The sequence below is a fragment of the Brassica napus genome, chromosome C9, assembly GCF_020379485.1.
Source record: "Brassica napus cultivar Da-Ae chromosome C9, Da-Ae, whole genome shotgun sequence".
Classification (NCBI taxonomy): Eukaryota; Viridiplantae; Streptophyta; class Magnoliopsida; order Brassicales; family Brassicaceae; genus Brassica; species Brassica napus.
In genome coordinates this window covers 5,051,816-5,177,349 of record NC_063452.1, presented here as the reverse complement: position 1 = coordinate 5,177,349, position 125,534 = coordinate 5,051,816, and the positions used below count along the sequence as shown (strand labels likewise).

General features: G+C 36.1%; 13 protein-coding genes, 4 long non-coding RNA genes and 1 pseudogene across 23 annotated transcripts; 10 read left to right on the top strand and 8 right to left on the bottom strand.

Moving 5' to 3' along the window:
* The first annotated feature begins 5,570 nt into the window (after window positions 1–5,570).
* On the top strand, window positions 5,571–7,234 carry LOC125593326. The gene is made up of 3 exons (XR_007329247.1): window positions 5,571–5,782; window positions 5,870–6,490; window positions 6,578–7,234. It is a non-coding gene; the product is annotated as an uncharacterized LOC125593326 (long non-coding RNA).
* A 6,229-nt stretch (window positions 7,235–13,463) lies between these two features.
* On the top strand, window positions 13,464–15,221 carry LOC125593325 (annotated as a pseudogene).
* A 2,619-nt stretch (window positions 15,222–17,840) lies between these two features.
* On the top strand, window positions 17,841–18,981 carry LOC125593324. The gene is made up of 3 exons (XR_007329245.1): window positions 17,841–18,240; window positions 18,377–18,495; window positions 18,588–18,981. It is a non-coding gene; the product is annotated as an uncharacterized LOC125593324 (long non-coding RNA).
* Window positions 18,982–22,950: 3,969 nt separating this feature from the next.
* LOC106398210 (nucleobase-ascorbate transporter 6-like) lies at window positions 22,951–25,551 on the bottom strand. Its single transcript, XM_048769810.1, has 6 exons — window positions 25,508–25,551; window positions 25,334–25,425; window positions 25,021–25,259; window positions 24,142–24,952; window positions 23,489–23,585; window positions 22,951–23,316 (listed from the first exon to the last, which is right to left on the bottom strand). The coding sequence occupies exons 2-4, from the start codon at window positions 25,353–25,355 to the stop codon at window positions 24,734–24,736; spliced, it is 480 nt and encodes a 159-aa protein (XP_048625767.1). The 5' UTR covers window positions 25,356–25,425; window positions 25,508–25,551; the 3' UTR covers window positions 22,951–23,316; window positions 23,489–23,585; window positions 24,142–24,733.
* A 1,691-nt stretch (window positions 25,552–27,242) lies between these two features.
* Window positions 27,243–32,089, top strand: LOC106397602 (putative F-box protein At1g32420). Its single transcript, XM_048769809.1, has 2 exons — window positions 27,243–28,640; window positions 31,876–32,089. Exon 1 carries the CDS (start codon window positions 27,248–27,250, stop codon window positions 28,472–28,474), a length of 1,227 nt encoding a protein of 408 aa, XP_048625766.1. The 5' UTR covers window positions 27,243–27,247; the 3' UTR covers window positions 28,475–28,640; window positions 31,876–32,089.
* On the top strand, window positions 29,970–30,855 carry LOC106383558 (glutathione S-transferase T3-like). Its single transcript, XM_048767595.1, has 2 exons — window positions 29,970–30,307; window positions 30,378–30,855. Exons 1-2 carry the CDS (start codon window positions 29,970–29,972, stop codon window positions 30,853–30,855), a joined length of 816 nt encoding a protein of 271 aa, XP_048623552.1.
* A 4,844-nt stretch (window positions 32,090–36,933) lies between the features above and the next one.
* LOC125593323 lies at window positions 36,934–39,609 on the top strand. The gene is made up of 2 exons (XR_007329244.1): window positions 36,934–37,185; window positions 39,107–39,609. It is a non-coding gene; the product is annotated as an uncharacterized LOC125593323 (long non-coding RNA).
* Window positions 39,610–41,137: 1,528 nt separating this feature from the next.
* On the bottom strand, window positions 41,138–44,682 carry LOC106401794 (nucleobase-ascorbate transporter 6). Of its 2 annotated transcripts, none has more exons than XM_048769807.1 (14): window positions 44,512–44,682; window positions 44,211–44,358; window positions 43,699–43,796; window positions 43,461–43,637; window positions 43,275–43,375; window positions 43,119–43,194; window positions 42,978–43,037; window positions 42,702–42,886; window positions 42,531–42,627; window positions 42,342–42,428; window positions 42,199–42,257; window positions 42,015–42,106; window positions 41,690–41,928; window positions 41,138–41,620 (listed from the first exon to the last, which is right to left on the bottom strand). In XM_048769807.1, the coding sequence occupies exons 2-14, from the start codon at window positions 44,317–44,319 to the stop codon at window positions 41,402–41,404; spliced, it is 1,599 nt and encodes a 532-aa protein (XP_048625764.1). In that variant the 5' UTR covers window positions 44,320–44,358; window positions 44,512–44,682; the 3' UTR covers window positions 41,138–41,401. The 2 variants fall into 2 exon arrangements, with proteins under 2 accessions (XP_048625764.1, XP_048625765.1); XM_048769808.1 differs by lacking the exon at window positions 44,512–44,682 and adding an exon at window positions 44,422–44,440.
* Window positions 44,683–56,614: 11,932 nt separating this feature from the next.
* Window positions 56,615–61,867, top strand: LOC111212184. Its single transcript, XM_022713626.2, has 5 exons — window positions 56,615–56,787; window positions 56,874–57,044; window positions 57,143–57,514; window positions 57,593–61,526; window positions 61,629–61,867. Exons 2-4 carry the CDS (start codon window positions 56,904–56,906, stop codon window positions 61,484–61,486), a joined length of 4,407 nt encoding a protein of 1,468 aa, XP_022569347.1. The 5' UTR covers window positions 56,615–56,787; window positions 56,874–56,903; the 3' UTR covers window positions 61,487–61,526; window positions 61,629–61,867.
* A 1,724-nt stretch (window positions 61,868–63,591) lies between these two features.
* On the top strand, window positions 63,592–69,002 carry LOC106399198. The gene is made up of 5 exons (XM_048769806.1): window positions 63,592–63,851; window positions 63,989–64,129; window positions 64,202–64,576; window positions 64,657–68,411; window positions 68,512–69,002. The coding sequence occupies exons 2-4, from the start codon at window positions 64,010–64,012 to the stop codon at window positions 68,353–68,355; spliced, it is 4,194 nt and encodes a 1,397-aa protein (XP_048625763.1). The 5' UTR covers window positions 63,592–63,851; window positions 63,989–64,009; the 3' UTR covers window positions 68,356–68,411; window positions 68,512–69,002.
* A 5-nt stretch (window positions 69,003–69,007) lies between these two features.
* LOC111212186 (rac-like GTP-binding protein ARAC10) lies at window positions 69,008–71,025 on the bottom strand. Its single transcript, XM_022713628.2, has 8 exons — window positions 70,783–71,025; window positions 70,193–70,280; window positions 69,997–70,106; window positions 69,836–69,899; window positions 69,689–69,753; window positions 69,560–69,625; window positions 69,362–69,477; window positions 69,008–69,272 (listed from the first exon to the last, which is right to left on the bottom strand). Exons 1-8 carry the CDS (start codon window positions 70,885–70,887, stop codon window positions 69,236–69,238), a joined length of 651 nt encoding a protein of 216 aa, XP_022569349.1. The 5' UTR covers window positions 70,888–71,025; the 3' UTR covers window positions 69,008–69,235.
* An 895-nt stretch (window positions 71,026–71,920) lies between these two features.
* LOC111206048 lies at window positions 71,921–73,579 on the bottom strand. The gene is made up of 2 exons (XR_002658327.2): window positions 72,379–73,579; window positions 71,921–72,279 (listed from the first exon to the last, which is right to left on the bottom strand). It is a non-coding gene; the product is annotated as an uncharacterized LOC111206048 (long non-coding RNA).
* A 4,655-nt stretch (window positions 73,580–78,234) lies between these two features.
* On the top strand, window positions 78,235–80,356 carry LOC106401542 (bidirectional sugar transporter SWEET5). The gene is made up of 6 exons (XM_013842075.2): window positions 78,235–78,512; window positions 78,647–78,683; window positions 78,784–79,000; window positions 79,240–79,401; window positions 79,673–79,792; window positions 79,880–80,356. Exons 1-6 carry the CDS (start codon window positions 78,470–78,472, stop codon window positions 80,021–80,023), a joined length of 723 nt encoding a protein of 240 aa, XP_013697529.1. The 5' UTR covers window positions 78,235–78,469; the 3' UTR covers window positions 80,024–80,356.
* A 33-nt stretch (window positions 80,357–80,389) lies between these two features.
* Window positions 80,390–83,558, bottom strand: LOC106406500 (peroxisomal membrane protein PEX14-like). 2 transcript variants are annotated; one of them, XM_013847180.3, is made up of 12 exons: window positions 83,304–83,558; window positions 82,982–83,196; window positions 82,859–82,898; window positions 82,611–82,783; window positions 82,137–82,326; window positions 81,947–82,036; window positions 81,688–81,767; window positions 81,424–81,469; window positions 81,268–81,338; window positions 81,141–81,185; window positions 80,993–81,061; window positions 80,390–80,903 (listed from the first exon to the last, which is right to left on the bottom strand). In XM_013847180.3, exons 1-12 carry the CDS (start codon window positions 83,377–83,379, stop codon window positions 80,484–80,486), a joined length of 1,515 nt encoding a protein of 504 aa, XP_013702634.2. In that variant the 5' UTR covers window positions 83,380–83,558; the 3' UTR covers window positions 80,390–80,483. The 2 variants fall into 2 exon arrangements, with proteins under 2 accessions (XP_013702634.2, XP_048625761.1); XM_048769804.1 differs by having other exon boundaries at window positions 82,611–82,780.
* Window positions 83,559–86,804: 3,246 nt separating this feature from the next.
* On the top strand, window positions 86,805–90,069 carry LOC106401597 (1-deoxy-D-xylulose 5-phosphate reductoisomerase, chloroplastic-like). The gene is made up of 12 exons (XM_013842133.3): window positions 86,805–87,106; window positions 87,425–87,606; window positions 87,840–87,926; window positions 88,096–88,221; window positions 88,286–88,348; window positions 88,448–88,597; window positions 88,741–88,808; window positions 88,889–89,000; window positions 89,073–89,177; window positions 89,267–89,388; window positions 89,558–89,704; window positions 89,775–90,069. Exons 1-12 carry the CDS (start codon window positions 87,010–87,012, stop codon window positions 89,941–89,943), a joined length of 1,428 nt encoding a protein of 475 aa, XP_013697587.2. The 5' UTR covers window positions 86,805–87,009; the 3' UTR covers window positions 89,944–90,069.
* Window positions 90,070–91,693: 1,624 nt separating this feature from the next.
* On the bottom strand, window positions 91,694–92,778 carry BNAC09G50940D. Its single transcript, XM_013842134.3, has one exon. The coding sequence runs from the start codon at window positions 92,687–92,689 to the stop codon at window positions 91,952–91,954; it is 738 nt and encodes a 245-aa protein (XP_013697588.2). The 5' UTR covers window positions 92,690–92,778; the 3' UTR covers window positions 91,694–91,951.
* A 14,907-nt stretch (window positions 92,779–107,685) lies between these two features.
* Window positions 107,686–119,555, bottom strand: LOC106404176. 4 transcript variants are annotated; one of them, XM_022713620.2, is made up of 6 exons: window positions 118,353–118,590; window positions 117,826–118,248; window positions 108,896–109,029; window positions 108,253–108,400; window positions 108,017–108,123; window positions 107,686–107,894 (listed from the first exon to the last, which is right to left on the bottom strand). In XM_022713620.2, the coding sequence occupies exons 2-6, from the start codon at window positions 118,157–118,159 to the stop codon at window positions 107,853–107,855; spliced, it is 765 nt and encodes a 254-aa protein (XP_022569341.2). In that variant the 5' UTR covers window positions 118,160–118,248; window positions 118,353–118,590; the 3' UTR covers window positions 107,686–107,852. The 4 variants fall into 4 exon arrangements, with proteins under 4 accessions (XP_022569341.2, XP_022569340.2, XP_048625760.1 ...); XM_022713619.2 differs by lacking the exon at window positions 118,353–118,590 and having other exon boundaries at window positions 117,826–118,318; XM_048769803.1 differs by lacking the exons at window positions 107,686–107,894; window positions 108,017–108,123; window positions 108,253–108,400; window positions 108,896–109,029 and adding an exon at window positions 112,324–116,811 and having other exon boundaries at window positions 118,349–119,555.
* A 209-nt stretch (window positions 119,556–119,764) lies between these two features.
* On the bottom strand, window positions 119,765–122,876 carry LOC106410822 (LRR receptor-like serine/threonine-protein kinase FEI 1). 2 transcript variants are annotated; one of them, XM_022709626.2, is made up of 12 exons: window positions 122,595–122,876; window positions 122,369–122,504; window positions 122,224–122,283; window positions 122,067–122,138; window positions 121,914–121,985; window positions 121,757–121,828; window positions 121,610–121,681; window positions 121,433–121,539; window positions 120,849–121,358; window positions 120,503–120,757; window positions 120,301–120,434; window positions 119,765–120,221 (listed from the first exon to the last, which is right to left on the bottom strand). In XM_022709626.2, the coding sequence occupies exons 1-12, from the start codon at window positions 122,674–122,676 to the stop codon at window positions 119,985–119,987; spliced, it is 1,809 nt and encodes a 602-aa protein (XP_022565347.1). In that variant the 5' UTR covers window positions 122,677–122,876; the 3' UTR covers window positions 119,765–119,984. The 2 variants fall into 2 exon arrangements, with proteins under 2 accessions (XP_022565347.1, XP_013706890.1); XM_013851436.3 differs by having other exon boundaries at window positions 122,212–122,283; window positions 122,595–122,875.
* Between the last annotated feature and the right edge of the window lie 2,658 nt (window positions 122,877–125,534).

The following is a 125,534-nucleotide window of genomic DNA, read 5'->3' as shown; positions in this document are numbered from 1 at the left end:
AATATTTACCTGCAAGTGCTTCATGTACATTTGTTGGAAGGAGCTCAGCAAAAGCGAATGGAAGTAGTCGTTGCATAAACACATGACAATCATGACTCTTCATTCCGGAAAACTTTTGACCACGTTCAACACATCTTGACAGATTTGAAACATAACCATCAGGGAACTTAACTTCTGATGAGACCCAATCAAACAAAGTTGTTTTCGCTGCTGATGACAACCGGAAGATGGGAACAGGAACACTGCCATTGCTTTTGATATGTAACTCACTTCTCCAGCAGATAGAAGGTAAGTCCATCCTTGACTTTTTGTTATCTTCTGTCTTTCATGGGACGTTCAATATTGTATTCATGATGTTGTCAAAAAAGTTTTTCTCTATGTGCATCACATCCAAGTTGTGGCGTAAAAGAAGATCCTTCCAGTAAGGCAGCTCCCAAAATATACTCTTCCTATGCCAATTGTGAGAGACTCCATACCCATCAGGCATATTTCCTTGAACATGCCAGTTTCCTCCACGTGGCACCGCTTCCAGAGCTCCATAATAATCAATTTCTGCTAGGATCTGTTGTCCGGTGAGATATGGAGGAGGACTATCTCTGACAACTTTTTTGTATCTAAACAATGTCTTATTTCTTCGGTACGGATGGGAGATGGGAAGAAATCGACGATGACAATCAAACCAACAACTCTTTCTACCATTCTTCAGTTGAAAAGCATCTGTCGATCCACGACAAATTGGACAAGATAATCTTCCATAAGTTGTCCACCCAGACAATATCCCATAAGCAGGAAAGTCACTAATCGTCCAACTCCGTATCTCGTAGATATTGCATCCATCAGCCATTTTTTTTAGTTGTGTTTTTCAGTTTTTCTTTTTTCTTAGATTTGTTGGTGTGTTTTTAGCATTGAGAAATGACATATATATAGAAGATTTTCGAGTTTGGTAGGTAAAGGTTTAACAAGTATTTTACAACGCAATGTATTACTACGGATTTACAACTTTTTTACAAGGATTTTACATCCACTTTACAAAGAATTTAGTTAGGTATAAAGCACACTTAATACACGTTTCGACCAAGTATAACGGTAACCCGATTCGTTGTAAAATACTTGTTAAATTACAACGACATTACGAGGAAATATAAGGAAATAGGATTCCTCGTAAAGTCCTTGTAACATTACAACGTCTTTACGAGGAAAGATAAGGAAACATGATTCGTCGTAAAGTCCTTGTTACATTACAAAGCGTTTACGTGGAATTTAATTTTCCACGTAAAAGCGTTGTAACTTTACAACGACTTTACGACGAAACAGTTTCATTGTAATATTACATCCGCTTTACGACGAAACTGCTTTTCGTCGTAACGTCGACGTAATCTACTTGTAAATTTACGAGGAATTATGTTCGTCGTAAAACTTCGTTGTAAAGCCAGTGTTTTCTTGTAGTGACACATTATATGGATAAAATTTATAGTTAACTTTTTTTGTTGTGAGTTGGTCATCATCATATATATGAGAGTGGCTCTTCACTCTTGTGTTGAGGTTTTTGTTCTATGTTCAATAAACTATAGACATTAAAGGCCACTTTCGTTTGTTATCTTAATTATGGACAAGCAAAAGTTAAGATTGTTTTGTTTTTGTATAAGGCAGATCGATTCATTACGTAATTAACTAAGTATTCGCAATAATTAACGCTTAATACGACACTGGCTTTCAGAGACCGATTTAAAGCGTACAGTATGTAAGCATGTGAATAAGGTTGATTGCACGAGGGAATATTATTACTTCATAGTATTTAGTTGTCATTTCCTTATTTCATTTTAATTAAAATAGTACTCATCATTGTTTATAAAATACTACTCTATTTGTTCTATAATATGTGATGTTTTAGGTGAAATAACAAATATTTAAAAATATTTGTGCCTAAAATATTATTAAAAGCTTAATTAGTTACACAGTTTAAATAAAATTAAAAAATTAACCAAATTTTTTGGAAACATATTATATTTCGAAACATAAAAAATTCTATTAAACAGATTTACGAAGTTGCTTGACATATACAAATTTCTTTATTATGCTAAGAAGATTAAATCTTCGATTATAAATTGTAAAGTTTGTATAAAGGAGTTGAAGAATCATTGATTTATTTCATTATCTAATGTTGGATTTAATTTATTTCTGTTGAACCTAACCTGAACTTTTTCTACGGTTAAGAATACTAGTAATTAATATCGTCATAGGTTGAAGTAAAGCTAAATCTATCTATCACAATACTAAAAGCAAGATATAGTGAGCAATTAAGCTATCCACGTCATCAAAAATAATCATCCAATCAAATATTGCTTTTGTGCCATGTCATTCATTCGCTCGATCACCGACTGAAGAGCTTCACCTTCATCTTTCTTAACGTCTCTGCAAATCGTCTTTAACATTTAATTCTCTTTAATACTCCTTGAAACAAATGTTTCGTTTGGACTCCCAATGTTTCTCTATTTATCAAAACTTCTTCGCCGAATCTAAGCTACGACCACGTTCCAAAAAAAAAAAGAAAATAAAATACACCAAATAATGGTGAAATCGATAAAATCCGCGTCAGTTCATTCAGGATACCTCTGATCGGGTTTGTCCTCTCCTTTTATATCATTCAGTTTTGTGAAAACGTTTGATATTCATCGATCATTCTTCATAGTGATTGGGTTTTGAGATTTTAATATGCATCGACAGAATGATTTCTCTGTTTCTTGCGTGAAAGTTTAGGAGATATTGGATTGAACCACTAAGATCCTAAACGAAATTCAACTTAATTGCTTTCATTATGTTTCTCAGAAAAATAGAAAGGCGATCCAGTGGAAGATAAGATCTAGAGGCTTGATCTTGAGCTCTGACGAACATATAAAAAGAAGACTCAATGTATGAGGGTTCTGAAGCATAAGAAAATGTAAGAATCGTTATACATTCATTCATTTATTAAATAATCTGATGAAACAACTAATTTTACTATAGAAACCACTGAATCATCATTGTTTACTGCTACTCTGTTGGTGGTTGATAAAAAGATTTGTAAGTGGATTCTAAATTAGTTGAGCTACCTATTTTGTTTGTTCTTGAGTGCAGAGTTGTGGACTTTTTGTCTCTAAATTTTCAGAATTTTTGAGCTACTTTTTATTGTCTAAGTTGTGGACTTCTTTTGGTATTTTAATCAAAATCTTTTTTTTGTAGTTCTTACAATTCCCTAGCTTTGTGCTTTAGTGATTTGGTTACAATTTCTAAAGCTCATTAGATTACAAACTTCATGAGCAAGGACTTAAATGATGTGTTAGAGAAAATAACAAAGAGAATTTACCGCAATTGTTCTAGCCATAGCACGTGCAGTAACATAAGCTACTGAAAAAAAACCATGTCTTTTTTTTTGTAACTTGAAAAAACCATGTTCTGCAATTACAGAGTGCTTACAGGTTTGAAATTAATGCGAAATGGAAGAGGTGATTTCTTTGTGTTGTTGAAAAAAATGCTTCTCATTCTTTTATATAGAGTGCAGTTGGTGACAACGCAGTTAACGCTTCAATAATCTGTTAATTCAAACCTTGAGGCAACAATAGCGGTCAACGTGTCTATTGAGAATAAGGAAGCTGCTGAGAAGATACATCAGCTTTATACTATAATTAGAGTTGCATAAGCTATTGATCTTGAACTCTGTGTTAGTTTTATCGTTCAGGATTGTGATCTCCTGTCTCTGCTTTATACTATAATTCAGGTTATAAATGGAGTTGCTACACTGTTGAGTGGACCACAGTACGTGCTCTTAAGAATTAAATGTATTCGATGGTTCAATCTCTCACGTGCAAGTGGTATATTCATTCTGATATATACTGGAATATAAATCCATAAATGACAGCGAAAAGCAAGTAAAGCAGCTTGGAGCTGTCTCAACCATAAAGCTGCCTAAGAATTGGTTGAAGTCTCAGAATTTCCAAGAACAGTGTATCTTTTCTGTGATTGAGCACCTTGCTGTCCACTTTGCTCAATGGAGCTTCCATATGTCTTTTCCGGAGCTTGCTATTATTCCCATTATGAGGCTCAACAAATTTGACGAGAGAACCACTCTGGAAGGGTTAAAGCTGGTGGTCAAACGCTTCATCAAGCAGGGGGAGTTGAATATTGAGTTTTTTTTTTGGTAAAAGTTGAATATTGAGTTCGTACCTAATACTATCAAAGCATCATAGACAAAAGTCGTAGAACAAAAAAGAAGTGAGGCAAGTGTGAGAATAATAATAATGTAATTCGTTGGTTTGCCACTCAGATTGTAGGGCAGGATCAAACCGTAGCAGTTAGAATTATCAAATTCTTAAACCATTTTTGTTTCATAAATTATTTTCATAAACACACACAACGTCTATGCAATGCGTGTAATCAGATTTAAGTTAAGTGTTCTTCAGAAAAAAAATGTCTTACAAACAAAAGCTAAACAAATAGTAACCTAATTTTAGACCGTTGACGGTGATAATTTTCTTATATATCTACCATTTATAAATTTTGGGTTTGAAGTCCTTACTCATACCTGTTTTCGCGAGATCATGAGACTCATGAGCATGTAGACTAGGCCTTGAAAAAAGGATGACCCAGCACACAAACACTACATAACAAACAAACAAAAAAGCTCGAACATAAAATAATAGTATTAATATTTACAATATTTCCATAGTAAAATCTAATTACTTAAATTATTAAAAGAAGAAACTGCAAAATTAGTATTAAATCAACTGTAAGAAAGAAAACCTTCTATACCTTTACAACTAAAAATATTTCAAATCAGGAAACAAAATTTATTTCCATCACAAAACAAACTAAACAAAAACATAAATTAAATAGCAAACAATAAATGATAAATTTAAATTTTGACTAAAGCAGTAAACTGAAGAAGAAGAAAAAACCCGTTTACAAGTAGGTTGGTACTTTAGTTTGAGCTTATTTGCCGAATAACCAAAACAAAATAGAAATAAAATATTTAGAGAGAATGAAGAAAGATAAGAAGAGAAAGTATAGAAATGATGAGATTTTGGATATTTAGTGAAATTATGTTTTTTGTATGGTTAATAGGCCTATTTTCCGTATTTTTAAAGACAAGGTATAAAAATGAAAACTTAATAATTGTAAAACCAAACAAACTTTATACAGTATTAGTTATAATTTTTACAATTGTCTTACATAAAATAAATAACAAAGATAAATAATATATATCTAAAATAATAAGTTAGTTAATTTTTTCTTAGTCTTACTAATCTCCTATATAAAATTCCAATAAAACACAACAAATAATAGTTTTATATTTTTTTTATTTTTTTATATAATTCTATAACCAGTTCCCGTATATATCATATTTTTTGGTAAAAGTATTTATCATATTTTTTATACAAATTAAATTAAACGAATATTATAAGAAAAAATCCGGTTATGTGAGAGTGCCACGTTACTATTTCGTTAATCCTATGAGCGACACCTGTCTGCTTTAATGAAACGATGTGCATTAACAGAAACAACATAAAAATGGGCCGTGTTATGTGTGTGGGGCTTAAGCCTCCCAGCCCGTATGTGCTCTGATTTTAGGGTTGATCGTGCTCTTTCTTCTCTGCCATCTGAAAGCTTGGGATGCTGTAGTCGACGTGACGATTTCGTTTGTAGGGTTTCGATCAATTGAAACAAAGCCAGTTACAGATTCATCGCATTAAACATCTTCTCAACTCCTTCAGCCACGATCTATTTTTCATTTTCTCGATATAAAAAGGTAAGCCTTCTTCCTCGATCTGTTGAACCAAGAAAGTAAACTTATTTTCTGAGAAATGGCTAACTCAAAAGTTCTTCTTTCTGATAGGTTGCTGCGGACTTGTAAAGCAAATCTGAAACCGAAGAAGATGAAGAATCGAGACATAAGATCTTTTTCAGATCTTGCAATTGTTTTTCATTGGTATTTTCTCACAGTTGGTCAATTCTCTTTTGAGCTTCTAATATAAGATGGAAGGTGACGGAGCAAGCGGCGTAGGAGAAAGAGCATGAGAAATGCAGCACTCGGCGGAGAGAAACAAAGAAAGCTGCGGAGAGCGACGGAGAAAGTAGTGGAAGAGCAACAGAGCAATGAACAAGCGGCGTTGAGATGGAGCAAGTGACTGAAATAGTGAGATGGACAGCCATGAAACAAGCGACGGATAGTGTGACAAGAGATAGCAGATGCAATTGCTGCAGTTCAATCTGGCACAAGGGAGGTTGATAGGCTCTCGGACAGGGTTACTATCTCGAATTTCCTTTTCCGTTGACGTTTACAGTCTACTGCTTAACACGCTAACTTCCACTGTTCCTAACTAAGTTAGAGAACAGAACCTTCACTTTCCAACTGAAGCTCACTGAGTTCAACTTCACTTCCAAGCATCAGTCATTCACCATCTCCCACATATTTGAAAAGCATCAGCGTCCACCACTACCAAGCTTCGCTGAACAAGTAAGCACAATTACAGACATTAATTCAACTGTACTGAACAGACATTTCTTTCCTGATAACTACTTCACTTTTTTTTTGCTTCTCCAGAGAAGTAACAATCAACCTGGTGAAGACATGCCACGAGCTGGTGCGAGTGATCGTCTTGGGATTGTTGAAGGAGGTGATGTTGATCCACCAATCCAATCTGATGAAGCTGTTTTTGTTGACTCCACCACTACCAATGAACCACCCACGGATGATTTGTGTGAAGGGAAAATGCCACGCATAGCTTAGCGTCCTAACTTCAGCATGAGTTGTTGATGTTTCAGTCGTCATCCTCGCCTCTATCTTTTCTCTGTTTTTTTCCTGGTTTTAGTATTTTAGTACCCAGAGTTACTTCTCAGATGAAACCTATTTTATGTTTTGTTTTAGATCCGACGTATTAGTTTTCCTTACCATCTTGGACATAAACATGATATATGTAAAAGGTTATGAGTGGTAGACGACAGCTCCATGTTAGAGTGCATGTGCATGTTAGACGAGCCGTACAACCTGCCCGCACTGCGGTTTTGCAGCGTAAGAAACCAACCTCAAGTGCTGAAGATGATATAACAGGTGGATCAAGATTGACTTCTCAGACTGTTCTGAGGCAAGCAGTACCAACTGCAACCTCTAAAAGTTACACCTTCAAAACAATATGGTCATGTAGTTTTCATTTTTTTTTTCTCTTTCTGTTTTACAGTATAAAGACACTTGTTTAACTAATCATGTGTCACTCGGTATATCAGAAATTTGATCTCTAAAGTACGAGAAGCGAGTCCCAACATGTTATTATAGATTATATTTGGCACTTGAAAAGAACTAATGCTTCATAACTTGAAGAAGAAAAATATTTAATTGAGCATCATGTATATGAATTCAACTCATGGTTAGATTAGTCCAAGTGCGTATATATATATAGCAGATTCCAAGGAAGGGATACTTTTATTGTAGGCCTCAACCGAGAAAGCAACTGGACATGATTTCCCCAAATCAAAATGTCACTGAATATGAACTAAAATGGAAGATTTTATATTTACCATTTTCATAAACAAAGCCAAATAAAGAAAAGTGTAAAGTATAATAGAATAGATATATTATTGTGTTGTCTTCGATAAGAGAATACAATATGTATATATATTATGGTAACATTAACATAATGTTAACACTAGATAATGCTAATTTTCCTAAACACTTAATGTAAATATGCTAAGAATATCTTGACATTAATTTGTTCTTCAAGTTTTTCCTTTTAGTCTTGAGGGTTTTCATGGGTTTCACGGACTTCACAGACTTGGTCCGTAAGATACATATCTTCCGGCCCAATATATCTCTAATACTCCCCCGCACGACAAACGTGGGATGCAGCACACAAAACTACAATCAAAGCAGACCACGTATGTCGTGGACACTATGTCAAGGAAAACAAATCAGTAGGTTCCTCCGAGAATAAACTTCAACTTTAGACAAGGAGGGATGAAAAATTCAGCTCTTCTTTGGTCTTGACAATGGGAATACATCCCGTGGGCGCAAGTGCAGCTCCAAAAACAATCGTCCTATCTCGGACAGTCCCTAATGTGGACTAAACAGATTGAACTAAAAACATGAGCATAACTAAAACTCTCCGTAATGGTTAAACTATAACCAACTTATCCCAAACTATGAAATATAACACAAATCATCTTGAGAAATTCTAAACTATAGAATAATCTCTAACAAAAAACAAAAATTCCAAACTATGGAAAACAACACTTTGAGATATTCTAAACGATAGAATAAATCTCACACAAAATTAACCATCATGTAAACCATAAACCCTTAACCACCATTAACTCTCTCTCTAATTCTAGCACTCACCAAAACCAAACTAAAAAGGAAAAGAAGAAATCAAAGCACGTATTGCACGTACCCAAAATAAGGCCCACTAACATTAATTAAGCCAAACCCTAAATTTAGTTAGAGATCACGTCAATCATTACTTCAAGCGTAGGTTGCTTCACGTCATCATCATCTGGATCGTCTTCGGCACCATCGTCTCCTTCATCGTCAACACATCCGATGATAAGCATTATCAAAAGCTTCAAAAAAATTGTAATGCGGAAGTTTTAATTTCGATCTCAAAGAATCGTATGCTCTACTCTGATACCATGTAAATTATAATAGAATAGATATATTATTATGTTGTCTTTGATAAGAGTATACAATATGTATATATATAGTGGTAACATTAACATAATGTTAACATTAGATAATGCTAATTTTCCTAAACACTTAATGTAAATATGCTAAGAATATATTGACATTAATTTGTTCTTCAAGTTTTTTCTTTTAGTCTTGAGGGTCTTCATGGGTTTCACGGACTTCACAGACTTGGTCCGTAAGATACATATCTTCCGGCCCAATATATCTCTAATAAAAAGCAACCAGGTCCTCCATTTAACCATACAAGAGGGGATTCTTTTGATTTACTCTCAGATTTTATTTAGTAGAACAATTGATCTTCCTCTGCCTCACCAACACCAGTATATCTGATATGATTATAAAGGAAAGATGAAGAAGATAAAAAAAAAATTAAACGTGTTTCAAGCTCAAAAGGAAGAGGATCTTCAAAATCAATAAAGTAGATGATGATAGAACCTAAATTAACATGCTGAATCAACAAAGCAGAAGCACAGCAATTTGAGGGGGTGATTGGTTGAGACTGTAAGAACTGTGCACAGCTATTTTAATTTTTACATCCATTTTTTAAAGTAATCATGTTTTTATTTTAAAAATTGAATCTAAAGCCAAAACATTATAAAAGAAAATATGTTTACTTTAGAAAGCAATTTCTCTAGAGATATCCCCTATATATTAATTGAGAAGCATTTGAAAAATTAGAACCTTAATATAATACAATGTCTATGTATTTTCGGATCGGATCCGGATCAAATCTCTGATCGAATCCGGATCTCGGATAAAAGTCTCAGGCCTATATATATACATACATACTACAATGTCTCTGTATTTCATTTTTACTTCTCTTATTGAAGCAAATCAGTATTGTGTATGTTAAATTGAATAACAAGCATATGAATTGTAAGATGTTTGAAGTTGATTTATGAAAGGATATTGATCATATTAATGTTTGATTAACAGAGAAGTGTACATGAAAAGCAAAGAGAGATGATGAACACAATAGCTACTAATAAACTCAGAGCTTGGCAGCCTTCTCTTCAAAGCATATCAGAATCCACAAGCTAAAGATGCGCTTCATTTTTTTTACTTTTTTTACTTTGCCTTTTTGATCAGTTGATTTATCTTTGTATTGTTGTTTTTTCCCTATCAAATTGTAAAGGAAGAAAAGATAACTCATTTGATTGTGGCAGAAGAAGGAAGCTCCCTTGTGTATCCTTTCTAATGTAATAGTAACCAAAGAATATCATTAAAAGCAATCAAATTTGTAAACTAGAAATATATAAACTGCATCAAGTTGACCCTCAATTTACTAAATATATATTTATTTTTATTTTTTCGAACAAATAATTTGAAGGTTTTACACTATAAAATTAAATAAAACAAAAGAAAATATTTTTATTTTAATATTTTAATATTTACATAATTATATTTTTAATATTTAGTTACTAGTCAGCATATGAAAAAAAGAACAATTTTTTTGACCCCCAAAAATATATTTTTTACTCTAAGTGGATGTCACAGTTTCGTTGATCAGATGAACTTTGATTAGATGTAAAGTTTTTATTCTTGTTTTGAGATTGATCAACGAACTTTGATTAGATGTAAAGTTTTTATTCTTGTTTTGAGATTATTAACTTATAAAAAGTTCAAATACTAGCTAGCGATACATACACGCGTCCAATAAACAAGGGACCCGCATGACATTCCACGTGGTTTAAATAACAGAGCCGGTTTAAAGTTAAACCAAAAAGAACCGCCTATTCTTTTCTCTGCTTTTAAAAACAGAGGAAACAGAGGAAATATCAAGAAAACGCTCTCCAAACGATGTCTTCTACCATCTTCTCCAGCAAGAAACCACAAGAATGGTCAGAAACCATAAGAGAGAAGTGTCTTCCTCTCCTCCATCAAGCATCTTCGTCTTCTCTCCTCAAGGAAGCCATTGATGGTTTTGGTTCAAGAGATCATCTCTCACTTCACTAGGTGAAACAACAGCAGCTACGGAAGGAAGGAAGGAAAGATATTAAACAACAGCAATGATTAGCTGAAACGTTGCATGTCCCAACTCCATCGCTACTAACCATGGGGGCATAAATGCGAGTCAGGATCACCTCCCTTCCCTTGGGAGTACACAAACTAGGCAGTTGCGTCTCTAGTATTTCTCTTTGAACCTTTGCCTCTTCAACTCAGGCCTTCTCTATCTCTCTCCCCTGAAGGATTCTCGTTTGTTTTCAATGCAATACTCCAACTCCCGCCCCCCCCCCCCCTTTCTGCATCTCCATACCCACCAAGAGATGTTATCTCATTGAGAAAGCCTAGTAAGTAATATACCAACCCAGGTTGTGGTGGTACCTACATCCAAGTTTAGGATATTTGAAAAGAAGTAACCAATATAACAATCTCAAACAGTGAAAGCTCAAAAGATAGACAAAATCAAGACATTATTAAAACTACCAAAAGCAAAGCAAAAACGAATGGTCGTGTAATTCATATGAACTTATAACAACAAAACAAGTTAGTTCGGTTAGGTTTTATTGTGTTCTTGAGTACTACTACTCTCTAATTCAATTTCACACAAACGAAACCGTCTATCAAAATTCAAAATGGGAAGAGAATAATACTATGATGCAGCGGCGTAGAATACATTTAGCTTTTGACCGTGTGTACAGCTACTGTCATTATTTAGCAGTACTAAGAACGCTATGAATTTGATCTAAAGTGAACATCTTTTTGAAAACCCCCCAATTTTACTAAAGAGACAACGCAGAGCCTTTTCTTTTGAATTATTACATCTAACAATTGAGCTGTAATTTTGGTGAACAGAGAATATAGCAGAAAAGGGAAATGAAATTACCGCAGCAGAAAAATGAAAATGAGTTAGGTTCTCTCTTCTTTCTGATGATGATCCGAACGGAACAAGCTGCTCCCCTCGCCGCATCCTGTCTGTTCGTCGGAGAACAACATCATTGGGTGTTTCCTTTTAACAAACTAGTCAACGGGAAAGATTACTTATAACCGGCCCATTTAGGCCCAATTCTACCAATCCCGGAGCTTTGACCCCTAGGGCCCATCTCTCTGTTGAGAGACCTTCTTCCCTTTTTTTTCGCATTTGTTAAGTAAGATTCACATGTTAATGTAACAGTAAACATGAAATTTTGGAAAAAAATCTTTCAAACAAGTAACAACTTTGGAATTAAACCAATAAGAGTAATTATATAAATGAGTTTGATCTAAAATTTGTTTTACAAAAGTTGATAGAGTAAAATATAGTATACTTTTAGAATATATTTATTAATTTTGAAATTAAGTTGTTAAGAACAAAATTGTACCCGACATCTCGATGAAAGACATTTCATCTGCTGAGAGCTTGCTAAGAAAATAAAAGGGAATCAGGAAGAGAAAGCCACTGTGATGAGCTAATCTAGAGAGAGAAAGACATTGTGATGAAGCATGAAGAGAGCCTATATATGATGAAAACAACTCTAGCAGTAATGGTCTTTCTCCGCTTGTAAGCTATTCAAGTCTCTCTCTTTTGTGGTCATGTGAGCATGGAGTTCGTTGGCTGTTATTAGGATACTGCATGTTTTCAGTGTCTTTGTTTGTGCTAAAGGTTGTAGCTTTAATGGTGTTTGTTGTGAGGTGAACTTGATTGGAGAGTGCCCCTTTTTTGACGCATGTGAATCAAGCTCTCGATAGACAGAGTTACAGGATGATCGTAATAAGAGTCTGATGATGTTGGTGTCTTGTGTTTATATCAGAATTACCTTCCACCAGATGTGAAAACTTGCAAGGGAAGTGCTTTCTCGAGCTTTATGGGCTAAAAGGTATCATCAGACTGAGCTTTGTTATTATGTTAGCTTGTTTGAACTGTGATATTATTTGAACATCGGCTTGAATCTATGATATTGTTGATGAAGGACATCCATCGGCTTGAATCTGCTCTCACAAAAACTCTGCTAACAGGGTACATACATCTCTTTATTAGTTTCTCTGTGAGTTGTTTTTTTTTTCTTTTTCTTGAAGTGAACGTTTTTAGCTGACTGATTCATTTCCTCAATAATGCTCTGAGGAGTTTGAGTATTGTTTTTCTATAACACAGATTTTATCATGGAAAAACGCAGACTTCTGTTAACCGGGAGACAGAATAGTGTCTTCAAGAACTCTATGGTCATTGCTTAATTAATGCTCCTCCGTTTGCATGTTTAGTCTTACGGATGAAGAGGAGCTGTTGGTTATCCACCGTCTGCACTCTGCATCATGTTGGTTCTAAACCCTATTTTCTCCTTCACTATCTTACCAAATTCTGTATGCTGTGTTTCAATGTGATTCATTGTCACTTTCAGGAAAGAGAATTTTCTTCCTGGAAAGACACAGGTTGATATATATATATATATATATGTCAGCTTGGCAGAAGTAAGAGACATGGGCAGGGGTTAACAGGTTTTGTAGCTTAACTTTCTCTCTAAGTAAAGCTGATCCTAAATACTTGAAGTTTTTTTTCTCTACATTCTCCTAAATAATTTTGTTTTTTTTTTTGGGTCAAACAATAAATAAAATAATAAACGGATATATTTTCTAAAAGCAGATTGAAAGAGCGCGAAGTTTGATGGACACACGAATAAAAACTAATTTGCCGCAAAAAACATTATATCACAATCGCCAGTAAGGCTCTGCTCTGCTCTCCTCCTCCAAACTCTCTCTCTCGCGGGATCTACACGCTACTATTACTAGTTTTCCGATCACCGTCAAATTTTTCAGTCGGCACCGGCGGCGGGAGAAAATGCATCCCCTGTCAACCACCACCCGGCTTCAACAGTTGCAGGTTCCTTTGATTAGTTCGTTAACACAATTGAACACCAATTTCTTTTCTTTTTTTCACGCTTCTGGTCACAGTCTTTATAGAATCTTTTCGCCCCTTGCTTTGCTTTGTTATCATTTTCTTTGAATTGCTGAATCAAAATCTCATGCAGCTCATGTTTGATCAATGGGATCAAGAAACTGCATGTATGCTTCTTACTTGTGGGGTAAAATCAATCGGGCATATTCTTGATCAAGTACATATGATTGTTTTTAATTTCTGTAGAAAATGTGGGATGAAATTGGTGAAAGTTACAATGAAATAGACAATATACTGGAAGAAATTGAGCAGGAATGTCTGGATGTATACGATAGAAAGATTGCGGAAACTATCAAGTACAAAGCTGAGTTACAAGGATCACTAGCTCAAGCTGATGATGAAATTGTCAGCCTTATGTCTTCCCTTGGTGAACAAGTTACATATTCAAGGGTATGCATGCTTACACAAACTGTTTGCCTCTCGTAGATATCAATATCGATTCTTTCTCTTATGTATGTTTCTGTTTGAGAAGAAAGAAGAAGACACTTTGAAACAGCAGATATCCACTGTAAAGCCTGTACTGGACGAACTGCGGATGGAAACAAATCTCAGAGATTCTGACACGGATAACTGACATCTCTTCCAACATAGCGGGGAATGATGATCATGGTAGCAATAATGGTCCAGAAGATTTTGATGAAAGCGACTTAACAGAAACAGAGTTGGATCAGCTTAGAGCACGCCTGCAGGATCTATGCAAGGAAAAGGTGTTCTTATATTTTGTTTAAATACACAGTTTTGAGTATTTGTTTTACAAAGATCATTTTTCTTTCAGGATGTTCGTCTGCAGAAAGTCAACTCTTATATCAGTGCTATCCATGACTTGTCAGAGGCAATGGCATTTGATTTCTCAGAGGCCTTGAGTCATGTCCATAAAAGCCTGACCGACTCTTCAATGGCTGATACAAAAAGCATCTGTGATGATACTCTTGCTGGATTAGCAGAACTCACAGAGTCTCTGAAGAATGAGAAACTTCAGAAGCTGCTTAGGGTGATCATTGGTGACTTTGTTTGTAGCATTCAAATTATGAACTGCACTTTTTAGTTGGTAGCCTCCATTTTTCACATAAAATCAAATTTAAGAAATCCCATATTACAGGTACAAGATTTGGGAAGAACCTTGCAAGACCTGTGGAATCGAATGGAAACACCTATGGATGAGAGGAGGAGATTTGAAAATATCAGCAGTTTACTATCTGTCCAAGCTGATGATGCCTTACCAAAAGGATGCCTTGGTCACGACATTTTCCCGGAGGTAATGCCATCATATTTTTGATACATATCATATTCTGATTTGCCTGACTCAGCAAGTATCTTACCATAGGCTGAAGATGAAGTTAAAAGACTGAAGAAGTCCAGCAAAATGGAGGAACTGGTGCTGAAGAGGCGGTGTGAACTAGAAGAAGTATGCAGAGAGGGTCATATGGATGTCAATAGCGATGCTGCAAGACAGAGCCTTGTTGACCTCATTGATTCTGGTACCATACAAATTCTTCTTGCATAAGACGACTAATATTGATTAACTACTTCAGTTTGGCAGTGCATTTTGCGCTTTTACTTTCCAAAGATATAATGCTTGGACGCCTTAATAAGAGCATTATGGAAAGCTAATGCAAAATATTAGAAGTTAGGAGCTCAATCCAAAGCTTGGTTCTTACCTTCTGATTCCTTATAAGTTTTTTTTTTTCCTTTCAATCAAGACATTGACTTTCTAATACCAAATAAGAAATCTTATCCTATGCTGCTAGTTGTTACTCCTCTCTTTGACTGATGTTTAGCATGTTTTTATCGCAGCCTAGTGGAGGGGAAGCTGGTTTACAACCGTTTAATCTCGGGTTTAAAGCTCAAGTTTTGCATTTTTTTTGTTTTTTTAAGTGATGGCAAAACCGTAAATAAGTCTTCTTCTTCCTTTAGTTATCGACCAGAGTTTCTGCAAATTTCATCATCGTATTCAGTACAGATCTGTCACGATTCAATGAAATCTTGTGTTTTTCTTATAATTTTATCATTTTAACCTTTAATCTCACCTCTAGAAATCGATTCCAATCATTTAAATTATTTTCTCATTCTATCCCTGGCTGCTGTCGTTTCTCTCTATCTTCTCTCGTTTTTCTCTCTCTGTTTGTTGACGTCATTGTCATATCGTGAAAAATAGAGACAAACTCAGCCCTAATTTTAATTTGCCCCTAAATTGAATATTTTTTAAAAAAGTAATTTGGGTCGGGTGTTTATGGGTCGGGTCGGGTTTAAGTTAATGGGGAATCACAGTTCATAAAACGCAATTTACAAATCTATAATTTCGTTTTTGAATTTGGATTAGAGAGGGGGATCTATGCAGAATTAAAAAATAAGGGGGGAGTTGTAAAGAGATTTCATATCTCTAGGTGGTTTGGTAAAGAGCTAGATACTATAAGTGGAAATATATTGGGTGATGGTATTTACAGGGAGGTTTTTGGCAGTCATCCCAAAAAAAGGGAAGAAGGTCTCTCAACAGAGAGATGGGCCCTAGGGGTCAAAGCTCCGGGATTGGTAGAATTGGGCCTAAATGGGCGGGTTATAAGTAATCTTTCCCGTTGACTAGTTTGTTAAAAGGAAACACCCAATGATGTTGTTCTCCGACGAACAGACAGGATGCGGCGAGGGGGGCAGCTTGTTCCGTTCGGATCATCATCAGAAAGAAGAGAGAACCTAACTCATTTTCATTTTTCTGCTGCGGTAATTTCATTTCCCTTTTCTGCTATTCTCTGTTCACCAAAATTACAGCTCAATTGTTAGATGTAATAATTCAAAAAAAAAAAAAGGCTCTGCGTTGTCCCTTTAGTAAAATTGGGGGGGGGGGGGTTTTCAAAAAGATGTTCCCTTTAGATCAAATTCATAGCGTTCTTAGTACTGCTAAATAATGACAGTAGCTGTACACACGGTCAAAAGCTAAATGTATTCTACGCCGCTGCATCATAGTATTATTCTCTTCCCATTTTGAATTTTGATAGACGGTTTCGTTTGTGTGAAATTGAATTAGAGAGTATTAGTACTCAAGAACACAATAAAACCTAACCGAACTAACTTGTTTTGTTGTTATAAGTTCATATGAATTACACGACCATTCGTTTTTGCTTTGCTTTTGGTAGTTTTAATAATGTCTTGATTTTGTCTATCTTTTGAGCTTTGAGATTGTTATATTGGTTACTTCTTTTCAAATATCCTAAACTTGGATGTAGGTACCACCACAACCTGGGTTGGTATATTACTTACTAGGCTTTCTCAATGAGATAACATCTCTTGGTGGGTATTGAGATGCAGAAAGGGGGTGGTGGTGGGGGGAGTTGGAGTATTGCATTGAAAACAAACGAGAATCCTTCAGGGGAGAGAGATAGAGAAGGCTTGAGTTGAAGAGGCAAAGGTTCAAAGAGAAATACTAGAGACTCAACTGCCTAGTTTGTGTACTCCCAAGGGAAGGGAGGTGATCCTGACTCGCATTTATGCCCCCATGGTTAGTAGCGATGGAGTTGGGACATGCAACGTTTCAGCTAATCATTGCTGTTGTTTAAGACTGAGGCCTCAGCCTGCGGTGAGCACGTGTGTCGCTGTGGTGTCATTAGCTTAAATGTATTCTGGATACGTGTCATGAAGCTCACGTTTTGTATAATCCATATTTTGTGTACTCTACTTGGTTTTAATATAAAAAAGGTTACCTTGGGATAGACTCTTGTTTCGTCTTCTTTCTTAAATGTTTCCGTGGTTGCAATATCTCTTCTCATAGGCTTGTACCTTATCAGGTATATGATGTCTTCTCTTTCTATGCCTTTCTTGTCTCAGCTGAGTGTTAAGTTTATTTCTGTTTGACCAATCGGTTTGCATTGACGTTATTGCTTTCACTATTATATTGGGCAGTGATGAGGACTTCCTGTGGTCAAAATATGAAAGCAGCGGCAGAGATGTTGCTATCAGGTAGTAGCAAGGTCCCAAGAACCACCAGCTCTATCTTCATGTTCTGGTAACCACAGCTTCCTCCTCACCTGTGTCCCTTGTTTCTTGTACTCCTGCGCCTGTAATGGTTCAGATAAACTTAGATTAATTATAGTGGATGTTTCAGAGAGTTTTTAGCTATAAACAACCTGGGACCTAGTATACTACTAGTAATTGTTTTTTTTTGGCAGACCCATCATAATCAAAAGGATTAAAAAAAAAAAAAAAGCAAAGGAGAATGATTGGCTGTCTAAAGTGTGCAGAAAGACATAAAGAGAGAATGCAAATAGAAATTAACCTTGTTAATATTCTCCAACATTATGCTTTTAACTTCTGAAACTTGATTGAGCCTTGACTTTTATTAGTTTCTCAATCTCCTCTGCATGGTCAACAAATCAAATATATACTTGATGTAAAGTGTTCTTTCATCACAGGCCTGCAGTTTTCTCGAATTAAAATCTCTCACATCTATTCATTACAATGCCCCAAAAGTTTTAAGGTAGTAGGTGATAGGTAACTTGTTCAGGCTTTTGGCTATAGGTAACTTGTTCTTGGTTTATATTGTATTAAAACTAGTTATCAAGGCTCAGCTCATTCATCCTGTCTTCTGTGTGTGTTTAGACTATCGAAAGCAGTCCATATGGAAAGGGATATATGATGGAGAATATAATACGTTACCACCCTCTCTCAATTGGTAATTTACTAGACAGCTCATATTGATTCTGTGATTGTATATGAACTAGTTTTATGTTGCTGACAAGTGATTTCAGGTGCCGTCCTTATCTCTGACACTATGGTTCTCTCTATATCTGATTCTGGTTTCATTGCAGGACCTCTTTGCCCTCTAGTCCTTTAGCCACTTTCCCTCTCATTTCAGGACATTTGACTTTCTCATTCAGAAGAAGAGGAAGCTAGTGGTCTTTGTACATGCACTGCTTGGTTAATGCAAGTAAGTAGTCCCCACTTCAATGTGATGCTGTCTGAGGAAACAATACTTGTTTAAAATACATTGACTCAGTTCTCTTGTATGGCTTCATTCAGCTTATATGATTTCACAGCACCCGCTATGAGAAATGCTGGAAGAAGACCGTAGTTTTGGTTGCATAAACAGAAGCAGGAACGACTACAATGCAGCTTGCCAAGGAGCAAAAGTCTGCAAAAAGAGGTAGTCATTGGGAATTCAAATACACAGTAACTTTGGTTGCACAGACAGAAGCAGAAACGACTACAATGTTAGCTTGCTCCTGGCAAAGAAGAATCCATTGTTCTGGTGTTAGAGAAGGCAAATGTATTGCTCTTCAGAAAGAGGAGTGATGATAGATACTCAAAAAGGGGTTGGGGTTTTTTTTGAGTGTTAGATACTTGCATACATAACAATCACAAAGTCCATTGATCTCCAAAACCAAAGTTTTACAGTAATTGAAAAGACTTAACATTCCTTGGCTTGGTTTCTCTGTCTCAGGAAATGAAAAGACACATACTTACAGTTCTCTCTCTATCAGTAGTAATTGAAAAGACTAGACTCATATCCTATTACTATGCTAGTCTCAAAAAACATTACTTTGGACTCGCTCTCAAGCGGTGCACTATGTCAGAAAACCCCACATTGATGCTAATGGCAGCAACAATGATAAACCAGCGAATGGAACTTTTAATTAGTGACTTCTTCTCTTGCTTCTTCTTGCTGGATATTGCAACACCAACCACCATGGATGTCATTAAGATGCTCAGCCCCATCTTGACCCATCTATTTTTCACTAGGAGCCCCATACCCAATAGTACAACTCCTCCTAGGAAGAAACACAAAGATGCCCATGTTGCATCCTTTAGAGTCCTCCTCAAGCCCTTGCTCTTCATGCTTGACGACACAAATGTGGACCCAGCTGATCCAATGAATGCTGAAGCAAACATGCATGCTGTAATCTCCTTCTCCTTCTCCTTCTTTGACATGCTCCCCAATATAGATATGTAAGAAGGCACATTCATAAGCCCATTGATGAAGGTTGCCAAGAGAGCATTGTTGTCTCTCTTGTCTTCATCACACACCTGTGATATCAACCATACTATTAATGAAACAAACACAAACAAATTGCACATCAACAAGACATGATAAGAGAAACAAACCTTGTCTTTGAGTGCTAATAGCATTTGACATAAGCCTTGAAGAAACAACACTCTTTGATGATCATTTATAGCCTCCATTATGCTCAAGAGAACACTGATTCTCAGCATCTTTGCATACTTGAAGATGCTTTGAATCTCCTTCTTCAATTCTTCATCCTCAAGCTTCTTCTTCCTCTTTGCTCCACCTTCATTGATGGTGTCTTCTTGTACTTGTGTCAAGATGCTTCTTTGCACATGCTTGAACCTTGCAACCATATCATCACTCAACATCCTAACTCTTCTCTCTATCTTCTCAATTTTTTGCAGTAACTCATGTGAAGGTTCTCTCCAGGCTAGATGATGATCTTCAAGCATGTTGATGGAAACATGTTCTCCATCTTCTTTACTCTTAGGTTTTGGTTTTGGTTGGGCTAGATGGATGAAGATTCTAAGTAGATTGGTGAGTAGGAATGGGTGTATATCACCTATGAGGAGAAACGTTGTATCCATTGATTTGCATTCGGAAGCTGAGAGGAGATCTTCTATGGTTGAATCTTCCAAAGTGTTGAAGTGAGAGATGATCTCTTGAACCAAACCATCAATGGCTTCCTTGAGGAGAGAAGACGAAGATGCTTGATGGAGGAGAGGAAGACACTTCTCTCTTATGGTTTCTGACCATTCTTGTGGTTTCTTGCTGGAGAAGATGGTAGAAGACATCGTTTGGAGAGCGTTTTCTTGATATTTCCTCTGTTTCCTCTGTTTTTAAAAAGCAGAGAAAAGAATAGGCGGTTCTTTTTGGTTTAACTTTAAACCGGCTCTGTTATTTAAACCACGTGGAATGTCATGCGGGTCTCTTGTTTATTGGACGCGTGTATGTATCGCCGGTGTTGAGTCAAAGTTCATGATTAACGAAATTGTAACATCCACTTATATTTTTGGGGGTAAATTTTAGATTCTTTTGTCACATGCTAACTAGTATTAAATGTTAACAATATAATTCTGTAAATATTAAAATAAACATATTTTCTTTTATTTTGTTTAATTTTATAGTGTAAAACATACAAATTATTTGTTCTAGAAAATATAAAATATAAACATATTTTTGTAATTTGGGGGTCAACCGATTCATCAACTCGATGCAGTTTATTTATTTCAGCTTTAAAAAACTTTTTATTTTGAGTGAAACTTAATCCGACTAGGTATAATAAGTTCATGGTAGAACCTGACTTGAAACTCTGAAATAAAATTTGGATAATTATTTAATTTATTAAAACTGTGTAACTAATTAAATTTTTAATAATATTTTAGGCACAAATATTTTTTAAATATTTGTTATTTCACTTAAAACATCACATATTATAGAACAAATAGAGTAGTATTTTATAAACAATGATGAGTACTATTTTTAATTAAAATGAAATGAGGAAATGACAACTAAATATGAAGTAATAATATTCACTCGTGCAATCAACCTTATTCACATGCTTACTTACTGTAACACTTCAACTCGGTCTCTGAAAGCCAGTGTCGTATTAAGAGTTAATTATTGTGAATACTTAATTAATTACGTAATGAATCGATCTGCCTTACAAAAACAAAACGATCTTAACTTTTGATTGTCCATAATTAAGATAACAAACGAAAGTGGCCTTTAATGTCTATATTTATTGTGTTTACCATTTTCAAAATACTACTCCCTCCGTTCTGTTTTAAAAGACGTTTTGGAGAGAAAAATATGTTTCAATATACTTGTCGTATTTCAGAAAACAATGCAAATGATAGTGACAAAAGACTATGGTTACCCTATATTTATTCTATTTCAAGTGCTTTAGTATACAAAATAATCAATTGATGAAGGATAAGAAAGGAAATGTACTTAGTGCATTAATCTGTGTGAAAGTATCTATAACGACATATAAAAGAAAACAGAAGGAGTACTTTTTATCTTTACCATCATTAAAGAGATATTTTTAAAAGTAATTTCTTCATTAAGTAGTAAAAAACTCTTATATCTTTGTTATTTATATATATAATAAATTATTATTTAAATAAAAAATAAAATAAAAATAAATAAATAAGTAAAATATAAAAAAAATTATTTTTTTATGTTTTTGAATTATACTTTTCAAATTCGAAAATTTTATAATTTTTTTTTTGAATTTTTTTTTTGAATTTTTTATTTTTTTTAATTTCTTTTTGAAAGTCAAAAATTATGTTTGAAACTATTTTAAAAATTTTTATATATATATTTTAAGTATTTATTTATATATTTATTAGAATCCTAAATTTCACATTTCAAAAACCCTATCCTACCCTTCAACTCTAAACACTAAGTCTAGATTAGTTAATCGTAGGGGTATAAGTGTCTTTTACATTTCATTAAAAGTGAAGGTAAAAATAGTTAGTGTAAACATGAAAAGTGGTACTATGAATGTGCTATTTGTGGCAATTTCCCAAAAAAAATTAACTATAAATTTTATCCATATAATGTGTAAATATTCAATATTATTTTCTTATATATAATACGTAAATACATTCAATTTTGTTGAATTCATTCAACCAGTTACCTAGTTAATCTTTTGATTATGAAAGAAACCAAGGCAAAATCTTTTCTCTCTTTTTTTTGTGCACCGACCAAGGCAAAATCAAACTAAAGACTTAGAAACTAATCAAAAATCACAAAGTTGTGTACACTTAGATTTACAAAGTCAAAAGCATTAGAGAGGGTAAACAACAATGCTCTCAAGGTTCATAATCATTCTTGTAAATAAGACAGTGTTGTTCGTTTGGTTTCCGCGGCAATGTCGGCGTCGGCGGCTGCGTCAGTGTCGTTTGATTGTTGTCCGTTTTGCAGACGCCGACGCTGACGCCGACGCTGACGCCGACGCTGCCGCATATTGTTGTTCGTTTCGAAGTCGAAGGAAGTTGACGCCGACGCCGACGCAAGTTGTTCCTTTGACAGACGATGCGGTTATTTTCATTTATTCATATTTTATTTTTAAAAAATTGTAAAATTGTATTTTAAATAAATAAAATGTAGTTTAAATATATTTATATCCATAAAAATATTATGTTTACTTGGTAATAAATTTTTGGTCAAATATACAGATATAAAAATATTTTATCATGCTTTTCTTTTTAGATAAGATTTTAATAATTTAGTCAAAAATATTAGATTATAATAATATAACAAACAATAAATATCGATAATTTTTTTTTCTAAATATTATCTATTATTTCATTTTTTTATTTTTTTATAGATTTTGTATTTAATTACTTATTATACCTAATTGGAGGGAGATGATATTTATAAATTGTATTTTCAAATTTTAATTTAATAACAGAAATCTCTCATCTTGGTGTAATATTTTAAAACAGCTTTTATTGAAAACCCACATCAAAGATCAGCCTTTGTTTCTATAATCATTATAGAATGACGTATGAACAATGTTTGTAACATGGTCTTGTTGAAAGAGTAGCAGTCATCTTTTTCAGTAATGATAATGTTCCTGTGGAGAGGTTCACCATTAACCCGTCTTCTGCTACTGCTTCTGTAGAAGGGAATCAATTGGCTCTTAAAACTGCAAGTAATGATGGAAACATAGCTCCCAAAGAGTTCGTGAGCTTCTGTATCTTTATCACCAGGACAAAACAATTCGTCCTATAACTGCATCAACATAATGAAACAAAGTAATCAGATAACTGCATCAACAAACCAAACCAACAAGCAGACCATGGACTTAGAGCTTCAACAAAAACAAGCCATGAAGGGACTGGCATTCTGCAAACCGTGGGGCAGTTGCAGAGACAGATGACTTGTAATGCTTCTCGGATGTTACCTAAGAGTACTTGTAATGCTGTAAAACCATGGAGCAGTTGCAGACTTTCTTTCTTTGCAACGAACTCCAACACCTTCACTATATAGAAACAGAGAGCCTGCAAAAAAGGTTCAATGATACAAGATCATTTAACATAAAGACTTTCACTTCAAAGATTCACACAAACCCTATCAAGCATAAAGACTTACACTTCAAAGATTCACACAAACTCTTTCAACAACAAGCTACAAGGTAAAGAGTTATATCTTTCACAAAGCTTCCAGATGTTATGGAGAAGCCTGAGAGATCCTGAGACAAACGCCAGTAAGTAACCAACAAACACATCACATATACAAACATCACACATCACACATCACACATACAAACATCACACACGAAGGAAGCAAGCATAGAAGGCAAAGCTCTTACGATAGAGTGAGAGTGAAACACACATCGTTCAAGCAACAAAGCTAAACACACATCGTTCAAGTAACAACTAAACAAGAGCAGAATCTAATAGCTCATTTGGTTTTTTTCCAGACCATGATTCTTATAAACAAGGAAAGGTGAAGATAAAGCTGGAGCAAGATGACATGACAAGTTATACTCAGAAATCAGAAACTTTAAGGCTTTTGGATCCAAAACCCATTCTCAAAAACTCATATGATTGTTACCTCAACAATGCTTGAAACCCAAATCGGAGGAGATAAGAGAACTCGTGATAACCGTCAGAGATGAGAGAGCTCGTGATAAGCTTCAGAGATGAGAGAGCCCGTGATAAGCGTCAGAGATGAGATAGTTCGAGCCGGACATGAGAGATCTCGAGGTCTGCATCGGAGATGGAGATGAGAGAGCTCGAAGGTCGGAGATGGAGATGAGAAGAGCTGCGTCAATGGAGAAGAGCTGCTTCAATGGAGAAATTAGGATTTAGGTTTTTTTTGTAAATAATGAAATACAGTAAGGGCAAATGTGTAAAATAAACCTCCGAACGCAGTTTTTTAATCGAAGACGCTGATTTTTTCGGCGTCTGAAGCGAGAACGCCGCGTTTAGACGCAGACCAGTACCGGCATCAAGATTTTTTTAAAAAATTGACGCCGACGCAGGTACATGCGGCAACCAAACGAACAGCACTGATATCTGCACTGATATCTTTTAAAAGTTCCCAAAGTTTTGTGAAAGGAACAAAAACAAAAGAACTCAAGAGGCAACAATGGTGAAACTCTTGAGTAAACTCTTTTCCTCATCTCTCTCTCTCTCCTCCGTTTCTAGACACAAGGGAAGTATTTGTTGAGATTGAAAGGAAGAGAATAGAACTCCTCACTTCTTGTATCACCTTTGAAAGATCTAAACGTATCCCACCAATGCTTTCCTCTATCTTTCCTTATAGAAGAATCTTTCTTGTGCAATGTGTTGTCCAAGAAGAATGCCACCACGCCAGCAACAAAAGGCTCTGAACAGAACGGGACATTCACCATATCGTTGAACTGTCAAGTAAAGAGTTTCTTAGCTCATAGTCTGGATAGAAAAAGAGAGTTGGTTTACTACTACATACCCAACGAGCGCCTGTGTGGACAGGACCATAGCCTTTGATTGCGGTGTACTCATTGAAGTACTGAGGGATCGACAAGCCGAGGAAGACGGAGAAGCCTAAGATGAACTTGGTCCTGAAGCTGTTTAAGTTGCAGAACTGAAGAAAACTCAAACCTCCAGCTCCTACGTAGGCAAAGAAGAGACAGTACAAAGCAGCTATTATAGGTGCTGGGATTGACGCAAACACAGCTCCAAATTTTCCTGCATTAACAAGATAGATCATCAATAAAGATACAACTTTAAACAAAAGCCTTTTCTTTTACTTAAAACTTAACCGAGAATAGAGAAGAAGATCATGAAGCCTGCAGCTATCTGAACAACCCTTCTACTACCAACTCTTGTCAGTGCTAATAGTCCAGCATTTTCTCTTCACAAACAGAAAGAGAGAAAAAACTTTAAACCAATATATATCCGGAGAAAATAATCAAATCAGACTCAGAGATGCTTACATGGAGACAGATCGAGGATCCAGCACCAGTACCAAACAATCCTGATATCAGAATAGCAACTCCCTGATCCACATAACAAAACATAATCAGACTCAGAAACAACTGAGAAACATGAGGCAAGTACTGCAACAGAGAAACACCAGAACATTAAATCAAACGTAACAACACTACAAGAAAACAAGCCGAATTCCGACGGAGGTTCCGACGGACACCAATGTCGTCGGACCTTTGTGACGGATTACTGACAAATTTCCGACCAAATCCAAAAAAATGAAGTCGTCGGAATTCCGTCGGCCATTTCCGACAAAATTCCGACGAAATTCCGACGAAACAAGGTTCGTCGGAATTTTTCGACGACTTTTTGACGACATTCCGATAAAAAATGTAACCGTTGTAGTCGTTGGAAGTTCGTCGGTATATTCCGACGACTTTCCGACGACATTCCGATTAACAGTAAAGTCGTGGGAATTCCGTCGGTATTTTCCGACAAATTTCCGACCAACCATGTGACCGTTGCCGACAAATATATATGACCGTTGTATAGCCGTTTGAGATTGGACAATACCGACGGAATTCCGACGGACTGCTTTACATCCGTCGGAATTTCGTCGGCAAGTCGTCGGAGGTCCGTAAGCTACGTCGGAATACACCGAGGAACATGCTACGTCGGAATTGTCCGAGGAACGCTCTCCGTCGGTACATAGTTTTTCCGATGAACTCTGGTCTCGTGTGTCCGCATCGTAATATCGTCGGAAGTTCGTCAGAATGACGTTTTTCGGTATTCGTCAGAAAGTCGTCGGAAGTTCTGACGAAATTCCGACGAATTTTTTTTTTCCGACGAAACGATACCGACTGACAGGTTCGTCGGAAATCCGTTGGAATCAGTCTATTCCGACGAATTTCCGACGATTTCCGCCATCATAATCCCCCTGTTTTCTTGTAGTGCAATGACCAAAGAAAAAATTTAACAGATCTTTCAATCTAAAAGATGGGGGGGGGGGGTTCTTCTTACGTTGTTCTTTACGTTTTCGCTTACCTGTGACACTCCCAGAATGGTATTTTGCGCTGTTCGACTTGTTATCTTGGTTCTGTGGGGTATGTGCCCACTCAGGAACATCCTGCTCTTGCATCAGACAAACTGGTTCTGTAACTCTCCTTCCTTCGCCTGTTTATGTCTCTCTCGCTGGGGTCCTGGGGACATCATTCCCCAGTGAGCTTGTTCCTTTGCGCATAAAACCTACAGATTATTTGTTCTAGAAAATATAAAATATGAATATATTTTTGTAAATTGGGGATCAACTGATTAGTCAACTTGATGCAGTTTATTTATTTCAGCTTTAAAAACTTTTTATTTGATTGAAACTCAACCCGACTAGATATAAGTTCATGGTAGAACCTGTCTTAAAACTCTGAAATACATCTGTTACCGAAAGAAGTATGAGTTGTTCTCCTAGGACGACTGTAAATAACAGTCTGAGAACTTGAGACCGAGTAGAAATAGTGATTTAATCTACAGTTTTATTCTGCCTTTGACCTAACCTTTTGTAATTATAAAACGTCCTAAAGATTTGAATGATATCTGGTTGTTATTAATTACTAAAAAGAATACTACAAGACAATTTGGAAAATATAATATAAAATAATCTTGGATAAGGATGCAAATTAAACTTTATATTTAAAAAAAATATGCAGTTATATATACATTGTGCTTCCAAGCTTAGGGTTTCACAGACGTACATAATGAAGAGAGGAAGAGAATATTATCCAATATCGAGGTCCTCAGGCTCTTTTGTGAGCATAGCATTATCCTTTGTAAAATCAGTATTTGCATTCCTGATCGCATGGGCGACACAACGTCTTCTTCCAACTGAGCAAAGGCCCAGCGGTAGTGTCAATGTCCCTTTGGATCTAATGGTGGAGATTCTTAAAAAACTCCCTGCAAAGTCTCTCGTGAGGTTCCGATGCGTCTCGAAGCAATGGTCGTCAATTATCAGCAGCCGCAGAGACTTCCTTGACTCAATCGTGACACGTTCTTTGGCTCAGCCGCAGCGTATGCACTTCATCTTCCATCACTGTACGAGTAAACCATTCTTCATCTTCACGTCAACTTACCATAAGATGGCTGATAACCAATCAATATTCATCCCTGCACTAACGAGTTCCTGTATTTATAAATACGTCCGCGGTTTGATTCTTTGTTGCTCAAAGCGAGGTTTTAATATTGTTATATACAACCCTACCACGAGGCAGGCCCTTTGGTTACCGGACAAGCAACCTTTGATGCAGCTATACCAGTATACTTACTTCTTTGGATACGACCATCTCGAGAATCAATACAAAGTTTTGGGCCTACCACACCAAGATATGGAGAGAGCTTGTCTAGTTTTCACATTGACAGTTCCGACGGCTACCAAAAGCTGGAGATACGTAGAATCCATTGGACTTGGACATCACTATCCAATAAATCATGATATTTGCATCAACGGGGTTATCTATTACCAAGCAAGTACTACAGAATATGGTTCGACATATGTATTGATGAGTTTTGATGTTAGGTTTGAGAAATTTAATCAGGTCAATGCTCCTACGAATCACCCTTCGAGTCTGATAAACTACCAAGGCAAGTTAGGGATCATGTGTTGCAAGAAGGGCGTGGAAATTTGGGTTATGGAGCATACTGATGAGAAGACACAAGAATGGTCCAAGATTTTCTTTTACGAGGAGATGGTAAGTTTCAAAGATTGGTTCAGCAGCGGTGTTACTCGTGGTGGTGAGATAGTTTCTGTCCATATTCGGCCCGTGCATCACAATCGTGACGCGCTATGCGTCTCATATTACGATCCAGAGCGAAACAGCATGAGATATGAAGACATAGACGGCATTAGTACCAAGGAACTAAAGCATAAAGATATTTTGTTTAAAGGCGTTGTCACTGATCATGTCGAGAATACTATGTGTTTGTATTAAGTTAAGTCAAGAGAGTGGGTGATTTCTAATATGGATAAAAGCATATATATAGCTCATGTGGTAGGTTTTATATACTATATTGTTGGTTTATATAAAGCATATAAGCTAAAGATTTTAAAAGCAAAAAAAAAATGACAAAAGCATTAAGATATGTTGTTTATGGTAGGTTTTTTTCATCAAAAGCATTAAGAGCACCATTAACGCGGTTTGTTAGCATGAGTCTTTAGTGAATTTAGGATTAAAAATAAATAAAAATTAAGCATTAACGCTGCATACGTCGCTTAATTAGGAGGCAAAAGAAACGTATACACTGAGACACGTGTCACCCTTTAAACCATTTTTCTCTCTCCTTAGCAAGACGACTCGTCGTCTCTCTCTTGTCTCTTTCCCTCTACCTCGACGACTCCGCAACTATCACTGTCGAACTTCCCTCTCGCCCTCGTGATCTCTAGTCGACAAAGATGTTTCACCGACAGAATCAATCGATGATCCCTCGGGGAAGCCCATCAATCGGCATCTCTCTTGGTGGACTCCTCCTCGCCCTCGCTCTTCTCGACGAATCATCATCTCGGCGTCTCTCTTGGTGGACTCCTCTTCGCCCTCGCTAGTCTCGACGAATCATCGTCTCGGCATCTCTCTGGGTCTCCTACCAGAGTCTGTCGAGTATTCGGCGTCTCTATTGCTCTCACATCGAAGATGAGTCTCTCGACGGCGACCACTCTCTCCGGCCGGTGGCTCTCCTCGATGAATTCATTTCGAGGTAAAGCTATGTTCGATTGATTTTGATTCTTAATCCGGTCTCTGATTGATTTTGATTTTGTTATGTACGATTGTTTTTGATTATGTCTCTGTCCCTGAAAGATTTTGATTCAGCTATGTCCGGTTGATCTTGATTATGTCTCTGTCTCTGATTGATTTTAACAAACGTATTTTGAGTCTGTCTTTGATTGTTTTTAATCTGTCTCTGTGGTGACTATAACATTAGTTGAACGTGGTCTGATTAAATTTGATAATGTCTCTGTCTTTTTGCTTGGGATGGACGGATGAACAAACACATGAAATGACGTGAAAGAAGAGGACTTTGGTTTACAATACAGGTAAAACGTAACTCTCTGATCCGTAAAATTGATTGCACGTTTGAATAAAAGCTGTGGCTGAAGTCGTAGGTAGTTTATCCTTGTGTGAGATAGATGTTTGTAGGTTTATGGTTTGAACTGAACTGGTTGTGAATCTTGTTTCGTGTGAAATGGAATTACTGTGATATGGTTGTTAGTAATAAATGGATTTAATGGTGTTAGATAGAAAAGGATGTTCAAGTGTGATAAATGTGTGTTAGTAATAAATGGATTTAGCTATATGTCTTGTCCGATTGGTTGAGGGTGTGATGAAGGTGATAAAAAGTTCTTTCTTTCCTTCTTCTATAAAAATTACAGTCATCCTCTTCTTTCATCTATCAAACTTGGTCTCCTTTACTTTTTTATTCTCTTCTTCTGATATGGATTCCTATCCAAATCCAAATTTTAATTTTGTTGATCTTCTTCAAAGTCAACAAGAAAGTGGGTTCGGTTTAGAGTCTTCTTCTTTTCCTCTATTTGGCACTCAAGCTACCGAAGGTTCTAACTTCGAGCAAGATAGTCCAGCGGCTGCAGAGCGTAAGGAACGACGGACATGGACGCCTACTCATGATGCTGTTCTCATCAGCGCGTGGTTAAACACGAGCAAGCATCCGGTGGTAGGGAATGAGCAACACTCTGTTGCTTTCTGGAAGCGGATAGCTGCGTACTATTCCGCCAGTCCTAAGATCGCAGAGTGTGACAAAAGAGGCCTCAACATGTAAGCAAAGGTGGCATAAGATCAACGATCTAGTCTGCAAGTTCTGTGGTGCTTTCGAAGCTGCAAACAGAGCGAAATCTTCTGGTCAAAACGAGACTGATGTGCTCAAGCATGCCCACGAAATCTTCTTCAACAACCTTAAAAAAAAATTCACCCTCGACCATTGTTGGAAGGAGCTTCGTAATGACCAGAAGTGGTGTGAACTCTCAACCCCTAAACTCGACGGAAGCAGCAAAAGGAAGAAGGTCGACGACGGTTCTCATTCAGCAACCTCTCAGGCGTTTGAAACCGACACTGCTGTAGATGAGCAAGGCAGCAAGCGTCCCCCTGGTGTCAAGGCTGCAAAAGCTCGTGGGAAGAAGAAGATGGTTGATGGAAAGGATCTGTCTGAGTATCAGACAATGTGGGTCATCAGGCAGCAGGACATCGCATCCAAAGAAAGGCTCTCGAAGTTTAAGCTTCTCGAGAGTCTCGTTGCAAAACAAGAGCTTGCAGATTATGAAGAAGTTCTGAAGAAGAAACTCGTTGATGAGTTGATTTCTCCTTAGTTTAAGAATCTTGTTATGTTTTCAGTTTGTGTTGCTTGGCCGTTTGGGTTATTGTCATGGAGTTCTTGTGTTCTTGTGCTTGGTCTGTTATGTCATGGAGTTATGATTAATGTAAGCTTCTTTATCTATTAATAAGTGGTTCAAGAAAGGTGTTGTTGTTCTATTGTTCTTAGCGGTTTTTAATGTAAGCTTCTTTGTTCTGTATGTGGAGTAATATATTGTTGTCTTTTCCGTGTGTCACAGGCCATGTAAAGGAAGCAATAGAGGCTCTTAAGATGAATCACAGGCCATGTAAAAACAGAACTCATTGTACTCGTGTGTCACGGGTTGTTAGTGCTTCTGTCACATGTTGTTGTCTCGTTGTTGTGTGTTTTACTCTCCTGTCACGGGCCATGTAAAGACAGACCTTGTCTACTCTTTTATTTTGTAATATTATTTGTATTTGATCACGGGTCATGTAAAAACAAACCTTGTATAAGTGTATAAAAGAGACATCACAGACTTCGTAAAATCACCACAAGTTCTCTCTTTGAGCACACATTCCTTCTCTAGTTCTCTCATTGCAAAACAAGTTCGGTCTTCCTTTTCAACTCCTTTCTTCCATCTCAAGTTCTCTCGTTGATATCACATTCCATCTTCTTTGTTCCTTCTCTTTCTAATCACAAATGAAATTCTAATCACAAGTGATATTTTCTTCTCAACTTCTCGCGTTGATATCATATTACGATCCAGAGCGAAACATCATGAGATATGAAGACATTGACGGTATTAGTACCAAGGAACTAAAGCATAAAGATATTTTGTTTAAAGGCGTTGTCACTGATCATGTCGAGAATACTATGTGTTTGTATTAAGTTAACTCAAGAGAGTGGGTGATTTCTAATATGGATAAAAGCATATATATAGCTCATGTGGTAGGTTTTATATATTATATTGTTGGTTTATATAAAGCATATAAGCTAAAGATTTTAAAAGCAAAAAAAAAATGACAAAAGCATTAAGATATGTTGTTTATGGTAGGTTTTTTTCATCAAAAGCATTAAGATATAACTTATTCAAGAACAATCTAAAAGATGGGAATGTAATTTATAGTATTTTTTTTTGTGTAACTTATAATTTATAGTACTTTTGCCACCAACTAGTCGTTGTCTGGCAAATTATCACCTTTCCCCAAACCAAACATACACAACTGAGCTTAGAGGCAACTAGTCAATATATTTCAAATTTTATTTCACGTCATGAATCATTAGTAAATTATTCAAATAGTTAAATTACCTTTGGATATCTTTACTTATGAATTTTCTGCCAAAGCGTTTTCTAAATCGTATAAATGAGTCGAAAGTTGAATCTTTCCAAAATCCTAATAAGCTTTGAGTTGATTTTGTTCAAAACTTTATTATGCTTATCTGTGTTGTGTAGGGGTGTCAAAATGGGTCAAATGGGTCAACCCAACCCATAACCCAAATGGGTTGATTGTTAATGGGTCATGGGTCTATTAAATTAAATGGGTTAATGGTTGATCCATCAACCCAACATTTTTCTAATGAACTATTTTTAAGTTGAAAACCAACTTGATTAAACCAACATGAGTATTTTCATGAGTATAAGTATCAACCGTATAAGTATCAACCCAACATGAGTATTGTCATGATCAAAACAAGAGAATAAGTATCAACCCAACATCTTTATAATCTAGTCTTCGATAACTTCATCTCCTCGATTTCAAACTTGAGCATTGGATCACAAACCACTTTGTTACTCTTCCGTTTACCTGAGGATTCAAATTATGCCACAGGAATCAAAAACTAGCATGGAGGAGTAAGGAACACGAGAGATATGTGACGTACACGAGAGATATGTGACGTTTGAGCAAAGAAGTATCTTACCAGCTATATCAACTAATCAAGCTGCACCATAACTACAACACAATACACATAACTAAAACGAGTTATAGCTACATCTGTTTTCCTACCAAAAATCCTCAGGTAAACGTTGACCAGCGTACCATCTTTTGTTCCCGTTAATAAACCCGTAGCAAGATCAAACCTGGTTCAAAAGAGAGATAAAGAGTCATGTACTCATGTGCATCAGCTCTGCTTTTATGTAACAGGAGGAAAAATTAGCTTACTTGGGGAGAAGATGCCGTGGAAATTTCACAATAGCTTCTCAATGCTCAACAAGTAACCTTCTCAAGCTTTGCATTAGAATACTCTTGAAGATCAATAGCTTCCTGTCATATGGTTTATAAGCAAGTTGAAAACAGAGGCAGTGTTAGTACATTCCAGATTCTATCACCAAGAGAAAAAAAAATCACATGGGCAATAACAAGTTCTATAGAAGAATCTCAAAACAGAAACTTGACACAATCAGACTAACATTCTAAATACACGACATACAGACAAAACCCAAAATTCAGAAACCGAAACTATAGCAGAAAAGAGGATTGGATTGGGATGTGATGTAGTAATTGTGGAGGAGATAAAGAACCATTAACAAGGAAATCATAAACCCAAGTGAATCTATAGATCGAACCCAAGCAAAAACGAACACAATCATAAACCCAAGCAAAAACGAACCCAAGCGAGAGAGAGACGGCGAGATGAGAGACGGCGAGATGAGAGACGGCGAGATGAGAGACGGCGAGAGAGAGAGAGACGGTGAGAGAGAGAGAGACGGCGAGATGAGAGCTTCAAGCTCCTTTCATGGTGAGATGAGGGACGGCGAAAGAGAGAGATGGCGAGAGAGAGATACGTGAGTTTTTTTTTCTTTTGGGTTTTCTTAATTAAAAACTAAATGGGTCAGAGTTGACCCAACCCAATAAACCTATTTAACATGTTAACCCATTAATTTGTTAACCCATTAACCTATTAACTCATTAACCTATTAACCCATTAACCCTTTGGATCAAAAATAAACAGTTCATTTGAGTTAATGGGTCAATTTAGGTTGGGTTAACCCATGGGTCATGACTCATTTTGACACCCCTAGTGTTGTGATTTACATACATGATGATGTCTCTTAAATTTTATTTAGAATAAATAATTTAATTTGATAGGTTTTAATCAGAGTTGCTCAAAAAAAAAAAAGGTTTTAATCAGTGAATAAGTGAATAATTTGATAGGTTTTAATTTAAGATGCTCAAAAAAAAAAAAGTTTTAATCAGTGAATAATTTCATATATTGATAGCTTGAACTATTTTCGACATCAATGTTAGTGTGAAATTTGCTAATAAAATCAATCACTTAAGTTGATAGAAATGTTTCAAGTTGTATGTTTTATGTTTTATAATTATATACTCAATACTTCCACATGTAGATAGTTTCAACTCTTGTCGCTATATATTATTGTAAAATTCATTCGCTAAGTTGATTTTATGTTTTATAAATATAGATGTTGATAGATCGTCAAAAAATTTCTAAATCAACAAATCTAATGTAAAACTTCTTCCAAAAAATTATAGTTTTATAGATTTGTTCAAAAATACATACTCAACAAAATTTTATTTGATTGATTTTGTCAACAAAAGATCTTGTTCAAAACTTTTATTCTAATTGGTACGTGTTGTTTCAGTTTGATATATTTTAATCATTACATGATATCTGCTAAGTTTGTTTTGGATCTTTTCCATTTTGATAGTTTTTAATCATTGAATAATTTCGTAGGTGAATAGATAAATATTTCAGGGAATCACAAATAATATATTCAGATGAAACATTTGAGTAACCAAAATTAAGTTAAGATTTATTTATATATATACATTTTAGTGAAATTAAAACTCCAAAGTGTTGAAGTGAGAGATGATCTCTTGAACCAAACCATCAATGGCTTCCTTGAGGAGAGAAGACGAAGATGCTTGATGGAGGAGAGGAAGACACTTCTCTCTTATGGTTTCTGACCATTCTTGTGGTTTCTTGCTGGAGAAGATGGTAGAAGACATCGTTTGGAGAGCGTTTTCTTGATATTTCCTCTGTTTCCTCTGTTTTTAAAAGCAGAGAAAAGAATAGGCGGTTCTTTTTGGTTTAACTTTAAACCGGCTCTGTTATTTAAACCACGTGGAATGTCATGCGGGTCCCTTGTTTATTGGACGCGTGTATGTATCGCTAGCTAGTATTTGAACTTTTTATAAGTTAATAATCTCAAAACAAGAATAAAAACTTTACATCTAATCAAAGTTCATCTGATCAACGAAACTGTGACATCCACTTAGAGTAAAAAATATATTTTTGGGGGTAAAAAAAATTGTTCTTTTTTTCATATGCTGACTAGTAACTAAATATTAAAAATATAATTATGTAAATATTAAAATATTAAAATAAAAATATTTTCTTTTGTTTTATTTAATTTTATAGTGTAAAACCTTCAAATTATTTGTTCGAAAAAATAAAAATAAATAAATATATATTTAGTAAATTGAGGGTCAACTTGATGCAGTTTATATATTTCTAGTTTACAAATTTGATTGCTTTTAATGATATTCTTTGGTTACTATTACATTAGAAAGGATACACAAGGGATCTTCCTTCTTCTGCCACAATCAAATGAGTTCTCTTTTCTTCCTTTACAATTTGATAGGGAAAAAACAACGATACAAAGATAAATCAACTGATCAAAAAGGCAAAGTAAAAAAAGTAAAAAAATGAAGCGCATCTTTAGCATGTGGATTCTGATATGCTTTGAAGAGAAGGCTGCCAAGCTCTGAGTTTATTAGTAGCTATTGTGTTCATCATCTCTCTTTGCTTTTCATGTACACTTCTCTGTTAATCAAACATTAATATGATCAATATCCTTTCATAAATCAACTTCAAAAATCTTACAATTCATACACTGTTATTCAATTTAACATACACAATACTGATTGCTTCAATCAGAGAAGTAAAAATGAAATACAAAGATATTGTAGTATGTATGTATATATACCTGAATATCTTTATCAAAAGCAGATTCTTTTTTTTTTTTAGACAGTCAAAAGCAGATTCTGATCTTAGGGTTAGTGGATTAATCTCCTCTTGAGCAACAAAAAATTCGGGACATTTGGTAAAAACAACCTAAATATTCAAGTCAAACCTAAAAATGTACCCCACTTTCAGTCAAATGTAAAGCCAACCTAAAAGGATAGTGAAAGTACTATTTAACTCTTATGACCAAACAAAAAAACAGAAATATATTTTACGTTTTTATCCTTCGGAAGTCTACACGTAATAAAAGAAGTCTACATATATATAGACTTCCTACGAAATCTACCTTATAGACTTATTTTGGAGTCTACACTCTAATTTGATCTAATAATTTAATTTTGAAAATGTATAAAAATAATTATTGTGATATTTTTAACTAATCATCAATATAATGGATAATATGAAGTAAATAAATTAAAATTTCATATAATTGAACAATTTTGAAGAATATATACTAATTTGGTTACCATGTGTTGGACAATGTTCATAGTTTAGAAACAAAAGGTTCTAACATGTTATGTCTTTTAGTGGTTGATTTCATAGGGTTAGATTTTAGATTTTGTTTTGATTTTGTTTTATTAACTTAAATCTGCATATTAATGTTTAGTAGTTTATATTTTGTATAATTGAGACTTTTTGATTATCAAACAAAACATTTAGGGTTTGAAATTTGTGGTTTAGGGTATCGTAGACCTACAATAAAGTCTATTTATTTGAAGACGTCTTTTTAGTCTATATTTTTCAATTTTTTTACAAAAAATTATTATATTTAAACTAAGTTAATTTCCTTAAAAATAAAAAAATGAAATCATAAACTATAGCTATTAAAAAATCTAGAAATAAATTTAGTAAATCATATATTAAAATTATTAAAATAATAAAGAATAAGCAACAATAATGAAATTATTATAGTAGACTTCTAAAAAGGTCTACTATGTTATAGTAAAATATATTCCAAAATTTTAATTTTATTAGACTTCAAAAGAAGTCTACAGCATCGTAAATTTTAACCTAGTTACATTTTTGTCTCCCTATATAAACAAAATTAATATAGTCTCTCTCTAAAGTGGCTGCACAGGTTTTTAAAACTATCTCCATTCTCTCTAAAACTCTCTTCCTTCTCCCAAATATTCTCTCAATTCTTTCAAAAACTATCTCATTTCTCTTCTTTCTCTCTAAAATTTTCTCAAGCCTTTCTCACAATGTTATCTTGTCATTTTAGATATTATGATTCATGGTTTTCATCTTCTTCTTTAAAAAATGTAAGTTTTAGATCTATAGATTTTAAATGTGTATTTTATGTTATTTATTTCTAGCAATATTATCTTTTTTTGTGGGTATTGTCACTCATGGATTTCATTTCTCCTCTAAAAATGTAAGTTTTAGATTAATAGATTTTAAATATGTATTTATATGTTTATATTCAAATAAATTTATAGATCAAGCTCTGTGCATTAATTTGCTACTAGTTTATCTTATAAATTCTATTTTGAAAAGTATTTTCAGATTTAAAATTATTTTCAAATTTCAAAATGTATAAATTTTTTCAGATCTGAAAATTATCAGACAGTGTAGACTTCCAAAGAAGTTTACTAAAGCTAGTAGACTTCATATGAAGTTTACTAAACCACAAAATTTAAGCAGACTTCATTGGAAGCCTACAAAAATATGACTTTAATTCTTTTCTATGTTTTTTAACAATTTTATCTTGTTTCTATAGTTGAAAAAAAGCTGTGATTTTGTACATGTAGACTTTCATTTCAGTCTACAATTTAAAAATGTTAGTTTTTGCAATTGACCAGAATTCATCCAAGATTTGACTTTCAGAATCAGACTTCATATGCAGTCTACATGTTTGAATTTTTTTTAAAGAGGTTAGTTTTGCAATTGACCAAGTTTGACTTCCAATCAGTAGATTGAAATGAACGTCTACGGGTATGTAGACTTCTTGTGAAGTCTACTCTCAAATCCGACGGGTTGGTTTTGCATTTGACCAAAATAAAAAAAGTAGACTTTATATGCAGTCTACATTTTTTTTTCTAAGATAAGAAGACTGGATATGAAGTCTACAATTTAATAAATTTTTGATTGCTTTTTAAACTTTTTGGTCAAACACAAAACTAACATATTCAACGAAGTCAAATTTTTGGTCAAATGCAGAACTGACCTTTTATAGACTTTGTTGGTAGTCTACATTTTGTAAACTTCCGTTGAAGTCTATTTTGAAAAGTCAAAAGTTTGGTCAAATGAAAAACTAACCTCTTTTAGGTAGACGTCTTAGTAAGTCTACCGAAAGTTTTATTTTTGTTGTCAAAGGTAAAGACGGAGACTACTGGGGAAGTCTGCGTTAGAAAAAAAAATTGTTTAGTCAATTGCAAAACTAACTCGTGCGTTGACAAATAGACTGCATCGTAAGTCTCCACGGAGGCGTAGACATACAAAACAGTCTACCGTCGCGACACAGATCTGAAAAAGAACGAAAACCATGTAAATAGTTACATTTTTCCTGTGTAAAGCTCGTTTCCAACCTTTTCAACCGTCCAAACTCCAAATATGAGCAAAAAGAAACATCTTTGACTATTCACTAATGAAGAAACTCGAAAATATGAAGTTTGTGATTATGAAAATGAAAGTTATGAGAGTTTTTTAGATGAAAATGTAGAGGAGATGAGAGGAAATGAAGTTTTTTGGGTTAGAATGAGAGAAAAAAAGTGGTTGAAAATTGAATTCTTGAGCTTTAGAGCTCAAAAATGGTGGTTCATGGTGGTTGAAAAAATTGATGATGATGGCATTTTTGTAAATAAGAAGAAATGGTTAGGGTGTATTTGGTTTTTTGTTAATTTCGAAATTAATAAAAAATTAAATAAAAATGGCAATTTTGTGAATAATTCAAAAACATAGGGATAGTATGAAAATTTTATTGATAAATAGTAATGACAAAAAAAAAAATTGGTTTTGCGTTTGACTAGAAATTGTGGGTTGGTTTTGAAAAACAACCAAAAAATTCTCCATGGATCTTCTTCATCTTTTCAGATCTCTAGGCTCTTAATCCTTTCATCAACTCTATATTTAAAATTTTAAATAAAAACACACACGTATTGTCAAAAGTGAAACATAAACAATTAAATTAAAGAGAACCCTATAAATTAAGGAACGTTTCTTGATTTTAAAATTTATACACTGACTCAATTTATGATGATCATAATCAAACGCGACGCTGAAGAAACCCCTAAAACCTAGAGTGTCTTCCTTAACTTAAAGTTCATCCATGTAACATGTTACGTGTGATTTTTCAGGAGAGTGAGTGAGAATAGTATACCTTCGGAAGAGATGAGCCTATCGACATGACCGAGCAAGAGACTATCAGAAGGTGGTAGTAGTTTGATTCTAGTAAAGCGGAGAGAGCCACCGTGAGGTACGTCAAGGAGATGAGAAGAGCGACGTGGTGGCCAGGATGAGACTTAATCACCTCGCTAGCGGTTACTGTGCTGTAAACCCTCTCCAACTTGCCGTCTGGTCGTTGTGCCACCGTCGTGGCCGTCTCCACCGCCTGACAGTTCCCCATTTCACGGCGGAGGAAAGTCAAGCGAGAAAGGAGTGAGAGTAAGCGTAGGTGAGGGGAGGGTTTATATATATATATGATAATAGTGAAGCCATTGCTTAATTGTTTATGTTTCAATGTTTTGGATTGTCCGTATGCAAGTGCTTGCATTGCTGGAATCTTTCACTCGGAAAGGTAAGATCCTCGGTGACATCAAGCCTTTGAAAATATGAATCTATTAACCATTTTTTATTATTATTTATGCTAACATTTAGCTCAAGTTCTCTTCATAATCGTAGAAAAACAGCTTAATTTGGATATGCTAAGTCAAAGTGTGTGTCATTGCTCGGTTTAACAGAAATAAAATAAATCCATAATTTTAGATAATTAATAATTCTCTGATTTTTCAATTTCTTTATGCAACTTTTACAACTTAAGATCGAAGATTTATTATTAAATAAATAAATTTGTATACGTCAAGCAACTTTATGAATCTTAGTATTTTATAAGCAATGATGCGTGTTTTTTAATTAAAAATATAAATAAGGAAATGACAACTAAAAATGAAGTAATAATATTCCCTCGTTCAATCAACCTTATTCACATGCTTACTGTGTACACTTTAACTCGGTCTCTGAAAGCCAGTGTTTTATTAAGCGTTAATTATTGTGAATACTTAGTTAATTACGTAATGAATCGATCTGCCTTATACAAAAACAAAACGATCTTAACTTTTGCTTGTCCATAATTAAGATAACAAACGAAAGTGGCCTTTAATGTCTATATTTTACTGAACATAGAACAAAAACCTCAACACAAGAGTGAAGAGCCACTCTAATATATTTGATGACCAACTCACAACAGAAAAAAAAATCAACTATGAATTTTATCCATATAATGTGTAAATATTCAATATTATTTTTCTTATATATCCCCTAGACTATATTTGCGAAATGATTTTGCCACGTGTCATTTCTACAATCAATTTGACAAAACAAATATGACATGACTACTGAAATTGATGACATGTCTTATAGTTTAATATGACATGGACAATTGCATTTAATGTTAATTTATATTTTTGGTAAATTTTTTAAAATATGGTAATAATTCATATATTACATTTAATGTCAATTTATATTTTTTCGAAATTTTTTTAGAATATGGGAATAACTCATAAATTATCATTAAAATAAATATATTCAAATATGACATTATAAATTTCGAAATATAATTTAATTATATATTTTTAAATTATAAAATTTTATTACTAAAATTTTTAAAAATGTATACAATTTTTTTATAAAATTATAAAAATTTAATCGTAAAATCATTATTTTCTTATATATCTACAAATTTTATAAATATTGTTTAATTTTAATTTTTGGTAATTATGCAACTTTTACAAATTTATTTAATATATTTAATAAAAATAAATAGATAGATTTATCTAAGATTATAATTTCAAATATATACGTGCATATTTTTAAATAAAATTTTTGTGTTTAATTAAATAAAATTTATATGAAAATATTGATACGAAAAAGAAAATTTACAATATTAATAAAATTTTGTTTTAAAATATAATTTATATTTATCTGTTAAAAAATATTTTAAATTTTTTTTACGCACATGTTGCAGAAAGACACCTAGTAGCACGTAAATACATTCAATTTTGGTTGATTTCATTCAACCAGTTACCTAGTTAATCTTTATCTTTTGATTATGAAAGAGACTAAGGCAAAATCTTTTTTTCTTTTTTTTTTGTGCACCGACCAAGGCAAAATCAAACTAAATACTTAGAAACTAATCAAAAATCACAAAGTTGTGTACCCTTAGATTTACAAAGTCAAAAGCATTAGAGAGAATAAACAACAATGCACTCAAGGTTCATAATCATTCTTTGTAAATAAGACTATAGAATGTGAGATATCTTTTAAAAAGTTTCCCAAAGTTTTGTGAAAGGAACAGAACAAAAGAACTCAAGGGGCAACAATGGTGAAACTCTTGAGTAAACTCTTTTGCTCATCTCTCTCTCTCTCCTCCGTTTTCAGCCAGAAGGGAAGTACTTGTTGAGATTGAAAGGAAGAGAATAGAACTCCTCACTTCTTGTGTCACCTTTGAAAGATCTAAACTTATCCCACCAATGCTTTCCTCTGTCTTTCCTTATGGAAGAATCTTTCTTGTGCAATGTGTTGTCCAAGAAGAATGCCACCACGCCAGCAACAAAAGGCTCTGAAGAGAACGGGACATTCACCATATCGTTGAACTGTCAAGTAAAGAGTTTCATTAGCTCATAGTCTGGATAGAAAAAGAGAGTTGGTTTACTACTACATACCCAACGAGCGCCTGTGTGGACAGGACCATAGCCTTTGATTGCGGTGTACTCATTGAAGTACTGAGGGATCGACAAGCCGAGGAAGACGGAGAAGCCTAAGATGAACTTAGTCCTGAAGCTGTTTAAGTTGCAGAACTGAAGAAAACTCAAACCTCCAGCTCCTACGTAGGCAAAGAACAGACAGTACAAAGCAGCTATTATAGGTGCTGGGATTGACGCAAACACAGCTCCAAATTTTCCTGCATTAACATATAATAGATCATCAGTAAAGATAAAAACTTCAAACAAAAGCATTTTGAAAATATAATTGAACTTAAAACTTAACCGAGAATAGAGAAGAAGATCATGAAGCCTGCAGCTATCTGAACAACCCTTCTACTACCAACTCTTGTCAGTGCTAATAGTCCAGCATTTTCTCTTCACAAACAGAATAAAAAAAAATAACTTAAAACCGAAGTATCCAGAGTAATTAATCAAATGTGGACATGTATCATCTAAGAGATGTTTACATGGAGACAGAGGATCCAGCACCAGTACCAAACAACCCTGAGATCAGAATAGCCACTCCCTGATCCACAAAACATGATCAGTTCAGAAACAAGTGAGAATGTTTATTTTGCAACATTATAATCTGAAAGTGCGGACAAGTTACCTGCCAGCCAATACCACGGCTGAGAATAGAAGGTGGCATCATTGTTGCACTTGCATATCTTGAGACAGCGATAAACCCACCCGTTGACTTCAATGATCATCCACACACAAAAGAAAAAAAAAAATTGAATTAACCAAAATCACAGAGCATAAATTAATTTATTTCGAAAGATTAAAATGTGACATATACCTCAACTAGAGCAACAAAAGAAGCCATCATCATTGCAAAAGCTTCTCCAGCATCAAATGAAGGTGCACCCCACTGGAATGGCCATGGAACTCTTATCCTGAAAAAAAAAACTAATTTAACAACAAATCCAATGAAGATCACTACTTAATCAGCTGAGTTGTAACCACTTACCATGGGGCAGCACCTATGATGCCAGCACGATCAGTTCTGCAACTTGTTTGCGTAGTTGGTGCAGCACCATTGTATGCTCCACCCACTGTAAGAAGGTGAGCATAGATCCACACAATCACCACAGCGAATATTACAGCAAACCGGTCAAACACATTCTTCCCTGATTTTAGCACATGAGGCAAGTACTGCAACAGAGAAACACCAGAACATTAAACCAGGAACGTTGCTTTTGGGAGTTAAAAGAGATCTATTGTGTTAGCAAGTTAAGGCTATTACCTGTGAAACAAATACTAGAATGAGAAGCTCAGGCAACCCAATCTCTATGCACTTAGCAACCTGAAATGTAAAAGGGAAGTTAACAACTACACACAAGAAGTGATTAGTGTTTCAGTGGCATCTAGAGAGTAGAGACTTTACCCCTGGGAAACCAAACTCGTATAGACCAAACCCAACGAGACTCACCAGTGGAACAGCTGAGATAGGACTTAAGAACCTGTAAAAATGAAATACAAAGGGAAGTCTTACATATCATTTACAAATGTTTTTAAGACTATCTCCTCCTTCCAAACTAACCTAACAACATTAAGCCAGAGGCCACTGAAACCAAGAATCATCTGCAGGGTTGAAGCAACAATCAAGGCGCCTTGAGTTGCTCTCATAATCCTCTCAAACCGCTGCAAAAAACAACATGATTCTTTGTTGTTAAACAATAGCACCAAGAACGAGTCATATGATAAAACAGGAAGTCATCATCATTACATCAATAGGGTTGGAGGTATCACTGAATCTTCCTGAGAGGATGATTGATATTGTGGTTGGCACAAACGTGTAAGACGCTCCGATAACAGCAGGCAATCTGGTACCAAAAGTTGTTTGGAGCAATGTGTTGATGCCGGCAACAAAGAGAATGGTCTGGACCACCTTTGCCTTCTCTTCCTGAGAATAGCAAGTCACTACACACCATTCAGTATAAGCTCATTGAAGAAGGAAGGCTTACATATCCACCACCCATCTGGGGAACAAGAGCAGTAGGAATGAGGACTGTTGTGCCAAGCATGACAAGGTAATGTTGAAACCCAAGTAGAATAGCTTCAGCTGAAACACACAATCATGAAAGAGGAGTGACAATGGTAAAAGTGGAGGTAATAGTAACATCAAACAAAGCTTTATGTTCATTTTAGACAAAGAAGAAAAAAACACGAATCTCAAGTCAGACAACAAATCTCGTGCTTAAGGCAAAACTAGGAAACTACTAAATCTTGTCAAACGCTTAACTCGGCAACTATACACATACACCGACAGATTAAGCCAAAATGAAAGAAAAAGGAAAGAGCTTTGAAACTTGCCAACAGATGAAACAAATCAGGACAACAATCTTCTTGATTAAGGCAAAACCAAGGAAGCTAGGTCTGAGAACTACAGATGAAGCCAAAATAACAAAAAAGGAAAGAACTTTCGAGCTTGGAAGGTAGAAGAAATGAGAAAAAGGAAAGAGCTTTATGAACTCACGCCAAGGAGGAGGGCTTGTGATGCAATAAGAGATGTTGGGGAGCTGATCTTTCGGAGGATGCGGTTGAGGTTCGTCTGCTTTCGGTGCTGGAGCTCCACCTCCCGCCATGGTTTCTTTATCTCTCTCTCTCTCTCTCTCTCTCTTTCTCTGCAAAAAAGCAACAAATGAAGAAGAAGTTTCAGAGAAAAGCTCCCAGATCGGGGAATCTACCAGAAACAGAGGTGTAAATGGTGTAAGTAAGTAAAGCACAAATCTTTATAAATGGGAGAGAAGAGAGAGAGAGAGAGGTTGAAAACTCACATCAGTGGCAGCAGCTTCTGGGAAGAAGAGGAGATGAGATGAAAACGAGTAACAACAGTGTATGTTTGTGTGTGATGTTTAGGTACAAAAGGTAAAGCAGCAAAGAGAGAGAGAGAGAGAGAGAGTGAAGCTTTAATTTTCGGCAAAACTCGAGGTGCGAAAATAAGTTAAAATATTTAGAGCATCACACCTCTATAATTTTCTTTTAAAATATAAAAGTGAAATCGTTTATTTTTATAATATAGTTACTCCATTTTAGAAAAAAAATATAGAAAAAAATAATTTTTTGTTTTTATATTTAGAGATAAAATAGTATTTTCTATATTTTTTCTTATAAATATAAGAACTTTATTATAAAGTCATACATCAGAGTAAATTTAATTCTATAATAAAGTTTTTCTATTTTAGTAAAAAATATAAAGATAAAAATAAAGTTGGGTTGGAGATGGTTTTAATCAGGTTTTAATGTTTCAATCAATGTGTCGACCGAGAAAAGAAAAGAATCAATGAAATGTGGACAAAGTCTTGTTGTTAGCAATTTAATTATCTGAGTGTGATTATTAACGCAATGAATGAACACCTTGTGTAGTTTATATTCCCTCGGTATAGTTATGTTTTATTTGTACTGTATAATTATAACTTTATTCCTAAATTTACCAACTTGTATGAAAGAACTCTAATAGTAGCAGTTAATATAAAAAGTTTGATAGATTTGTGCCTATAAATACATTACAGAATACTATTTTGAATCGAAGCTTGTAATCGAGGTGGTAATAGTAATTTTGTTTGAATTGAAGCTTGTAATCGAATCTTTATTTCTGTTTCGGATCAGTTTATTATTCAAAAAAGATATTATTTTGAAATAAAGAGAATCATATTTTAAGAGTTCATGGATTTTGAACAGGAACGATGAATCAATAAAATTGCACCGATTTTGTGATTTTAATAAGATTTTAATAAGAAGTTTATTGTGTAGTTTTGAAACAATTGAGAGAGAGTAATAAATTGATTGGTCGATTAATAAATTCTATTAGTACTAAAGATGGAGAAAGATGAAAGGGATCTCTTTTTTCTTTAAAGTGTGCATTTTTTTAAGAAAAGTTTTACTAATTAAAAGTTGTTAAGAGTTTTTAAAACTATCTCAACTTGCTTAAACATGTTGTCAAATTGTAGCTAAAACTTTTCATAATTCAATAATTCTTGCATCATTTTCTATAAACAGGTTTCTAAAGTGTCGGGTTGGTTACAGGAAAAAAACAAAACAAAATACTCATATACGGGTTTTTTTTTTCCTTTCCACTACAGCATAGTGTGATTAGTGGTGAATCTGGTGATGTATTATGATGTTTGACTTCTAAACCTCCGATCATATTGTTGAAGTTGACAAATATATGTGGTAGAAATTTAGTTTTCATACTGTTTGGCCAATATTCACGAATTTTCAAAAATATATATTTCACTTGATTTTTTTTCACTTTTATGGTTTGTTTTGAATATGGCCACAGATAATTTTTGACTAAAATATGAAATTAAGTACATTAGAATATTTTCTTTAACTTGTGATTGCTATCGACATGGTAAATAGGCATACAACTTGAAGAATCTTAGTAGTATTGTACAAATAGTATAAGTAAAGCATAAAACTAGAGATAACGATAGCAATACATAAACGATAAATGTCACGTCCACCTTTTCGTCCTTCGTAGTCTCGTTATCTAAAAATTCCAATAAAATAATTATAAATATACTTTAACGTTAAAACGATATTTTTGTAATGGAATTTACTGGGACATTACATATTCCATTGGCTACGGGACTCAAATTTTAATCCGGGTAACGAGTACTGATTATGTGCATTTGGTCTGGATGGATGACATTCCGTGGATAACTTCTGATGTTTACAATCAGGAATGATGTTATTCTGTGGATGCTTTCTGATGTTTACAATCAGGATGAATGTTATTCTGTGGATGTTTTTCTGATGGTTACAATCAGGATGGATGTTATTTTGTGGATGCTTTTCTGATGGTTACAATCAGGATGAATGTTATTCTGTGGATGCCTTATTGGTCGAAGTCCAATAGGCTTAAAAGGAAATATGTTGTATTTGGATCTTAGTGGTCGTAAGCTCATTAGTGTAAGGGTTTAGGGAGACACTATAAATATTGTCTAAACATATTTCTTGCCTCCTAACACTCATAGCACTCATTTACCAAAAAGAAGAGATTTAGGAAGAAGAGAGGCAAGAAGCAAGAGCAAAGATAGGGATTTGAAGGAGAATCTACAAAACATTGAGGAGAAGCAAAGGGAGATCCGATCCAGAGTCTCAGGTTGTTTTTTCTCTAGAAGAAGTGTGGATTTTCATCTCTTATACACGCAGGTTCAGTAAGCTCAAGTCTTAGATTATTGTTGTGTTGTCTCTAGGTGAATAGAGAATCACTGAGGTGGTTGTGTAAGAAAGCAATTGTATACACTTGATACTAGTGAATCGTTGAGAGTGTCGTCCTCTCCCCAGATGTACCGAAAGAGAATTGCCAAATCTTGTGTGTGTCTTTAACAAACTCAAACAACAACAAGAAGTGTGCTAAGGTTAATTAGTCAAGTGAGATAAACCGGTTAATTGGTTAAGTAAATATCTCAACAAGTGGTATCAGAGCATCAGGTTCAGCAGAGAAAGATTACAGTTTCAGTTTCGGATCTGCTATTGGTGTTTGGCTGTACAGGTTCAGAGGTTTCTGGTTCTGTTCAGCATTTGGAGTTGTTTGAAGAAGTTAAAGGTTACTTGTCTGGGTGTTCAGCTTTAGCAGAGGATAAAGTCTTGAGTCATGGACCCGCTCAAGGTAAATTTGAGGTGGAGAAGTTTGATGGTCAAGGAGACTTTGGTTTATGGAAGTTTAAAATGCTTATGCAGCTTGAGCTTCAGGGTTTGGATTTTGTTCTTGGAGAAGAAGAATCCAGCAATTCTGTTAAAGGAAAAGAAAAAGAAGGTGATGTTACAGAATCTACGAGTTCTCCGGTTGATCCGCTGAAAAAGGAGAAAGATAAGAGAGCAAACAATCTGATATGCTCTTCTCTTAGCAACATGATCTTACAGAAGGTTATGAAGGAGACAACAGCTCTAGGAGTATGGAAGGCTTTGGAAAGGGATTATCAAACTAAGTCCTTACCTAACCAGATTTATTTGAAGCAGAGGTTTGCCAGCTTTAAGATGGAAGAGCACAAAAGCATATAGGAGAATCTTGATGTGTTTCTGAAACTGGTAGATGACCTGGGGAGTTTGAACATTAATGTGAGTGATGAAGACCAAGCAATCCAGGTCCTGTATAGTCTCCCAAGGCAATTCGACTCACTGGTTCATACACTTAAATACAGTAATGGGAAGGAAACACTGACTCTGAATGAAGTAGCCAGTTCTGCTTATGCCAAGGAAGTTGAGCTAAAGCAAAAAGGGCTCATTGGAAAGACTAAGTCAAATGCAGAAGGTTTGGTTGTGACTAGGGGTAGACCTGAGAGGAAGGGTTCTGGTCAGTCAAGTGGAAGATCCAAGAGCAGGGATTCAAGGTCTAAATCTAGGCCAAAGAATCAACATAAAGCTAGAGAGTGTTGGATATGTGGGAAGGAGGGACACTTCAAGAAAGATTGTCCTGAAAGAAAGAATGGGAGAGCAGCTGATTCTGCAAATATTACTCAGGAAAAGGAATTTCCTATGATCTTGACAGCAAGTGAAAAAGTCCCCAAGAGTGAGTGGGTTATGGATTCTGGATGTACATTCCACATTACACCAGATAGAGATGCCTTATTTGATTTCAAGGAGTTTGAAGGTGGAAAGGTATTGATGGGAAACAATACTTCAAGTGAAGTCAAAGGTATGGGCAAGCTGAAGATCATAAACTCAGAAGGAGCTACAGTGACATATGTGAGATACATGCCAACCATGAGCAGGAATCTCATCTCTTATGGCCAGTTAGAAAAGAGTGGTTGCAAGTATGAAGGAGAAGACTTCACATTTAATTTCTACAAGAATGGCAAGAAGGTGATTTCTGGGAAATATCAAGATGGGCTGTATTATTTGCAAGGATCGGTGGTGAAGGGAGAAACATCTGTTGTCAGAGCTGAAGTGAACTTGACAAACAGATGGCACTCAAGGTTGGGACACATGAGTTTTAAAAACATGAATCTTCTGGTCAAAGGGGGTTATCTAGACTCAACGGAGGTCCACACACTAGATTTCTGTGAGGAGTGTATATTTGGAAAGTCCCACAAGCAAAGCTTTCCAGAGGACAAACACACTACAAAAGGTATTCTTGAATACATTCACAGTGATCTATGGGGCTCGGTTTCGAATGAGCCAACTCTGTCAGGATATAGTTACTTTCTTACATTCATCGATGATTACTCAAAAAAGGTCTGGATCGGGTTCTTAAGGAGTAAAGATGAGGTGTTTGAGAATTTTTCAGAGTGGAAGGTACTTGTGGAAAATCAAACAAAAAAGAAGATAAAGTGTCTAAGGACAGATAATGGATTGAAGTTCTGCAACAATCTGATGGATAAGCTTTGTCAAGACTCAGGGATTAAACGACACAGGACTTGCGTTTATACTCCGCAGCAGAATGAAGTTTCTGAGAGGATGAACATGACAATAGCAGATAAGATCAGGTGTATGTTGGCAGAATCAGAAATGGAGAAGAAGTTATGGGCTGAGGCAACGTCGACTGCGGTTTATCTGATAAACAGGTCTCCTAATGCATCTTTGAGGTTTCAGATTCCAGAAGAAGTGTGGTCAGGGTCAAAGGTTGATTACCGTCATCTTAGCCGGTTTGGTTGTGTTGCTTATGTGCACAGAACAGAGGACAAGTTAGGTCCAAGAGCTGTTAAGGAATTCTTCATGGGTTACCCACAGGGTACTAAAGGTTACAAGGTGTGGTTACCGGAAGAGGAAAGATGTACTATCAACAGGAATGTAGTCTTTAATGAAGAGAAGCTGTATAAAAATCCAGGTCGGATAGAAGCGACTAATTCTAAGAAAGAAGAAAGTCACTTTTAGCACTGATCTTATTCAAGGGCCAACTACAAATGGTTCAGTTCATGAGTCTACCGGTCAAGGTGGAGAAGCTTCGGGAAGTGGGGATTCTACTGGTCAAGGTGGAGATACTTCGGGAAATTCACAATCAGAAACTGAAACAAAAGAGAAAGAGGAATCTGAGGAAGATGAGGAAGAAAATCAGAGTCATATGGAGTATTTTGATGATTACTTGTTGGCAAGAGACAAGGAAAGGAGAGTCATCAGACCACCATCGAGGTTCGAAGGATCTGATTTTGTAGCTTATGCTTTGGCTGCAGTAGAAAGCTTGGAGATGGATGAACCAAAGTCACTAGCAGAAGCTAGAAGAAGTAGAGACTGAGATAAGTGGAACCAGGCTATGGGAGAGGAGAAGCAATCTCTGGATAAGAATGATACTTATGTGTTCCAAAGCCGGAAAAGCAGAGGATAATCAGGTGTAAATGGATCTACAAGATTAAGGAAGGTATTCCAGGAGTGGAAGATCGCATGCATAAGGCAAGACTTGTAGCTAAAGGGTTTACACAGGTTGAAGGAGTGGATTACAATGATATATTTGTTGCAGTGGTTAAGCATGCTTTTATTCGAATCATGTTATCAGTTGTGGTGAATTTTGATCTGGAGTTGGAGCAACTGGACGTCAAGACTGCTTTCTTGCACGGTACACTTGATGAAGTCATCTACATGAGTCAGCCAGAAGGTTTCATAGAGAAAGGAAATGAAGACAAAGTTTGTCTACTGAAGAAGTCTCTCTATGGGTTAAAGCAGTCACCTATGCAATGGAACAAGAAGTTCGATGATTTTATGAAGTCTCAAAATTTCTGGAGGTGCATGAAGGATCCATGTGTTTACACTAAGGGATCAAGTATTGATGATAGAGTATATCTCTTATTGTATGTTGATGACATGCTTATAGCAGCAAAGGATATGGAGAAGATCAAAGCGCTGAAAGCAAGTTTGAAGGAAAAGTTTGAGATGAAGGATCTAGGGCCAACAACTAGGATCCTCGGTATCCATATCATCAGGGATAGGAAGAAGGATATTCTGAAGCTATCACAGGAAAGGTATCTTAAGCAGGTTTTGAGAACTTTTAACATGGAGGATTGCAGGGCTGTTGTAACTCCATCTAATTCTCAGTTCAAGCTTATGAGTCTAACTTCAGAGGAGTTGGTTGTGGAGACACGGTTGATGAGCTCAGTTCCTTATGAAAGTGCAGTGGGAAGTCTGATGTATGGCATGATTGGTACTCGTCCAGATTTAGCGTATGCGGTCGGTTTGGTCAGTAGGTTCATGGAAAATCCAGGAAGATGTCATTGGTCTGCGGTTAAGTGGATCTTGAGATATCTAAAGGGAGCTTCGGATGTGTGTCTAAACTTCAAGAAGTCAGACAAGTTTGAGATTGAAGGATTCTGTGATTCAGATTATTCTGCAGATCTTGATAGGAGAAGGTCAATATTTGGGTATGTCTTTAAGGTTGGTGGTAATACTGTGAGTTGGAGGTCTACTCTTCAACATGTTGTGGCTCTTTCAACTACTGAGGCTGAGTACATGGCACTCACAGAGGCAACTAAAGAGGAAATTTGGTTGAAGATTTTCTGCAGTGAATTGAGGTTTAAGTCAGAATGTTTCAAGTTGAATTGTGACTCACAGAGTGCAATTTGTTTGGCGAAGAATCCAGTTCATCATGACAAGACCAAGCACTTTGAGAATAAAGTGTATTTCATCAGGGACAAGGTTGAGGATGGTTCAGCTAATGTGCAAAAGATTCATACTTCCCTAAATCATGCAGATATGTTGACAAAGAGTTTACCAGGAAACAACTTTGAGAGGTGTCTGGTGACACTCAATGTCACCAACTGAGTTGAGATAGCGGAAGCACGAGATGGTTTGTCGGTTTATCACCTCGCAGCAGCAAGAAGTTCAGATGGTCAAGTCTGGGAAATCAACAAAAGGGTCAGGTGGTCAAGTCTGAAAAGAAATTCCAAGGCAGTTCGGTTTTAGAGCTGAGGGTCGCCGGTAAAGGTGACATGTCTGCTTATATTCTGGTGGTAAAGCTGGAAGGGTTGCAGGAATGATTCACTAGTTGAGACTATGACGGAAGTCTCAGGTTCATCTTACGTTGAGGTAAATCGACATAGAGATGGTATGTCTTTTACAGATTTCGTAAGCACAGGTGACCAAACGCTCAAGGTGGAGATTTGTTGATTATGTGCATTTGGTCTAGATGGATAACATTCTGTGGATAACTTCTGATGTTTAAAATCATGATGGATGTTATTTTGTAGATGCCTTTTGATGTTTACAATCAGGATGTATGTTATTCTGTGGATGTCTTTATGATGGTTACAATCATGATGGATGTTATTCTGTGGATGCCTTCTGATGTTTACAATCAGGATGTATGTTATTCTGTGGATGTCTTTCTGATGGTTACAATCAGGATGGATGTTATTCTGTGGATGCCTTATTGGTCGAAGCCCAATAGGCTTGAAAGAAAATCAGTTGTATCTGGGCCTTAGTGGTCGTAAACCCATTAGTGTAAGGGTTTAGGGAGACACTATAAATACTCTCTAAACTTAATTTATTGCCTCCTAACACTCATAACACTCATTTACCAAAAAGAGGAGATTACGGAAGAGGAGAGGCAAGAAGCAAGGGCAAAGAGAGGGGTTTGAAAGAGAATCTACAAAACATTGAAGAGAAGCAAAGGGAGATCCGGTCAAGTGTCTCAGGCTGTTTCTTCTCTATAGGAAGTGTGGATTTTCATCTCTTATAGACACAGGTTCAGTAAGCTCAAGTCTTAGCTTATTGTTGTGTTGTCTCTTGGTGAATAGAGAAACACTGAGGTGGTTGTGTAGAAAGCTATTGTATACACTTGATGCTAGTGAATCGTTGAGAGTGTCGTCCTCTCTCCAGATGTACCAAAAGGGAACTGGGTAACCAAATCTTGTGTGTCTTTAACAAACTCAAACAACAATAAGAAGTGTGTTAAGGTTAATTAGTCAACTGAGATAAACCGGTTAATTAGTTAAGTAAATATCTCAACAAGTACAACTTTATTAAGATCAATATGTTACTACTATTCATAAGAGATGCGTGTTATTTATATTTTCTTCACTACAACTATTGTTGTTTGTTCTACTAATTAAGCATTAACTCAACGTTTTGTCAAAACAATTGATGCATCGTTTTCAAATTAATTTATGGTAATAACTATCACAACTGTAGTCTGTAGTGACCCAACTTGATATATCTTGCCGACAATTTGCAATGTATGAACGAAAACCACGCAAATAAACAGTAAACATAAAACTAGTCACGTTTTACGTATGCATGGACAATGAAATTAATAAGTGTTGTATCGTAACAGTTACATGTTTGTACATTCAAAATCTCATGAAATTTTCTTTTATCCACGCGAGCCTTTAAGGCAAACACAACACTGAAATCTTGAAATGAGATATGCATTCATTTACGTCAGTCATATAAATGTACTAATTAATTTTTTTAAAATTTGGTCAAGAATGTACTAACTAATTTGAATATCCGACAGGTATATGGATATGTAAACTCCGTAATTAGTTGATGGCTAAGCAGCTATATTGTTTTGTAAGGAATTTTGCACGTGATTGAGAATCTGGCTTGAAACATTATACAAGTATAGTAATTAAATCACTAATTAGTGAATTAAGTAATTTAGCAGTACTTAAAACAAAGAAAGCATTTAAGCCAATGAGAGGGACTTTTCATAATAATATTATGGAGCATGACCACATAATCATTGAGATTGGACACTCACAAGTTGTCACTGTTGAAACTGATGCAAACATTCTGAGTTTCTATTATTATTATTATTATTATTATTATTATTATTGTGAATGTGAACCCAGTCAAAATAGGTGTAGAAAGCGTGATAGAGAATAGAAAAAAAAAACTTTTGACAAAAGAAAAAGAATATAAAACAACAAGTGTGATAAGAAATTAAAAGCCGACAAAAGAAAAGGATGAAATAGAAATTAACTAATTTGGATTTAATCGAAAAAGGAAAAAGGGGGGACAGTGGGAGAGGAAGCACATGGGAGGACGAGAGAAGCTTGCTTTTTGGAAACTACACAATACCCCTAACTCTCATGTGCCTCTGCTTTTTACCCCATAATATTTTTAGATTTACAATATCATCCAAATAATGCCTAAAACGAAGTGGTAACTGATACTAATAAACATTTTCATTTCAGCATCGCAGTCAAATTTTAAACTAGCAATACTGTAAAATGTTTGTGAAAAAAAGAAGCGATACTGAAAAATGTAAACGTTATCATTTTATATGTTAATTTTTATATATATATATATAAGTAAACTAACTAAAATATTATACTAAACAAAAAATTGAGAGTCCATGTTTTATACTTTTATAGTATGAAAAATTTACACAGATTTATCATATAAGATTATACGGTTTGTCGAATTAGTTTATTTGGATTTAGAAGTTTTATCAATTTTGAATATTTAATCCTAGTTTTGACAGATTATAGAACCATCAACACTATACCATTGTTGATGTTTTTTTTAGTCTTACTGGTATGTTTGTTGTAAACATGGGTCCCATTGTTGATGTTTTTTTTAGTTTTACTGGTAGATGTTTGTTGTAAATATGGTTTTCTATAGTCGTTTGTGATAATTAATCCGGTAAATATGCTGCTAAGTGTTTTACACAAATGTACAGTTCTTAATGTATAGTACTATAGTTTTGATAATTCTAATTAGGATGTCGACAGACGCTGGCTCATGGTTGGTTTAGAGGTACGAGCCAGCCTGCTCCAGTCTTTCTCTGTTCTCTTCCCCATACCAAATAAAAAAAGTTGTATTGTAATCATGTAATTTATGACGTGATGTATAGCTATATCTTTTGACCTTCTATGGTTACAAAAAAGCTAACTATTTTCTTTTTAAGCTAAGGAAACGTCGGTCTGAGTAATAAAAGTACATATCTTTAACCTGTCTAACCGAAAGGTGCTTTTGATATAGAAAACAAGAAAAACAGAGAAAGGTACTTTTGTTTTGAGCCGGAGCAGGCCATGTTTGGTAAGACTGGTCTATCTGGGCCATTCAAATTTCGTAAGATCCGGCTATCCGGCCCATTAATACTAGTTTATCAACCCCAAATATAAATTCGTTGAAAACAAGAAACGTCAAGAATTAGTTCAAAGACTCTTAAAATGGAGAAAAAGTAGTTTACAACTTCCAGATCATATGATTATGTAACTCAAAATCACAATGATTAGCAAGCTAATCGAATACTCGTATACCTCATTACATTTTGGTTTAAGGCATAGAACAAAACATGCAGAACACTCTCAATGGCAATAAATACACTTGTGGCTTAAGAATTGAAGAATACGTGTGTTGTGTTCTGATGATTGTGCCTCTGGTTCATCATGATGCTGTCAGCTCAAGTCTGGTTGAGGTATTCGGCAGTTGCGTAACTCCCAAAAGCAGTGCATAATGGCTACTCTTGCATGATGTTACAACGCTTGTAAGCAACGATGTGGCACAAGAGCCAATTTAGTCATGAGTTCGATGAGTTTCATTAAAGATACAAAACATTAAATTTCGATGAAGGCATGTGTTTAGGCGACTATATATGCTTCATTTTCTGATCTCTTTTCTTCTTCTCGTCTCTTCGGTTCAAAATTAGGAAACCTTGATTGCTACTTGCATATTCTGTGCTCCGTGAAGAACATGTCTAGGAGCAATCGGTGGGTGAAGAAGACAATCGACTCGCTCAAATGGCTTCTGTAGTGTATTAAGATCTCATTGTGAAAAGTTAAATGTTTGTGTCAAGAGAGACAAATGATTGGTCACTTGTACTTTGTTGATAGTGATTTGACACTGGACAATGTAACGACAAGCATTCACATTACTAACATAATAAAATTATTTATTGTCGGGGGTAGGTCAGGGCATTCGAACCGGAATCGGCCAGAATAACCGGAACAACTCACAATTGTATTATTATATAAATTGATCGGTTTTTGCAAACTTTAACATACACTTTATTAATTAGTATTATTTAAAAAAAATAAATTGCTATAAAAATATACATATTTACTAACAAAAAAACCAATTCTCTTCTATTTTTGTCCGCTAAAACATAGGAATATTCATATGCATAATAAGAATGTTACATTTCTCTTGATTTACAGAGAAATACTATATTTTCTTCTATAAATGTTGGATAGTATAAAATTTATCTATTTCAAACAAAACATTGGAGTGAAACTCACATTTTTTTTTAATATGTTCCACTGAAATATAGAAATGTTATATTTCTCTCTGTTTATATAAAATATTATTATTTTTTCTATAAATGGTGGATAATATAATACCCTCGTTCTTTTGGTGAACATCAAAACCACCGTTGCGACAAAAAATTACAGGTACAACGGAAGCAAATTTGACCGCACGAAGAATTAAAATGGTTACTCGTAAACCGCTCGAAATACAAAATAAGGAAAGCAGTTGACGCTGAAAAAAATCAGCGTTCCTTTCACCCCCTCGCAATCAGCCGCAACGTCAAGAAAAGCAGGTTGGCGTTGTTTCATGAGTGCTATGCTATGATGTGTTTTGCCGTGGTGATAGTTCAAATTTTCTGTAGCAGCCGCTGTTTTTGGAGTTCGCCAAAAGAAAATGGGTAATATTTATCTATTTAAAAAATATTTGAAAGAAACTCAGATTTATTTTATAAATTTTCTATTTCTAAAAAAAAGAGGATTGGAATGATCTTATCTTTGTTCTCATAAAACTTTAGATTTTTTTTTTTGTTTAAATCTAAATAAAATTTTAACAAATCACGGATTTTGTTATGTTTTTAATTTAAGAAAAGAAAAGAAAGTCAAAAGAGCTATTAAAAAGGGTGAAAAAACCATCCAAAATCTCTCAAATGTCACCTGAAAAAAGTAAAAAAATAAACAAAACGCTGCCCGAAACTCATGCCCGAACTGCCCGACTTCTTCCAAAGTAGTAATCCCCTTTCTCTCTCGATTCTATTTTTTTTCTTCTTGTTGATAAAAAAAAAAAAACTCTCTCTCTCTCTCTTTCTCTCGCTCGCTGGATCGAAAAGAAAAAAAAAATCAAAGGCGGCTTTCGATTCGCGTTCTTCGGTCTCCGGCTCTCTACGGATTAATCGTTCTTCTCGTGGTTAGATATTCGCGGATCAGGTACTGGAATCGTAATCGTATCTCCTTCTTCTTCTTCTTCGCTTAATTAGGGTTTTCAATCGAATCGAATTGTGTATTTTGAAAAGGGGTAAAAAAAAAAATGAGAGACGTCGTCTATGCATGGGAGGGGGCTTTCTGAGGATAGGAAGAAAGGTCATCGTCGGCTTATGTTTAGACCTCCTTCGCGTCTAATTTCAAGCTTGGAGGCTTCTGGTTCTTCGTCTGTATCTCTCTCTTCACCTTCTTCCTTCTCTAAGGTAACGATTAGTGCTTGATTTGTCAAATATTCATTCAATTGGGTTTTAAAGTCGAGATTGGTTCAATTGGATTTAAAAGTTTTGATCTTTTTTTGCAGGACGGGAGGAGGATTAGTGTTGGTGACTGTGCTCTGTTTAAGCCGCCTCAGGATTGTCCACCGTTCATTGGTTTGATCCGTTTGCTTCTTCCTGAAAAAGAAGGCAACTTTAAGCTGCGTGTGAATTGGCTCTACCGACCCGGTGAGTTGAAGCTTGGCAAGGGCGTCCTTTTGGAGGCTCAGCCTAACGAGATATTTTATTCCTTTCACGAGGATGAGATACCTGCTGCGTCTTTGCTTCATCCGTGTAAAGTTACCTTTCTTCCCAAAGGCGTTGAACTCCCATCTGGAATCTCTTCGTTTGTTTGCTGGAGGGTTTATGATGTTATGAACGAGTCTATTTGGTGGCTCACTGATCAAGATTATATCGATGTGAGTGAGTGAGATCATAATCATTATTATCCAATTCTGTTTCTTCTCTGGTTTTGACAACTGTTTTTCTTTATGCAGGAACGTCAACAAGAAGTAGATAACTTATTGCGTAAGACTCGTTCCAAGATGACATTACAGCAGGGTGGTCGTTCTCCTAAGTCAACGAATAGTCCGACAACATCTCAAGCGAAAACAGGAACAGAAGGTATGCAGAACAGCAGCTCCTCTTCTTCACAGGGCAAAGGAAGGAAGAGAGAGCGTGGTGATCAGGGTTCTGAATCTGTGAAAAGAGAACGCCCAAGTCGGATTGATGATGGTGGTTCTGGTTTTGTAAGAACAGAAAGCAGTTTGAAATCTGAGATTGCAAAAATTACTGAGAGAGGGAGGCTAGTGGATTCTGAAGGGGTTGAGAAATTGGTACAGCTCATGCTGCCCGAGAAGAACGAGAAGAAAACAGATTTGATTGGGCGATCCATTCTTGCAAGTGTTGTAGCAGCAACAGACAAGTTTGATTGCCTCAGTCGTTTTGTCCAGCTGAGGGGATTACCTGTTTTTGATGAGTGGCTACAGGAAATTCATAAAGGGAAAATTGGGGATGGGAGCAGTCCCAAAGACAATGGTAGATCAGTGGACGATTTTCTTTTGATCTTGCTGCGTGCTCTTGACAAGCTGCCTGTGAATCTCAATGCTCTTCAGACTTGCAACATTGGAAAGTCTGTTAACCATTTGCGATCACATAAGAACTCGGAAATCGGGAAAAAGGCAAGGAGCTTGGTTGATACATGGAAGAAACGTGTTGAGGCAGAAATGGATGCCAAGTCGGGATCTAATCAGGGTGCATCTTGGCCTGGAAGATATCGTCAGTCTGAAGTTTCTCATGGCGGTAGACATTCAGGTGTATCTGCTGATGCAGCCAGGACATCAGCATCTCATCAACATCCTTCTAAGTCCGTGTCTGTCATAATACCGTCAGATAACAACATGAAGTCTGCAACCACATCTCCAAGTTCTACTAGATCAGCACCATCACTTGGAACAGGTGTAGCTGTCGTTAATGATGGGCAACAAAGAGATACTGGTGCAGTCCATAGGGAAGTTGGGCTGAGCAGGAGCTTCTCATCACAAAGAACAGCAACTGAAAAGACTCCTGACATACCTATGGCTGAAGGTTGCAGTAACAAGTTAATTGTTAAGCTGCCAAAACGTGGTCGCAGTCCGGCACAGAGTTTTAGTGGAGGTTCCTTTGAGGATCATGCAGCTGGTAGTAGCAGGGCTCCATCACCTGTTCCTTCAGAGAACAATGATACAAATCGACCTAATTTTAGCGTTGATGGGTCTAGTAAAATAGAAGATATTATCAAACCCACGTCTCCTACCTTAGGAGATGTTGTCAAACCTGGAAAAGGGGATAGTGGATCACACAGCTCAATGAATGCCTTGATTGAAAGTTGTGTCAGGGACTCTGAGGCAAATGCATGTGAGGCTGGTGTGGATGACGTTGGAATGAATCTTCTAGCTTCTGCTGCTGCTGATGAAATTTCCAAATCCCCTGTTGCATCACCCGCGGTATCCCTGGTTTCAGATTCCTTGATGAATGATATTTCAGAGAACCATATAACAGGTTTGCCTAACGAGCAAGCTGAAGCTCTTGCCAAGGATCCCACCATTGTTGAACATGTCAGTAGTATTGGCGACCAGTTGGCCTCTGTAGTGAATGTGAATGATTCTAAGCCCTCTGATTCAGAAATGGAAGAGTTGCAAAGATTGGTGGATCAGTGCCTAGAAAGCAATGAAAATTCAGATGATATTGCCCCAACCGCTGGGCACACATCAGGCATTAGGGGAAACATTTCTGATGATGGTGATAGTCGGGTAGTTGCTGACGTAAAGACTGAAGAGATATCAGAGACAGATGGAGTGGCAGATACAGTGATGAGGACAGGAAACTCTGCCTTACGTAAATGTAAAACCGTTGGCAAAAGTCAAAATGAGGATTCTTTGACTGCTGAAGATTCACACTTGGGTGCTGTTGGTGGTGCTCAGGTGGAAGATAAACCAAAGGTGATATTGAGTTCTGAGCTAGTTAATAAAATGGGTGAAGTGGTTTCGGTTTTGTCAGAGTTTGCCAAGGATAGGAGTACTGAAAATGTTGATAGATCGATGCCAGAGAAATTGTCTGATGATAATGATTGTGGTGGAACAGCTAACGATCGAAAGGCTGCTTGTACATCAGTGGAAACTTCTGCGCCAGCTGAATGTAAAGCCATCGTATTATGTCCCAAAGTAGAATCCTTGGTTGTTGCAAATTCACACACTGATAACAAGGAAGAGCATAAACCCCCGGTAGTCTTGAGTTCTGAGTTGGATAAAGAAACGGCTGAAGATCTAACTGTTTCGTCCGAGCTCTCCAAGGGCATAGCTGCAGAAAAGATGGACGTGGGGATTAATCATGTGAACCAGACAGATAAAAAGAGCAAGCCTGTGACAGCGCATCTGTACTCATCTTTAACTAACGGTGAAATTGAGCATGTAGAGGCGTCTCTAAAGAGTGCTGAAGTCGGAAAACGGTGCGCCACGACAACATGTGATGATGGGGATGAAGTCGAGGAATGTACCTCTGTTGCCAAAGATGTTCCTTCAGTTTCAGCTTCAGCTTCAGCAGGGTCAGAGCTAGAAGCCAGAGTTGAATTTGATCTAAATGAAGGTTTCAGTGGGGATGATACACGAGATGGGAATTCAAATAACTTATCTGGATCATTATCTTTAACACCTACTCCTTTACAGCCCAGTCTACCTCCTGCATCCGTTACAGTTGCTGCTGCTGCAAAAGGTGCATTTGTTCCGCCTGATGATCTATTGAGAAATAAAGCAACTGTTGGCTGGAGAGGATCTGCTGCCACTAGTGCCTTCCGGCCACCTGAGCCAAGAAAAGTCCAAGAGGTGGTGCCACTAAACATAAATAATGTGGCTTCCTGTGATGCTTCGACAACTGCTGGCAAGCAAACAAAGACATTCTTGGACTTCGACCTAAATGTACCGGATGAAAGAGTTCTTGAAGATCTGCCTTCCCAAAGATTTGCCAATCCCACAAATTCCTCTGGTGGGCTGGATCTTGATCTAAACAGACTTGATGATCCAGCTGATATGAATAATCATACAATAAGCAGTGTTCATCGAGTGAATTCAACTTTTCAACAGGCAAACTTATCTTCTGGTGGTAGTAGGGATTTTGATTTAAACGATGGACCTGCTGTCGATGATGTTAACGCTGAGTCATCTCTGGGTTTTAGTCAAAATTCCCGAAGTGCACAGCCAGTGATCAGTGGAATAAGGCCTGGCTTCTCATCTTGGTTTCCTGCTGTTAACAATTATTCAGCAATGAGTATTCCTCAAGTCTTGCCTGAACGAGGCAATGGACTGCAGAGAATGGTTGGTCCAACATCTGAAGTTTCATCATATACACCTGATATGTACAGAGGCCCTGTTTTACTGTCTTCTCCAGCAGTTTCATTCCCACCATCAGCATTTCAGTATCCTGGGTTCCCTTTTGGTTCCAGCTTTCCTCTTTCCTCAGCAAATTTTTCAGGTGCTTCAACACCATACATGGACTCTTCATCAAGTGGCAGGCTATGCTTCCCTCCTGTCAACTCTCAAATATTGGGTCCAGGAGTAGCCATCCCTTCTAACTACCCAAGGCCTTATGTCGTTAATCTCCCAAACAGCAATGGTGGAGTTTCGGACAGCAACAATGCAAAATGGTTGAGATCTGGTCTTGACTTGAACTCTGGACCAGGAGGGCATGAAACTGATGGCAGAGATGAAGCAGCACTTGTACAAAGACAGCTATCTTCCTCTGGTTCTTTACCCTTGAAAGATGAAGCAAGAATGTATCAAATGTTTGGTGGTACTCTCAAGAGGAAGGAACCAGACAGTGGTGGATGGGATGGATACACGCAACCCTCTTGGCAATAACAAACCTCAGAATCTCTTTGTAGGCCGTTGCACTAAGCATGTAAGCATATTTTTACTCTCTTCTTTCAGCTCTACCATCTTCTGTTTCTTTATATTATCTCTCGCTGACTGTGTTTCTAATTCAATCTTTGTTGGCTCTTAGGTACTCTTGAAGATAAAAGCAGACGCTAACTTAGTTCCTTATCTCTTTTAGAGATGCAAGCGAGTGTTTAGTTTATGTTTTTTTTTTTCTTTTTTTTTGGAGCTCTGCTGTAAAAGAAAAAATGATGGTCATTGTTGGTATGAGACTGGTAAAATCTGACATGGTTTGTGTATTATATAGTCAGCAGCAACTCTTTTGTAGATTTTTTTTACTTGTGGTTAGTTATGTTTGAATCCACATTTCAGAACTTTGTCTCTGTTATAACAAAATGGCTCATATATTGCAAATTTGCAATAACAGGTAGTAACTGATTGTACCATCTGCTAACTCAACCCACATGTGTACATAGTTCCTCCAAAAATCTCTCTCTCCCCTGCGGTTTTCCCTTGGTGGTTGAAAGCTTGGGATTCAAGAGAGGTTTTGCAGAGGAAGAAAATGGTTATTGTGCTGCAGAAGCCATGTAACAACCAAAGGGGAGATTTTGTACCACTTCCTGGTACAATATAGGGAACAGTTACAGCAAACGAAGCAAGGCTTTGGGTTAAGAAACTCCACTATACAGCAAACTACGCAGCTCTTTTTGATTTGAATGATTCATTATACCTTGATACAAAACCGTGCAAATGGTTGTCCTAAGATTCTTTAAAGAACCTGCATTGCTTCCACTCCACTGATCCCAACTCCTATATCTGCTTCTTGAAGCATTCCTAACATCTTTTGCACCATCTCCAATTGCCAATTTTGACTAGTCTTGTCACCTATGCAAATATGGAACCTTCAGTTAGCTTAACCTTACTGTCTCAAAATCTTTGAGATGTTCTACATATTTTGTGCCTTGTGAAGAACATGTTTTGGAGCTATCGGTGAGTGAAGAAGACATGTCACTGGAAGCTACTCAAATAGCTTCTTAGTCTCATTGTAAAAAAAGTTAATGTCTGTGTCAAAGAGAGACAATGATTGGTCACTTGTACTTTGATGACAGTGATTTGACACTGGACAATGTAACCACAAGATCCTCCCATAAAAATCATAAGCAAATAACTTGTTGTGGAGGGTAGGTCACCACATTCAAACCGAAATCAGCCAGAATAAACCGGATCAAATCACAAAAATTATTATATAAACTGATCGGTTTTGTAAACTTGTAGAAACAACTTGTTCATGATTAAAATTTTAATTTGCTTGTTATATAGATAATCTCTCTTCTAGTTTTTTTCCACTTAAAACAGAATTTCTCAAATACATAAAGATTTTACTCCATTTTTTTTACGACACCCATTTTATAAGATCAAGTGTTAGTAGGAGCTGAGACGTTCCGAAGAAACGCTTCCTCCGACTGTATCTGATTTACATGGAAAAAAAACTCCACTATTTCTTGCCTTTTTGGTAAGAAAATTTACACAGATATTTCTGAATCTAAGGATATGGGAGATGCAAATTTTACTCTAATATATTATATATTTTTTTTTCTATTTTTATATGAATGTTATATTTTCTTCTATAAATATTAGATAATACTTCTTCTGTTTCTTGAGAAGTGTGTCTTAGAGTTTTTTTTTGTTTCAAAAAGTGTGTTTTATTGTGTTTTCAATACAAAATTTTAAATAAATGTTCATTTTTAATCTTAATGTAATAGTGTATTAAATAAAAAAAGAATTTAGTGTGTCAACGGAAAAAATAGAGTTTCTAATTAATTTTTTAATACACGTGAATTTTTTTCAGAAGACATTTTTTATGAAACAAAACGAGAGTGAAACTCACATTTTACTTTTCGAGTTTATTGATTGAAAATGATCCTAAATTTCGTTTGATTTTATAAATGATCAGACTTTTTTTTGTGTTTAACCCAAATAATTTTTTTTTTTAAATCACGAAGTTCGTTTTGTTTTAAATTTAGGAAAAAATTAGAAAATCAAAAAAGCTATTAAAAGGGGGGGTGGGGGGGGAGAAAAGAAAACACACTCAAATGTCACCAGAAAACCAAAAAACAAAATAAATAAAAACGCTGCCCGAAACACATGCCCGAACTGCCCCGACTCGTAGTACCCCCCTTTTGCCTTCATCTCTTCTCTTTCTCTCGATTTTATTTTTTCTTCTTCTTCTTCTTCGCTGGATCGAAAAACAAACAAGGGCGTGCTTTCGATTCGTGTTCAATCTCTCTCGCACTCTACGGGGGTTTCTGCTTCTTCTCGCTGTTGGATCTTCGCGGGTTGATTGGATCAGGTACTCGATTTCAAAAATCAATCCCTAAGGAATCGCATCTTCTTCTTTTAATCTCAATTAGGGTTTTTTTTTTTCAATTGTAATCGAAAACCAATTCTGAAAAGGAAGACGAAATTGTGTTTGTTTTGATTCGAAAGGGGAAAAAATGAGAGACGGCTATGCATGGGAGGGAGAAAGGTCATCGTCGTCTGCTTATGTTTAGACCTCCTTCGCGTCTAATCTCAACCGCTTCTTCTTCTTCGTCTCTCTCTCTTTCTTCACCTTCTTCGTTCTCTAAGGTAACTTGATTCGTGTCAACTGGCTTTGATTGGTTCCGATTTGATTTAAAGTTTTGATCTTTTTTTTCGCAGGACGGGAGGAGGATTAGTGTTGGTGACTGTGCTCTGTTCAAGCCGCCTCAGGATTGTCCACCGTTCGTTGGTTTGATCCGTTTGCTGGTTCCGGAACGAGAAGGAGGCAGCTTTAAGGTTCGTGTGAATTGGCTGTATCGACCCGGTGAGTTGAAGCTTGGCAAGGGCGTCCTTTTGGAGGCTCAGCCTAACGAAGTCTTCTACTCCTTTCACGAGGATGAGATACCTGCTGCGTCTTTGCTTCATCCGTGTAAAGTTACCTTTCTTCCCAAAGGCGTTGAACTCCCATCTGGAATCTCTTCGTTTGTTTGCTGGAGGGTTTATGATGTTATGAACGAGTCTATTTGGTGGCTCACTGATCAAGATTATATCGATGTGAGTGAGTGAGATCATAATTCATTATTATCCAATTCTGTTTCTTCTCTGGTTTTGACAAGTCTTTTTTTTTTATGCAGGAACGTCAACAAGAAGTAGATAACTTATTGTGTAAGAGTTTACAGCAGTGTGGTTGTTCTCCTAGGTTAACAACATCTCAAGTGAAAACAGGAACAGAAGGTATGCAGAACAGTAGCTCCTCTTCTTCACAGGGCAAGGGAAGGAAGAGAGAGCGTGGTGATCAGGGTTCTGAATCTGTGAAAAGGGAACGTCCGAGCCGGGTTGATGATAGCGGTTCTGGTTTTGTAAGAAAAGAAAGCAGTTTGAAGTCTGAGATTGCAAAAATTACTGAGAGAGGCAGGCTAGTGGATTCTGAAGGGGTTGAGAAATTGGTACAGCTCATGCTACCTGAGAAGAATGAGAAGAAGACAGATTTGATTGGGCGGTCCATTCTTGCAAGTGCTGTAGCTGCAACAGACAAGTTTGACTGTCTCAGTCGTTTCGTCCAGCTGAGGGGTTTATCTGTTTTTGATGAGTGGCTACAGGAGATTCATAGAAGGAAAATTGGGGATGGGAGCAGTCCCAAAGACAATGATAGATCAGTGGACGAGTTTCTTTTGATTTTACTACGTGCTCTTGACAAGCTGCCTGTGAATCTCAATGCTCTTCAGACTTGCAACATTGGGAAGTCTGTTAATCGATTGCGATCACATAAGAACTCAGAAATTGGGAAAAAGGCAAGGAGCTTGGTTGATACATGGAAGAAACGTGTTGAGGCAGAAATGGATGCCAAGCCTGGAAGACCTCGTCAGTCTGAAGTTTCCCATGGCAGTAGACACTCAGTTGTATCCTTTGATGCAACCAAGACATCAGTATCTCCTCTGCATCCTTTTAAGTCCGTGTCCGGTATTTCAGATAACAGCGTGAAGTCTGCAACCACCTCTCCAAGTTCTACTAGATCAGCCCCATCACCTGGAACAGGTGTTGCTGTTGCTAACGTTGGGCAGCAAAGAAATACTGTTGCAGTCCACGCAGAAGTTGGGCTGAGCAGGAGCATCTCATCACAAAGAACTGTAACTTTTGAGAAAGCTGAAGGTTGTAGCAATAAGTTGATGGTTAAGCTGCCTAAATGTGGTGAACGTGGTGATGGGCACGAGAAGGCTGTTAATGAGTCTAGTAAAATAGAAGATATTGTCAAGCCCACGTCTCCTACCTCAGGAGATGATGTCAAAACTGGAAAAGGACATGGTGAATCACACAGCTTAATGAATGCTTTGATTGAAAGTTGTGTCAGGGACTCTGAGGCGAATGCATGTGTGGCTGGTGCAGATGATGTTGGAATGAATCTTCTAGCTACTGTTGCTGCTGATGAAATGTCCAAATCCCCTGTTGCATCACCCTCGGTATCTCGGGTTTCAGATTCTTTGGATGGCATGCCTAGCGAGCAAGCTGAGAATGTGAATCCCACCATTGTTGAACATGTCAGTAGTAGTGGCGAGCAGTTGGCCGTTGTAGAGAATGAAAATGATTCTAAGCCGGGAGATCTTGATGATAACTCCGATTCAGAAATCGAAGAGTTGCAAAGATTGGTGGATCAGTGCCTAGAAAGCAATGAAAATTCAGATGATATTGCCCCAACCGCTGGGCACACATCAGGCATTGGGGGAAACATTTCTGATGATGGTGATAGTGGGGTAGTTAGTGACCAAAAGACTGAAGAGATATCAGAGACAGATGGAGTGGCAGATACAGTGATGAGGACAGGAAACTCTGCCTTACGTATATGTAAAACCATTGGCAAAAGTCAAAATGCAGATTCTTTGACTGCTGAAGATTCACACTTGGAGGCTGCTGGTGGTGCTCAGGTGGAAGATAAACCAAAGGTGATATTAAGTTCTGAGCTAGTTAATAAAATGGGTGAAGTGGTTTCAGTTTTGTCAGAGTTTACCAAGGATAGGAGTACTGAAAATGTTGATAGATCGATGCCAGAGAAATTGTCTGATGATAATGATTGTGGTGGACCAGCTAACGATCGAAAGGCTGCTTGTACATCAGTGGAAACTTCTGCGCCAGCTGAATGTAAAGCCATCGTATTATGTCCCAAAGTAGAATCCTTGGTTGTTGCAAATTCACACTCTGATAACAAGGAAGAGCATAAACCCCCGGTAGTCTTGAGTTCTGAATTGGATAAAGAAACGGCTGAAGATGTAACTGTTTCGTCCAAGCTCTCCAAGGGCATAGCTGCAGAAAAGATGGACGTGGGGATTAATCATGTGAACCAGACAGATAAAAAGAACAAGCCTGTGACAGCTCATCTGGATTCATCTGTAACTAAGATTGAAGTTGAGCATGTGGAGGCGTCTCTAAAGAGTGCTGAAGTCGGAAAACAGTGCGCCACGACAACATGTGCTGATGGGCATGAAACAGAGGAATTTACCTCTGCTGCCAAAGATCTTCCCTCAGTTTCAGCTTTAGCAGGGTCAGAGCTGGAAGCCGGAGTTAAATTTGACCTAAATGAAGCTTTCAGTGGGGATGACACACGAAAGGAGAATTCAAGTAACTTCTCTGGATCGTTGTCTTTGACATCTACTCCTTTACAAACCAGTCGACCTCCTGCATCCATTACAGTTGCTGCTGCTGCAAAGGGTGCTTTTGTTCCGCGTGATGATCTGTTGAGAAATAAACCAGCTGTTGGGTGGAGAGGATCTGCTGCCACTAGCGCCTTCCGACCAGCTGAGCCAAGAAAAGTCCAAGAGGTGGTGCCACTAAGCATGAATAATGTGGCTTCCTGTGATGCTTCTACAACCGCTGGCAAGCAAACAAAGACATTCTTGGACTTCGACCTAAATGTACCGGATGAAAGAGTTCTTGAAGATCTGCCTTCCCAAAGATTTGCCAATCCCACAAATCCCTGTGGCGTACTGGATCTTGATCTAAACAGACTTGATGATCCAGCCGATATGAATAATCATACGGTAAGCAGTGGTCATCGGGTGAATTCAACTTTTCAACAGACAAACTTATCTTCTGGTGGTAGTAGGGATTTTGATTTAAACGATGGACCTGCTGTTGATGATGTTAACGTTGTTGAATCATCTCTGGGTTTTAGTCAAAATTCCCGAAGTGCACAGCCAATGATCAGTGGAATAAGGCCTGGCTTCTCATCTTGGTTTCCTGCTGTAAACAATTATTCAGCAATGAGTATTCCTCAAGTCTTGCCTGAACGAGGCAATGGACCGCAGAGAATGGTTGGTCCAACATCTGAAGTTTCATCATATACACCTGATATGTACAGAGGCCCTGTTTTACTGTCTTCTCCAGCAGTTTCATTCCCACCATCAGCATTTCAGTATCCTGGGTTTCCTTTTGGTTCCAGCTTTCCTCTTTCCTCAGCAAATTTTTCAGGTGCTTCAACACCATACATGGACTCTTCATCAAGTGGCAGGCTATGCTTCCCTCCTGTCAACTCTCAAATATTGGGTCCAGGAGTTGCCATCCCTTCTAACTACCCAAGACCTTATGTCGTTAATCTCCCAAACGGTAGTAGCAATGGTGGAGTTTCGGACAGCAGCAACAATGCAAAATGGTTTAGATCTGGTCTTGACTTGAACTCTGGACCAGGAGGGCATGAAACTGACGAAGCCGCACTCGTACAAAGACAACTATCTTCCTCTGGTTCTTTACCTTTGAGAGATGAAGCAAGAATGTATCAAATGTCAGGTGGTACTCTCAAGAGGAAGGAACCAGACGGTGGGTGGGATGGAGGAGGATATAAGTAATCGTTATGGCGAATAACAAGCCTGTGAATTTCTTTGTAGGCCGTTGCACTAAGGCTGTAAGCATATTTTTTCTCTCTTCTCTCACCTTATGTTATCTCATGTTTGTTTCTCTCTCGTTCTCTGACTTTGTTTCGTATTCCTCTTTGTTCGCTCTAGGTACTCTGAAGATAAAAGCAGACAGCACGCCACAAAGGACAGCAGTTTCTTAGGGAAAAAAAAAAATCTGACCCCTGTGTTTTACAATCATTCGTGTAGATACACCTCCAAACAGTTTCTGTTTTTCACAGGCATGGCTTATAAAACTCTCAGATAGATAAACCAAGACCGTCATCATCATCGCTTTGTTTATTTGCTCTCATCTCCCAGAGTTTTACCAGGTGATCTTTTTAAAAACAACACACTACTCTTTGCCTTGTCTAACATCTATGTATCTGGACCAAAAGGCAAGACAAGAGTGTTTAGTTTATGTTTTTTTTATAAAGTTCTTCTGTAAGAAAGAAAAAATGATGGTGATGGTCCTTGAAGCATTGTTGGTATATGAGACTGAGAGATTAAAATTTGCCATGGTTTGTATTATATAGTCAGAACTCTTTTCTAGATTGTTCTACTTGTGGTAGTTATGTGTCGAACAAGTGAACACTTTTACTCTCTGTTGCAACAAAATGGCTGATGATATATATTGCAGTGACAGGGTTGAAACAAATAAAACATAATTGAGTTTGACAATAATAGTAAAAGCTCTCTATCTCTCTCTTCCATGTAAACTATTGATTGACTATGATTCAATCTATATATATATATATAATGTCTCTCATTTATCATACAAACTCAAAAGTGGAATACAAAAACATCAGACAGAGTTTGGGTTATCAACTTATCATCAATGCCGGGTCACTATCCTCCCACACAAAACGTTTCTGTCCAAAAACAAAGAGGTGAAGTCAGTGTCTTTTTTCAAAGGAATCTAGAAGCAGAAGTCTATGAAGGTTTGTTGTGTTACACTCACGATAAACACCCGTGGTGATTCGACTGTTGCTTCTTCTTTTTCTTGGTCTTGCCCTTCTGTTTAAGCACCGGTTTGATCACTTCCTTGATTGCCGAATCAAAAACTGCTTTGACATTCTGCAAAATGTAAACTCTCAACGCTCAAGAGTTGTCTTAAGACTATGCAGGTCGAGTCAATGTAAATGAATCTGTTATATACCTGTTGAGTTTTTGAGCTACATTCAATGTAATATGTTGCACCAATGAGCTTACGCAACTCCTCTCCCTGTCATACCAAAACGTTTAACTCATACACACACAAAGCTACTGAAATCTACTGAGATCAAACCTGTGCAGTAGTTACAGGGGATAGTCCAGGATGGTCAGCCAGATAATGCTTATCCTCACGGAGATCTACATTTTGATGTAGTAAGAATCAATAATACATGTAACATATCTGAAACAATGCAGAGGCAAATGCTCATCAGTTTCTTACCTAATTTGGTACCGACAAGAACTAATGGAACTCCTGGAGCAAAGTGTTGGAGTTCAGGGATCCACTGAGACTCAACGAGAAGAAGTCATACATAACATTAGAAATGACTTGACATTGTTACAAGTCTTATTGAGTTCAAAGAGAGATGCATGAATCAAAACCTTTTTAAAAACATTCTCGTAGCTAGCTCGGCTAACCAATGAGAAAGACAAGACGAAGACATCTGCTCCTCTGTAGCTTAAAGGCCTTAATCTGTTATAGTCTTCTTGTCCTGCAAAACAAAACACAAACCCAAACAGGATCTTGGTCTATGCAACAATATCTCAAATCAATCAAAAGAAAATAAATGTTGGTTACCAGCAGTATCCCATAGCCCTAAGTTCACAGTAGTTCCTTCAACTACAACGTTTGCACTAAAGTTGTCAAAAACCGTTGGTACATAGTCCTGTTTACAACCAATTCACAGTTTTGCATAAATCAACTCTAAAGAAAGATTGTTAGGAGAAAGAGAACACAAAAGCTGGACTAACACACAAAAACCTGGATCTTAGTTCATGCATAATCCCTAGTAAAGGAGCTAACTTTGAATTACACAGATGAATTCTAAGAACCTTTAAGCAATGGGGATGCTAAAATTTGACAAACCCAGAAAGATTTTCAGTAAAAGATCAAAACTTTCAAGAACATTCTGAAGAATCCAGATGTTGTTAGGAGAAACACAAAGCTGGATCTTAGTTCATGCATAATCCCTATAAAAAAGGAGCTAACTTTGAATCACACAGATGAATTCTAAGAACCTTTTAGCAATGGGGAAGCTAAAATTTGACAAACCCAGAAAGATTTTCAGTAAAAGATTGGAACTTTCAAGTGAATCTGAGAAACCCAGATGAGATTCTTGATCAAAATTAGAGAGAGAGAGAGAGAGGTGTAATTAACGAGCTACTCACAGTAGGGAACTTGTTGCTGGTATAGCAGATGAGCATACAGGTTTTACCAACGGCACCATCACCAACAGTTACACATTTGATGAACTTTGAAGCACTTGAAGCCATTCTTCTTCTCTACAACACATTCACAAGAAGAAGAATAAAACAGAGAGAGATAAAAGTTGGGTGATTACTTTAATATGAGAGGAGTGAGATAATTAAATATAATGTGTTTAAATGGGTGTTTGTTGGCTTTGTTTTGAAGGAGCGGTGGTGAACTCACATGATGAGCATCCATCTTTTGCTTCTTGAGTTAATGACGCAACACCAGTTGTTACAATACATATTATTACGCCACGGTAATAACCATTTACTATGCAGTCTTTAATAATAGTCACGTTGAGCAATAGTGACAAGCCAAGATGGCTGATGATGTCATTCATATGTGTATGCATTAACATGTACTGTTGAATGCATGTTTTTGTTATTTTCGTGTTTCTCTCGGATATGCCATGTGAAATGGTATAAGACTATAGAGCATGAAAACTTCTTCAATGGTGAGAGACTCATAATAAGTATCTAACCAAATGCAATATTAGTTTTAATTAAAATTTTGATCATCTAATTATTATTTTTTTTAACCTAAATCAATATGACATGTGTAGATGAATTTCTCAAAAAAAAAAAGAGTTTACATATCTAATTTTAAAAACTTTTTTTTAGCATTTCTACATCATTTTTGTGAAATTCTACATCATTTTCCTTCTTTTCAATATTTTTCTTTTTTCACGTTGGATATAAATCTTATAAAATACTCCTAATGTGGGATGTTCTAGCTCATTATGAGTTTTATATAGATTTTTATTAGGATGTTTTATCATTAAACAAAACATTTCCACAGAAAATCCACTAGTAGAAATCTACCGCATAGCCACTACAACACCGTGGCTATGAAAAAAAAGTCACGCTTCTAGATCAAAAATTTACCGTGGCTAAAAAAACCCGTAGCTAAACGTGGCTATCAGCCACGATTTTACCACGATACTTTCGTGACTATCCTAGCTACGATTTTGCCACAGATTAACCGTGGAAAGGTATAGCCACTATTTTGTAACAGTTTTGTTGTGGCTATTAAGAATAAAAAATTAAAAAAATAAAATAAAAAATGAAATGGACATTTAATAATATATAATAAAATACAAACAATATATATAAAATACAATAAATCCGGCAAATCCTGACGTCCTCGTCTGACCACCTCCGATGGTGTCTCCGGATTCTTGTCTTCTCCGCCTTTCTCTTCTTCTTCTTGCTCAGCACCACCGGACCACGACAGCACGCACTACCGCACCATTCCTCCGGTGATAGCCCACCCATCCGCGTCTCCGGTGATAGTCGTGCCACTCCACCACCAACCAAACCACCAGGAGATCTTCTGCCTCCTCCACCGCACTCTGTCGCCGTCTCGTGTCCTCCTCGCCATCTATCTTCTCACCCTTCTCCATTCGTAGCGGTCGTCTGTGTAAAAAAGAAAAAATTAAATCTTTTGAAAAACAGAAGAAACCCTAGAGAAATTACAGATTAGAAATTTGAGTTTGTGAGAAGGGATTTGTGTACCTTCATTCGTGTTGATTTGTTGATGAAATCGGTTACGACGAAGAGCTTAAGACCAGAGTCACCATTCACGGCGAGTAACCCTTCACATCGAGTCACTTCTTCTGCGACCATCATCATCACCCTCCACGGAGACTCTCTTCTTCTGCGACCTTCATTATCATCATAATCACCCTTAACCGCAAGTTAATTTGTGTGCAAGAGGAGGGGAAGAAACGTGAAAGAAGAGGGGAAGGAGACCTGAAAGAGAGGATTGAATTGTGTGGTGCTAGATCTGTCTGGCCAATGACAAAGAAACACAAAAAGAATCAATCTAGACCACCGATTAATTGTAACCAATGGTTAGATTTGCTATCCGAACACTCTTGTTTTTCACCAATAAGAAACTAGGGCGGAGATTGTTATTTACATTTGTTTTAGTTTTATATAGAGTGTTATGAAGTGTTAGAGATTAAAGTTTAAGGATTACAAAATTTAAGTGTTAAAGATTATATAATAATTAATAGTTGGTGATTTAGTTTATAATAAAAATTGAGGTTTAAATCTTTTTTAAAAAATTGTTTATAAAATTTGGAAAATATAAAGTTTGGAGTTTGTGTTTCAAAAAGAAAAAACTTGGAGTTTAGAGTTAATTAATTAATATATGGTTAAGTTTAAAGTTTGGAGTTTGAAGAATATGATTACATTTATAAATGTCAAAGTTAAATAATTGAAAGTATGTATGTGTTAGGAAATTTGAAATATATAAGGTTTTAGGTTTAGAGTTTAAAAGATATATGGTTATATTTAAGAGTTGGACTATGAAAAATTATATATAATTTACAATGTTAAATTTATATAATGGAAAGTATAAATGTTTTGGAGTTTATAGTATATAAAGTTTGGGTTTAGATTCAACGGTTAATGGTTTAATGTATGATATAGGATTTGGATATAATGTATTTGCTGTTGTAGAGTTTATTATTAAAATTTAGAGTTTAACATTGAAATTTATTTGTAGCTTAAATATATTAGAGTTTGTGATTTAAATTATATGATTGAAAAAACTGGATATATAGTTTTATATGTATGTTTAAATTTATGGTTTAGGGTATAGAATTGGAGGTTTGAATTAGGGTTTGTACACTGCCATGACAAAAAAGTAGCTATACAGTGACTAATAATATAGCTACTGAAACAATAGTGGCTATAACCGTGGCTATGTCTCTTTCCACGAAAACTTTGTAGCTAAATCGTGGCTAGCGTAGTCACTTTCTTGCTTCGTGGCTATTATGTAGCTTTTTTTTTGGGTTAATCGTGGCTAATTGTTAACCGTGGCTAATTCGTGACTGAGTCCTGCCTTTCTTTTTATAGCCATGGTTTTACAGTGGCACTACCGTGACTATGCGGTAGATTTTTACGTGATGATCACTGAAACAAGCATTTCCACAAATTAAATACATTATAAGAAAGATTTATCAAAATTTTGTTTCTGTGATAAAAATATATCATGCTACTTGACTATAATTATAAAATTAAAATAGAAAAAAGTATAGTATGCAACTGTTTATATAAGTTTTGTAATTTTATTTATACTTGGATAAAATGGCCTGGTCTTTTATGTGGACCTGTATATTTTCAAAACCTTTATCATGGAATTTACTCCATAATATAATGTAAACTCGACCAACAAGAGTTCGTTGGCAACAACCAGCAGCAAAAATTCAAGATTCACAAAAGAATCATAGCAACTTTTATATATCGAACATTCTTACCAAATAATTCATTTTTGTTTGTTAATGGATACAGACTGTACAGTTCTGCTTTAGAAAATAAAAGTGTTGCTAACTAATCGATATTACATGTGTTTATATAATGATTTATAGGTGGATGTTGGGGATTAAAACCTTGTGAGGACATCTACCAAAAGCCGTAGTTCAATGATTAACAAAGTTATATATATATAAAGATAAATTAATTATTGGAGTAATACCTACGACTCTATATATATATCGACGCAACCACCATGAATATGAAAATGCGAAAGTCTGTTAATTAGAGAGGTGTTGTTCACAAGGAGGACCACGGGGCTTGTTACTCTCTAGCTAGTCGAAAAGTGTAATTTATTTAAGTATTTTACAAGTCATTCCCACCAAACACTTCCAAAAATATATATAAGAAATAGCTGACTAATAATACAATAAAATGACAAAGCATGGACTTAATATGTCAAATAAACATACGTAATGAAACGAAAACTGCGAAATGAAACTATAAAATGTAATATACAAAAATACCTTCTCATATTCAAAACACAGTTTTACAAGTTTTGTTTAATCATGCAGTTCTATATATATATAATATGATTCATTATACAAAAGAAAAAGGCCATACGCAGAAGACTAATGACGTAATTAACATGAAATCCTCTAAAAAAGAAAAGCCTCAAAAGTTACAAAGGGACAATGGTGTAAGTATAGACTCTAATATGGGCCTCGACAATACAAGCCCAAACCAAAGTCACAAGAGTCCACAACCCAAAACGACTGTTCATCATCATCCTCGACAAAGAGAGTCTCTAGCTGTATGTACGGCAAAGTTAAAGCTGAAAACGACAACGACAGAACCTCTCCTACAGAACAGATTTGAATCTCTTTCATCTCTAATTATGGCTTAATCATCTTGAAAGCTGTATAGGGCAACACTCTAGAATGTTCTGATAGGACTATATATACTTTTGTAACCTTATCTTGTAAATCTTAAGTTGAAAGTATTTTACAGTCAAAACCTCTGTTCTTGAAACTTCTACATGGTATCAGAGGAAAAGCAGGCATTAGAAAACCAAATGCTCGGTATGCTCTGCTTGCTCCTCGGTACTCAACAGAAATACCAAAAAATATTGAGACTGCAATGAAACATCCAGGCTGGAACGGTGCAGTAGCTACTGAGATGGATAAAATACACATGCTTCACACTTAGGAGCTAGTTGAGCCAACACCAGATATGAACATCATCAATAGTAGATGGGTCTTCACTGTCAAGCTGAATCCTGATGGTACAGTTAAGTCTCTACGTGCAAGACTGGTTGGGAAAAGTTTTGAATAGGAAGAGGGACTGGACTACTTGGAGACATTTAGCCCTGTTGTTCGGACCTCCACCATACGGTTAATGCTTGATGTTGCAACAGCTAAAGACTGGCCTATAAAACAGTTAGATGTGTCAAGTGCCTTCTTACGGCGAGTTATCTGAGCCGGTATACATGTATCAACCTCCAGGATTTGTTGATCCGGGAAAACCAAATCATGTGTGTCGGTTAACTAAAGCTCTCTATGGCCTTAAACAGACACCTAGAGCCTGGTTTGATACATTTAGCAACTTCTTGATTGATTTTGGTTTCAGTTGCAATAAATCTGATCCGTCTCTCTTCAGCTATCATCATCAAAACAAGACGCTGGTGATGCTTCTCTTTGTAGATGACATCCTTCTCACAGGAAGTGATGATGCCTTGCTACAGACGCTTCTCCAAGCTCTTAACAGTCGGTTTGCCATGAAGGATCTTGGCAATCCAGAGTACTTCTTAGGCATCGAAATGGTCTCTCACTCAGATGGTCTCTTCCTGCACCAACAAGCTTATGTCAAAGACATTTTACATCAGGCGGCCATGTCGGAATATAACCCAATGCCTACCCCGTTGCCACAGAGAATTGATAACTACGATCATGCTCCCTTTCTGGAACCAACCTATTTCAGAAGTCTTGCAGGCAAGTTGCAGTATCTCACGATAACAAGACCGGACATTCAGTTCGCAGTGAACTTCATTTGTCAAAGAATGCACTGTTCGACTATGACTGACTTTGGAATGTTGAAAAGAATCCTACGATATCTGAAAGGAACGCAAGGTTTGGGACTTCACATAAAGAAAAGCTCGAGTTTAACGATGATTGTGTTCTGCGACAGTGACTGGGCCGGCTGCAAGGAGACCAGACGCTCTACAACTGGCTTCTGCACTCTGTTGGGTCCTAACCTCATCTCTTGGTCAGCTAAAAGACAACCCACAGTCTCTCGCTCTTCGACCGAAACAGAGTATAGAGCCCTCACTGCAAGGGCTCAGGAAACAACATGGATCTCCTATCTTCTTCGTGACTTAGGAGTTCCACAACTTGAATCAACAAGGCTGTTCTGTGACAACCTCTCAGCTGTGTATCTCAGCACAAACCCTGCTCTCCACAGCCGCACTAAACACTTTGACACTGACTATCAATACATTCGTGAACAAGTTGCTCTCGGTCTGATTGAGACACAACACATTCCAGCATCTCTCCAGCTTGCTGATATATTTACGAAGCCTTTGCCAAGGGGAGAGTTCTTACACTTGAGGAACAAACTTGGTGTTCTTGCTGCACCAAACACAAGTTTGAGGGGGAATGTAAGTGTAGACTCTAATATGGGCCTCGACAATACAAGCCCAAACCAAAGTCACAAGAGTCCACAACCCAAAACGACTGTTCATCATCATCCTCGACAAAGAGAGTCTCTAGCTGTATGTACGGCAAAGTTAAAGCTGAAGACGACATAACCTCTCTTACAGAACAGATTTGAATCTCTTTCATATCTAATTATAGCTTAATCATCTTGACAGCTGTATAGGGCAACACTCTATAATGTTCTGATAGGACTATATATACTCTTGTAACCTCATTTTGTAAATCTTAAGTTGAAAGTATTTTACAGTCAAAACCTCTATTCTTGAAACTTCTACAAATGAGAGCCAAGGTTTTAAATGTTTTTTATAATGAAAAATAAACATCTCTAAATTAAACGACTTCAAAAACTTATCAGCACAACCAATTAGACGATCAATCACATTTTTCATAACCGATAATCAGGACCGTCTCAAATTAATTTTAGACCCTGTTTAAAAAAAATATTAATCGTACATTTTATCAAGTAATTTTAAAATTTAATAACTTTGTCTATTTTTTTTAATTATAAGCTCTAAATTTAGCATTATATCTAAAATTTTAAAGTTTCTTACCATAATTTATCTATATATTTTAAAAAATTCTTAAACTTTTTATTTTTATATTTCGGGGTCCTGTTCGACCGCTCCACTTGCGTGTGGTGTTAGACGGCCCCGCCGATAATCATATAAAACTATTAACATACCTCAATTCAATATGGGCCGCATTGGATTTTCTTTAGTTGAACATCAAGTTTGTACTGGATCTGATGTGCCCGGGACGTTCCGACCCGCATATGAATGAAAGAAAATGTATATACTCTTCTCTACTCTTGTTCCAAAATAACTTAACTCATGAGGCTAACTTTTTTTTTCCTTAATCACGGGTTATCTGGATCAAAGTTAAGTAATGTCCTAAGGAAGATATTACTGACGGCTAATCTGACCTCTAATTTTCTAATGAAACATAATACATGACTTCATTTTCATCGGGTTATCTAACTTAGTTATAAGTCTCAGGCTATGAATTAATGATTAACCAAAGGTTGAGAAAAACAAAACAATAAAGATGATAGAATTGCAACTGATTTAATTATCATGTAAAATAAATGTCTTGCTGACAAAATTTAACAAAACAAATTGTAACAGAAAGTGAAATAATAAAAATGGCAGCAGTATAATATATTTTTTTTGGGACAACGGCAGCAGTATAATATGATATGAAACTATGCTTCAGAAAGAATTTAATGCGAATGAAGAGCCGGATGTTGCTCATGCATGCGGTACCCAAACGGCTTCATGGTTCATATTTTTAACACTTGTCACGCATTAGTTACTCTACCGACTCATACTCTACTGACTCACAGACTTGCTATTAAACTCCATTTCTTACCGTTTGTTGATAAAACAGAACCCAAAAATAATTCAAATACTAAAAGAAAAAAAAAAAAAAAACAGAACCAAGAAACATACCAGAAAAGAGTTGTTTCATCAAACAAACTGATCACATATCAGAAACAAGAAAGCAAGACACTAAAGAAAATATATAAAGAAGATTGAAACATCATCGAAAAAGAATAGAAAAATCTTTAAAAGACAAACTTATCAAAAAAAAAAAATCTTTAAAGACAAGACTTCTTCAAGATACATAGCAACATGACGGACGCCCACACTGCCCGGACGATCGTTGGAATCATCGGTAAGTCCTCACAAAATTTAATCAAACATACATTTCATAGTGCAATCAACAAAACAAACCTTGCTAATTAATTAAAAAGAAGTAATTTTATTAACTTTATTAATTATTTTTGGCGTTATCATATATATGTTCAGGAAACGTGATCTCTTTCGGCTTGTTCTGCTCTCCAATGTAAGCACATACTAGATATTCTTTGTTTTTGCATGTTGTTATAAATCAGTACATGCAATGAAATATATTTTATATACTATATGTGAAATTAACTATGCAGACCAACGATGATAAAGATATGGAAGATGAAGTCAGTGTCGGAGTTTAAGCCAGATCCGTACCTAGCCACGGTTTTAAACTGCATGATGTGGAGTTTTTATGGACTTCCTTTTGTCCATCCCGATAGTCTCCTCGTCATTACCATTAATGGAACTGGTCTTTTCATGGAACTCTTTTATGTCACCATCTTCTTCATCTTCGCTACCTCAGCTATCCGCGTAAGTTTCTAGTTCCTTAATGTGAATACGCATGCATGCATGCACGATAATGCTTTTTTTTTTTGTAACCATGAAAGATTTGAGATCGTTATTAGATGTCTTACATCATAGGTTATAAGGGTCATTGGGCAATATATAAGTGATATGGCAAACCTATCTACTCTAGAACTAATTTACAGGTGGGAGTTAGATTCATTACTGATAATGGTTTCCAATAAGCGTATTTGATTTTTATACAGAGAAAGATCACAATAGCTATGGTGGTTGAGTTGATATTCATGTCAGTGGTGATCTTCTGCACATTGTACTGTTTGCATACAACAAAACAAAGATCTATGCTTATTGGGATCATGTGCATTGTTTTCAATGTTGTCATGTATGCTTCTCCTCTAACCGTGATGGTAAGCTATTATTCTTATTCATTTCTCGATAATATTAACTAATGTTCTATCCAAAGTGCGATCACCTTAACTGGTTAATGATTTGACTAATGAGATCATACAGAAGATTTGAAACCAACATACTAGCATGAATGAGCTAGAGTTAGAATAATCATGAACAAGACTACAAGAGTCTAGATTAATCACGGATATGCCAAGAAACGGTTTCTATCATTTTTCTTCTTCTTTGTTGTGAACTAACATTTAATGTGTTTAATTAATGTGGGAACAGAGACTTGTGATAAAGACAAAGAGCGTGAAGTACATGCCGTTCTTCCTGTCACTAGCCAGCTTCATGAACGGAGTCGTTTGGGTCATTTATGCATGTCTTAAATTCGACCCATATATTTTGGTAAACTTCCTTTTTCACCCCTATAATATGTTCAACTCAATTGGTATAATCTTTTTATAGGCACTAATATTGTTTCATGAAAAACAGATACCAAATGGCCTTGGATCCCTATCCGGATTAGCACAACTTATATTATACGCAACTTACTATAGAACAACTAACTGGAACGATGAAGATGGAGATAAAGAAAAGCGGTTTACTAATGCTGAAATCGAGCTTGACCGAGCTTGACACTTGCAGCTATGGATGGTAATGTCCAGCTTCATCGTTAGGTTAAGAATAAGAATCAGAAGAGATGCTAATGAAGATACATAGATGAAGACGAGGAAGCTCCGAAGTTGTTAGCTTTTCTTGAGTAGGAAGAAAGAAAAGGGATTTCACTTTTTTTTCTTGTTGGTTGGAAACTAAAATGATAATAATTTTGGCAAGTTGAATCTACGTAATTTGTTACAGTTATAGTAGTTTTATTAGATTATTTTGCAACATTTATGGAAGCTACCATAAGAAACTAGCATGTAATGATTCTTGCTGCTCCTTGTGTAATAAAAGTTTCAATATACTACTTAATAAGGTAAGCAACCAAATGACTGAGCTTACTTGTGTAACAAGGGTTTGATTTATAACTATTATTAAATTAAGGTACGTAGGTATGAGTTTCTTACAAGCAAACATAATTAAGTATTTGAGTTTCCTAGTTCCCTTCTTGTCCGATATGTTGATGCTGTGATTCTTCTTGAATCTCTGTGATCTCCAATCTTCCTGATCCATCGCCACCAGATTCAGAGAACTTAGTGACCTTCTGTAACTCGTCGCTCACACCTGACTGGTCATCACTAGCAGCAGCTACTACTTCTTGGTCTATCTTAGCTTGTGGCTTAGGACGGCGAATGGCCTCGGCTGCTTCCGGCATAACAACTGGAGGTGGTTGCGGAGGAACCCATGATCGCTGCTTCTGGATAGCTGCTGGTTCCGTTGTACTTGTTTCGTTTCGGATACCAATGGAACGTGCCGTTGTTGTCTCATAACCGAAATCAGCAGATCTAGGGTTCTTCTGTTGCCACCATGGACCGTTGGAACTCTCGTCTTGAGGCGGTTGACCATAGTCCCATGGCTGATAAATAGTAAGAGATCATGTGTAATCAAATCAGACCAAGATTCATCACAAAGAATGTTTGTTTTAGATCAAAATTAAGTTTGTACCTTAGCTTTAGGAGCGATGCGAGGATTTGGTAGCTGTTGGTTTGGATTGGGTGGCATGTCGTTAATCTCCTGTGTTTCAGTGAAAGTGAGATCATTTACAGGTGAGTCTAAAAATGGTGCCAAAAGAAAAAAATGGTTTTCAGTTTACCCTAATGTTTGAAGGCTTCTCTCCTCTCTGGATCATAGACATTATCTGCAACATCACCAGTTTTCAACACAATGTTAGTAAAGATTCATTATAAACGCAGCGAACTTTATAGGTTTCAGAACATTACATCCATGTATGACTTTGGATGAGGGGGCTGAGAAGAATCAGCTGGTGGCGCAGGAGGTGAAGTAGACCGTGCTGTTATTATTAATTAGTTAGAGAGAACCAACCTAATAAAATGTAACAGAACAAAACGCACACTGAGCCAGAGAGAGGAGGTAACCTGAACGCGTGTCATAATCAACGTTGCTGCCATTTGCATAGGGTCTCTGCATCACATATCAACGTTCTAAAATGTTACCAAAAGAGACTACACTATCAGGGTTCAAGTAGAGATCATTCTTCTCTTTGGGGTGTTTTTGGTTTCAGATTCTCTTTCTATTCACTAATGCTCAATAAATAAGTTGTTTTGGGTTTTATTTCTGTTTGTGGATCATTTACTCTATGCATCAAAGATTATTGCAAAACACTTCGACCTTAAACTCACCCTTTCTGCCGGAGTTTTGGCCAAACCACTATAGACCTCTTGGTTAGCTGAATAAACTTTGGGGAGGTTGTTGGAGTTCCCTGAAAGTAAGAAGTAAAAACAGAGGATTACTCTTTAGAACAAGAAGCTTTGACAGTGGCTCTTAAGATCAACCAGAGGCAACTAGAACCTATATGGCTCTTGATAGGAATTAAGTTGTAACTTTTCAAAATTAAGATATGAGTCTGAATACAAAAAAAAAAAAGCTTGAACACTTTACTTTCGAGATAACGGATATTATTGCTCAAGGACTTCATTTCTTGTACTTGGACGCCTAAGAGTTGCATCAACTCCTCAAAATTCTTCCTCTCTGACAGCAAGAAACAATGAACAAATTTCGTTTCAGTGGGAAAGGAAGAAACAAGAGTAGAAGTAGTTACAGAAAGAAAGAGAAAAGAACTAACATCTACCTTCACTCTTGGCTTTCATCATTTCCTGACTAACCCTGGCTACATCAGAAGCAGCCGCCGAAGCAGCTTTGGCTGCAGCTACTGCCTCTTCAGCTAAGCCAGGTTTTGCATCAGCTTTCTCCAGAGGATCGCTTTCTTCTTCCGACATAATCTTGCGGACCCACGATTTTAGTCTGGGGATAAGAGATCTCTGAAAAAAGAACGAATCTCTCTTCAGTATGATCTTGATTTTGTACAAGGAAACTAATACTACAAACTTGCATTCCACATGGAGCAATCAGTAAATTCCAGAAAGGAAGAAACAGGTTTCCAACACCCTAATAATCCAGATTGAAATGCGTTGGTGGTCAAGTCAAAATGGAGAATTGAATTACAAATGTGTTACCATTCATTTATAGTTATGGCCTAACCATCTTAATTCCTTACTCTGCATATAAATGGACATAAGAGAGAGGGGTGTGAGGTCAACGGTACCTTGACAAAAACAGCGGTTCCGGCACCAGAAGCGGCTAATACTCCAACAGCAAGAAGAGCATGGTACCAGCGAAAGCGAGAGAGCAAACTTGGAGGCGGAATCATAACAACGGGAGGAGGAGCAGGCTGCATGGCTTGCATCTGCCCTTGTGGCTGAACATTAGACACTGCATCTGTTTGTAACATAAAAATTTCATAAAGGCAAGTCCACCAAAAGGTACCAACACATGTCTAGCTAGCTTATGTACCTTGACTGGTAACTGTAGTCTGCGGACTTGGTGGTGGGTCCTATGATCAAGAGATGGAGCAGGTAAAATATTATTCCATATGATCAAAACAAGAACAAGTAAAGAAGAGAGAGAGAGCTTTACAGGGACACGGCGGAAAGCTTCGTCAATCTCTTCCTTGGTGAGACCTTTCCTCTCCAGAAACGATCTTCTGTGAATCACAGGAGACCCTCTAACTCTCGGGTGGGAAAGGAACTTGATAGCGTTCTGAATCTGATCCTCCCGTATCGGTTCAGAGTTCTTAAACACAGACTCCAGCTTTGCAGTTTCGCTACCTTGCTGAACCTCGTTCGCAGCCTCTGTACCAACAACACACGTGTCAACAACACAAGAAAGGCTCAACCTTTTCTAGGTTTACACACTTTCGCAACTCGTTCAATTGTAAATAGTTTTCGTGGGATCGAACCTGAAATCGAGGAGTTTTCATGGGGCGGAGAAGGAGGAAAATCGGAGGGAGGTTGGGTCTGCTGATGAGTTGCCATATCAGCAGCTCACCGACTTTCAGCGAATCCAAATCCAAGTGACAAAGAAGAAGAAGAGACGAGTGATGGATGAGAGAAGCGATCTTCTCCTCTTCAGAGAAGAAGAACAATAAGACAAAAAAAGGCGATGATGATTGATGAATTGATGATTAATCACCGAGGCGTTGCTCATATCCAGAGGCCTCAGACTTGATGGGCCTCAGATCATATGGGCCTCGAAAAATTTCTTATATACTCTTTAAGAATAATTAATTGACAGCATTCTAAATAATAAACCTTTGCCTATGTGTTATTGTCATTACTTATCTGTCATCATGAGAGCTCTTCTCATAGCATTTAGTGAATAACCCTTGCTTGCCTAGACTAATTACATATAGTGCCATTGGACATTTAAGTTTCATGTTTATGCATAATATAATTGGTTTTGATGGATTATACATATATCTCTTATTTTCATGCGAGTTTTGAAAATGTATTTACTGTTTTCATGCTTATATCTTCTCATTCTTTCTTGGTTGTATCTTTTTTTTGCAACCTAACAATAGTAGTCAACTGTATTGTAATCATTATCGCATTGTAAACAAGTTTTTATTTCATATATTTCTTATTGGATGATTTACATTCTACAAAATATAATATTGGTGTATGAGTTTTATATGGAGTGATAACACATATCGTACTTTGAAAAAAATAGGACCATATATTGATCAACGTTGTAGAAAGTTGCTATATTTCTAATAAACTATAGTTTACTACATAAATATAATGCATAATCTAACTTCTTTTTTAATGGAATACGTACTATGTAAGCGCATAGTTTAAATATTATATATAATATAATGCATAATCTAATCCTTTTTAATCTTATATGTACTAGGTGGTGCCCAAACAAATTTAGGGACTATATATAAGACAATTTTTCAATGCAATTTGATAATATTTGCCCAATATTTCAAATCATTGAATGTATAAATTAATTGCCATATATATTGGGCATTCGAAAAATTATTTCTTGATTCACACTAGAACGCGGAAGATCGACATTGAATGCCATATATATTGGGCAAATATTATTAAATTTATTTACTTTCCATTATATATTCACAAATTAGCATTCGAAAAATTATTATAGAAAAGTTTTGACTCAGACCAGTATTCGTATGGAAATTAGAACAATTTGTGCTACAATTATTTATTAATTTAAATTTTTATACAAATTCTATTCAATTCCTTAGATTAAGCACCAAGATTCTGAAATTAAGGACTCAACCCATCACAACACGTCAATCTGGTTATATTCGATCAAGTTAATTTACAAAGTTAATTTTGTTTCCTATATGTTGATTTCTTAATTATATTACTTTCCATAATTTTAAAATTGGCAGCTAAAAGTTAGAGATTAATTCGATTTGATTTAGGCGAGATAATACTATTTTCTCTCTAATCTTTCATAAGCAAAACCTTATAAGTGATCCCTGTATATAACATTAGACTGAAATTCATCCACATCAAAACATACTATTTTTCTACATATAAAAAAAAATTCATGAATTTCGTCTTTGATTTTGCTTACATTGTTTTTTTTATCATGATAAGGTTGATTAAAGAATGTGATTAACAATGATGAGTTTCAAAAATTATTTTTGAACCTAACGATGTTCCAGAAATCGATGTTTTCAGAAAGAGGTATAACATTTCGTTTATTGAATTTGGTAAATATATGTGTTTAGTTTGGTAAGTTGATACTTTGTTATGGCTTTCTATAGAATTGCAAACCACGAGTTCTGAAGACACTTCTAACAGTAGTTGTGGTTTTATCAATTTTTTATTTGTTTCTTTATAAATTTGTTTCTTTCATATTTTATTATTCTGTTGCATATGTTTCATTTTATTTTATATTCATAATTTATATTATTGAAAACAATAATGCTCTTGCTTTTTTTTTCATCTTAAATTCATAATAAATTTATATACGTCTTTACTTACTCTTTTAGATGTATTTCCATAAAATATAATTAAAATACCTCAATAAATTAGTCTATATAGTTTTAAAGTTATAATCTTTTTTAATCCATCACTCCGCGCAAGGCGCGGATTACTAGCTAGTTAGTAGATTAACCGGTAATCTAGTAATTAGAAAAGCGGATCATATACTATATACTATATATGATCCGCTCTTCTTGGATCGCAGCGTGCAATGAGCAAAACACTCTCCCAGCTACTGGTCTTAGAATTTGTTTTTATACCTATAATCAATACATAACTAAGTGATTGAAGATGACATGTGTGTGAATCACAAAACATAAACCTACCACTTTTTTTTTTTTTTTGAAACACAAACCTACCACCTTTACTTTGCCATTTTCTTATATAACTATGATGATGCTTTTTTTTCCAATTAATATAAACTATAAAGAGATTAGATGTTCTAATAGGTCATCATAACACTATTTTTAGGATATTCTTTTTATATGTAAATTTTAAAAATGGGATCATTTATAAATGAGAAATTCTTGGGTTCACCCCCTAAGGTGAACCTTTAGATTCACCAACCAATAGTGTTTGAGTATTTGATATTTGATATCTTTTAAAAAAGGAAACAAAATTGAATTTCCAAATAAGATTATATTTTTTAAATAAAACAATAAAAATACATAAACATAGTTATAAAAAATAAATAAATAAATATTGTTAAATTTTTAGCAAAATACTAAATCCTATACCCTAAATCCTAAACTCTAAACCCTAAATTATAAACCTTAAATCTTGGATAAACCGTAAACCATTGGAAAATTTTAAACCCTAAATCATACATTAAAAACTAAATCTTAATAACACTAAACCCTAAACCCTAATCACTAAACCCTAAACCTTTGGATAAACCATGAACCCTTGGATAAATCATAAATTCTAAATAAAAAATATTTAAAATTAAACCCTAGAGTTTATGATTTATCCAAGGATTCAGAGTTTACCCAAGGGTTTAGGGTTTACCCAAGGGTTTAGGGTTTAGTGATTAGGATTTAGGGTTTAGTGTTAGTAAAATTTAGTTTTTAATGTATGATTTAGGGTTTAAGATTTTCCAACGGTTTAGAGTTTATCCAAAGTTTAAGGTTTAACGTTTAGGGTTTAGGGTTTAGGATTTAGGGTATAGGGTTTAGTATTTTGCTGAAGATTTAACAATATTAATTTATTTATTTTTTGTAACTATTTTTATGTATTTTTATTATTTTAGTTTAAAAATATAATCTAATTTGGAAATTCAATTTTATTTCCTTTTTTAAAAGATATCAAATATCAAATACTCAAACACTATTGGTTGGTGAATCTAGAGGTTCACCCTAGGGGGTGAACCCAAGAATTTCTCTTTATAAATGTATAACGTGTCGTGTCGTTTACCTTGATAGAGGTTGATGGATCTCAGCATAATAATGTCAAAAGGAAATCACTAAAAAGGAAAAAAATCTGAACGTGTAAACCATTCAGATTGCATTCTTCTTATCATCTTTCTCACTGTTTCAGCTTTCGGCCAAACTATACTTCTTCTCCTCTCATCATCGAGTTAGAATAAAAAAAAACAAGTGGGTTCTCTGAGAAATATTCGATTTTTTTTTTAAAAAAAAAAGACTGATGATGACGCTTAACTCACTCTCTCCAGCTGATTCCAAATCTCTTTCTTCTTTCTTGGATACCACCTCCCGGTTCAATCCAACCCCCAAACTCCCAGGTTTGCATTCCAAAAAAAAGCTTCAGTCTTTCATTAGTTTTCGTTAGCCTCTTAATATGAAAGTATCTTCAAACCTGTGACATATGACTCAATTCTCTGTAAATTCTTCGATTTTAAACACTAGCTGTGAGATTTAGCACTGAAAGTTTGACACTTTTGCCATCTGGGTATCTTCAAACTGTGACTTTACCCTCAAATTCTCTGTAAATTCTTCGATTTTAAACACTAGCTGTGAGATTTAGCTCTGAAAGTTTGACACTTTTGGGTTTAGTTAAGTTATGAGAGTATGAAAGTTTACATCTTTGGGAGTTGTCACAGGTGGGTTTAGTTTGAAGAAGAGGAATCAACGGAGAGGTTTTGGAAAAGGAGTCAAGTGTTCAGTGCAGCAACCTCCTCCTCCAGCATGGCCTGGGAGAGCTGTTCCTGAGCCTCCTCGTCAATCTTGGGATGGGCCTAAACCCATCTCCATCGTTGGCTCTACCGGTTCTATTGGCACTCAGGTTCTTGTTTTCTTGCTCCTTGGGAGATCATTTTTGCTCCATAACTATTATGCACTTCTTCAGTAGGCTCAGACAGTAGATTATGTTTGAGATGAGTAGGCATTGTTATATTTTTCATGCCTCTAAGATTCTTTCTAGTGAGTGAGGATACTGAGTTAGGTTGTTGTTGAATCATTCTCATCGATAACAACTTACAGAATCTTGTTTTTTATTTTATTTTGTTTATAATGCAGACATTGGATATTGTGGCTGAGAATCCTGACAAATTTAGAGTTGTGGCTTTAGCTGCTGGTTCCAATGTTACTCTCCTTGCTGATCAGGTACATTAAACCACCTTGAATCAGTTATATCTCTAACTTCATTGGTAGTAAACATAAGCAAGATAGATGCTTAGCAAATGAAGCCAGAGAAATTTGGTTCTTGCTTGCTTGCCTGTTTTTACTTCAGTGATCTCTATCTTATAACTCTATGACTCTCTTCTGAATGCAGGTAAAGAGATTTAAACCAGCATTGGTTGCAGTTAGAAACGAGTCATTACTCAATGAGCTTAAAGAGGCTTTAGCTGATTTGGACTATAAACCTGAGATTATCCCTGGGGAGCAAGGAGTGATTGAGGTTAGTGCATTATTTTTAAAAGTTCTGATTGTGGTGTGGAGTTTTTACTTATATTCATCAACAGGTTGCTCGCCACCCAGACGCTGTAACTGTTGTCACCGGAATAGTAGGTTGCGCAGGACTAAAGGTATATATATATATATATATATATATTGTATCTTCTTCAGAGCATATGAGTATGAATGTTAGAAGATGATAAAGTTTTTGTTGTTTTACTTTCTTGTAGCCTACTGTTGCTGCAATTGAAGCTGGAAAAGACATTGCTCTTGCAAACAAAGAGACATTAATAGCAGGCGGTCCTTTTGTGCTTCCTCTCGCCAACAAACATAATGTTAAGATTCTTCCAGCAGATTCAGAGCACTCAGCCATATTCCAGGTATCAATATATGATTTTGGTGATTGCCATACTAACACAGGCGATACTAATGTTCAAGAAATCGTTAGGCAGCAATTAGGTGCTCTATAAGGGATTACTGAGCGATATTGAGTGAACTTTTTCTTATTCTTTGTGTTCTCTAGTGTATTCAAGGCTTGCCTGAAGGCGCTCTGCGCAAGATAATCTTGACTGCATCTGGTGGAGCTTTTAGGTTTGTTCTTTTTCAATAGATTTTTGTTATGTATTCTCATTTGGTGATGGAAAGTTATTCAACTGGATGTTTGTTTATAGAGATTGGCCTGTTGAAAAGCTCAAGGAAGTTAAAGTAGCAGATGCGTTGAAGCATCCTAACTGGAACATGGGAAAGAAAATCACAGTGGACTCAGCAACGCTTTTCAACAAGGTTAAACATCATTTGCTTTCTCAAACTAATACTTACCTTTGATCAAGTTGTAAGATGGAGTTCTTGAAACAGGGTCTTGAGGTTATTGAAGCTCATTATTTGTTTGGGGCTGAGTATGACGATATAGAGATTGTCATACATCCTCAGAGTATCATTCACTCCATGATTGAAACACAGGTCTTGCTTCTAGAAGAAACTGCATTTTCATCTTCTGGTCTCAGAAATAAAGAATCTATTGACATATATGTAATTGTTTTGTTCCATAGGATTCATCTGTGCTTGCTCAATTAGGATGGCCTGATATGCGTTTACCTATTCTCTACACCATGTCTTGGCCTGATAGGGTTCCTTGTTCTGAAGTAACTTGGCCTAGACTTGACCTTTGCAAGTAAGCTAACCACAATTTATAAATATGTCCTCAGTTTAATCAAGTGTATAAGCTTGGTTTCAAGATTTTTAATCACCACCTAAAACAAAATCTCCAAACAATTCGTTGGTTTACGTTGTGAAAACCAGTTTTGGTTTTGGTTCAAGATTGTGTGATATTTTTTTGGCAGACTTGGTTCCTTGACATTCAAGAAACCAGACAATGTGAAATACCCATCAATGGATCTTGCTTATGCTGCTGGACGAGCTGGTGGTACGATGACTGGAGTTCTCAGTGCAGCTAACGAGAAAGCTGTTGAAATGTTCATTGATGAAAAGTAAGTGCCATCTCAAGTGTTGTTGAAAACGAATCAGATTGTTTTTATATTCACTTTCTTTTGTTTGCAGGATAAGCTATTTGGATATCTTCAAGGTAGTGGAGTTAACATGCGATAAACATAGAAACGAGTTGGTATCATCGCCGTTTCTTGAGGAGATTGTTCACTATGACTTGTGGGCGCGTGAGTACGCTGCTAATGTACAGCTTTCTTCTGGTGCAAGGCCAGTTCCTGCCTGATACATAGTTGTTGGAGGGATATTGATTAGTGGAAATGATTAAGAAATGTTGTAACAAGTTTAGTGCAAAATGTATTTACTTTAACACCATTTTGGCAAAGGATTATCTGTTCTAAGTTGTACTTAATATATAAATGATCCAAACAAGCCAACCCGAAATTAAAAACCCAAATGGGACGTTACTCTGTCGGTTTTATGTGACGTTTTCAAAATTTTATGTGAAAACATTATGTTATTTGGTGTTTTTAACAATTTGTATTTTATGGTCTAATTTTTTATTGATTTGACTAGTTTTAGTTAATGTAATTCTGTGGAAAATGTAAAATGAATAAAAATTAACTATTTTTACTAGGTGTGTAAAATTTTAACGTCAACTAATTTGAAACATAAGTAGGATTATCCTTTTCATCAATAGTTCTTTATTTTCTTTCTTATCATATTTTATTGTTTGAAGAGGATAAACTTGGATGAAGAGAACTAATCACTATCATTTCTTTTTTTGTTTTTGAAAAAAACGATCATTTCATCTTAGAGTAGGAATAAAGAGTGCATTTACCTACTCCCACCACTAAAATCATTACAAATAATTTTAACTTGCAAATCATATATGAAACATATCTTCGCATTGGATTAATAATTTGTTTGGTAAAATGCGATTTCGAACAACTTGCTTGTTATTTTGAAATGATGATGCTCTTTATGTAGATATTATTATTAATAAGTATACTAGGATAACAACTGGGCAGTGTGTATGATAAAAAAAGCTTGCGAGTTATCATTAATCGTAATTTTCAAGTCATTCTTTTCAAAACGCAATGTCATGTTATCAAGTATCAACTTATCTGAGGCTCTACTGCATTTCCTAAAAGACACATGCACGAGTTGTAGGCTATACTTGAGATTGTATTTTGATTATATATGTAGCAATAAGAGTTGTTATAGTGAGAATCTAAGAGATGCTTAATATGTTGAATTAGTTAGGATGGTAAGATGTTTAGTTGATAATCATCCAAACCGTACAAATGTTACCAATGCTACAAGAACTACCAACAGTGAAAATGTGAAACCCACTGTAGTAAGCATTAAACATGTAAACAGAAATGTATATACAGTTTCAAAAATATTGTATATAGTTCCAAAATGTTAATTTCGTTGTGGACTCCACTGAACATGTTTTAAACCTAGACAGTAGACACCAAAGATCAACTTCAATTATATAACGAATCGACGACTACTATAGAATCGACCTAGTCTTTTCTGAATACACGTTTTGTATGCGGTTGAGATAACTCGAGTTACGCAATCAACAATGTGAACACATAACTCCCTTTATAGAAACTTGAACAAGATCTCAAGGCAAACCAAACATTCCCACAATATCCACCTAAAGTATTTTCTAATCCAAATTAATAAATCCATATCTATATTTATAAAAAAAGGTACATTCGATTCCACACGTCAAAGGGCCACACTCTTCTGTGTCTAAACTAAAGAAACATGAAACATTTATCCAAGTTCTGAATATACATGATACACGAAGTAGTCTGAATATAATAGGATTTACAATAATATATATCATTAGGTGAGTATAAAAGTGTTTTAACCAAAGTATGTGGTGATTTATTTGTAGGGCAAGAGATTGATTTCATTGTGTTTTGGATTTAAATTATGTTTGGTACGAAATGTTATTTTGAAATCAGAATTTCTAAAAATCGACTTTGAACTTAGTTATTTATATATAAGCGTTGGAATAAAATGCATAAAACCATAGTCTTCATTACAAGTTTACAACCATCAAACCACCAAAACTTTATACCTAATTCAAACCGACACATCGAGGTTCATACTATAAAAAAATTTCAAAAACATGCACTTTCTCGCCTAACAATCAAGATTTTCTCAGAAACCAAAAGAAAAAGTTTGAGAGAGAAAATAAAAAGTCAAAAAGAAACCAAAGGCCACTTAAAAGTCCGCGTCTTCGATGTCTCACGATAGAGCCACGTCACCTTTTAAAAAGGCCGTAAATGACGACTAAGCCCATTAACATTTTTCAATATTCCCATCATATCCTTACTAAACGGCACAAACGGCTGCCGTTTCGTCTCTTCGCTTCCCCCTCCGACCACCTTGGACGACGGTTCTTCTTCTTCTCTGTGAATATCACACTTAGTTTCACCGTTCCCTTCGCTGCTGCTTCTCGCGTAAAGAAGATTCCGTAGCTTCCATCGTTTCGAAAATCCTACGCTATTGCTTTTGATCTTGCTCGGTGATGGAGAAGACAAGAGTTCTTGGAGATCGTCGTCACCGCCTTTTGGTGTCCACACGCAGTAACTCTCCGGGGAAATGCCGGTGAGATCCTCCTCCGCCTCCGACGATGAATCCGACGTCGTTTCTCGCTCCTCGCTCATTAATTTTCTAAGCGCCGGTCTGTGACGTCGTGGAAGAGTACTCTTAGGCGGAGACACCGGAGCATTTCCAGCTCCACCACCGTACGGATTCGACGGACGGATCTTACCGTTGTAGAAAATCTCGTCGGCGGTAGCGATGGGGTGGGAACACCTGCGGCTTGGACAATCGAAGGCGAACTCGAAGTCATTGTCGTCGTCGCGGTGGAAGTCGAATTGTTGCTCCTGATCTCTGAGTTCCTCGATGACTCGGGCGGCGATTGCGGCGAGGTCTACGGCGGATGAAAAACTGTCGAAACTAGGAGAGTTGGGGGAGTAAGAGAGTAACCGGCTCGTCTGCATTTCGGACAGATGTTGGAGAGTCTTGTCTGAAAACGTTAGAGAAAAAAAAAAGATGGTACGCTTTGAAAGTTGGGTCCTGTCGAGATTATTTATATATACGGAAAAAAATAGTTGTATTTGCTAATTATTAGCAAAGAATTTTTTTTTTTGCATGAATACATTAGAGCCAAAAATCTTGTAAAGTAATTAAATTAAAACATCTTTGATCTAACAAGGAGCGTAATGACCACTAAACCATGAATTAGGGGTAGGCGTTTGGGTACCCATTCAGGTTCGGTTCGAATCTATATGGATTTCGGATTTTTGGGTTTAAAGATTTCAGCCTCATTCGGGTATTTCTAAATTTCGGTTCGGGTTCGGTTCGGATCTTTGCGGGTTCGGTTCGGATTCGGATAACCCATTTAAATTATTTAAAAAAATTTAATACTCATTATATGCTTAAAATTTTTCAAAATCTAAACAAAATAATATATTACATTTAAATTTGTATAATATATGTCAAAATACCGAAAATTAACATATAAATTGGTTTAATTTGAATATTTGGATAAAAAATCAATAGATATTTCAAGTATTTTGGTGTTTTGAATATATTTGAGCTATTTTAGACATTTACTTTTGATTATTTATGTATATTTTCTAGTATTTTAGATAAATTAAAAGTATCTTATACATTTTGGATATTTTTAAGATATATTAAATCTAAAAATAAGCAATATACTTAGGTATATAAATCTATTTTGGTTACATTCGGATACCCGAGATATTTAGGTTCGGGTTGGGTTCGTTTTCGGTTCTTCAGATACCAAAATTTTGAACCTGTTCGGATATTTAATCAATTTCGGTTCGGGTTCGGTACTACTTTTCGGATCGGATTCGGTTCGGTTCTTCGGATCCGGGTTTTTTGCCCAGTCCTACCATGAATGCTTAAATTTAATGGCCAAATGATAAAAAATCTTCCATTTTAATTCAAGTGGTATTAGTATTTAGAAAAGTATAACCTGAATGAGAAAAAAATGTTAATAGTTATCTTCTTCGATGTCAATTTTAATCACGAGGTGATGAACTTGTCTGTTGATCACGACGTGATGAACTTGTCTGTTCAATTATGTTTCTCTATGTAACATTGATTATTCAAATGTTTATGATTTCACTGAAATGACGTATGTAAACTTAGGTTAGAGAAGTATGCTTAGGATTATAGACTTATAGCTATCATTTGAACCAAAAAAGGAATTATAGTTATCAGTTTATCATCCGTTGATTCCATGTATAGTAATGAACAAAGAATGAACTAATGGCCGACCAAAAAAAAGAGGCGACAGGTCAAGGGAATAAATCTCCTCAGTTCCTCAATTTTCTATCAATTTGGTTAAGGTTAACCATTGTAAATCTCCAAGCTCTACTTTGACAACCAATCTTCATCCACAATGGATAATAATTTCGAGAACTATAATTATATATAATCATCTTCATTCATCAATGGTGGCACCCAGGACCAATAACACATCCAAGCTTATGTCCGGTTTGTACGGCGTCTCATTTGCTTTTTCTCCTCACCGTATCCTCTATCCGGGGAAACAAATGGTACGATTGAGAGTATACATACGGGAAAAGTATTGGTATTTTTTAATTATTGGCGGAGAAAAAACAAATTTATATGATTACATTAATTAAAGCCAAAAATCTTATAAGTTTAGTTAAATCAAAAACATCATTGGTCTAACAAGGAGCGTAATAGCCACTAATGCTTAAATTTAATGGCCAAATGATAAATCTTCCATTTTAATTCAAGTGGTATTAGTATTTAGAAAAGTATAACCTGGATGAAAAATCTGTGAGAAAATTACAACCAAAGACACATTTCAACATATCAATTACATTCAAAGAAATATTGAATACTAGACATACGTTTTAGCTGTGAAAATACTTTACTATCCTTGTACTACACCATCTCTAGTTTCTTCTAAACCAAATTAAAGAAAAAAAATGAAAAAGTTAATAGAAAAGCATAACAAATTTTTCTTCTTCGTTTCTCGATTTTAGATTCCAGATTGAGTAAATGTTAAAGAAAATCAAATTAGATGAGAAATCCACCGATATTTTGTCTTTCACCAAGACTCAGGCTCCTCCATCACAGGACACGTCTCTCACCGAAAATAATTGTCGTGGTTTCATGTCTGTAGAATTACGCAGCGTACACGAGAAGCAATGACAGCGTGTGTGGCAGCCACAGAGGATGAGTCTAACCAGATCGGAAGGGCAAAGAGAGAAAGGAGTGTAGTCCATGTACTTGTAGAGGTCAGGGTTGTTATGTCAAGCATAAGCTATGAGGATAACTTAGTGTAGATGAGGAGATCTTACGACGCGGAGGAGGAGACAGTGGAAGGCTGGAAGCAGTTGAAATGGACTTTTCTTGCTGGTGGTTTGTGAGGTGGTTGATGGTGGTGTGGATTGTGTGGAGCTGGCAGAGGAGGTGGTCAGGGACAGAAGGGACAAAGGTCAGTGAGGATTTAGATTGGAAGAAATTGGTGGTGGAGGAGAAGATGGTTGTAGCTACCATGGCTATTACTAGAAGCAGATTCAAGCTTTCTAGGCCTGAACAGAGGAGATTTGGAGAGTTTAGTGAAGTCACAGAGGAGAGTGAATTCCAAAGTCCAGCTCCGGTGACTAAGGCAATTAATCCGTCAAGAAGGTTCGAATTGAGACTGTGAGAGCAGTGAGCTTTTGAAGCTTGAGCGGAGATCCGAGATTGTGGCTGAGTCGTTGAGGAGATCTGAGTTCCGAAGAGACTAATTATGGTGACTTAGGAAGGTGGTTATAGATATGAAGATGGTGGATACTAAGGTGGTTGCTCGAGATGAGGAGATGGTGGTGGATACGGTGGAGATGGAAGATGGGAGAGTAGGGGGGGGATACGGAGGTGGAGATGGTGGTTGACACCGGAGTGGAGGTTACGTGGTTATGGATACATAAGCGATGGATACGAAAGTGGATACAGAGGTGGAGACTGTGGTGACGATAGATACCGTAAATGAGGTTGTGTGGTTATGGATATGAAGTTCGTGGTTACTGACTTGGAAACATCACGCCTGTCCATACATCCTCTTCCCAAACATTATGTATGCTTTTGTAATATATGCAGTTTCTAGGTCTTTTATATTATCAAGCATTATGTATGCTTATCAAGTTAAGATATTTGACATATTCATTGTATTACATCCATATTATATGTGCTAGAAACTTTGTATCTTTTGTACCTTAACCATAACAATCACGTCCACAACAATAACAATGCGTTCTAACATACACGCCTAACCACTATTTCCTATCCACGACTTTGTAACCACCATATCCTAGCAAAACTCACCGTTTAATTTATTAACATAAAAGGAAATAACTAGTTTAATTGTTGCTTCCTTCTAAAAATAAGACATGGGCATTTGGTCTCGAATCTACCAAACCATACAAGTAAAGTGTGCTAAAACCATAATGTGTCTTTTGCTGCAAAGAAAAGACGAAATGTGTCTTTCTATGTAACCTTCTCAAAATATGTTAGTAGTTATCTTCTTCGATGTCACTAGCGAGGTGATGAACTTGTTTGTTCAATTATTTTCCTTTATGTAAGTAAGATTGATTATTCAAATGTTTATGAACAAAACTTAGGTTCACCCCTAAGATGAACCTTTAGATTCACTTCTTTTCTTATTACCAATCAAAATGCCACATAGATTAATAATAAAATACATTATTATTTTCTTAAAAAAATCTAAAATAATTGAAAAAAAATAATGACGCTCATTTTAATGACGCTAACGCCACTAACTAAATCCTAAATCTTAAATTCTAAACCTTAAACCTTAAATCTAAACCCTAAACCCTAAATTCTAAACCCAAACTCTAAACCCTAAACCCAAACCCTATATCTTAAACCCAAATCCTAAACCCTAAATCCAAACCGTAAACTCTAAACCCAAACCCTAGACCTTAAACTCAAACCCTAGATCCTAAATCCAAACCTAGATTCTAAAGCCAAATCTAAATCCTAAAGAAACAACATCAACATTAACCCAAACCTTTAGGATATAGGATTTGAGTTCAGGGTTTACGATTTGAATTTAGGGTATAGGGATTAGGTTTGGATATATGGTTTGAGTTTAGAGTCTATGATTTGGGTTTAGGATATAGAGTTTGGGTTTAGGGTTTACGGTTTGGGTTTAGGGTTTACGGTTTGGGTTTAGGATTTAGGATTTGGGTTTAGGATATAGGGTTTGGGTTTAGGGTTTACGGTTTGGGTTTAGGGTTTATGATTTGGGTTTAAGGTATAGATTTAAAGTTTAGGATTTAGTTAGTGGCGTTAGCATCACTAAAATTGACGTTATTATTTTTTTCAATTATTTCAGATTTTTGTAAATAAAGTTAATCTATTTTATTATTAATGTAGGTGGCATTTTGATTGGTAATAAGAGGAGATGTGAATTTCAGTGCATCAATGTTTATATGATGCACTGAAATGACGTATGTAAACTTAGCACTACAAGAAAACAGCAAGGATTATGAGAGAAAAAATCGTCGGAATTTCGTCGGAATATCGTTATTCCGACGACATACCGACGAAACAAGTCGTCGGAAATAATTCCTCGGAATTTCTTCTTTCCTCGGAAATCCCTCGAAATTTTCCGACGGAATTCCGAGGAAACAAACTTCCGAGGAAATTCCGAGGATCACTAGTTTGTCGGAAATGTCCTCGGAATATACCGAAGGAGAACTTCGTCGGGATATTTCCTCGGACGTTCATCGATCGATGCGTTTTTGGACATATATACATCGATCGATAGGAATATACCGACGGACATATTCCTCGGAATATTCCGAGGAACATGTCCCTCGGTATATTCCGAGGAACCGGTTCCTCGGAATATTCCGAAAAAATGTCCCTCGGTATATACCGAGGAACTGTTCCCTCGGTATATACCGAACGTTTTTTTGTAAACAGATCGATCGATGGATTTATGTCCAAAAATGCATCGATCGATCGAGTAAAAAATATAATTAATTTCCTCGGAATGTAAAAAATATTAATTTTTTTAAAAAATAAAATTTCTGAAATTTAAATTCGAAAATATGAAATTAAAATTAAAATTGAAATCATATTAATTAATATTCAAAGTTTCACAAATAAAAATAAAACATTCCGAGTTTTTGGAAAAAAAAAAACTACGGGTCTGGCACGTCCGGGAACACCTCGTTCGGGTACATCATCTGCATCATCTCCATCATTTGCTAGTTCAGCCTCCTCTGTGCCTCATAGCCCGCCTGTTGAGCCACCATCTGGGTCTCCAACAAAGATATACGATCATCTTTGTCTTTCAACTGAGCCGTAAGTACTTCTGGATCAACAAAGGACGATGGTGCAGAAGAAGGAGGAACCGACCGGGTGCGACGACCCAAACCGACCAAACGTCACTTCTTCTTTGGAACCGACTGAATAGAAAATAGCCAAATTTACAAATTTAAACCAAGAAATAAATGAATTGAACTTTTTTAAAAAAAAACTTATGGATTCAACGATTTCGTTGATTCGAAACCGGGACAAGTTGGTCGAAGCCGTCGAAGCGTCATTCTCGGTTTGAAGCTGAGACACTTCGTCTACCACCTGAGTTTGGACCAAGTCGACCACGTCTCTCACAAGACCGTCATCAATCTGGCCGGTCTTCTTGTTGGTATACACCCTCCTCATTAGGGCGAGATCATCAACCGGCTCGCCATCATTTTCTTCAGCCTTGAAAAAAACATAAATTAAAGAAACATTAGAAATTAGAAGAAATGCACAATAAATTAAAATTCTGAAACTCAAATAATTGAAGAAAAAACGGTTGAACTTACCATGCGATCTCCCAGAGTGGCAATAGATTGAGCACCCAAGTTATGCTTGTAGATGCCCTTCCCTTTACGGTCGCTCCTGCGGTTGGTGGAGTTGGTGGAAGAAGTTTCTTTCGTCTCTTCCTTGTCCCAATGCGCACACAACTCCTTTCAGACCGTGTCGTTCATCGATTTTGGGACCTTTTAATAAAAAAAAAGAAAATAGTTTAATAAATTAAAAAATAGTTTAATAAATTAAAAAATTGTTTAATAAATTAAATCGAACCTTATTGATTTCCCACTTCTTCTTCCACTCGTGGATCTGCTTCCCATAGTTGTCCATAACTTTATGGACGAAGTGGTGATAGATAAAGAGCGTCTCATCGGAATTCCAGTTGAACTCTTGCTGAAAAAAAAACACAATTAGTAGAAAATTTATATTAAAGATTAAAAATATAAGTAAAAAATTAGAATACTTACCGCAAACTGACGAAACCACAGAACCTGCTTGTCGGTAGGGAAGTGAGTGAAAGCCGGATGTCCACTGTCGAGGGCCGAGTACATCATACGGTTGATCCATGCGCTGATCCCGTTCCCGGATCGGTTGAACCTAATAAAAAGAATAAACGTTTAATAATGAATCCAAATTTAAAGAAAAAAAATGTTTAATTACCATGTTTGACCCCGTTCATGTGGATACGGAGTGAGATACGGAAGATGGTCACGACCGGGCTGTTGAACCAACTCTGCAACACGCATCACTCCCGGAGGACCCGGAGGAACAGGAGCGGATGCAGCAGCGGGAGCGAGAGGGGCAGGAGCGGATGCAGCAGCGGGAGCGAGAGGAGCAGGAGCAGGTGCAGCAGAGGGAGATGTATGGTTGGAGCTGTGGGGCGAAGGGGAATCCTGAAAATGGCTGGAATCCCGAGACTGGCTTCCCGTACCACCACGACCACGACGCTGTCGAGGCCGGGTCTGATCATCATGAGACCTGTAAATTAAAAAAAATATATTTAATAAATAGAGAAATATATAAATTAAATTTTTTTTAAAAAAAAATCCCAAATAATTTAATCACAAAATTTTTTTTATAAATATTAAAAATATTTAATAAATATATAAAAATAGTTCTAATAAACAAAAAATAGTTTTAATAAATAAAAATAGTTTAATAATTACAAAAAAATAGTTTTAATAATATATATATATTAAAAATATTTTAAATCCCAAATAATAGTTTTTAATCACAAAAATAGTTTTATAGATATTTAAAATGTTTTGTAAAATCCAAAAAATCGAATTTATATACAAAACTTTTTTTGTAAAATCCAAAAAATCAAATTTATATAGAAAAATCGATTTGTAAAATACAAAAATCGATTTTATAAATACAAAAAATAAAAAAATTATAAAAAAATTCTAAATCAATTCAACAAAACAAATTATTCAACCAAATCATAATTCTAAACCTATTATACAACCAAATCACAATCCTAACCAATCACCCTAACAAAAATCTATCAAAACTACACAAAAACCTAACAAATAGAACCTAAGAGAGTGGGATAGGGTCCTTACATGATTTGTGTAAGAGAAGGGGGAGATCGCCAGAGATATCGTCGGATTTCAGGGGGAAATCGCCGGAGAGAAGAGAGGAGTCGCGCAGAGGAAGAAGAGAGAAATGGGGAAGAAGAAGCGGCTGGTGGTTATAAAACCTAGGGTCCGACGGATAATATCCCGGTAAAATGAAAATATTCCGAGGAAATTCCGACGGATAGTAAAATATCCGTCGGAATTTCCTCGGAATATTCCGAGGAAATACCGAGGAACTAGTGTTTGGGGTTTCAAAACATCAATTTTTTTGCCGTATTTCATTTCTTATACAATTGTAATGCATACCATTGAGGATTCTTTGTATAGATGAGCATAAACCATGAAATAACAAATTTCAAAACTAATTGAAAGTATTCCCTTTACCGTTCATTAAAAGGTATAAGTGTTTCTCTTATGTTGTGGGATTTCGTTCATACAATCGGAAAAGTGTTAATTATACGGTAAGGAACAAATATTTGACTTCATAATGAACGTAAGACACTTAATAAGGGTTATATAGGCGTAATTCAAACCGCAAAACGTTGTTTTCTGTTTAAAAACCCTATTTCCTCGGAGTTTCCTCGGATTATTCCGAGGGAACTCCGAGGAAACCCTCTTCTTCCTCGGAATTGCCTCGGAATATTCCGAGGAAATTCCGAGGAACCAGTGTTTGGGGTTTCAATACGTCATTTTTTTTATAAACGGATCGATCGATCGATGAGATTAACCCATCGATCGATCGAGAATCTCAAGTGTTCCTCGGAATGTCCTCGAAAAATCTTGTAAGTTTTTTTATAAACGGATCGATCGATGGATATATGTCCAAAAATGGATCGATCGATCACTAAGATGCACCGGACCTAAAGAATGTGATCGATCGATGAGATTATCCCATCGATCGATCGAGAATCTCAAATGTTCCTCGGAATTTCCTCGGAAAATCTTGTAAGTTTTTTTATAAACGGATCGATCGATGGATATATGTCCAAAAACGCATCGATCGATCACTAAGATGGACCGGACCGTAAGAATGTGATCGATCGATGAGATTATCCCATCGATCGATCGAGAATCTCAAATGTTCCTCGGAATGTCGTCGGAAAATCTTGTAAGTTTTTTTATAAACGGATCGATCGATGGATATATGTCCAAAAACGGATCGATCGATCACTAAGATGGACCAAAGCGTAAGAATGTGATCGATCGATCCGTATTTGTTCAAGAATGCATCGATCGATGCGTGTGCGGGAAACAGAATTATAAGGCAAAACCCGATTTTTTTTTTGATCTAAACCTCAGAACTCTCATCCCCTCCGATTTCCCCTATAATTCCCCCCCCCTTTCTCTCACTATAATCATCCGATTTGAACAATTTTGGGCTCTATTCCCCTTGATTTTTCGAGCTCTACCTGGTTCCTACACTCGTTTTCACCCTAAGACAGGTATACTCCGCGAATCTCCACATTCTGAAATCGTGTTCTTGAGTAATTTTTTGGGTTTTGTGAATTTCTTATTTCTGTGTTGATTCCTTGATCAAATATGCATGAAACAGATGTTTAAACATGGAATAGAACACAATTGTCTGTGATCAACGAGTTTGGAACCTGGATTTGAGATGATTTAAGGATTGAGAATTTTTTTCAATTTGTTTTTTTTTTATCAGAACTCGATTTCGCCTTTCATTTTCATGTTGCTTTGAGTTCTTAATTGATTATAACCATGTTGAGAGAAATGATTCTATTTTGTAGAGAATGAAGCGCACGAAAACATCAGCAAAGAAGAACACACAAGAAGAGGGTTCGTCTCAGCGAAAGAAGCACATGCCAAAGAAGTGGGATAAGTCTGATACCACCCACTACAACAACATGAAGAAGGTAGCCGTTCCGGCTACACAACTAGCATGTCCTGAGACGATGACAATATTGGGAATCAAAGCATACATTGAAGGGCTGTTCCAGAACATGGGTCTAGGCCAACTATGCAACCTCAACGAACCCACTTATCCGGAGTTGGTACGCCAGTTCATAGCATCCGCATACGTCAGCCGTCCCGATGATAGCCATCAGGAAGGTTTTCTGGCATTCGTAGTGCAGAAAGTATACTATGAGGTATCTTTCACAGACCTTTGCGGACTATTTGGATTGAGTGCAGGGGAGAGGACATCAGGTCTTTATTGGATTTCAGAGCTGTTGAACTTTTGGGAAACGATTGGCACAGGGGTTTATAGATCTTCTCAGGCAAAGGAGTCACTTATCCGGAGCCCAGCACTGAGATATGCCACACGCCTCATTGGCTCATTGCTATACGGGACAACCACAGCCGCATCAGTCACGCAATGGGAGTTGTGCCTCATGTACCAAGGTGTGAGCCATTTGCTACCGGCATTTGGAAACTCTACATTCCCACCTGCTACTGCCTTCAACATGGGAGCGGTGCTGGCCGCAAACTTAGCAGGATACAAGGGGAAAGTAACCAAATCCAAGAGCAATGCATGTGGATTTGGTGCAGTGATTACTCGGATCCTTAGACATGTGAGTGTAGACTGCAAGAACCAGCAGGTAGCACTGGACAGATCGAACAACATTGCTTGGAACTACCTGGATGTCAAAATTCTTGTAAGTAAGGAGTTCATAGCTGGTCCCCACTCGAGGATCGATCGGGATGGTCCTTACGTCTACGTATTCCAGGACCGAGCGAAGAAAACACTATACTACCACCTGCCTCAGATCGGCCTGACTGCTCTACTTTCAGAGGCTGCAGTTGAGTTCCTACCCCCTGCTACCGCACTAGTAGACAAGCCATCCTTCTTCACGCCAAAATATCAGACCAAAGGCAAGGCCGTGGTTGATGAAGAAGGAGAAGATGAGGCTACACAAGCCATTCCAGATGATTCACAACCCCATCAGCTACTCCCATCAGACTCCAGCCAGTACAAGCTGCAAGAGCTTCCACCGAACGCCACTTCGCGCCAGCAACAACATTGGAGAGATCAGAGCATAAAGACAAACAACGACATGCTACACAAGATCTGGGCTGCCATTTCACGTATCAGGCCGTGTCGTTGCCAAAAGGATGATGTAGTTCATCGGGACAACTCTCCATCCAGCTCTGGTTCGGGTTCGAGTGGTACACACAGGGTAAGAAAGAGGTCCAAGAGACCCAACGATGCAGGAACATCTGGAGCAGGAGACGAGGAGTAGGAGGTATCACCGGTCAGTATTTGTATTTGATTTCCGACCGCGCTATTTTATTTTCTTTTCTATTCTAACGTTTTATGGTCTTATTTTCTGTTAATTTTGAACTTAGTTTTTTTTTTCTTAATTATGAGTTCGTATTTCTTTTACATGGTTTCTTCGTTTTATTTGGTTGTGTTTTGAGTAGTTTTTAATTCGTATTCAGCTTTGCTTTGCTAGATAAACCAAATAACTAATATCCGAGGAAAGAGGTTATATCAAGTGTTCCTCGGAATTTTCTCGGTATTTCTAAAAAAAAAAAAAATCAATGGTAGTCTGTTTCCGAGTCATCATCACCAGATGAATCTGAATCTGGATCTTGGTGAAACTCTCCAATCACTGGTTCATCCTCTACGTGAACGACGGCTTCCTCTCCAAAGTCGGTTAAATCGACAACAAGGCCAACTCCAACTAAATCTTCTGCTGCACTTAAGTTGCCGGATGTGCTTGGTTGTAGTGGGTCTTCCAGCTCAGAACTTCCCTGAACTCGGCCTCTCGGGTTGAGTCTTGTAACAGTAACCCATGGATCATCTCTGTTCCTTACCCGGGGGTACTTGATATAACAAACCTGTAACATTTAGAAAAATTATAAATTAATACACATGATGATGAATCATTCTGAATAATTAACATTTAATTACCTGATCGGCCTGAGAAGCAAGAATGAAAAGATCATAATATTGCAGCTTTCGCCTCGAATTTACTGATGTAACACCAAATGCATCTGTTCTCACACCTCGATCTGGAGTGTTGTCGTGCCAATCACAATAGAAAACAGTACAGCGCAATCCAACCATGCCCAAATACTTGATTTCCAAAATCTCATGTATGTGTCCGTAGTATACATCATCTCCTGATCTAGAACAAACGTCAGCATCATAAGTCGTACTCGAACGTTTCCTCTTCTGAGTTGTGAATGCATATCCTCGAGTACAAAATCTCGGATATGACTTCACAACAAAGTTTGGTCCAACGACCATCTCACGTATCCAATCGTCAAATGTTTAACCGCTGGCCAAACCAGCAGACACCTATTAATAGCACATATATATATGTTATATCAATAAATGTGAATTAGTATAAATATGTGATAAAATATATTTTAATTTGTTTAAAGCACTCACATAAGTAAACATCAATCCAGTAAATTCTCTCTGCTTCATTTCTTCTAGTTCGTCCTCTGTGGCGTATCTATACTCGAACCGCTTTTCTGCCATGAAAATCCTGTATATGATGACAATAATGTAATTAATAAAGATTTAAATTTCAACTTGTTAAAATAAAAATTTGTGAGCTCATTTATTTACCTCTCATAATGTAGAACATCTTCGCAGTTGGTGAGCAAATATGTTTGCAAATGACTGCGCTCCTGCTCAGTAAGTCGGCGATCCTTTGGTTTTCCGCTAAGTCGTCCAACGTCTGTGAAAATGGCTGGAACCTTAACATGATATGTTGCCCGTTCGCCTCTATCATCATGCTGAGCAGGTCTTCTGTTTTTGGTCTGAACTTCTGCTGGAAAGTAGTACTCGACAAAGTTTGAAGTTTCTTCATTGATCATCTGTGCGACTATAGAACCTTCCACCCTACTTAAATTTTTCACCATCTTCTTCAAATGGAACGTATACCGCTCATACAGATACATCCATCTATACTGCACAGGACCACCAAGTTCCAATTCTCTTGCCAGGTGAATAACAAGATGATCCATAACATCAAAAAATGAGGGAGGAAATATCTTCTCAAGGTTGCACTGAATCACGGCTATGTTAGTCTTCAAATTTTCAATACCTTCAAGAGTCACTGATCTCGTGCATAAATCGCGGAAGAAACCACTTATCCCTGCAATTGCTTCATGAACATTTCGTGGTAATAGTTCCTTGAAGGCGAACGGAAGGAGGCGCTGCATCATTACATGTCAATTTTAGCTTTTCAAGCCAGTAAACTTTCATTCCTTTTTGTCGACACAGTTACGCAAATTTGATGCGTAACCGTCTGGAAATTCCACATCATTTGAAATCCAGTCAAAGAACGCATCTTTTCCCGCTGCATCAAGTCGGTATATGGGAAAAGGAGCCCTACTATTCTCATCAACATGAAGTTCTGAACGAGCACATATATCGACTAAATTCAGTCTTGACTTCAAATTATCCTTTGTTTTACCTTGAACATTAAGGATTGTGTTCATGAGATTGTCAAAAAAGTTCTTCTCAATATGCATGACATCTAAATTATGCTTTAGCAGATGATCCTCCCAGTATGGCAGATCCCAGAAAATACTTTTTTTGTGCCAGTTATGTAGTTCTCCAACAGCATCTACCGGAAAACGCTCATGTCCACCGACGTCTGGCGTCCTTTCTGCACCAAAATCTCTTAGTTGTATCTTCAAATCTTTCCCACAAATTTCCGGAGGTGGACTGTCAAACACCCTCTTGTTCTTCGTAAACAAATTCCTACTCCTACGATATGGATGATCAGGTGGTAGGAATCTCCTGTGACAGTCAAACCAACACGTTTTCCTTCCGTGTTTTAGTTGGAAAGCATCAGTGTTATCTTGACAATATGGACATGATAGCCTTCCATGCGTTGTCCATCCAGACAACATACCATATGCTAGAAAATCACTTATTGTCCACATTAGTATTGCCCGCATTTGAAAGTTTTCTTTACACGAAACATCGTATGTTTCAGCACATTGAGCCCATAGTTGTTGCAACTCATATATTAGTGGCTGAAGAAACACATCAAGTGATCTCTTAGGATGCTCTGGTCCGGGAACGAGAATCGAGAGAAACAAAAACTCTCGTCGTAAGCACAAGTTTGGGGGTAGGTTGTATGGTGTAAGAATGACGGGCCATAGAGAATACTGTCTTCCACTTTTGCCAAACGGACTGAAACCATCGGTACATAATCCAAGGTAGACATTTCTTCTCTCATACGCAAAGTCGGGATACTTTGATTGGAAATGCTTCCACGCTTTTGCATCTGAAGGATGTCTGATCTCACCATCTGTTGAGTGCTCCGCATGCCATCTCATTGGTTGCGTTGTGCGTTCAGACAGATACAACCTCTGCAACCTTTCCGTCAAAGGTAAATACCACATCCTTTTATATGGCACTGGAACTCTTCCACTCGTATCCTTATAACGAGGCTTTCCACAAAATTTGCATGTAACCCGCTGTTCATCCGCCCTCCAATAAATCATGCAGTTGTCGCTGCATACATCTATTACCTGATACGATAAACCAAGACTAGCTACAAGTTTCTGAACCTCGTAGTATGAACCAGGAGCTACATTATCCTCGTGTAGAATACCTTTTACAAAATCAGCAATCGCATCCACACAGTCTTCAGCCAAATTATAATCTGTTTTAATGCCCATCAATCTTGTAGCAGATGATAAAGCTGAATGACCATCTCTGCAACCTTCGTACAATGGTTGCTTTCCAGCATCCAACATATCATAAAATCTTCTAGCTTCTGCATTGGGTAAATCTTCCCCTCTAAAATGATCATTTACCATCTGCTCAGTACCTACACCATAATCTACATCCGTTCTAATTGGTTCTTCTAATCTAACCGCTGGCTGAGGTTTGCTAGTACTACCAATCAGTTTCCCCATGATGATACCTAATTTTGTAACTTCGTGTAAACCCACTCAAATATAGATGAGTCCAAACATCCCACTCTTTAATAACCTTTCTATTTTTACAATTAGAGCAAGGACATCTTAACATACCTGTTTTTTCTTCCGGTTGTCGGTGAACTAACCCCATGAATTCGATTATACCTCGTTGGTATTCTTCCGTAAGCAATCTCGTGTTCGGATCCAAATGAGGTCGATCGATCCAAGAACGAAAATAATTTGAAGAAGACATATTTTTTATGAATCAAATTCGTGTGTAAATAGAGTAAGAGGGAGGATGAAGATATGAAGTGAATGAAGAGGAAGAGGAGTGCTTGTATTTATAGTTTAAATCCTGCCGACAGACCGAGGAAATTTTGTGTTTCCTCGGAATTTCCTCGGAAATTACTCGGGATATTCCGAGGATTTCATTTTCCGTCGGAATGTCCATCAGAATACCGATGTTTTCTTGTAGTGTAGGTTAGAGAAGTCTGCTTAGGATTATAGTTATCAATTTATCTTCCGTTAGTTCCATATATAGTAATGAACAAAGAGTGAATTAATGGCCGACCAAAAAAGAGGCGACAGGTCAAGGGAATAATTTCATGAACCAAATAGTTTTATGCGAAACAACAAGAAGAAAACTGATAACATGCAAAAGGGAGAGAAAAACAGAGAATTACATATGCTGAATGAACGTATTATATATATAGTCATTTACATACATTCAAATCAAGTGTACACTACACATGAATCAAATATCTTCACAAGATTCCCATCAATGTGTGTATATTTGTACATTATTACTACTATTATATATATCATTTAATCGTATATGTTGCTTGACAGTTAATCAAAATTTTAGATTATCCTTCATGTAACATACGATCGATTGCTGCAAAAAAGAAAGAAATTGTATCATGTTAGTGGAAAACTATTATCACTAAACACTAAGCATAATATATGCATACTTTTTGACGGTAAATTTAGAGAAAATAAAAGAGTTAGAAAGCTTACGAGAAGGCAGAGAATGACACAAGCAGCTGCACCTGGGACCAATGCGTACCAAAAATTCAAGTGATGGAACTTCGCTCCATCTATGAACATTAATGGTAAGCTCGCCGCTGTAATTTTTGTTTATTTATTAGTAAAATGAATTAGAGAACATAACTTAATTAAGACCGCTCTATTAAAACGTAAGAAAGTAAAAATCATTTATTTTTGGCAAAAAATAATGAGACAATATAGTTTACCAGGAGGATGGTTGGCTCGAGCAATGACCATAAAAGCTATGGAAGCGGCGAGTGCGATGCTCCTGGCAAGCCAGCCTGGTCCAAAGGCGGAGAACGCTACCACTCCAATGGCAGCACAACCTATTTGAGCCAAAAACATGTAGTATTTCTGAAAAATGTAAAGAAAACAAGACATTCATCAATTAATTAGTTAAGTAATACTGTAATAGAGTGACATAACTACTACTAGCATTCAAAGTTGCTATTTTAAAATGATGTGATGCCATCTCTTTCCTATTTTAGCATGATGGCACACCTAGGTTGTGACTTGATACATGAAAGTAAATATTAGGTGGAACTTGTTATCTTCAATAGTCAGAAAGAAAATATATTGGACCTCTTTAGTTTTTTTATTCCTTAGAAAAGTGAAAGCACAAGAACAGCATTTGAGGAATTTTTTTCAACTAGTTTGTCGATGTGATAGAACTACGTTCTACTTTCCACTATAGCGATTCCTCACTGATTTTGTTGATTGTACACATTCAAACCCTAGTTAAAAGCTTACTTTGGTGTTTACATTTTGGCAAAGAAGCGTTTGTGTTCAACCGCTTGTTATGTTTATATAGCTACCTATATATATATGTAAAAGGGGTATAAAGATTACCCGAGCAGCAGGAGCAGATGGAGTGATGAAAAGAATGGCGGAGACGGCGCCAAGTGGTGCCACTGACATTGAAATTCCTTTTGGAGATAAAATTTGATCAATTCTTCCCAATATCGCCATTGCCGCAAACGCTCCTATTTACAAAGAAGATTAAAATTTAAGAGACGAATAACTTTTATAAAAAATATTGTAACTCCATTTTTTTTTATAGATACTTTTTTCTTTGTAATAGATACAGACACGGTAATTTCAGAAAATAACATTTTGTTGTATTTTTCATCAACCAATTGCTAATTTTCCTAGTAAATGGGCGGAGTATATGTCTAGTAGAGACTTAATTAGTTGAATCATCTGTTTTTTCAATTGGAATTTCATTGAAAGTCAGACTTAGTTCAAACCAGAGATGGGTAAAATATAATTCTAGCTGACACACATAAGAATATGATTTCATACTTGTTGGAACAAGTCAGCTATACATAACCTTTGAATAATAGGAATCTAGTGTCGGCATAGGCAAATAAAAACTATTTTTTATCCAATCAAGTTTTAGTTTTTAGTTTTTGTTTTTGTAAAAACTATTTCACTTGTTAATCAAGTTTTTTAACAAATAGATTTCTTAAAATTTAAGGAAACTAGTTTTTCAAAATTTCAACCAATTTGTGAAGAAAAGCTAAAAAAACAACTTTTGTGGATTTTCAATATAAAAACGAATTTTGTTTATTTTGTATAAAATACTATATTTTAATTAATTAATAATTAAGTAAATAATATTTTCATAAAGATAAAATTCCCATACAATTTTATTTTTATCATTTAACGTTAATGTAAAATAATTTATGTGTTTCATATATGTAAATAAATATAGATAATTTTAGTATTAGTTGTAGCCAATTAATATTAATATCTATAAATAAATTATTGAATAATATTATTATACATAATAAACAACAACTAAAAATTATAAAATTTAAAATATTTTATTAATACAATATATTATATTAATTTTAAAAATAGCCATTCAAGTTCTAAAAACAAAAAATATTTTATGTAATAAAATTTATAAATAGTTTCAAAATTTTAAAATATTTTAATTTTTATAATTTATAGATATTTTATTAATTATATTTAAGTATAACACTTAAAATAAAATAATTTAAAACATGGTGATGTTTTTATTTTAAATAACAGCCACTATATTTTGATAAATTTTAATGGTAATTTAAAAAAAATATTATTTTAAAAGAATGTATTTCTTATTTTATTAAAAAAAACTAAAAATAAAGCAAAACCAAAATCTAAAAACCAAAAACAAAAACAAAAACCAAAAGCTGAAAATCAAAAACAAAATCTAAAAGTTAAAAACCAAAAACCAAAATCTAAAACCAAAATCTAAAAACCAAAAACTAATGTAAACAATCATCACCTAGCTAGGATTCTCATGACACAAACATCAGTTTGACTATATATACACATATATCTATCTATATATATATTACGATTCAAGTATAAACTTTAATTAACAATCACATATATAATCTTTGGATATATTTATCCGAAAACACTATTATTTTCTGTCTTTTACAGATAATATTTTCCCCAACCAATTAAATATATCTAAATTTCTTGCTTACGCTTATTTCTTCACGTTTGTCATGAAAAACCATACCCTAATTTCAAGGTAAATTCGACAAAATTGTCACACTCTAAAGACAGGTCAGGTCATAAACGACCATTTGGCGGTAGGAACTAGGAAGAGACATCATCTCTCTCTCTATATATCCAATTTTTTAATCTCTCCTCGTCTTTTTTTATTATTTTATATTCTTTAGAGAAATCTGTTTTTTTAGAGAAAAAAAATGGTAACTCTGTCTTTTTAGACTAATTTATACTACTTTATGTCCTATTAGACTAATTTTTTCCAAAATGGCAGTAGTGCCCTTAAAATTTTATTTTTTTTTAAAAGATATATATTGAGTTCGACAAGGGGGATCGATCGATCCCACTTTACAAGTTATAGTGGATCGATCGATCCCGATCATTATTCAGAACAAAAAAAACGCGAAATATATACTGATCGACCTGGTCCATTTCACTCGATCGGCGAAGGTCGATTTACACAGATCGACTGATCTGTAAGAATAGATCGATCGATTCCGTGCCGAGGAAAGAATCCCAAATCGTTTTTTTTGGTTTTGTATGGTTATATCCGGATTAATTCCCACTTGATTTGAACCGACCAAGCATGATTTCAACTCTTTAAACTCGATTTCTCTGGGATGAAACCCATAATTTCTCATTCACGAATAAAGGGAGACAAAATCAAATTCTCACCCAAGTTCATTAACCCTAACTCACTCAATTTCACTATGATTTGGACGATTATTTGGCCTAACCCATACGATTTCGTGAGCTTTTTACGAATCTATCACTCTTTAGTTCGTTCTGCAAAGGTATGAAACTCTATCTCCACTTCTTTTTAGAGTTTGAAAATAGAAAGGTAAAAGGTAAATTTTTTGAGTTAGTTAGGATGTTTAGGCTTCAATCATGTGTTAAGGTGATGATTAGAGAAGATTTTGTACACAATCATGGCTTAAATCATATTTTTGGGATAGATTTAGGAATTTTAGGTTTTGTTTTAAAAAAAAAAAAGTAAAACACCATAAAATTGAAATTAATACAGTGAGAATGCTAATTCTTTGACATTGGTTATTGATAAAGTATTAAGAGACATTATTTAACTGAGCTGTGATATTTGTTATTAATAGATATATGTTGTATTGTTTTCAATTTTCAGGTATGGAGTTGGAGTTGCCTAATCATTTATACGGTGAGGGATTGGAACCTCAGGTTAAGAAGATTAATAACAGCTGCCGACTAAAACTTCTCGAGTTGCTGAAAGAGAAAATGGAGCCAGAATTCGATGAAGTTCTGAAAGATCCCATTTTTTCACAGATTATGGTTATCCAGAAGAATGATCTGAAGTTTTCGGCGAGGTTGGTACACTCTTTCTTGTGTAAGGAGTTGATGAAAAGCAAGAGACATGAGAAGTGGTTCACTTTTGCTAGGAGACCTCTGCGTTTTGGATTGCAAGAGTATCATGCTGTCACTGGTCTGAAAGTGAAGCGAGAGAATAACAGTGGGTTACTGACATGGAAAGATGATGATGGTTTTTGGAGCAAGCAGATAAAGACAAATGGAAAAATAAATTTGCAGATCATTAAAAAGAAGCATTTGGAAGAGAGCAATACCTGGACTTGGGTTGATAGGGTGAGACTGATATATCTTTGCGTTATTATGGGTGTGGTGATGGGGAAGGATGAGAAGGTGAATATCCCGCATCTGTACATGAAGTTGGCGATGGATTTGGAGAAGCTTCGGAATTACCCATGGGGTCTGTATTCGTTTGATTTCCTTCTGAAGCAAAATGATAAAACAAGGCATAAATTAGAGCAGAAAGAGGGGTATCTGATGGAAGGATTCTTGTTTGGTTTCCAAATTTTGATAATGGAAGCTGTTCCTGCTTTAGGAGAGATTTGTGGCACAAAAGTCAGTAAAAATTTTACAGGTCCACTGTGTGGTAATTGGAGAGGATGTGCAAAATGTTCTTATGAAGATATCATTGGCGTTGAGAACTTATTCCCAGAAAATGTATGCATATATTTTTCAAATTAAAATATTTATTATCTTGTTCACTTTACTAATGATTTGATTGTTTGTAGGGGATTTTGCATTCATTCATGGAATCCCACATAGATGGAGTGGTCCTTTTGGCAACTGATTTTGTACAGAAGGATGAGAAGAAAGATGAAAGAGTAGATCGCATTTTGGATATGATCAATAGTAAACATGATTGGAGAGTAAAAGAAGCTACGAACTCTGAATTTGAGGAATCTGGCGAAGAGAAAGGAGATGATCAAACAGCTGATACTGAGAGAGGTGAAGCAAGATTGCAGACAGTTCTTATGTATCTCGGGAAGCTAAACTTGCAATGCTCAGAAACCCGGTCTTGCGAGTGGTAGCAAAATATCTGGGTCATCTTCTACTAGGAAAATCAGAAGCAGGATCACTTACTGAAGATAAAGCGCAACTTATTCACTACGGGCTGCCATTAGCTCTCAGGCCGACGTATGACGTTGCAGATGAACCTCCAGCAGAGCTTTCGGTAAACATGGGAGCATTGTTTGCTCAGATGTTGTTTGAAAGGAAGTTTAGGGGTCTTCGTCCTCTTGACAGGAAGCCTTTGGATGAGTCTATTGGCAGTCTACTTACTCGGATCTTCATGCACCATGATATTGATCTTTCGGATACTCCTTGTGTGGATACGATTGACAGATTTGATGCCCAGTTCTTCCTAAACACCAAGATCCTTCATTCTGGTAAAATATACCGTTTTACCATGCCTGATGGGACAATCCTTCATTGCAAGCTTCCACAACCCGCTATCACATCTCTGACGTCTGTGGAGAACATGGAGTTCATGCCTCCTGCTGAAGTTCTTTACACGCCTCCTCCACTAGCTTCAAAACGTCGTCGTGGTTCTTCTTCTTCTGGTCCTGCGCAGACACAATGTGAGGATGACACCATCCCGGATATCTCAGTCAATCATACTCCAAACCCTTCTATAGAGTATTTGTTACCACCATATACTGGTCAGTTTGATTCTGGAGCACCACCATTAGATGGTACACAGCAGCAGCAGTTCGCATGGACTGCCGATACATTAGTCAAGCTCTCGACGATGATGCAGACTGTGTGGGGTGCACTTGCAAAGATTAGATGTCCACCTACTCCTTCCTGCTGCCGCGCTCCAAAGACTTCAGAGGCAGCTGGTATGACTAGAGACGACGCAGGAAATGAACCATCTGATGAAGCAACCGATGAAGAGCGAGGTTCACGCCTCCATAGGAGCAGACGAGCACCAGGACAGAGTAGGAGCTGCAGTCCTGATGACCACCAATGATCAGTATCAGTTATATCTTTCCATTGTATTCCACCGGTTTTTTAAATTTTCTACGCATTTTGAATTCGAATCTGGATTGTTTGCATGTTTTATTAGTCCAGTTTGGATTATAACTTTTATAAATTATATAACCTATAGTAAGTTATCATTCTATTAAGTATAGTTATGTAGGAAAAGATAAATGGAGGTTTTTATCATATTCTCTCTATTTTGCTGAGTTAAATTCGGTTCAAATAAGATGTATCAGAGTATGGGATCGATCGTTCCAAACTGTCAATCGATCGATCCAAATTTCCGATCGATCGATCCATATTTTTGATCGATCGGTCGGTACGAGATCGAGCTCTGCCGATCGAGAGAACTGTACCAGGTCGATCAAAAGATTTTCCGTGTTTTTGTTTGTTTTGCATATTGATGAGGATCGACCGATGGATCGACCGTTCTTCTAACCAAGTTAATACGACATGAAAATTAAACAAAGTTGTCCCAAATAGAAACAAAGTTACTAAAATTCAAGCAAATATAATCAGGAAAACTGAAACAAAGTTGTCACAAATAGAAACAAAGTTACTAGAAATCAAGCAAATGAAGTTTGGAAAACTTTCACTAAATTGTGAAGAACACAGCAAACAAATCCACTATATTGGCATCTTGCAAGTTGCTCTATTATGACCACCAAGACCACATCTACTGCACTTACGAGACTGACCCCCCCCCTGTGATCCTTGTGATGATCGGATTTTGTCTTCAACAGTTTCATATCTGCGTTTTCTATTTCTTCCAAGAGATCTTCTTATCTCAGGCGGTAGCACTTCAGAATTTTCCACAACTTGTGGGACAGACCAACCATCTTCAGGAACTGAAATGGGATTTATGCTTTCTTGATAAGCTTCTCTCCAAGCTCCCGTGGTATACAAAATATCAGTCAATGTATATGGTTCTCTACCAACAAAGAAACCAGCTTTTATTGCGTGTCTACAAGGGATTTTCAAGAGGTCGTACTTCCCACAAGAACAAGTCCATTTGTCCAAATCAACAAAGCAGTCAATTGTATCGCCTTTAACAAGCAGCTGGCTATCGGTTACAGGGTAAACTCTGAAAGTTTTCCCCTTTCCAATTCTCCTATCAATCTTTTCCTCCACATCTATGGTCAAATGGTGGGTGTGCTTTGAAATCAACTTCTTACGCTTAAAAAACCAGCGTGTCAGCATTTCTCTAATACTGTCCAACAAAGGAATTACGGGAAACTCTCTCGGCGAACGCAACGTAGAATTTATCGACTCTGCAGGATTGTTTGTCCTAATGTCATACCTGTATCCATGAAATTGACATCTAGCCCACTTTTTGACATCTGCTTCCATAAGATAATTTCCAATTGCTGGACTGATATTGCAAACATGAGCAAATGTCTTCTTGAAATCAACCACTCTATAAGCCTTTGAAGCCTTAGAAATCAACCCAGCTAATCCCTTACCCTTGAAATATGATATCACATTATTCAACAAATGATGAATACAAATACCATGTCTCGCTAGCGGATACACTTTCTCCAGTGCCTTCGCTATTGACACTTGTCTATCCGAAATAAAAGCCAAACCATTATCATCAGCAACAACAACTTTTAATTGTCTCATAAACCATTCCCAAGACTGTTCATTCTCAGAGTCTACTATCCCAAATGCAATAGGATATAAATTTGAATTTCCATCTATAGCAGTTACAACCAATAGCACCCTTTTGAATTTACTCTTCAAGAATGTTCCATCGACAACAATGACACGCCTCATGACTGTGTTAAAGCCTCTGATCGATTGACCAAACGCTATAAACAGATATTGAAATCTACCATCGACGTCAGTCTTGTAAGAGGAATGTGTACCCGGATTGGCCTCTCGCAGCATGTGCAAGTATTTTGGTATTTTCCCATAACTTTCCTCTGGAATACCTCTAACAGCGTTAACTGCATATTCACGGGAATCCCATGCTAAAGAATCAGAGATCTCACATCCATAATCATTACGCATAATCTGAACAATATCTTTCACTTTAGGCCCTTCCTTGATACCTTCATATTTATGCATTAGCAGACTGCCTATCGTTTTTGCCGAAGCGGTCTTTCCGGCACTGGTTTTGTTTGAAGGTGCGCAAGAATGTACACCGACATACTTCTTAATAATAAAATATGTGGAGCCCTTCAAACACTCAGCTCGAGCACCCCAAAAGCACACCTTATCAGCGCATCTAATACACCAAACTGATTTATTGGAGTTGGTAACTGTGTAGTGAAAGTTATGCTTCATTGCACATAACTCAAACCTCGCTTTCAAAATTGTTTTGTTGAGGAAAAGATCTCCCGTCTTAACCAATTCCACCACCTGACTTTTTGCCAATTTTTCTCTGTTTTCTTTTTCAGAATTGATCTTGTCAGCATCATAATCATCTCCTTCAACCTCGTCTTGCTTCATCTTTCCTTTCTTCTTCTCGTTATGCTTGTCAGCATCATAATCATCTCCATCAACTTCACTTTGCTTCATCTTCCCTTTCCTCTTCTCGTTATGCTTAGCCCCCTTAACAATATTTGAAGCGGTCCCAATGTCACAAGGATTTCGCTCGTTCTCTTCACTAGTACTTGCATCAGTTGGCATCTTATTAAGATCAATGTCGATCTTATTTGGATTTCCTTGCTTTGCTTTATAGCTGACACACAATTGAGTTGACTGATGCTTCTTACAAAACCCTAGAAAATTTTGAACTTGCATTGAGTTTCCAATGATCACTGGTGGACATTTTGATGAATTGATCAATCCAATAGGAAGGTAACTCAACTCCAAATCAGCATCTGTTTCTTCAAAACCAAAATCCTCTATAACGTTTTTCTGTAACTCTTCCAGAGAAGACTTCAATTCCAAAGCAAGTAACATTTCCCCTTTCTTTTTATCAACATTAAAACTCCAACCTGAAGATACAACCAATTCCCAAACACCACATGAAGCATAGACATGAATCATGGTAGAAATAATGTGAAAATTTTGAGAAAATTTTGTGAACAATCAATGGAATATAGAAGACGGCGAAGAAGGTTGCCAAGGTTTTTTTTTGTCGCTTTTTTTTGTTTCTTTTTTGTTTTTTTTTTTAATTTAAAAAAAAATCGTTTTTTTTTTTAAATATAAAAGTGAATATTCTCAAATATTTTGTTTCCATATTTTTAGGAACTAATTTCTTATCCGTAGAATACAACTAATATGTAGAAATCAGTTTCTACAGTTTTTTAGAATTATAGTAATGTTTAGAATTTGATTTCTACATGTTTTAGATTTTTAGTAAATCTGTAGAAGTCGGTTTCTACATGTTTTAGAATTAGATTAATTTGTAGATTTCGATTTCTAAGAATTTTAGAATGGTAGGTTAAGCGCGGAATGTGTATTCTACATATTTGTAGAATACTCCTATTTACGTAGATCACGTATTCTAAACATTGTAGATTCAATGAAAAAAGTAGATTTCCTTTTCTACTTCGTAAAATGTCATTTCTACTTTTTTTAGAACATAATCTGAAATTTATAATTTAAACTTTTTTATAACTGGAAAATATACCATTAAGTTCATATATGTATTTTAACAAATGTTACTATTTTTCCAAAAAAATTTTGTTTGTAAAACTATTTATTAAAATTATTTTCATAAATATTAAAGGATATTATAGAAAAATATAACACAAAATATAGATTAGTGTAAAGGGACATCGTTACTATTTTTTTACTCTAAAAACGCTTTTCAACTTTTTAATTAGTTAATTTATTAATTTTGTTTGTTCTCAACTTTTATACCCTGATCGCCAGTTGTAGTTTTTCTTCTAATTTACGAACAAAAACGCATTAGTGAAACTTATAATCTCAATATCATTTGACAAAACAAATGATAATCGTAATTAGTCATTAGCATATAAAAGTTCCTTAAATAATCCACATACCAGCTGCCGGCCAGATGACATCACTCAGCAATAGAGGCGTCGCCACCGCCGTCTTATCTGGCTTCCAAGACTCCCACGACGACGGAGCCGTCAAGTTTCCCGCCGAAGCCACCACCGTGGTTACTCGCCGCCGACGGCTCAAAAAAGCCGGATACCTCATTTGGCTCAAGGATTTAAACTCAAAGCATCTATTATAAGTAAAGAACCCAAGAAAATGCCGGCTCGAAACTGCGGCAACCATTGCCGGAGATCTCGAAGCCATCGTTGAAGAGGCGTTCCGACGAAGATGTAAATCAGCCGGAGGAGGTGGTGGCCTTACCGGAACCGTACCCATGGTAAAAGGTAAGGTGTAGAACAAGATAAGACCGCTCAAAATCTAAAAGTATCACAAGAAAGGCTAAAATACTCTTCGTCTTTGCCCCCCTTCACCAATAAGAGAAGGACAAGCGATTAGCATCTCTTTTATATACACACGCAGCACATATGTGCATATTATATAGATACGAGATTAGCAAATACTTACGTACCTAATCACAAATCTATCCGAGAGCGATGGAGATCGATTTTAATTTAGAAAATATGCTAACTATAATTATCACGAAGTACTCATCAGAACCAGCACTAAAATAAATTTATATAACTAAATTTTAATCAATTTTTTTTTATTTTGGTTATATCGCTAAAATTTTAAGCTTGATCATGTGCATGCTAGTCGACTTTGTTTTTTTTTTTTTGCTCATAGTGCAGTGGCGGAGGCAGTTCATTGTGAGGTGGGTCATATGACCCATGTGAAATTAAAAAAAAAACAAATTTTACTTGTGCTTTTACTGTGAAAACTGAGAAAATATTGTAAAATAGGCTTATTAACCCATGTAATATATATGTTGATTCTAACAATGACCCCGGTAAATACTTTGCTAGCTCCGCCACTGTCATAGTGACCTTTTAATTCCCTGTATATATATAGCAGTATTAATGAATAATGAGTTTACCGCCATTCTTTTTTTTTTTTTGTTAAAATGAGTTCACCGTCATGGGCGTAAATTTTACTATTAATAATTGCAGAGTACAGTTTGCAATTAATTCATGCAAACAAAAAAATATAGGTTTCTCTTAATATATAATTCTCATAATATAGGATCTCAAACTAAAGTCCAAACTGGCTTATGAAATCTCCAATCGCTATGTGAATTGAATTTTCATTAGAGTAGCCTTAATTACGTCCATTACTTTGATTATAATGGTCTCTCTATACTCTATGTAAATGCGATATCATATGATCAATACGTAATACTATTGCGTCTCGTGTTAACGGTAGACAATTTTCTGGTCACTCGAGAGGAATTATTTTATCTTTCTATGAACGTGTGTAAGCAACTAGCGAAGCGAATAGGACAAAAAAGCGTTGGCCTTTTAGTAGGGTGATGGGGCTTAAAGATGGACGCAGAATACTCTACCATTAAACGAAAGGTCATTTTTCAGAGATGATAATATTAAAAAATTCCAGAAAATAAAAATCAAAACTTTGTTGAGTGACTTGAGTCTAATACATTTTTCTTTAATTAAATCTATGCATTTTATCTCATAAGATCAAAAAAGTTATTATGCTGACAAAGACCAAATTTTTAACACAAAATATTTAGGACAATTTTTTCAAATAATTTTTTTTAAAATTTTTGTCGCAAAAATAAATTAAAAAAAAAGGCTAATATAATCCTTTTTTATTTTGAAAATTTTAATTTTAATTTTTAATTTTTTATTTTTTAAAATTTAAAACTGTATCCCCAAAACTCTATTTCTTATCTAAACTCTAGGTCTATATTAATTAATATAGGTAAAAAATCTTTTAATAAAACTTATTTTGATCATTTTTTTCATTAAAGACTATTTTGTGAAAATAAAGAAAATAAACTGAAAAGGACTATAGGAATTTCTAAAAAAAAAAGAATTTCTCAAATATTTACATTCATGTTTATTAGAATTTTTTTTTATAAATTCTTACAATAAAAATGCAGTCCCACATTCATACCAAAAAGAAAAAAAATTGCAGTCCACTAAATAGGTTAAACATCTTCTGCTTCAAATGTAACATTTCGTTACATAACCTTAAAAGTGCACGAGCACAATGCACCTCAGTAATCTTACACCATCTTTAAACCCTAACAGTAATCAGAATGAGAATCATCATAGTAATCTATTGCAGTAGCAGAAGATGGCGACATTACTTCTTGCTCAAGCAACTGAACCACCTGGTTCATAGCCGGCCTGTCTTCCGGGTTAGCAGCTGTACACCTCGCAGCTATCTCAATCAACACCTCCACAGACTCTTCATCTACGTCAACACATCTCTTGTCCATTACATCCTCTAACCTATCCTCCTTCAGCAAAGTGTTCATCTGATAGAAACAACATGTCATTAGAAACAGAACAGTTCTTGTTGGATCAAAGCCGAAGATGTGAGCTTATTTTTCTTACCCATCCGACAACGTTTAACCCTCTATTAACAAATGTCGTGTCCGTTGGTCTTTTTCCTGTAACAAGCTCAAGCAGAAGAACCCCAAAACTGTAGACATCAGACTTCTCAGTCGCTCTACCATTCTGCAAATACTCTGTTTCCGCAAGAAGGTTATAAACTTAACAAATTAATTGTTGTCCAAGATTCATCAAAGAACAGTACCTGGAGCAAGATAACCAAAAGTGCCAGCTACCACAGTGGTAACAGGAGCCTCTTCGTCAACAAGAAGCTTTGCAAGACCAAAGTCAGAGACTCTAGGCTTCAGCTTATCATTAAGTAGAATGTTGCTTGACTTTATGTCGCGGTGAACTATCTTAGGGCTACAATCATGGTGCAAATAAGCGAGACCCCTCGCGGAACCCAGTGCAACTCTCAACCGTGCGTTCCAATTAAACAAACCATCTTCTTGAGATCGTTCTTGTGAGATCAAGAAACCAAAAGTACACACAAACATCAATATAAACCATAGCCCTAAACCATAGAGAAGATAGTATAAAAGTGCATTTACCATGGAGAAGATCGTCTAAGCTTCCCACAGTTAGATAATCATAGATGAGAAGTCTTGAAGTCGGTAAGCGGCAGTAACCACGCATATTCACTAGATTGATGTGCTTGACACTCCCCAAAATCTCAACCTCTCGCTCAAAAACCCTATCTGATCCTTGTCTACTCCTATCTATCTTCTTGACAGCAAACGTTCCATGATCATTCATAACCATTCTATAAACCGTCCCAAACCCTCCTGAACCAACAATGTCTTCTTCCCCAAGAGACTCCAGCTTCTCAATCAGCTCAGTGGAGGAGTATGGAAGATCTCCATGGAATGTGATCAGCTTTTTGCTTGTCTCACAAGGTTCCTTTTGTTTCTTGACTTCAGTGTACTTCTTCACCTTTCTTTCCTTCTTTGAGAGCATCCAGACCCATAGGAACACAAAGATCACAATGAATGCAATGGCCATTGTAGACATTGCACCTATCAAGATTCCTTTGATCAAGTGTGACGACCTCTTCGGAGAATCTGTGAACATTCCAAAAATAGAAAGTTTAAGACAAAAGGAAGAGAATGAGTGTGTTTTAATAAAAAGAACTTGCCTGATTCATCATCACTTTCTGCATGAGGAAGAACAACAGGAAACCCCATTGATGATCTACATGGCTTGTGAATCTGGCGGCCGCAAAGATCCAAGTTACCAGTGAATCTAACCATTCAGACACAAAACATTAGCACGAGACTTTTGTCTGAAAGTTCTTGATCATGTAAAAACTCACGAATCAGCTCCAAATCTGCTTAGAACTCCTATATCAGGGATCTCTCCAGAGAAGAAGTTGGTTGACATGTTCCTGAATCAAACAAACAATTCAAGAACATGTTTCAACAGTTACATCTAAAAGGCTGAGACTTTGTTCTCTACTTACAAGGAGCGTAGACGTGTAAGACGACTAATAGAATAAGGGATAGTACCCTTCAGTGTATTGCTGGATACATCCCTGGAAACATCTCAAACATCACTAATCCTTTGAAATGGTCAAACATGAAAAGATCTAAACACCGAAAAAATATTATGAATCTTACAAGATAGTAAGAAAAGTGAGGTTGCCAATGTTTGGTGGAATCTCTCCTTGAAGATAATTAGCCCGCAAGTAACTGAAAGCAAGTTCAAAACTTATACACACCAATGTCCATGTCCAAACATTACTAAAGATGTTAGAGACCAATGTGACTTACACAGCTCTGAGCTCAGTGCAATTTGTGATTTCATTAGGAATAGTCCCATGTAAGCTGTTCTGATGAAGTGCTCTACATAACTCCAACCAAGTTTTGATTTAAAGACAGAAACTTTAGCAATAAAAAACAAAGAAGCATCACTCACAGTCTCTGCAACCTACTAAGTTTCCCAATGCTAGGAGATATGATCCCTCTTAGTTGCATGTAAGGTAAGTTTCTGCATCAAAATAAACAATGCAGATTCAAAGAAAGAAGCTGAAGATTGAGAATGTGAGAAAAAAGACAGCGAGAGCAGTTGTTACATTGAAACAACTCTTTGGTCTTGAGGGTTACATGAGACACCAGTCCAAGAACAAGGAGACTCGTCTGAATCTCTCCAGTTCTCTAGAGAGTTCTTAGTATCATTCCATCCACTTTTCAACTCCAGAAGAGCAAACCCTTCAAGATTCAAAGCTCCAATTTCATTACATTACTAATAAACCACGACAAAAGCCAGAGACTTTAGAGAGAGAGAGAGTATACACTAACCATCGAGAGTGAGAGCAGAAGAGCATGAAACGAAAAGGGTAGCTGCAGAAACTACTGAGAAGACCCAATTCAAGATACCCATTTCTCTGATGCAACAGATTTCAAGTGAAAAGGAGCTTCTTAAGTTCGATTTGATGGAGAAGAGTAGTCAGTAAAGTATAAAAATGAGAACTTTATCCCCCAAAGGAGTGCCCTCACTCGAGGATGTGAGGACTACTTCATGATGAAAAATCTTAAATTTTGTTTTCTCCTAAAAAGAATTTTTTAAATTTTAATCTTTCATTTTTTTGGGTTATTTTCCCTCTTCTTCTCGAGCTTAGTGAAAGAAGATCCGATCGGAACCAATCCGAAAATATAGGTTTGGGTCCAGATCCGAGTCCGGATCGATACTAAATATCTATTGGGTCTTTTTTTTTGGACCTGCGGATTTCGGTTCGGGTCCGGATCCTATTCGAGACCCGTTCAGGTATCTGAAATATCCGCAAATAATTGTATATACTAGGTATATTTGGGTGATTAGGTATATTTTTGGTATTTCGGATTTTTTTAAAAGTTTCGGGTTTGGATTTTCGGGTATAATTATAGGTTTCGGGTAAAATTTTAGATTTTTCGAAAATATAATTCTGGTATTCGGGTAAAATTCAGGTATGTTTTGGGTTTTTAGGTCTGATTTTGGATAAATTTTTGGATATTTTATGATTCTTCGGGTATTTTTAGAGTTTTCGGGTCCAGTTCGGGTACTTCGGGTCTATTTCGTGTCCTAAATATTCAAACCGACCCGGATCCAAAATATACCCGAAAGTTTTTAGTTTTTACGGCTATTGAAATTATAGACCCAAACCGATCCGGACCAGATAAAACCCGATCCGAAACCGACCCGAAAAATTAGATGTACTTATATGAGTCTAAATTGTTAGGATCCGAAGAATCCGGACCCGACAAAACTCGATCCAAAGACCCGGATGGCCAGCAGACACTTTTGAAAAATCTGCAACTTCTTGGAAAGATGTGCAGACCAAAGAGAAGAGAGAGAGAGAGTTTGTAAATCAAAACACTCGCGAGTACAGTTTGTGAAGTCTACTCGCTAATGATTAATAGTCAGCAATGAGTCAATGAAAGTGATTTAGTTTATAGAAGTGAATTTAAGACGCGAGTGAGCGAGTGAAAAGTTATGAAAACTTTCTTGTATTTACTTTTGTCTGAGAGATCTGCATTGAAACAAATGTTTTGTCCGAGTCATCTTGACCAAATCTACAGACTATTTTTTTACACTTGCATTAATCACAGATAGCTAAACCATGAAAGATGATTGGTTTTTTGTTGACCGGTTAGACCAAAACCGGGACGTTGTGGATTTTCTGTTTCGTTCATACATTAATTAAGGTTTACAAACAGATATTAATGATATAGCACATGAATTTTCCTTGTTGGCAAAGGGAGAGAACGTGTTTGAAAAAGACGAATTTAAATTTACTCAAAACTATTTTTCTTTTGAAGTTTTGAATCACTTGATCAAACTATTTATGTGAAATTCTTAGTTTGGGCTTTAAAATTATTAGTTGGGCTTTAAAATAATTAGTTGGATTCTCATATATAGTATATAGTTGGGTTTGAAAGATGTTTGAGTTCCAATGACTAAGCGTTTGGACCAGTTGTTAGTATACAAGCCCATTTTAAATTATCCAATTGAAATTTTGGACCAACATGAAAGATAAACAGATCATCATGTAAGGAAAATAATTTGGTTAGATTGTACCATGTTTTTTTGAAAAATTAAATTGATCATAAGCAAACTCTAATTTACTAAATATGATTCTTCTTCAATCTTTAACTTTATTTCTTCAGTACTTTATTTATGTTTTGCAAAACAATTTTTATATCACCAATAAAGCTGATCCAGCCTAAGCAATTTTTGTGCAGAGTAAACAATATCAATCATTAATAACAGTTGAAATATTTTTGTTATAGAATAATTTGTTTTAATCAATTTAAATATTGAAAGAGATCATTTAACTGTTTTCTGGTACCTCAAGATCTCCCAGTTTGGTTCACAGAGTCTATATGAGTCTGTAATGTTGATGACAAAAAAAAAAAAAAAAAAAAAAAACTGTTTTCTGGTACCAAAACCTTACAAATCCATAGTAACATATACTCTCTAGAATAAGAAAAATGGAGTATAGTATGATTTGACATCAATTATTCTTTTTATATCATAAATAAAAGTTCTCCACTCAAGAACAATCGGTTCATGATTTTCAATATTGATTTATAATCCTTAATTCTTCTTTTTGTTTAATTTATTCTTCAGGCAAATTTTGGAATCAATATTAATGAAACGCATTACACATAAGAGTAATTGATACTTTGTTGACAAAAAAAATTGATACTTTGTTTATCGTCATAATTATTTTTTGTCAAATGATTTTGAATGGACCTTCCTGCTGCTATTACCAACTACTAACTCCAGTTGTGATTATTTTTTATCTCAATATGCGTAATTGTCCAGTTTCAAGCATATTCTATTTTATAACTTTTTATATGTTTACAATAGCTGTTTCTTTTGTTCTACATTTTGCGTTAATTTAAAGTTGTTGCTAATAACAATAGACATGCAATTTAGTTAGAGATTTCAGGTACATTTTTTTTTAATTTGTTGGAAATATTCAAACACATGTAAGTGACGCTCACATTCGAAGACTAACACATCATTATCTAGTTAACCATATTTTCAATTGGAACAAATATAAAGCGACAGGATAAATAAACAAAACTAGAAAAACGAGTTCAAAACCCTAAATACTAATATACTGCGCTCGTTTGATGCAATTGTTCAAATCGATTGTGAGCCTCTGAAAGTGCTTACACGTGAAATGTATAAGCATTTCTAAAATGTAAATATTGCTTCCATTGTGATTAAACAAAATTTACTTTTGCTTTGAT

Coding starts and splice junctions, on each gene's coding strand:
- LOC106398210 (XM_048769810.1), bottom strand. CDS start 25,355: ATGATCTTCTTCTCTATTCTCG. Junction 25,260..25,333: donor GATCTTCTTCTCTATTCTCG/GTTAAGTTTTAA, acceptor TTGTTAATGCAG/GAAAATTTGGAGCTGTGTTT. Junction 24,953..25,020: donor TCCACACAGGCGCTCGTTGG/GTATGTAGTAGT, acceptor TTTACTTGACAG/TTCAACGATATGGTGAATGT.
- LOC106397602 (XM_048769809.1), top strand. CDS start 27,248: ATGAAGAGAGGAAGAGAATATTATCCAATATCGAGGTCCTCAGGCTCT.
- LOC106383558 (XM_048767595.1), top strand. CDS start 29,970: ATGGATTCCTATCCAAATCCAAATTTTAATTTTGTTGATCTTCTTCAA. Junction 30,308..30,377: donor GACAAAAGAGGCCTCAACAT/GTAAGCAAAGGT, acceptor AGCTGCAAACAG/AGCGAAATCTTCTGGTCAAA.
- LOC106401794 (XM_048769807.1), bottom strand. CDS start 44,319: ATGGCGGGAGGTGGAGCTCCAGCACCGAAAGCAGACGAACCTCAACCG. Junction 42,429..42,530: donor CTTTTGTTGCTCTAGTTGAG/GTATATGTCACA, acceptor TGATCATTGAAG/TCAACGGGTGGGTTTATCGC. Junction 41,621..41,689: donor TCCACACAGGCGCTCGTTGG/GTATGTAGTAGT, acceptor TTTACTTGACAG/TTCAACGATATGGTGAATGT.
- LOC111212184 (XM_022713626.2), top strand. CDS start 56,904: ATGCATGGGAGGGGGCTTTCTGAGGATAGGAAGAAAGGTCATCGTCGG. Junction 57,045..57,142: donor CACCTTCTTCCTTCTCTAAG/GTAACGATTAGT, acceptor CTTTTTTTGCAG/GACGGGAGGAGGATTAGTGT. Junction 57,515..57,592: donor CTGATCAAGATTATATCGAT/GTGAGTGAGTGA, acceptor TTCTTTATGCAG/GAACGTCAACAAGAAGTAGA.
- LOC106399198 (XM_048769806.1), top strand. CDS start 64,010: ATGCATGGGAGGGAGAAAGGTCATCGTCGTCTGCTTATGTTTAGACCT. Junction 64,130..64,201: donor CACCTTCTTCGTTCTCTAAG/GTAACTTGATTC, acceptor TTTTTTTCGCAG/GACGGGAGGAGGATTAGTGT. Junction 64,577..64,656: donor CTGATCAAGATTATATCGAT/GTGAGTGAGTGA, acceptor TTTTTTATGCAG/GAACGTCAACAAGAAGTAGA.
- LOC111212186 (XM_022713628.2), bottom strand. CDS start 70,887: ATGGCTTCAAGTGCTTCAAAGTTCATCAAATGTGTAACTGTTGGTGAT. Junction 70,107..70,192: donor AGGGCTATGGGATACTGCTG/GTAACCAACATT, acceptor TTTGTTTTGCAG/GACAAGAAGACTATAACAGA. Junction 69,273..69,361: donor AATCACCACGGGTGTTTATC/GTGAGTGTAACA, acceptor GTTTTTGGACAG/AAACGTTTTGTGTGGGAGGA.
- LOC106401542 (XM_013842075.2), top strand. CDS start 78,470: ATGACGGACGCCCACACTGCCCGGACGATCGTTGGAATCATCG. Junction 78,684..78,783: donor GGCTTGTTCTGCTCTCCAAT/GTAAGCACATAC, acceptor TTAACTATGCAG/ACCAACGATGATAAAGATAT. Junction 79,001..79,239: donor TCGCTACCTCAGCTATCCGC/GTAAGTTTCTAG, acceptor ATTTTTATACAG/AGAAAGATCACAATAGCTAT.
- LOC106406500 (XM_013847180.3), bottom strand. CDS start 83,379: ATGGCAACTCATCAGCAGACCCAACCTCCCTCCGATTTTCCTCCTTCT. Junction 81,768..81,946: donor TAATATCCGTTATCTCGAAA/GTAAAGTGTTCA, acceptor TCTTACTTTCAG/GGAACTCCAACAACCTCCCC. Junction 80,904..80,992: donor GCATCGCTCCTAAAGCTAAG/GTACAAACTTAA, acceptor ACTATTTATCAG/CCATGGGACTATGGTCAACC.
- LOC106401597 (XM_013842133.3), top strand. CDS start 87,010: ATGATGACGCTTAACTCACTCTCTCCAGCTGATTCCAAATCTCTTTCT. Junction 87,607..87,839: donor CCGGTTCTATTGGCACTCAG/GTTCTTGTTTTC, acceptor TTTATAATGCAG/ACATTGGATATTGTGGCTGA. Junction 87,927..88,095: donor TTACTCTCCTTGCTGATCAG/GTACATTAAACC, acceptor TTCTGAATGCAG/GTAAAGAGATTTAAACCAGC.
- BNAC09G50940D (XM_013842134.3), bottom strand. CDS start 92,689: ATGCAGACGAGCCGGTTACTCTCTTACTCCCCCAACTCTCCTAGTTTC.
- LOC106404176 (XM_048769803.1), bottom strand. CDS start 118,159: ATGGGTACGGTTCCGGTAAGGCCACCACCTCCTCCGGCTGATTTACAT. Junction 116,812..117,825: donor TGTCATCTGGCCGGCAGCTG/GTATGTGGATTA, acceptor TTGTATCTTCAG/GTTGGAGTTTTAATGTTGAT.
- LOC106410822 (XM_013851436.3), bottom strand. CDS start 122,676: ATGGGTATCTTGAATTGGGTCTTCTCAGTAGTTTCTGCAGCTACCCTT. Junction 121,986..122,066: donor TGCACTGAGCTCAGAGCTGT/GTAAGTCACATT, acceptor ACTTGCTTTCAG/TTACTTGCGGGCTAATTATC. Junction 121,359..121,432: donor AGAAAGTGATGATGAATCAG/GCAAGTTCTTTT, acceptor GAATGTTCACAG/ATTCTCCGAAGAGGTCGTCA.